This window comes from Brassica rapa, chromosome A05, assembly GCF_000309985.2.
Source record: "Brassica rapa cultivar Chiifu-401-42 chromosome A05, CAAS_Brap_v3.01, whole genome shotgun sequence".
Taxonomy (NCBI): domain Eukaryota; kingdom Viridiplantae; phylum Streptophyta; class Magnoliopsida; order Brassicales; family Brassicaceae; genus Brassica; species Brassica rapa.
The window spans coordinates 18,954,789-19,075,672 of NC_024799.2; the positions used below are offsets into that span (position 1 = coordinate 18,954,789).

Consider the following 120,884-nt stretch of genomic DNA (forward strand, 5'->3'; position numbering starts at 1 on the left):
TCTTGTAAATATTGTTGAAACAGGAGGGACTTCAAAAAATAGCCTTCTGTTTTAATAGTATTGATGATTTAGTTTTTTTTTTCGTTTCCCATCATCTATATTTAATAGATGTTTGCCCAGAAAATTAGAAAAGTATTGATGCAGTGCATCTTCGTCGGTTTACTTCATCGGTTTAGTTCCAAAACCGAGTTGGGTTTTATTTCATTATTTGTGTACGATTTCATGTTTATCTCATAGTTTTGTTTTTCCTTGTTAGATATTAGATAGATAAACGTCTGATGAGTCGGTAGCTAGGGATTTGTTTTAGCTCTTTATAAAACAACACCATATGATGTAAAAGAGTCACGTTTTATAATAATATAATCCAGAGCTTTTCAAGTTCATCTTGCTTGATTTTTTTTTTTGACTAAAGTTCATCATGCTTGTTTATCGCCATTCTTGTAATCAACGGTATTCTGTGAGAATCAACGAATCTCTTACGAAGACTTACGCTGCTTATAAAGTTGGATATCTCCGTTTGAAATAATTGAACATGTCAGCATGTACTCACTTCTAAAATCCATTGACTTTTGTGGATTGAAGGCTGCAATCATTTACATAAAAATAGCTATAAGCCAAACATGCTTATTATTGATAAGGGGGCCAAACAAGCCACACCAAAGAACTCGCAAAGAAGAACTTAAATTTTATTGACTCAAAACTTTATTCAAACAGCAAGCACACAATATATGCCTATACGTATGTCATTGACACCATTATAATTTAGGACCATGTTTGCCTCTGGACCACTTTTAATTTGGACCTCTATCAAACAATCTTAACAAAAGGGTAAATTTCATACCGAACGTTACAACTCCCACCCACAACTCTCCCTCCTTCTTTACCGTCGCAGCAGTTAGGAAGCTCCCCGATAATCCCATCCAAACATGCCTTGCAACTCTCACTCCTCAAGTCTCTCGTACACTGCACTAATCCGTACAGCTTCTTTTCCCCTAGACTCTTCTCCCCTGTGGCAAACAGCTTCTGGTGGCCTCCAGCAGTTGCTTTCTTCGTCAGGTCAGTTAAAATAGCTTTGGTCTGCGTGTTGAATGATGCTGGATTGCTCACGTTGTTGACGTTGTACAGATAGAACCTGTTCTCGTAATCAATCTTTCCGAAGAAATTGGTCGATGAATACTTGACTAGACAGTTGTCGTACCATATTATTCCTGCCTTGTTATTCGGACATCTCTTACGTAGCTGTCAAATAACACCAACATTAAATATACACAAACTCGATCGTATAATACTCTTTCTATTCCAACTCTAAGATACCTTTGTTTATTACTTCCTTTGTTACACACAACGTGTCGTTTATAGCTATTATTTTTGTTGAAAAGAAAGTCTGACATTTTCAAAACTCTCTTATTCAAAGCTAATAAAATTTAACTTATATCATAATATAGTTAATAGTATATATACTCCTGTATCGAGTAATAAAAGTTCTTAAATAAATCTTTTGTTAGTGTTCAAAAAGTTTTAATTCAAGGAATTTTTTTTTAACATTTGATATGTTTGTTAATTAAGGTACGACTATTACGATATAGTTATATCTATATTTGTGTATATCCATATTTCCTATTCTACATCTTTACATTATTCCAATTAGGTTTAGGAGATATGCTTATGCTTCTGAGATGTACCCACAACATATAAATGTATTTAAATACAATATAGTAAGATTACCTCGGGGATGGCTGTTGCCAGACAGGTTCGGCAGTCAGAAGGGGAGGCGTCGCCGCGGCATAGGCCCAAACCATTGACGTTGTCAGGTTTGTTACCAGTCGAGAGAGCGGCAAAACCGCTTGATGGAACACTGTAAGAGAGACGAGGAAAGAGACTGTTGAGGTTTGACTCGTACGGACTCCTCGAAGTGAAGTTCCCTTCAATGTCAGAACACTTGTGGTAGAGGAACGCATTGTCCTGACTTTGGGACAAAACGCTGTGTATAAAGAGAAGTTGTATGGCTAAAGCCAACAGAGAGAGTGAAACGCTGCGTTTAGACGAGGAGGATGAAGACATTGTTTTAGGAATGTCGATACTAGTTTTTTTTCTGGTAGGAGTAATGTTGAGGTTCATATGGATTATATAGTGCTGCTGAATGATCGTCGGTTTTGGGTGGTCTTTAAGTTATTTATTTAATAATATTATTAGAAGAGTTGAAGTGTTCAGTTTTGTACGGTTTGGATTAGGGCGTATTCAAAGCTTGAGAATGGATGTTTCTTTTCAACCAAAAAGTCAATTTAGATGATTTGGCCTCATCAGATTCTAGAATAAAATAAAAATGTGACGGTGATGAAAAAGGGAGTTGACGCTTGGTATTGAGGCCACGAGTGGGTCGATGAACATTCAAAACTTTGACTAAGTGTAACTCTTAATACGTCCGGTGCCAACCTAACTTGATGACATACTAAACGATGTTGAGGATGTGTGTTGTTGACTTTCTAGAAACGAATTTTTATAGGGACACAGCATAAAATATAGAGAATATATATATGTATCTTTTTTTTTATCAAAAGTATAAAAGTATTTTAATTCATTTTTTTGGTCATTTATATAAAACCATAGAAACTTGATAAACCAATAATGTATATCTATCTATATATTATTATAAAAGAGGATTGATCTCTCCAGGTGAAGCCACGTAGGCGGACACGTCATAAAGTCGGCTTCTATAAACATGACATGTATCCTCTAATTTAAAACGTTCCGTTTCACTAATTTTGTGTTTCGGGGTGATTTGAGCTTTATTTAGATAGACGTACATTTCGTGGAAGTCCATATTTCGTTCGTTTGTTTTTTGTATTGATTTTACTAGTGGACTTGAATTTTTTTTACGGATAGGCTTTGATTTACATTATTTGGGCTAAAAATCAACAAAAAAGTATTTCATTTCACGCTCCTATCCTCTTCTTACCTTCTCTTTATCACGAGCGTTGATCATTGGTTTCTAGGGTTCATCCTCTACTGCAATCTCTGGTTATGTCAACCAACGATGGTGGTTTTTAAAGGTTTAGAGAAATGAAACTTCCTGAGTAATCAATGCTTCAATTTAGGTTCGTGTCGTTTAGTCTTAGATTCATCTTCTCCAATACGTTACCGGAAGTATTGATGCATTGCCATTAACAACCATTTCACATTCAGTGCTTTTTATCTGAGAAAGGCGGTGAAATCTATTATTATAAAAAAAGGTTTGATCTCTCCTGGTGAAGTCACGTAGGTACACGTCATAAAGTCGGCTTCTATAAACATGACAAGTGTCCTCTGATTTAAAACGTTCCGTTTCGTTTCATTAAGTTTTGTGTTTCGAGGTGATTTGGGCTTTATTTAGATAGACGTACATTTCGTGAAAGTCCGCATTTCGTTTGTTTATTTTGTCTATTGATTTTACGAGTGGGCTTGGATTTTTTTTATAGATGGGCTTTGATTTACATTATTTGGACTAAAAATCAACGAAAAAGTATCTCATTTCATGCTCCTATCCTCTTCTCTCATTCTCTTCTTCACGAGCGTTGATCATTGGTTTCTAGGATTCATCCTCTACTGCAATCTCTGATTATGTCAACCAACGATGGCGGTTTTGAAAGGTTTAGTGAGACTAAACTTCCTGAGTAATCAATGCTTCAATTTAGGTTCGTGTCGTTTAGTCTAAGATTTGTCTTCTCCAATACGTTACCGGAAGTATTGATGCATTGCCATTAACAACCATTTCACATTCAGTGCTTCTTATCTGAGAAAGGCGGTGAAATCTATTATTATAAAAAGGGTTTGATCTCTCCTGGTGAATCTACGTAGGTACACGTCATAAAGTCGACTTCCATAAACATGACATGTGTCCTCTGATTTAAAACGTTCCGTTCCAATAAGTTTTGTGTTTCAGGGTGATTTGGGCTCTATTTAGAAAGACGTGCATTTCGTGGAAGTCTATATTTCGTTCGTTTGATTTTACGAGTGGGCTTGGATTTTTTTTACGGATGGGATTTGATTTACACTATTTGGGCTTAAAATCAATGAAAGGGTATCTCATTTCACGCTTCTATCCTCTTCTCACCGTCTCTTGTTCATGAGCGTCAATCATTGGTTTCTAGGGTTCATCCTCTACTGCAGTCTCTGATTATTTCAACCAAAGATGGCGGTTTTGAAAGGTTTAGTGAGATGAAACTTTATGGTAATCAATGCTTCAATTTAAGTTTTGTCGTTTAGTCTAAGATTCATCTTCTCCAATACGTTACCGGAAGTATTGATGCATTCCCATTAACAACCATTTCACATCCAATGCTTCTTATCTGAGAAAGACAGTGGAATCTATTATTATAAAAATGGGTTTCATCTCTTCTGGTAAAACCATGTAGGTACACGTCATAAAGTCGACTTCTATAAACATGACACGGTCCTTTGATTTAAAACATTCTGTTTCATTAAGTTTTGTGCATGCTTCGAGGTGATTTGGGCTTTATTTAGATAGACGTACATTTCGTGGAAGTCCACATTTCGTTCATTTGGTTTTTGTATTGATTTTACAAGTTGGCTTGAATTTTTTTTATGGATTGGCTTTGATTTACATTATTTGGGCTAAAAATCAACTAAAAAGTATCTCATTTCACGCTCCTATCCTCTTCTCACCTTCTCTTCTTCACGAGTGTCGATCATTGGTTTCTAGGGTTCATTCTCTACTGCAATCTCTGAATATGTCAACCAACAATGGCGGTTTGGAAAGGCCTAGTGAGATGAAACTTCCTGAGTAATCAATGCTTCAATTTAGGTTTGTGTCGTTTAGTTTAAGATTCATCTTCTCTAATACGTTACCAGAAGTATTGATGCATTGTCATTAACAACCATTTCACATTCAATGCTTCTTATCTGAGAAAGGCGGTAGAAATTTACCTATAAAAAAGTAAGCTTCATCGCTTGAACCTCATCCTCACAATCCCTAATAGCACTGGAGATTTCTTTTTCAATATAATGGCTAACTCATCTATCCTAATCACTGATTTGAAGGCTGGCCTACATGTTCTTCCATTGTCGAGGTGCAACTGATCAAGTTTTAAGATGTAAAAGCATTGTCTTCTTCTAATGAGTTTCAGTGATTTGGAGAAGAATATGGGTAGTCTTCAGCTTCCTCTGTTTCTTTTGAAAGCACACATATTCTTGACTAATGACCACTATATCTGAAAATTTTATTAACAACACTATTTTATCTGTTGATTGTACGTTCTCTCCATCTCCTTAATTTCCCTTTTGTACATTTTTCAGTGAAATTTGATTTCTTTTTTTTTCAAATGTCCCTCTTCAAATTCGATCTTTTATCTGTTTATTAATGATGGGGTTTTAGAAAAGGAATGAACTTTGCAAGAATCTTCACGTAACCTGAGTAAAAAAAGTTTCCACCTTTCCATTTGTGGGGATCTTGACAATGGCAGGTAAGGAGTCAGAGTCTAGACTACGCCTACCTCTGATCTTGACAAGATTCTGGCCTGTATGCACAGTATGTCTCTACTCAAAAGCAATTTTGTAATTGTTGTTGTTTTGATGGAGGCATCAATTTTACTGTCTTTTGAGGCCTTCATGTTGGAGAGTTTAATTTGACAACAGTGATCCAGATTGCTCAGCTTGCTTTTAAGCATTGCCAAAATAAGAATCAACGCGAAAGGATTATTGTTCTCGCTGTAAGGTATTCACTTTCTTGCCTATTTTTCTTTTTTAAAAGCTATCGAATTAGAAATAATTTATATTGGGCGTGATTGGTTGGGTTGTAACTGTAGAAAATTTACTTTAGCATTTTGTCTGTAGGATTTTTGATTTAGCTTTAAGTGATGTAGTTTTTAAAATTTCCTACAGCTAAAAAATAGGGTTTTAGAAAATAAGATGTTTACATCTATTTTTTGTGTGTTTTTTCTGTAGCTTTAATTTTTTGGTTGTAGCTTTAAAAACCAAGATAAAGCATGATTAGTAGTATTTAGGGTTGTAGATGAAAATTAAAGCTAAAGTCACTTCCTACATCCCAACTAATCACCCCCATTGTTAACAAAGTAATCTTCATTGGAAATTTCTCCTCCAATATGCTAAATCTGATGCAAAGGAATGGAAACAAGCAGAGAGCATGGGAGGGGATGAGCCTCAACAGAGGAGAAGAACAGCTAAGGTGCAGCGACAAAATCATTGGATTCTGTCTCCTCGAGACTGGATCAAATGCAACACTGATGGGTCTTTTCTCGATGAAAATCTAATGGAACTGCAGGGTGGGTTTTACGTGACAGTGTATTAACAGTGAAGGTAACTATAAAGGATGCTCTCAAGCAGTGGGAAGGAAGGTACAAAACCCTTTCGTAATACAAGCCCTTTTGATGGCATTACAACATTGTTGGGCTCTCGGATCCAAAAAACAATTATCACGGAGGGAGACAGTAAAAAAGCTGTTGACGTATTAAACAACAAAATGCTACTCTTTGAACGAGGGAGATCAAATGGTGGTCGACTAAGTTTGAAGCAGTTTCATTCTGATGGACTAAAAGGGAGGCAGACAAAGTAGCAGATTGATTAGAAACTACTAGGCCTTTAGACAATTCTTTTAAATTTCATTATCATGTATCACAATATATCACTAGTCTTTCTTCATGAAGATCATGTATTCTCGATTGCATAAACATAGATGTTATAAAAAAATAAATTTTATATTTTTAATTTGTGATATTTATTCAAGATTGTTGAATGTTTTTACTGGAGATAAAAAAAGAAGATAATGCTTTTGGATCATAATGTTGGACTGAAGATATACTCAAAATTCACATAAATCCTTAAACTGATACATTAGTGCTTGACATTGTAAACGAAATATAAAAATAAAAGATTAAGTTAGAAAATATATAAAATTTTATTTTTAATAACAATGTAATAACCTGATTGGTATTTTGAAAAGATAGTAATTTTAAAACAAAATAAAATTTAATAATAAAAAATTAAATAAGTTGTGCATATCTATTCAGAATATCTTAATTATCATTTTACACTGAGTTTTAATCCATAACTATATTTTAACTATAATTAGATTGCAATATATTGTTTTATGTTTATTGTTTAACAAATGATATAGTAAATAGTAATATTTTTCATAGAGGTATTACAAAAAAAAAACATAGAAATTTTTAGTGTATTCATACAACACTTTTAAAAGTTTTTCTATTTGCTTCCTTATGAAATTTATTTTGGAATAAGAGATATAGCTTACTTATATTTCTTTATACATTTTTTATTATAGTAACAAATATATAATTTATAAAAAAAGAAGAAATGGTAAAATATGTAGTAAAAATAGTGAAAATTATAATTTAAAATAAACTGAGAATTTATTAAAATTTAAAATATATTTATATTCTTTCGTTCATTTGCATATCCGCCCGTAGGGCGGGTCCGACCCTAGTATAATATATAGTAAACAACCTCTATCCAGAAATAGTTTTGTTTCGTGATTTCTGCATTGGTCGATTATTAATTGTTGAAGTAAAGTGCGACACAATATGAAAACCGAAACTTTATTTACTGATATTAATAAATAGGTTAAAATGAGTTCAACGCTACAATTTTAAAACTGGAATCCAAAGTCCAAACTATCACAAACAAATGTCTGTGCAACAGATTACTAAGTGAAAGAACCTATTTACATACGACTACACAATCAATAAACATTTTTTATATGAATGTCAAATTTATTTAACATAGGCTAAGAGTTGAATTCCAAAAGGGATACAGAACTCTAAGATATAGAACCAGGAGTTGATGCAAGAAAGGAAGAGGGAGGGCTTGAACCATAGTCCATAGAGGATGTGAGTCGCTAGGATCAGAGAAGAAGTCTGAGGCAGATCTCGGCGCTGATGGCGGCAAAGGCAGGCGACGTAACGATATCTGAAAACTTCAAAAACTTTCCATCTTTTTATCTTCATCTAATTTGCTGTAATTCTTAAGAAACCATATATAGCTCTGTTCTTCAGTGATCTGGTTACGAATTGTTCTTCTGGATTTTATAACTGCTAAAACCATAAGAAATAGACTGATCTCTGTCAAAGAAATGGGAGAGAGCACATTGTTGAAGCCTAAAGCAACAAAATAGGTTTGCATTCTTTTATTCAAACATTATTTTGTTTTTTATTCTTTAAACATTCATTAGAAAAGAGTAGCACTTGATGTTACATAAAATTTGGACTGAAAAAATTTAAACAAAAAGTATAACATTTATTTAGCTATTAAATATTTAGGACTGGCTTAGAAAGAAAAGGGTAAAACTCAAACCTAAAAGTACAGGTCCCACCCACAAATCTCGCTCCTCGTGTATCACTCAAGCAATCTTGAAAACGCACGCTATTAAAAACCAAACACTCCTTACAAGCTCTTAGTGATAAGTCATATGTACACTGCACCATTCCATACATCTTATCACCCTTGTACAACGTCTCCCCCGCAGAGAACATTGTGTACTCATCTTTACCTCTAGTGGTGGTAGCTAAAGTTGTCAGATTGTCCATGAGAGTTTTCCAAGTCCTTGTAAAAGCGCTCTTATCTCCTCCTAACTTCTTCGCATTGGACATACAAAAGTTATTGTCGTAATCGATCTTCCCAATAGCATCTGTAGTAGTAATGGCAAGAAGACATTGGTCATACCAAATTATCATGCCCTTGTACCACGGACATTTCCTACGAAGCTGTAATATATATTTTAAATATCGACGCCACAATCAGTAAAGAGATTGCACGAGACCAAATAACATATAATCAATAGTTATTTTTCTCTTATGTAATTATTTTTTGAAAAAAGGATAACTAATCAATAAGACATTACCTTAGCGAGGGCGGTAGCAAAGCAGTCGTGGCACTTGGTCCCGTAGGAATCGGCGCGGCACTGGAGGATAGCGTTATCATTATTCATACCGGACAGGTAGAAACCTCTGTAACTGCCACTGTAGAACATTTTGATGATATTATTTAAATGTCTCTCGTATTCACTTCCCGGCTTGTATTTTCCTTCACTAACCAAGCATTTGTGGTTGAGATACTCATTGGTCGTGTTTAAGGGCAATTCGCTGCTTATAAGGAGTAGTTGTATGGCTAAGAAATTGATCAAAATGAGGCGTTTTAGTACAGACGATGAAGAATACATTGTTTTGGATTATTTTTCTCAAAGGGGTTTTTTCATAGATGATTCGTTGGGATTGATGTTTATGTAAGAGACTCAGAGGGATTTGGATACTGAACAGATTTATGCTGTTTATATATATGGTTTATTGTTTTAAAGTGCCTTTTTACAAAATTTGTTTCAAAAGTGCAGTTTGTGGAATACAATGTTTACACTTTGTAAGGAGAAAAGAGAAGAGTTGAAGGTTGAGACTTATTTGCGGCGACAAGAGGGCCGACGAAAATGTAAAAGTTCAGACGTGTGACTTAGTTCACACGATTCGTACGTTGCCAACCTCAAATGAAGGAATTCATTTCTTAATTTTATTATGACCATATTCTTGCTTTTTTTAGGTAACATCGTATGGCCAAATGGGAACCAAAATGAGGCATTTTGATAGATGACCCACATGAGTACATCGTTTTGTATTTTTCTGAAAGGAGGTGTCTTTCTTTGGATATGATTTATTGAGACTGTGATGTTTATGTACGAGACCTGGAAGGATGTGGATATATTTTTTTAAAAAAAATTGTGAGTTGGTGTTATATGAACTGCAGATTCTTGATTTCTTGGAATTGTCTTTAACAGCTGTCGATGCCAAGATGGGAAGATTTACAGATATTACGTATGTCTTTTTCTCTGAATTTTGTTATGTTTAAGTCAGAAATAGCTTGCTCCTTGGATTTCGTCTCAGTCAGTGAGCTCAATGCCAAGCTATTGACAGATACGGTGGACAAGAGGATGGAATTGGATATCTTGGTTTGTAGGAATCTGATCGAAGATGCGTTAGAACGAATCAATGATATTGTTCCTTCCAGGGCTCCACCGTGTCCATTTGTTCTGGAAGGCACACAAAGTCTCAACTTTTGCTTAAAGCAAAATGTTTGGTTTATTGAACTGCAGATTCTTGATTCAAATCCTAGTCTTTGATAGGAAAATCAAATAGTGAATTGGGCGTCCTACAACATTCATCTGCTTCTATTTTTTTGGTTAAGTGTGTAATGAGTTTATGTTCCAATAAGCTGAACATTTCAAACTCCTCTTCATGGAATGGACAATACTAAGGATCCTGAACTCATGTCCTTGCCGTTGGAAAGACGAGGATAAAATTTTCTCGAGGATGGATCACAAAGGCGAGAGAAATATACTCGACATCCATGTAGGTATCTAGATACCTACGGTGTCGACCTGAAATGAAGGCATTGTGTCTCGATCACGTAGCTATAATTCTAACTTTCACGTATCACGGTCATTGCATTAGCTCTTTGCGATTTTTTTTTTTTTTGTTATTTATAAACATGGAAAAGAAATAAAGAGCTGTTATAAGTAAAGTCCTCTTATGAATCCCCTATATATTATTTGAGAAACATTCCAACATTTTTTTGTAGCCATGTGTCATCCCTAGAATGATTCTTAGAATTCTTAGAGAAATAGGTTGGTCCATCTAAATATATAATAAGCTTTTTATTAAACCACAATAAATACATTATTAATGTGGTTCATTATTTCCTTAAATAAGATTACGGAATTGCCTAATGTGGCTAAAGTATATATGACAATTAATGATTTTGAATTATAAATATTTGATAAAAACATGTGTGTATTATAATTATATTTGTTTAATTTTAAGCTATTAAAATAAATTAAAAAATTATAATAACTATATAATAAAATTTTAAAAAAATATTTATATATTATATTTTGAATTTTTAAAAACGAGTATAAATTACTAAAACTGTTAAAACTTTCACATTCAAATTTTGTGATCTATGATTTAAAACTTTTGTTATGACATGATACAAATAATTAAAAAATAATTTATGTTGAAAGTCTCATTGAATAAGTATCAAAAATAAAAGATATATAAATATATGTATCATTTTAAATTAAACTATATGCCATATAAAAATACATAAATACCTTAATTTTGAAATTTACTTTGAACATTCTTTTGATAAAAATTTGAAAAAATATTGACAACTTAATTTTTAAAAATATTATAAATTAATTAAACCATTAATTTCACAGTGAAAATTTTGTTATTACTAAATTAGACTTTTTGCTATAACAGATACAAATGATAAAAAAAAATATGAGCAAAAAGCATCATCTAATAAATATTAATATTAAAATTATACCATATTTATGTTACTATCATTTAAATTTAATTATATTTCATATCAAATAGAAAAAAATATTTTTTTGATTTATAAAATTTATTTATATGTTCGCACCAATTTAGTTATATAAGTAGTAGATAATGACTTTTTAATTATTCAATATATATTTATTATTTTATAATATGTTATAAACATATAATATATAAAATAATTTATATATATATAATGTTCATCCCGCGCAAGGCGCGGGTCTTAACCTAGTATCAATTAAATTTCAATCACATGATTCCTTCGGTGTCGTCCTAAAATGACTGCACTATATATAAGATAAATGGGAGAGAAGACATTTATTCAACAAGCATAAAGCAACAAGATAGGAGAGTATAGTTATCATATCTCTTATATATTAATTGAGGATCTTTTAAAAAGTTATAACCTAAATTTTGTAAAAAAAAAAAAAAAAAACTCATCATAACTGGCACTTGTGTATGCTTTCTAAATCTTATTTCAAAGAATTCTAGAGCACCTTATATAAACTATAGTCTAAAAATTATACTCTTTAGCAAAATAATGTTTCGCAGGCTATAGTTGGTCGCATATATCAAATCTTTATTGTTTCGTATGCTTTCCTAAAATAAAAACTACGGAATTACCTAATGTGATTAAAAAATATATATAGCAATTAATGATTTAAAAAATAAAGATTTGATAATAATCTGTATACTTTTATCATTTTTGTTTATTTCTTTATTATTAAAATAAATTACATTATTACATTAATCATATAATAAAAATCTAGATTTTTTTGTGTGTATATGTTGTATTTTGAAATACAAGGTTTAAATTTTTTAAAACGAGTATAAATTACTAAAATTATTAAAAGTCTCACATAAACTTTTACGATCAATGTTCAAATTTTTCTATATTAAGATACAATGACTATAAGACCATATGAAGAAATAATTTTATTTTAATAGGTTTTTATGTTAATATATATATATACATATATATATATATATCATATCGTTTAAATTAAACTATACATCGTCTGAAAATGTATACTTATATTTTGATATTTGCATTGAACATATATTGAAAAGTTAAAATTTTAATTTTGAAATCTTCATTGTTTTTAAATGATTATAAATTATTGAAATTATCCCACATTAAAAAAAAGTTGTTGGTGTAAACTTTTGTTACATAAATATGCAAAAAATCAGAAAATCATATGAGTAGAAACTTTATTTAATAAATATCCATATTAAAAGTGTACTATATATATTTATTAATATCATTTAAATTTAATTATATATCATATACGATAGATAAGATTGATTTTTTATTTATTTACCCTAAAATGATTGCGAATAAACAAGAGTTATAGTTTGATTTATATGCACATGCTAATTTATTACATAATAGTAACTGATTTCTTAGTTATTTAATATATATACCTATTATGTTATTATTTCATAATATGCAGAAAAACATTAAAAATAATAAATATAAAATATTTATTCTGCAAAAGGTGCAGATCTTAACCGAAGTATGTACATCTTTAATTATTTTAAAACATAAGCATTTTCTAAATTTCAGGTCAAAACAAACAAACGAAATGAGAATAAACTTCAAAATTAATATTTATATCGAACAATAACCAAAATAAAAAAGAGAAAAATATTAAAGATATATAGGATTGGCACATGAACGTAAACTTCTCATAACCATAATTAATTTTTAAATTCTAAATCATGATATAAAACCGAGCTGACATAGTTTCATTGTAATCAAATAGACCCGAGATTTTTCGACCTAAACGTTAGGTTCTTATGCGGTAGGCGGTAAGTGATTTTTTTACCTAAAATGTTATTAAAAATTGGATCGGCTCATCAGTAAACAAATTATGTAATTAACAAAAAATTAAAAAAATTGTTTAAAGACCAAAATATTAATTCAATCAAGAATATAAATTTATTTTTCCGTATATTATTTTTTAATAAATTTTATATAAATTTATCTTGCACAAGGCGCAAGTCTTATCCTAGTTCAGTTATTATTTTGTTGTTTTATTCTGTAAACATTCATTAAAAAGTATCACTTGATGTTACATAAACTTTTGACTGAAAACATTCAAACCAAATAGGTTAATATTTATTTAGCTCTTTAAATATTTTGGACCGGCTTGGTAATAAAAGGATAAAACTCAAACCTAAAAGTACAGCTCCTAGCCTCCTACCTACAAATCTCGCTCCTGGTTATCATTCTAGTAATCTTAAACACTATACACTCCTGCCAAGCGTGTGGGGATAAGTCTCTTGTACACTATACCATTCCATACAGTGTATCACCCTTGAACCGCGTCTCTCCCACATAGAACAATGCTGTTGGCTCAGTGTAATGAACATTACTGGTGGCTAAAGTCGTCTTATTGTCCATGAGAGTATTGCAAACACTTGTAAACGTGAACTTATCTCCCAACTTCTTCACGTTGGACATACAAAAATTATTGTCGTAATTGATTTTCCCAAAAAAATCGTAGGAAGTAATCTCGAGAAGACATTGGTCGTACCATATTATCCTACTCTTGTACCGCTGACATATCCGACGAAGCCGTATTATATACATTTCAAATATCGACCGCCCTGCCGAATGAACAACAAGATCGTACGAGACTAATTAACATATAATCAGTAGTTTTTTTTGTCTTATGCTAAAATGTAATAAAAAAAGCTTTGCACAGATTTATAAAAAAAATTAAAAATCTAATCAATAATATTGATGTGACATTCCCGCAGCGGCACTGGAGGAGAGCGGATAAAGTAAACCGCCGAACAGAGTGAAACCTTGATTAACAATACTGTCACATAGAACATTCTGATGGTAGTTATTAAAAGTTCCTGGTACTTACTTCCCGGCTTGTATTTCCTTGACTAACCAAGCATTTCTGGTTAAGATCTGCATTGTTCGTGTTTAAAGACAATTCACTGCTTATAAGGAGAAGTTGTATGGCCAAGACATGGATCAAAGGAGGCGTTTTAATACAGACGATGAAGAGTGCATTGTTCTGGATAATTTTTCTCAAAGTGGGATTTTTCTAGATTATTAGTTGGGACTGATGTTTATATTTATGGTTTATTGTTTTTGTTTACCCAATACGAAATTTGTTTGAACAGGTCAGTTTGTAGAAAGCGATGATTAAAATTTGTAAGGAGAAGAGTTGAAGGTTCAGAGACTTATTTGCGGCGACAAGAGGGCCGACTTATTTGCGGCGACAAGAGGGCCGACGAAAATGTAAAAGTTCAGAGGTGAGGTGTGACCTAAGTCACACCGTCATGATCATGAATTGTGATGTGGTTTTTTTTTGTATGGATGTATTAAATGCCTTGTGGTTCCGGTCTGGAATCATTTGTAACTATATCTCAATTTAAAATAAAAGAGTCATTTACACCCGGGAACAGTTTACCATTTTTCTTTTACACTGTGAGGCAGTTTCTCCTACTAAGGCAATTTTTGGATGATAAGACCCAATTTGACCTCTTAAAAGTGTAACTGATGATTTGGGTTTTAGTTAGATGGATTTTAATTGATTTTGGTGGGTCCGAGGTGAGACTTAACCTTTTTTCGTTAACTAAAGGTGAACTTTAAAAGTTTTTATTTTTTTTATATCTTTTTTGGTTTCGTACGAGGTAAAATAGAGAAACTCAGAAGCCGAAGAAGAAGAAGCGAGACTACAGCAAATTCCGGCGAAAGAGAATCTCAGAAAGTTGTTCGAAGAAGGATGTCGAGGAGACGCAACCGGCGTCTTGCAACTATGGCGTTTTGGATATAATCTTCCAAAACTCAAAATCAAAACTTGTTTTTTCTTGGTTTTTGGTTCTAATGGGGTTAATTTATACTATAGTTATAAGTTATAGAAGTAAAACGCAAAATAAATGAAGATTCTATGATAAAATCATTGACGGTTCTGAGATCTATTCATAGAAAACACTGAAAACCCTAATATGAAGAAGATGCAATTATTACAAAATTGCATAACCGTGAGTTCATGTCTTAACTCATGTGACAAATCCTCATAACCGTGAGTTCATGTCGCAGAGGAGGAAAATCACAGCGAATATGGTTTGTTTACGGTGTGCGGCAAAGAGAAGATGGTAAGAACGAAGATGAAGCTTTGTTGTTTATTTGTTCGTTGAGCTTTATTATTCATTTTTTTGGTAAAATGTTAAATTAGCTTTATTATTCATTTCTTATGAAAAAAACGTAATTCTTTCTAAAAAAAATAGATAAAAATGTTAAGATATATTTTTAGTTAGCATAATTAGAAAAAAAATAGATAAACTGTTAAGACATTAGCTTTTAGCATTTCATATATTTTCTTCCACAATTGAAGCTTTCATTTGAAAAGGCTTTTGGTCTGTGTCCCATTTATTTGAAAGGATTTTGAACGGCGAGCAACTCCCTTACAAAGTCCTTATGGACAAACACAGAGAACACAATGTTTCCAAAAACTTGTATAAACAAAGCAGACAAATCAAGCCTCTTCCTTTTTCACTATGTATAAATAGTTACAGAATATGGTAGCACAGATTCACACAGCTTGCAGAGGATTGTAACTGAAAACTTGTAAATTAATGTATACAAACTACAAAGGATCACATGAAACATAACCTCAGTTTTGGCTCTAAAAGTATGCTCACAACGACATCTGCAGAACAAAAGAAAAAGGAAAAATGAAAATTTCAGCTCATTCACTCTTAATCCAAGGCACTCTACTGTTGTATTTCAGCATAAAGCAAAACTATTTACAATCTAAGAAACAAGAGAGACTCGGACCTGACTCATTTCACCATTAATCCAATTAATCTTATCGGCATTAGGATAATTAGAGTAACACTCAATCTGCTGACCGAGAACTTTTGAGAACTCTTCGTTCATGGCATAAGCTTGTGCTGTACGAGCTTGCGTAAATAAGAGACGAGGAGGACGTACTTTCGGCTTGGCGATCCTGAGAATAGGAGAGGTTGATGTCTATCGGGGGTGAGAGAGATGGGAGCGGAAGTGTCGTAGACCGAAGACAAACGCCGATGAAGAGAAGCAACAGTGAGTTAGGCCTTGTTTGTTTCGTAAACTGGACGCGGTATCCAGACGCAGACGCGGACCGATGTTCGTTTGGCGCGAAATAGGAGGTTAAGTTGGACGCGGCATCCAGATTAATTTTGAAAACTCATCCGGATTTTTTGAGATTTCTGGATGAGATGTTTGAACGCTTCCAACTACAGCAAGCTCATCCAAATATCCAAAATTTCCAGAATCGCGAACGAACAACATCTGATTGCTGTATCCAATTACTGCATGCGGATGCCGCGTCTGGAATTCTCATCCAGTTTACAAAACGAACAGGGCCTTATATCCTCGGATTTGAGGGTTTGGTTTGTAGGAATGAAGATGAAAGAGACTTTTTAATTTTTCTTTATAATTGATTATGAGTTTTATCGAATATTATGCTTTAAAATAGAGGGGCTTAATTGGATTAACAAGAAATATCACAATACTAAAAGGTGAATATCTTCCACTCTAAAGCTATCCACATCAAATTAAATAATCCACCAATCAAAATACATTTAAGTGGCATATCATTTCTGAATTACCACATCAATTTTATTAAGACCATTGGGCTTCTCCGGAAAACGATTAATCATAGACCTTTGCCTTTCTTCTTCCAAAACGAAAAAGTTTTATAACTCTTACTTTGCTTTCACTTTCCAAACTCTTTTCTTCTTCTCTTCCCTATCCATAAATTTTGTTTCAGATCTCTAATTATAACATTGATTCTTATCCCTTGAAATCACCTCCTTCGGTCAAAAAGAAAGAATCAATGGTGATTAGTCTCATAGATGAGTGATGGTCGTGTAATCATATTCATGTCCTCATAATCAGCTTTGCATCAAGAAGAAGCTGAGAGTAACCAATACATATATTTTGAGTACTTTCCCCAAATCTTATTTATCCTCTACTTGAAACAATGGTACGTGATTATTGCCAAATTTTGAATTGTTGTGCCGTTGGTTAAGTAGGAGAATCTTATGTTTGTTATCTGAAATTAGGAGACCAAAGAAGAGAAGAAGATCCTCACAGAGGAAGAACCTGAATGGAAGAAAAGAAAGCTGTCAAGGTTTGGCTTTTGATTTTTTTTTGTTTTCTTCAAATGGTTAGAATCAACGTAGTTAGCCACTAAACATTAAGGAATAAGAGGAAATAAGTGTGTCTTAGTTCAAAAAAAAGAGAGGAAATAAGTGTGTCTTCTGATTTGTGTTATACTCTTTTGTATTTGTGATGCACAAAGCTCGGTCCAGATTTTTACGTATTTGAGAAGAAAGATTTGAGAGTACTATGAAAAAACTAATTTAAGTTATTGTATCTAAAGGTATTTGATCCCTCACTCCAGATACATTTCATATTAGATCCGTCACTCCAGATATTTCTTTCGTTTTCAGATTTATATCTTTAATCTCTTATGTTTACTGATGATTTAATGACCACTCCCTCTCATATATTGAATGATTTTGATTTACCAAGTCCTTGAAAACTCTCCCTTCCACGGTCTTATTAGGAAGCAACTGAAGGAGGGACATAGATCTTTCCAACTGTTCGACCCTGTTGTATTGTGCAGCATGTGAAACCAGAGGAAGGTAACCTATATATGGTATTTGGTCCTCTCTTTTTGCTCATTTTTGTTTTTTTAATAAAGAAATTTTAGCTTGAGCATGTCATGTTTTGGACTCCTGTCCCACTAATCAGGATATGCTCCAGAACCAATTGATGTTCGAAGGATATTATATGCAGACATTCTCTCAAATGTAGGGGAAGTCACATTACAATAGATGGTCCAGTTGATCCTGGTTGGTTTTACAAAAACTATCCACGATTCAAATTTTTAAGTGGCAGAAGGTGAATGATGGGCTTATCGAACTGCAGATTTTTGCTTGGAATCCCGAGTAGAGTCTCTGATTCAAAATTCAAACAGTGAATTCAGCGTATGTTACAACGTTCATCTGTTTTTTTTTCTGGGAAAGAGTTGCATTGAGTTTATGTTCCACTAAGCTGAATATTTTGAACTCTTTTTCAGGTGATTATATTACAGATGAATGAACAAGACTGCATCCTGATCTCATGTCTTTACCCTTGGAAGACGAGAATAAAATTATCTCTAGGATGGATCACAAAGGCAAGAGAAATGTAATTGACATATATGCAGGTATCTTGAGATTGTGATTCTTCAAGCTATTTCACAAAAAAAAAAAGCACTCATTTGACATTCTATGAAAATCTTTTACAAGAATATATGTTTTTTTTTGGGTATTCAAATATTCAGCTCTGTGGAATTAGAGGCAATATTAAAGCTCCTGCCAAGGCATTGTTCGGGCAACCAGAAAGAGCCTAAATTTTTAACCTTTTTAGTCAGAACAAACAAGAGCGTAACGCAGCCATAGTCCTTGCTCGCTCTTTTGATTGCAATGTAAGAAAAACTATTCAAAATGTAAAATCTTCTGTTAAAATTATATTCTCAGACATTGAAAATCATTGTGGGTTTATTTACACAATACAGTTTTAAATATAGGAGTTGAGGCTTATATGCTGGTAACATTGCTTGGGCTAAGATGATCAAACAATGGTGAATGAGTCATTGTCATTAACCACAACCACCAGTTTTATTGTTGTGTGTGTTGTTTGTTTTTTCACTGTGGTTCAAAGAAGGAAGGTGCAAGTCTGGGTTCTCACTGACCATCCAATATTGCGGCATAGAGTTTCACTATAAGCAGCATATTTCATTTTTACTTCTTTTTTTTTTTAATATGGATCATCGTTTTAATTAGGTTGCCATTTCTGATTTGTTTTGGTTTGTTCTTGAATTTAGATTATATTGTCAAATATATGGTCAGGTCTCTTGTGGTTGAATCAATAGTCTAATGAATTTGTGTGTTATCTATACTTCTGAAACATATGAGTTTCCACGCTACTTCAGGGGCATAGTTGGTCGTGTGGCAAACTGGATCTAAGACGGCAAATGTAGACTCAGGGGAATCGACTACACCTCCCATCAATAAGGCCTCTAAACAGCTTCCATGGTATGTAAGACTTATCTCTTCTTTTGTATGATTATATATCATTTTGCAAAGTTCATCAGATATGTGTAAAACATCAATGTTACTCATAAATATGGGATGTAGCAGAAGACGGTGAAAGACCTTTCATCACTTTCAAATATCACATATCTGGTCGAGAAGAAGGTCCCTACATCTATATATGGGATTAACGTTGCAGAAAAGATCTTTTTTCATCATTTATCTTATACCTCTTGGATAGGTTATCCTGGTGCAGTTTCTAACACACCGACATACATTCTCATGTCAGAAACTACCATGAAACTTAACATGGAGGCATCTGCAGAGAACAAAAACACTCCGATTAACTTAGCTCAGAATACGTACTGGAACTTGGCGGGTAATGCCTCATGGAACATTGTTGACCACATGATCCAGATTTGGGGTCCACATATCACCCATGTGGATCAACACACAGATCATGCGAGATTCTTACGGGAAAGGGATCTCCTTTCGCTTTCACCACAAGAAATGGATAGGCGAGTCTACAAGAGAGGTGGGCATAAGATATGATCATAACTACGTATTGGACTGTCCTGATCAAGAGAAGGACGGGCTGAAACATGCAACAAAGCTGAAGGACGGTGCGAGTGAACAAGTGATTTTACATGGATGTGGTTTAGGTAACTGATTGGAATAACTGGCCGTTTAAATTATTTATGTCTTCATATATATATAAATTTTAAAAGTCACGGTTACTATATAATTACAAGGAGACTTGGATTTTTCCAGAGACATGTTCATTTTCTCATTCAAAAATAATATTCCAAAGCTTTGGCTATTGAATTGTTTTTGACTATCCAAAAACAATATATGGAGTTTTTGAATTTTGACTCATTAACACAAATAAGTATTGCTGACTCAAAAGTATTTGAATTACACAAAATATTATAAATTTTTAAAGTTATTGATCATCAATTATCTAAACTATCGCTTTAAATATATGTTACATCAAAATAAAGTTTGGACTATTACTTTTCTTTGAATAGTTTTAAGATTAAAAATTAGTCAGTCTCTTATGTAGAAGGATTAACTTATTGTTGGATCTATAAAAGTACGAACATTATGGTAACGTCATAAATTTTTGTACTAAAATTATAACAAGCTTATAGACATTATTAAAAAAGTTTAAAGAAATATTGAAGAACAAATATTAAAATACAGAAAATAGTACTACATCACTTCATATAAAAAGTAAGAGGAGTTGAACGAGCAAGGGAAAAACCACCCACAATACACCTTTGTCATGTTCTTTGTTGTAATTGGGTATTTTGGTTTATCAGAACGTAACTCTGTCTTTAAAACTAGACCAAAAAAACTCTGTTTTAAAATAAGAAAAGTTTTTTTACATTGGCCTATAACAATAATTATTGCCTATTTACATATAAAACAATGTAAAAATAAATTATATAGTAATAAAGTATATTATAAAAATTAAATAATACAGAAATAAAATATTAAACATGATTTGAATAATAAATATAAAAAATGTGATGTTAAGATTAATAATATATTTTCAAACTAACCAAAATATGTAAAAAAAAATATTTTGGATAATAACTAAAGTTTAACAATTTTTAATTCATTTCACATGTGTTCATCATCCCATACATATTTTAGATGATAAAAACAATAAATTGCAAGTTTTATTCATTTCTAATTTAAATTATTACTATTTATATTTTATAAATAGATATAATATTGTAATATAAATATTAAATACAATGCTATTTGTATAAACCTGGGCGTAGCCCGGGCAAAATCTCTAGTTACAATAAGAGGACAAGTTAATTGTCAAAGGGACAAATATAGTTATTTTTTTTGTTCTATTTTAGCAATTTTTTTCATTATTTATTTAGCTTTTTAAAATTTCGAACCGCAATAAAAGGATAAAACTCAAACCTAAAAGTACAGCTCGGACCCACAAATCTCGCTCCTCGTTTATCATTCAAGCAATCTTGAAAATGTATGCTATTAAAAACCAAACACTCTTCACAAGCTTCTGGTGACAAGTCTTTCGTACACTGCACCATTCCATAAACTGTATCACCCTTGAACCGCGTCTCCCCCATTCCAAACATCTCCAAACCCGAGCTTATCTCCCAACTTCTTCGCGTTGGACATACAAAAGATATTGTCGAAATCGATCTTTCCAGTAGCATAGGTGGCCGAAATCGCGAGAAGACATTCATCATACCATATTATTCTCCCCTTGGACCACGGACATTTCCTACGAAGCTGTAATATACGTTTTAAATATCTACACCACAATCAACAACGAGATTGCACGAGAGTAATTAACATATAATACGTAGTTTTTTTTTTGTCTTATGCTAAAATGTCAAAACCTGTGTGCAGATTTATAGAACTAATCAACAAGATTGATGTGACAGTACCACAGCGAGGGAGGTGACAAAGCAGTCGCGGCACTTGGGGCCATAGGAGTCGCCACGGCACTGAAGGATAGCGGATAATGTATCAGAGCCGAGCAGATCGTAACCTTGTTTCTCGATGCTGGCTTTATAGAACATTTTTATTATTTTTCTAAAAAGTTTCTCGTAATCGCTTCCCGGCTTGTATTTTCCTTGACTAACCAAGCATTTGTGGTTGAGATACGCATTGGTCGTGTTTAAAGACAATTCACTGCTTATAAGGAGAAGTTGTATGGCCAAGACATGGATCAAAAGGAGGCGTTTTGATACAGACGATGAAGAGTACATTGTTTTGGATTATTTTTCTCAAAGACGGTTTTTTTTTCTAAATGATTCGTTGGGACTGATGTTTCTGTAAGAGACTCAGAGGGATATTTGGATACTGAACAGATATATGATGTTTTATATATTGTCTATTGTTTTTTTTTTTTTGGTAAAATGTTAAATTTTGTCTATTGTTTTTGGTTACCCAATACGAAATTTGTTTGAAAAGGTCTGTTTGTAGAATAAGATGTTCACACTTTATAAGGACATGAGATAATGGTTGAAGGTTGAGACTTATTGCGGCGACAAGTGGGCCGAAGAAACTGTTAAAGTTCAAGAGGTGTGACTTCGTTCACACGATTCATACGGTGCAAACCTGAAACGAAGGAATTCATTTCTTAATTTATTACTACCAGATTCTTGCTTTTTTAGACACTATAAGATAAGATTCCAACACGCGTATACATTTTATACTATAGAAACATGTCACTCCTAAGTCCTAACTGTTGCCCACATAATACCGTCGAATATTCAAAGAGATATAGAACCAACGACATTTTTTTTCTTTTTGGCAAAGAAATCGACAACATATATTGAAAGACTTTGAATTTGCTTGATTTCATTGATCGTTTGTACAGTACACTTTATACACAAGTCTGTTACGTGATCATCTCGATCTTCCTATATTACAGGGAGACTACTTCTAGTTGTTACAGAACAGAATAATATTTAGTATATTCTTTCATCCTCCCCCAATTAGAACGTGTAAACTTCGAACGTTCAAACTGTCCCTGAAGGAGTTGAATAGCGACGTTGGCAAACCCTCTGTGAAAATATCGGCATATTGGAAAGCTCAAGGCACATGAAGAACTTTAACCTGACCAGGATAAAAATTTTCACACACAAAATGCAGATCGATTTCCACATGTTTAGTTCTTTGGTGCTTCACCGGGTTTGAAGAGAGATAGACCGAGCTCAAATTGTCTCAGAAGATCAATGTAGCCTTGGTTATAGGTATATGCAGTTCCAGAAGCAGGTTGCGTTACCAGCAAGTATCAGCGACAGTGTTTGCGACTCGATCAGCGCTAGACCTGGTTGTCTCCCAGATAGACACAACAACCAGAAGTGGAGCGTTACACTCAACGGGACACCCAACCCAATCCGCATCAGAATAGGCTGTTAACTCGTTAACCTTGGACCTGTATAACTGCAGCCCGTGATCCAATGTGCCCTTGACATAGCGTATGATCCGTTTTAGAGCGTTGAGAATTTGCACCCGAGGATGATGCATAAACAAGCAGACTTGTTTAACTGCGTACTGAATGTCTGGCAGTGTTACATTAGGTACTGCAACGGCACCGGCTAGACTTCGATACTGCGTTGGATTGTCTATGCGGCCTCCTCCCTACTGGAATGCTCCGTTCTACAACTGGCAATATGGACAGCAATGAGGTCTTTCTTGTATTTCCCTTCACTTGTATAGAAAACTAATTAAATTTTATTTTGTTTTTATTTTCATTTCACATTCTTTTTTTTTGTCATTATTTTCATTTCACATACAAAATATCAAAAAAAAAATTTAAACTATTTAACAATTTTTGTAATAAGTTAAAATTATTAAATATAATAAAATATCAAGACCTCATAAGTATTTAAATGTCTAATATTAATAATAAACTAGACTTTGACCCGCGCGTCCGCGCGGGTGTTTGCTTTATTTTTTTTATAAATCAAATAGAATTGGTTATATATTTTCAAATGTATTTATATGATGTTGGTATCCATTCGGGTTCGAATACCCATTTGGGTTCGTTTCAGATCTATTCGGATTTTAGATTTTTTCAGTTTGAAGGAATTCAACCCTATTTATGTATTTATAAATTTTGAACCAAGTTCGGTTTGATCTTTGTAGGTTCGATTCGGTTTCCGATAACGAATTTAAATGATGTTTAAAAATTTAAAATCATGTATAATTTAATTTTCTCAAAATCAAAAAATAAAAATTAATATATAACACGAAAAATATCTAAATTTAACATAAAAAATTAGTTTAAAATATTTAGATGGGCAACCAATATATACTTTAAGTAGTTTTGGTTATTTAAGTATTGTTTAGCTATTTTAAATATTTACTTTTGACCGGTTTTGGTTCGGGTTTTGATACTATTTTTTTGGACCGGATTTAGTTTGGTTCTTCGGATTTGGGAATCCAAGTTTTATCCCAACAATTTTGCATAATAAAATTTTTGGATATTCAACAATCAAAACGATATCATATATAGTTCACCTTTTGTATGATAATATTTTTGGTTGTCTCCACAAACATTTAACTAATTTATACCTAGTTTTTATTTTGTAATAACAATTTAAATATATTGTATACATTTTTATTTAATGTAAATCTATAACAATATATATCTTTTCAATTTATTTTATATGTAGTTTAATTTGTTATCAGTTGGTAATACATATCAATAAAATTTCACAAAATTTTCCATACTAAATTTATTATGAAATAACAAAATCAAAAAACACCCATAACATATAAAAAGAAATATTGTAAGAAATTATTTAATTATATTTTAAATTTAAAAACTACATAAATTATTTTTTTTATTCTTAAGAATCAGTAGAAATTAAAATTATAATTATATTAACATCATTTAGCATATTTCTATTTAGAATTCCATATATCGACATATATATATATATTATTATTATTATTATTATAAAATTGAATTATATAAGACCAAATATAATTTTAAATACATAATTGTATTACATATAATTAATATTGGACACAATATTTAGAATTTTGACGCTTTCCATGATAACTTCGTAAGCTTCCGCCATGGGTTCGATTCTCCTTGGCCACTCATAGACGTTTTAAGTGGCAAGAAAACCCAGATTTCTATGGGCCTTTTGGTGATTAGTTCTTTGGCCTAGAAAGTCTTTGGGATCACACCAAGGTTATAAAAAAAAACTTCGTATTTTCATAATTGATATTGTATTAGTTATGATGCTAGCGTCGAAATAGGTAAATTTTCTGAATGGTATTGATTTAGGAAGTTATCTCTCTTTCTGATTTAGTGCACCAATATATTTTAAAGATACTAACTATAATATCTTTAATTACGATTATTATCTATAACATTTTAATATATGAATATTATGATTTTTTGGGTTTGTAGGAATTTGATTATGTTTGTCAAATTAATTTTGCCGGTTTACGTCTGTCTATTTAAGTTCGCTGGTTTTATAATGTTATAAACGATGACTGTCATACATAATAATAAAAAGTTAGTACTAAATACCAAATGTATTTCTATTTTAATAATTTAGATAAAATAATTTTATTGATATGATTTACTATTTACGTATATAATAGTTAGGTAGTTATGAATTTTGTGTGCCTATAATTAAGGCGATTAATCACGCACATATGCTGAATTCCTATTATCTACAATTAAATTAAATCTATAGGAACAAAGAATTTGGAATGATGGTGAATCATGCAGAAGATACTATAAAAAATAGTGGTTATCTAAATTATAGGAACTTGTTAGTAATTATTTCATTTACGGAAATCAAGCTTTATTGTGAATAGTAAATTTTCGTTAGATCAATTGATTATCTTTATACCAGCAATATATTGTTTACATATACATGATTGTGAATCACAATTTGTGATATCTTGTTTAGCATGTATATACTGTTTATATGATGATCTCCATATGCTTAAGAAATCGTGATGAATAGTTTGGTTTGGTTTGTAATTGGCAGTTCTAATAGAAAAAACTACCGGTCGTACGTTTAGTGGAGTATTGGATTGGAATAATTATGTGCTGGTTCACTACAAGAAAACATATCACATTGTGACCACTTTTTTGACAAGGAAAAATGATCAAAAATAATTATCACCTAATTTTGACCATTTTGTGATGAATACGAAAAATGGTCAGAAAATGATTAGAAAATTTTAACCAAAACATATGGTCAGAAAATGGTCAGCAAATATATCACATTTTGACCAAGTTTCCGACCAGCATATATGGTCACAAATAATTATGTCCATGTTCTGATCACTTTGTGATGAATGAAAAAAATGGTCAGAAAATGGTAAAAATGTTTTAACCAAAACATATAGTCAAAAAGTGGTCACAAAATTTTGACCATATTCTTACCACTTTCTAACAATTTCCTCATTAACCTAGATCTGAAATTTTATTTTCACATTCTCATCAGTTCAGTTTTCTTCTCAAGCGGCGCCACTGAGCTTCCTTTCTCTATTTCTTTCTTTTTTTTTTTTTTTCTAATTTCCTTCTTCTTCTCTGTCACTCCATCATTGTAACCTCTCTTTTTTCTTCATTGCAGGTCAAGTTTAAGAAGCTTGTTACTTCTACTCACCCTTGCTTCAGTCAACATTCCTCTGCTCCTTGCAAGGTTAGATCAATATTTTTTTGCTTAAATGAGTGATATTTAATCAGTGTCATTTAGAGATCCGAACTTGATTATACCAAAATCTGGATTACAGTTGTTTGGTTTTGTTTTTTATTTCAAATTTTATTTCTAACTTACACGTTTATTAATTTAGTTTATTAGTTACAGAAGCTCCGGTATGAAAATTTGTTTACAGAAAAAGAATACTTTAAGGTGTGACATTTTTAAACTACTCTTAATTTATCTTATCGTTTTTGTCAAAACATAACTAGGAAAGGATTCGTTGAGACAATGGAAAAAGACAAGACCAAGAAGAACAAGGAATTAAGAAATGGTGGATCCATGACGAGTGTCCTATTTTGTTTTTAGTTATTTTCATTATGTGTATTCTTATGTCGCTAAACATCAATTGTTTTATTTAAAATAACAATTATTTGAAATTTATTCATATTTCATTAAATTTTACTATTTCCATAATGTCATACAATTATTATTTATTTACAATATTCTGAACAATTATTAAATAGTAGTCAAAAATCAATACAAAAAGTGGTCATAAATTTATCAGAAATTGCTAATTATTTTTGACCATTTACTGACAATTTTTTTTGACGAAATTTCTAACCCTTACTATGGTCAAAAATTTATGACTACTTTATGACCATAATCAATTTCTGACGGAGTATTTTTGACAAATTAATGTGGTCAGAAAGTAGTCAAAACAGAGTGTTTCTGACCATTTTATAACGAAATTGATGGTCAAAAATTGAACTATTTCTTGTAGTGGTTGCTCAACTATTAAAACTGGAGTATTGGTTTCGAATGATGTAAGTACGTGCTGGTCTAATTTTTTTAATACGATTGTATATGGAACGGGATGGTTTAACGTTTTTTTGGTATAGAAAATAAATGGGTTAAGGAAAGTGTAAAACTACTGTGTTTAAGGCCAGTGGCATATAATTGTAATTATTAAGAAAAACTTAGGGTGAAGATTTATTTGTACTTCAGTTTTAATAGTTTAGATTTTAAATTTAAATCCAAAAAAAGTAAAAGTAGAACATCAAAATGAAAATAGACTGAAGATAACAAAAATTAAAATAATACCAAATCACATCGAATAATTTTTAATCTCTCTATCATCATTCACTTAAGTTTATTCAGATGGTATATTAAAAAATTTAACAAAATTAATAAGTCACAAATAAATTACGAAATTCAATCAAAATTCTAAAAATAACCATCATTTTTTTTTGGTTTGTCATTTCATCATTTTGGGATTTTTTCAGCAAGGACATTTTCTAATTCATTAGAATCAATAATAAATACTGAAAACCAAATTTCTTATTTTAAATACAAAACAGATTTTAATGCCGTAATTAAAAAAATCTAAGAAAAAGGTAAAAGTTACTTATTGGTTCAACCAATAGTTCAATCAGAAATTGGGTTCCACGTTTTAACGGGTTTTTGTTATCGGACTCTTAAATAATATATATTTTTTTAAACCCCAAACCAGATTATATATCGCAACACCGGGTTTGTTTGATAGCGGGTCCATGTTGGGTTTCAAAACACTGCGCAAAGGTGGAATACTCATTTCTTCCGTTTTTGAAACACTATCTCATTAGGTGGTATTTTCATCTAGATGAATTTTAGATAATCAAAAATACATTTTGATAAACACTATAGATGAAATCCCAATTTTCAATAAGGAAATTTTTTATGAGAATTATTTGTATCAATTATTAATCCAGTAAGTTTTGGATTTGTAGGATTTGCTTTTTTTTTTTAAACTGATTTTTTCAAATACATAGTCCAATAAGCCCTCTAAGATATTTTGGTTAAAATCATAAGAATTAAGAAATCTATTTTTATGTGATGACATCATTAATTAATAATAGAAATTTAAAGTGAACTTCAATCATAAATAATGCAGTGACATTTTATTGGTTAACGAATTTTTAATAAAGTTTAATTTTTTTATAAAAATAGCAAAATATCTTAGATTTTGAAATATCAATTTTTCTCTAAAAAATCTTAAATTATAAACAGATGAAGGGACAATGGGCATTTAATTCCCGAAGTATTTGAAATCGGCAGTTTTAATACTCATCGGCAGTTTTAATACTTAAGTATGGCTTGCACATATTTATTCTCCAACTAACAGTTGACTGCGCAAAAGTAAGAACAAAATAGTCAACTGTTAACTAATGAACGGAAAAATAACGGTTTCCGCCAACTTTTTAACGGTAGAATATTCTAATCATGATTTTGCGCAGTCAATGATTAGTTGGGGAATAAATATGCGCATTTAATACTTGAGTATTTAATTTGCCGATTGAAAATACTTGAGGAATTAAAAACTCATTTTTTGCTTTATATTTCTTATAAGAATGAAAGTCACTAACATCAATCCCTTTTGAAAAAATATAAGTTAAAATATTTCCAAGTTAAAATAAAATCATTATACGAGATATTTATCTTTAGAAAGATATTTTTTTTACAATGACATATAAAACAATACAAAATAATTACAGTTACATCGTATTGTTGATGTACTTCATGTTTATATCACTTTAGATGATTTTTAAAATAATTCATAGTTAGAAAGATTCATAACTTGAAATAATATACAAGATATTTAATCGCGGAAAAGGATTTATTTAGTTTATAAAAGCATATAAAATAACATAAGATAATTACATTTGCATTATATTTACAATATATGAATGTGTAAAGTACAGATAATTAGATGTGATTGTCTAAAGTAGAGATCCAATGTACAACATATAATTGTCTAAACAATTTGAAATCATCGATAAGTGATTTTATAAACATAGAGTACATCAACAATACGAACAATACGATGCAACGATAATTATTTGTATTATTTTATACGTAATTAATAAAACTCAATTTCAAATAGATAAGACTCTCGTATATTTGTTATATCTAACTTGAGAATATTTCAAATTATGATTTTCAAAAAAAAAAGTGTTGTTTTTAATTCCTCAAGTATTTTTAATTGGCAAATTAAATACTCAAGTATTATATGCACATATTTATTCTCTAACTAATCATTGACTGTACAAAATCATGATTTTATTCCACCGTTAGAAAGTTGACGGAAACCGTTATTTTTCCGTTCATCAGTTAATTGTCGACTATTTTGTTTCCAATTTTGTGCAGTCAACTATTAATTGGGGAATAAATATGCGCAAGCAGTACTTGAGTATTAAAACTGCCATTTTCAAATACTTCAGGAATTAAATGCCTATTTTCCCAACAGATGAACTATATATTTTGTTTGGTGACATGGAGTTGCGCTGTATCGCTTATGTGATTCGTCCTCCTATTGCTTTCGTATCACAACTCACAAGAACACGATCATGATGTGAATTGTGATGTGGTTTTTCTTCTATGGCGGATCATCTCCTATATATTAATTGAGAATCATTTAAAAAGTTGTAACCTTAAGTTTGTAATAATTGAAAAGAAACTCTCTTTAGGTGTCATTTAATTATAATGACAATTTAGCTTACATGGCACCTTAAGAATCAATTAAAAAAAATATTGATCCAAAATCCAATTAATAGAAAACATTATATTAACAAAAATATAAGAATCATGTATTTTTTTTCTTAAATAAAAGCTACAGAATTACCTAATATGATTAATATATATGACAGTTAATGATTATGAATAATAAAGATTTGATAACAATTTTTGCATCCTTCTTCATTTTTGTTTAATTTTATATTATTAAAAGAAATTTAAAAAAAAAACAATTTAAACACATAATATAAAAAATAGTTTTTTTTCTTATATGTTATATTTTGAATTTTTTAAAACGACTTTAAATTACAAAAAATGTTAAAAATCCCTTTGAAAATTTTGTGATCAATGGCTCATTTTTTTGTTATAACAAAATACAAATGATTATACAATTGTATTAATATGAATTTTTATTTAATAGATATTCATATTAAATTATATATATATATATATATTAATATCGTTTAAATTAAACTATGTACCATAACTATGTGCCATTTAAAAATACATAAATATGTTAATTTTGAAATTTTCATTGAAAGAGTATTGATAGTTTAATATTTTAATTTTTGAAATTTGATTAGAACTGATATGAACCATCAGTTTCTTAAATGGACCTAGTACAGTTAATGATTAACTAAATGAATCATGTACATAATAAAATGTGTTTTGTTTTAAAAATTGTTGCATACCCAAAATGAATATGAGACATCATCATTTTCGTTTAAATTACTGTCACAATAAAAATATAGGGTTGGGCAAAAAGTTTGAACCCATAAAAACATAACCAAGACTGATCCAAAGAATAGTACTGAACTTTAACCAAAATTGGTTAGATTTCCGAATGAGTTCAAAATTTTGGTATCTAGAGAACCGGAACCAGACCCAATCCAAACCAGAATATTTTAGGTATCTGAATATATCCGAACAAGATTTATATACTTAAATATATTAATTATTTTTAAATTTAATATCTAAAAGAATATAAAAAATATATAAGACGTTTTTAAGTTGTCCAAAATACTTAGAATTATATACAAATAGTTATAAGTACATGTTTAAAATAGCTAAACGATACTTATAATACCTAAAATGCTTAAAATATCTATTGATTTCCTCTCCAAATATTTAAGCTAAACCAATTTTTATGTTAAGTTTAAGTCTTTTTGGCATGCATTATTCAAATTTATATGTTATATATATTTTTTTTAGATTTTGAAAAATTTAAAGTATATATGAACTTTAATTTTTGGGAAAAAATTAAATAGATTATCCGAACTCAAACCCGAACCAAACCCGCAAAGATCTAAACTGAACCAAACCCTTAAAGATCTGAATCGAACCAAATGGTACTCGAATGTCCACCTCATCAAATGTAAAATAAGTTATTGGTAACAAAATGTATATTATTTATAATATTTAAGAACAATATTTTTTAAAAAAAAACTCACTCCGTGCAGGGCGCGAGTTATCATCTAGTTTACAATTATATCTCAAATAAAAATAAAATTGAAAAACTACAAGAAAAGAACCTTAAAGATATTTGATAAAATCATAAGAAATTAGATGATAACCTGCGCGCATGCGCGAAATGAGTTTTTATAATAATGTTTGTTCATTAAATGGGTTTAACATTTTATAAATGACAATTATAAAATGACGAATACAAATGGTGGTCTCTTAAATATATCATCGTTATTGAATAGTTAACATATTACTTCTCATTTTAATTAATTTTAAGATTTCATATGCACAAAAAAATTAAGTTTTGCGGCTGAAATAAATCATCTAACCAAATAGGCAACATCGATTATATAAGGACGAAAGGGGATTAGGTTTTCTGCTCTCGATTTGTTTACTATTGACTCTCCATAAGTGATTTCATTTTCTACCTCCATAAAATTGTGTTTTAGTTCTTGTATTTGTTTCATTGATATGAGTTTAGTTTCCTTTTAACTTTTTCTATGAATTTGGTGAATTACATAAGTGTCAATTTAAAAAGGTGGACATCTGTATAAATTATTTCCACTTCAGATACATATCTAAGAATAAAAATTTGAAAAAAATTACTGGCAAACTATATTAACAGGTTAGTGTTAAAATCTAATATATCAAGCTATTATAGAATATAATTGCAGACTCGAAATATAAATGTTTATCTAGTATATATTCACCAGTTCGGTCTTAAAATCATCTAATTATAGAATAACAAAACAAGTTACTTATTTTATTAGCCTACACTTTTGAGGTTTAGTTACTTAAGAGTATATAGAAAAAAGTATATATGATATTTTACCATTCTAATATATGTAAACTATTTATAAATTAAGAACTGTTTGATTTATTAAATGATAAACCAAAACACTTATAATGAATAGTTCAAATCTCTCATTCTTACAATTATAATAGCTAGATAGGGTATCACGGTGAAACAATTCAAATCTCTCATTCTTCGAACAAACTCAAAAGGAGGTGATTGAAATCTTGTCATGATATTTCATTAAAAGCTTTTTAATAATAAAAATCAAGACTAAATTATTTAATCTGAATGAAATAATATATATAATGCTTCCAATATTAAAAATCACTTCGATTTGAAGAAGTGTGTTTCTGAGATTGTCAGGATTAAATAAAATATCATAAACCACATATTTAAAAAATAATTTGTATACATAAAAGTATTTACATTATAGTAATCACATAAATCAAAACCAATACCTTTTGTTATTTACAATCACTTTTTTGGTAAATAAATCAAAACAAATATTTTATTTACTTTATATGATATAAATTAAACTTTATAGATATTGACATAGATATATAGTATATTTTTATATAAATACTTATTATTGACACTTCCTACTCATTTTATTTTTTAACATTTGTATATTTGTTGTAACAAAAATTTAAACCGTTAATTACAAAACTTTAATGTGAGATTTTTCAATACAAATTTCAAAATTAAAATATTAAAATCTCAATAATTTTTCACTGAAAATTTTGAAATTAACATATTTATATATTTTAATATAGCTATAATTCATTTCAAATGATATATATATATATATAATATGAATATCTATTAATGAGATTTCATATTCATACAATTTATTAGGGTGAGCATTTTATCTGATACTTGAACCCATATCTGAATCCGATCCAAAAATCCGAACCGCAGTAGTAAAATACCCGAACGGTTATTGAATTCGGAATGATTGGATATCCAAACCCAAACAGGTAATATCCGAACCGAACGGGTAATATCCGAACCCGAATAGATATCCGAAGATAACCAAACATAATTAAAATTAACCATATATTTCTAGTTTACTTCTCTCATTTTATTTTAAATACTTATATTAATGATGCAAATTGTTCAAAATTAGATAATATACATATAATTATGGAAAAAATCATTTGCTACTTACTTAAAATATATATCAAACTCTTGTTTCTTACATTAACAAAAGTTGAATCTAAAGTTTCAAAACAACAGCTAAATTAGTGTTTTTCTGTTTTAAATTTTTTATCTCCAAACTTATTAATAGTTTAATCTTTTAAAAATTAGAAAACCAGTTAAGTTAAAAATATAATTTTGATACACAAAGATTAAACAATGAATAATTTATTTATTTTTTCTTTAAAATTTAAATATCTGAACCCGACCCAAAATATCTGAACCCGAACATAAAATACCCGAACCCGACCCGATGTGTAGAAATACTCGAACGGGTTCTATACCTTTATACTGAAATACCCGAACGGGTCCTATACCTTTATACTGAAATACCCGAAAAATCCTAAATATCCGATACGAACCCGAACGTGTATCCGAACGTTCGTTCTCTACGATATATGATCATTTGTATCTAGATTGAACAAAAAAAGTTAAACCATTGATCACAAAATTTTCAATGTGGGACTTTTACCATTTTTAGTAATTTATAGTTGGTTTTAAAATTCAAAATATAACATATAATAAAAAATATATTTTTCATTATATGCATAATATGATTGTTTAATATATGTTAATAATATAAAATTAAACAAAAAAGATATATGATACAAAAATTGTTATCAAAAAGTATTATTCATGATCATTAATTGTATATATATATATATATATATATATATATATTATATTAGGTAATTCCGTAGCTTTTATTTAAAGAAATAAAAAATATTCTTTTATATACTACTAATTAATTTGATAGTTAATTTAATAAGAAGCATAGTATATGTTTATATGGACTAACTTATTTTTTTAAGAATTTTAAGAATCATTTTCGTGATGACATGTGACTAAGAAAACATGTTGTAATGCTCTATGATTAAAATATATCAGATAGACTTCTCTCCGTGCACAAAAAAAAATCTCTCAATAAGAGAAAAGGTAGAGAAAACACTTTTTCAAGCATAAAGCAACAAAATAGACGAGCATTCTCTTATTCAGTCATTATTTTGTTGTTTTATTCTTTTGAACATTCATGAAAAAAGAGTTGCACTTGATGTTACATAACCTTTTGATTGAAAAATATTCCAAAAAAAAATATTTATTTAACTCTTTAAATATTCCGGACCTGCTTGGCAATAAAAGGGTAAAACTCAAACCTAAAAGTACAGCTTCTACTCATAAATCTCGCTCCTCGTTTATCATTCAAGCAAAATTGAAAATGAATGCTATTAAACACCAGACACTCCTCACAAGCTTTTTCGGGTATGTCTTTCGTACATTGCACCATTCCATACATCATATCACCCTTGAACCTCGTCTCCCCCACAGCGTACAATGGTGATGTTTTTGGGTCATTATTATCAACACGGAGGGCTAAAGTCGTCAAATTGTCCATGAAAATATTCCAAGTCCTTATAAACGCGAGTTTATCTCCTCCCAACTTCTTAGCGTTCGACATACAAAAATTATTGTCGTAATCGATCTGCCCAGTAGAATATTTGGTATCAAACGAGAGAAGACATTGGTCATACCATATTATTTTCGCCTTGTACCACGGACATCTCCTATGAAGCTGTATATACATATTAAATATTCGCGCTACAATCAGTAACGGGATTCCACGAGACTATTAATATATAATAAAGCAGTTTTTTTGTCTGATGCTAATATTGATGTGACATTACCGCAGCAACGGCGGTGGCATAGCAGTCGCGGCATTTGCTCCCGTAGGAGTCGCCGCGGCATTGGAGGATAGCGGAAAACCCATCAGAGCCTAACATGGTGTAACCTTCTTTATTGCCACTGTCGGAATAGAAATTTTTGATGGTCAATTTTAACTGTTTCTCGTACTCACTTCCCGGCTTGTATTTTCCTTTACTAACAAAGCATTTGTGGTTGAGATACGCATTGGTCGTGTTTAAGGGCAATTCGCTGTTTATAAGGAGAAGTTGCATGGCAAAGACATGGATCAAAATGACGCATTTTGATACAGACGATGAAGAGTACATTGTTTTGGATTATTTTTCTCAAAGTGGGGTTTTATAGTAGATGATTTGTTGGGATTGATGTTTATGTAAGAGACTCTTAGTGATTTAGATACTGAATTAATATATGCCGTATATATAGATGGTTCATTGTTTTTGGTTACCCAATAGAAAAGAAGTTGTTTGGAAAGGTCAGTTTGTAGAAAATAAAGTTTATACTTTGCGAGGAGAGGAGAGAAGAGTTGAAGGTTGAGACTTACTTGTGGCGACAAGAAGGCCGACTAAAATGTAAAAGTTCAAAGGTATGACTTAATTCACGCGATTCGTACGGTGCCAACCTGAAATGAAGGAATTCATTTGTTAATTTATTATTACCAGATTCTTACTTTTTTAGGTAACATAGGTGTGACTTAATTTATTTTTTTTCTTTTTATTATCCTATTTATCATACAACCCAATTATTTTATTTTGAATGCATCTTTGGTTTGTCAGTGCTTGTTAAAATTTTGTATTTCTATTTCTTTTCTTATGCCACATATTCTTATTTTTATGTTCTCAATATTGTTCTCTGTCAAGATAATCAATTTCTGAGAGATGGCCAGAACTTCCTCATATGATTTTGTCAAATCATTTATACTTTCTCAGGAGTCTTCTGTAGATTATTTATTTTTTCATTCCCATAAAGTGGTTAATTTTGCCTTCAAACCAAAATTTTGTGTCAGCATATATATATTTTACTGTTACAGCAATATGCATTGTATCCCTTGAAAACAATCCCCTCGATACTGATTCCATGAAGCCCTTTTCACCAATCCATCTTTTATCAAACTGGAACTGTTTTTTTCCCTTATAACTATATTATCAATCAAAGGTACGATCGGAAATCATACTTAAATATTCGACATATCAACATGGGAATAGGTTATGTCAATTCCCGAAAGCCCAATCGAACCGACATCTGATAACTTGTCCCCCTCTTTGCCCACTCCATGAAAAAGTATTTCCTAGGGTTAGGAACTCAATCAATCCACAATTCTCAGTCATGTTAACAGAGTTCCGCCCTGTTTCTTTTTAATGATTACCAATTATATCATTGAGATCTTCAGTAACAGACCATGATTCATCCCAGTTTATACATGTTTTTGTCAATCTTTTCCAAACCTGGTCCATTAAGTTTTGCATTGTGTCAGCATAGAAATTACATAAATATGTGCTTGCCATTATGTTCTGTTTTAATGTTTAATATCTGACTAGGTTATCCGCACCTTGCGCGGAATGAATATTATATATAAATAATTTTAAATTATTATATATTTTTTACGTATTATGAAATAATAAATATATATTGAGTAATTAAAAATTTAGTAACTATTACGTATATAATTAAATTGGTACAAATACTTAAATATATTTTATTTATCCAGAAAAACACTTTTTCTATTTTATATGTTATAAAATTAAGTTTGAATGATATTAACATATAGTAAATTTTTAATATTGACATCTGTTGAAAAAATATTTTATACTCATATTATTTTTGATCATTTGTATTTCTTTATAACAAAAATTTTAAATCAATGATAACAATAAAAAATTTATGGGATGTTTAATAGTTTTAGTAATTTATAATTTTAAAAACATTCAATGCAAAGTTTAAAATTTAAATATTAAGTTGTCAATAATTGTTCAAAATGTTTATAAAAAATTTCAAATCAAATTCGAAATTAAAATACTTATGTATTTTATATGGTATATAATTTATTTTTTAAGAAAATATTAATATGCATATATATAATATTTATTAAATGAGACTTCATACTTATGTAATTTCGTAATTATTTGTATCTTGTCATAACATAAATTTTAAACCATGGATCACAAAAATTTCAGTGTGAGATTTTTAACAACTTTAGTCATTTATATTCGTTTTTTTAATTCAAAATATAACAAATATGAAAAAAACTAAATTTTTATTATATAATTAATATGGTTGTTTAATTTATTTTAAAATGAATTAAAAATGATAGAGAATAGACTGATTTTTATCAAATATTTATTATTCAAAATCATTAATTGTCATATATACTTTAGCCACATTAGGTAATTCTGCGATTTTTATTTAAGAAAAGAATGAAGAACATTTATGATTAATTTATGGTTGGTTTAATAAAAAGCTTATTATTTATATGGACCAATATATTTTTCTAAGGATTCTAAGAATAATTGTGGTGATTACATGTGGCTACAAAAATATGTTGTAATGCTTCTTTTTTAATATATAGGGGATTATTCGTGAAAACAATACTAACCATATAATTTGAATCAAATAACAGAGCTAAAACTCTGTTTTTCCCCGGTGATCTATAAGATGAATGTACCCAAAATAAAACTGAAAGCTTTGTACAAAATCAAACTTTTACTTGGTTCGAAAATAAAAATAATAGAAACTTTGGTTTGTGTTTTAACCATATTTTCCTCAAATAGCTTATAGTCTAACTACTATCTGGTCCTTGACAATTTCAACTCAAAATTTTCATTTTGTCTACTTCGGCAATCAAGTAAAAGTTCTAATGGAAATACCATACCACAAATGTGTCATCCAAATTACTAAATGGATGTGCGTATTGAGGCCTTGTACGATTGACATTGTATTATTATCCTTATACATTCTGGTTTCCTGAGGACATAAATTTTTATTCCAAAAATATTTGTATCAACCCCATCTATTCCTAACAAAAGTCTACCAATATCATCCCACACATATACCCCTTATCAAACACTCTCTCTTGTTTTGTGCGTTGTTCCTGATGTACCCAGAAACTTTTTTCTGCCATCTTTTGTGCCTCTTGATTCAAGTTTTAAAACACATATAATAATAAACAAAGGTGGTCAACCTCTGTATCCAAGATAGTAAAAATGTATTAATACACCAAGTTCCCTGAAGCATTTTTTGTACAGGTGAATACGTAACCACCATTGTAAGAGACCTCGTTAAACATTTGGTACTCCTGCCCCTGCACTTCCTGGAGATTTAAAACCAAAAGGGTCACAAATCATCCTGATGTCCCGTGCAGACAGAGGTAACAGAAAGATATTTCCCAGTCACTGTGTAAACACATTTTTCCCTTTTTTCACAGAAATACATCTATACTATTAAAGCAGGATCTTATTGTCATAGTTACGTCAGCATGTCATTTTCTTTACTAACATTACATGTTTCATTAAGGGCAATCAAGTAATATTAATAACACATCTACATTGGGTCATTATTTTCGGATCCAGCCCACATCAAATCTCTTTTGGGCCATTTGAGCCTATTAAAAAATCAGATTCAATTCTCACTTTTTTTTTCTTTTGGGCCATTGAGTCCAAGTTCAAATAATTTTTTTTCAACTATTCTTAATTATTTTTTTTTTCTTTTCTTAATATAATTTAAGCATTTATAAAAATAATTGAATTTTTTATTGAAAAGTATAAATCTTTATTAGAAGTATATAATTTTTTTAATTAAAATATTAACCACATAATAAAATTAATTTATCAGAGTTATACCAACTTAATTCATTAAAAAAATAAAGTTTAATTTTTTAAACATAAATAGTCATTTAAAATGAAATACGATAAATAAAGATAAAAATTTTAAGCCTTTTATAAAATAAAACACAAATATATGAAAATGTGACATTTACTAAATATTTGTCAATTGAAAAAAAAAAACAAAAATAAACCCGCGCTTTGAAAGCGCGGGTCAAAATCTAGTAACTATTATTAAAACAGGATCACTCTTATTTTCTGTCCTTACCTCTACCTGGTATATTACTTAAAATGCCACTGGACCTATCTTTAAAAAGAAAAACTGATTTTTTCATAACTGCTTCTAATTATATACTAACTCTAACCGCAAATACTTATTATTTGCCTAACCATTACGCAATTTTTTATTAAGAATTTGTTTTTGTGTTAAACTTTGTGGTCGGTTATGTAAAGTTTTGTAAAGTTAACCTTGCGCAGTGGCTCAAATTTTTGTGTATTGGCTGTCGGTTTTGTAACTGCTTCTATTTTTAAAAAAAAAAATAGCTATAAAAATATTATTTTTTTCTTAACAATTTGATGGACAGTAATTTTTTTTCAGAAATCAAACCTAATCAATATTATTAAGACAGTAATTTAGATTTGTATCTAAATCTATCTATTTAATAAAAAAGATATAATCCTTCTCTAGACTCGGCAGTTACTTTTTGATTTATACTTACTTTTCTTTATGTTATACAGTTGCACAAAGCAGTTAGATTTATATTTTACTTTACACATTTTTTAAAGGATCGTGTTTGAATAACAAAAACAGTGTACAAATTATGAAACCCATTTTATGAACAACAACATCTGCAACTTCTTATGCGTTCAGCTGAGATGTGTCGTGGAGATTTGTCAAATCGGTAAAAGTACAGAAATACAGCTTTGACATATTCGATATAGTTTGCAAAAGTTATATTAAATTTAATTAATATTAAACACATATATAAAAATTAAATTTTTTGAAATAATAAAAATTAAAATAATTAAATTTATTTAAATAATAAAAATTAAAACAAAAAATATACCCGCCATTGAAAAAGACGGTCAAAGTCTAGTGATTACTTAAGCCCTGAGCATTCTTTTCCTCATCGCGAAGCTTACAGTCTGATGAAATAATGCCATTTTTTGTTTTCTTAACAGCATTATTCTAATAAATTAATGTTACCGATTGCTCCCTTGGGACTAGAAATAGACTGAGACATGTAAAAAGTTTCTTAACCCGAAGAAACTTCCATGAGTATAGACCATGAGCTTGTATTTTATTACACAATCCGACCTTTTCCAGAGGCCTAAATGTTACAGAGGACCCATAAGGGGTAAAGGCCCCTTTAGTGGAGATGATGATTATCCTGGACGTTCCAAGGTCAAACATAGAATCCTCCGTTACTTCTATTTCCCCCCTCCGATTCTGTAGATTTTGTCCACAAATCTAATAGTAACCAATTGAATCCGATCGAAAATCTCCTACTTTCTTCTTTGATAAACTCATAACCATGGAGGTTATGAATTTAATAAGAGACCCAATTGTATCTCCCAAATCCAACTCAGTGAAGCGATCACACATCTCTGTAGAGATCGTACCTCCTCAAATTCATAAGTCCTCTTCCAATCGAATCTTTGCATCCTCATCAAACTCAACACCTCATCCTCATCATAACATCAATGTTAATTGCATTCTGATGTGACGATTGTACCATATGAATTTTTCCATGTACAATTTTTCACCAATGCAGTGGGTCATCATTCAAATGCAAGAGACATGAAAGTGTCTTCATCCAAAAGAGTATCAGTTTTGATTAGATAATCTTCTTCGTTGTAATTCGCAGTTTCTTGGTGCTAGTCGTTTGCTCACCCAGGTGATCCATCTAGGTGAAGATACAAATTGATGTTCGTTTTGTGCACTATAATGCTACATCCAGATGAATCATCCAGCTGAATTTTTAAAAATTCATCTCAAATTCTCACCCAAATGAAGGTGAGTTTTGATGGTGCATCTGGATGCATATGCATCTAGTTCAGTCCAAAATGATAAATGACAAAAATGACTTTTTAAAATCATAATATTATTTTCAAACCGTAAATTCTGTTTTTTTTTTTGCAAACACATTTTCCTGCCAGAACCAAAAAATACATTTTCTCGCAAAAACTGAAAAACACACTTTTCCACCAAAACCGCAAAATGTGTTTTTCCTCAAAAAAACGTAAAACGCATATTTCCAGAAAACACACTTTTTGGTCAAAACAGTAAAACCACACTTTTTGGCCAAAACCGGGAAAATGCATTTTTCCGCCAATACCGAAATAATGTATTTTCCCGTCAAAACCGCAAAAACATTTTCTCATCAAAACCGGAAAACACACAATTTTCCTGCGAAAATCAGAAAAATGCATTTTCTCGCCAAAACTGGGAAATGCATTTTCCAGCCATAACTGAATAACTTATTTTCCCGCTAAAACAGCAAAAATGCATTTTCTCGTCAAAACCGGAAAAATATAATTTTTCCACCCAAATCGGAAAAATGCATTTTCTCGCCAAAACCGGAAAAACTTATTTTCCCGCTAAAACTGAAATAATGCATTTTTCCGCCAAAACCGGAAAACGCATTTTTTCGCCAAAACCAGAAAACGAATTTTCCCACCAAAGCCGGAAAAAAACACATTTTCCGCCAAAACCGTAAAAACGCATTTTCTCGTCAAAACCGGAAAAATGCAATTTCGGCCAAAACCGCAAAAACGCATTTTCCCGCTAAAACCGAAAAATGCATATTCCCGCCTAAAACGCAAAAAATATTTTCTGCCAAAAATGCAAAATGTACTTTTCCCGTCAAAAACGTAAAAATTCACATTTTCCGCCAAAACCGCAAAATGCATTTTCTCGCCAATATCGCGAAAAAAAAACTTTCCTTATCAAACCCGCAAAACACACTTTTACGTTATTTCCCGCCAATATCGCGAAAAAAAAAACTTTTTCTGTCAAACCCGCAATACGCACTTTTTCGTCAAACACACATTTTCCGCCAAAACAGCAAAATATATTTTTTCCGCCAAAACCGCAAAAACATATTTTCTGCCAAACCCATAAAAATGTATTTTCCGCCAAACCTATAAAAACGTATTTTCCGCCAAAAGCGTAAAAATGCTATTTTTCCGTCGAAACATAAAAAAAAATATTTTAATCATTTTATTAACAAGTCCACCTGGATGCAGATGCAAGTTAAAAAACGAACATAGCTGCATTCAGATGATTCATATGGATGCATGGACGAAATGAAGTAACGAACAACACCCAGATGAAGCATTTGGATAAGACATCTAGATGGACCATCTGCATGCATCTTCCAGATGTACAAACGAACAGAGCCCTTATGTACTGTTGTTGTTATTGTTCATAGTTGAGCTAGAAGAAGCATGCTATTCACAAAGTGAAACTCACAAGTTTCAACTATATGTTTCTATCGAGGATAAGTAATGTTTCGATGCTTTGGTGATTGTACTGCGTTTGAAAGCGAGTAGGTCACTACTTTTACGCCTTCGTCACAAGGTGATTTTCTTAAGTAATATTACCAACCAAATTATGGACTTTTTCTTTTTGTCCGCACCATGCCAAAAAATGGATTAGTATTGTTTGTAGACTTGATGTCCTCTTACATGAACCTAAAAAGGTAATCAGTAAAATGCAGCCGTGAAACAAAAGAAAAATAAAACTAATTTTAACACCTTCAGTTTGCTTTAAGGAAATTATTATTCAAATCTGAATCTTAACGATTCTTTGTAGGATTGAAAAAACTCATTTCTCTTCTTCCAACCACAATATCTTTTTCTGGTTTGAACTGCATTGGTATAAAGAACACCATTACTGTGTCATGGCTTCCAGCCGCAAAAGAAACATATATTGCTGCCAGCCTGCCACCAAACTCAGAAAGTTTTTTCTGCTGGAATGAATGCATCATGAACACTTGACGAAGATAAACAACTGCTTGTTTCACATTCAACACAGCAGTGAGTGATCATTCATCAATAGTGTTTCTGGTACATCATGACAACTCATAGGAGTTTCAGTTTCTTCAGCTACTGATTGAACAATTTTGGTTCCAGAGGAGTCAATGGCGTCCACTGTTAGCTTAACAAGGTAGCTGGTGAGGGAAGACTGTGCAAGGAAACATGAAATTCTCATGTGTCGTTTGCCAAGACAGAAGCTATTTTACTCAAAGGAAGCTGTCTGTCAATGCTCCAGGATCAAAATTAAAGTGACATATACGACTATGGCTGCGATACATAGAAAATGATAAAATCATAAATTAAGGTTCATATCAAATACTACAAACAACCACAGTAGATTTAGGATTCCTTCAAGTACCAAACGACAGAAATAAAAACTTGTTATGGCTATGGCTTATGGAACATAAATAATCATTCTAAATTGTATTCTTTCCTAATCATTTGATTCTGAACTTTTAGGTCTGCACAAAATAATAAACAAAGAAGGAAAAAGTAAGTTGGAAAATAAAAAACCTACATATAACCAAGAAATAAAAAAAATTTAGACGATGGAGAAGTTTTAAACTCGTGTGAACAAAGATATTAATTGGTTATATAACCTGGCAATATTCATGAACGGCTAGACTTTTTTTAACTTGGTTAGTTGATACAGTATTATTATGTTGTTAATATGAAATATAAAATTTGTTGTTAATTATATATCACTATTCATTAAAAGTAACAAATAAGCAAAATCATTAATTAAAATTATTTAGAACATAACAAATAATCGAATTAGCTAAAATCATTTAGAATATGACACATCAGCAAAATCACTTCCTAAATAATAATATAGATTTCAAGTTGAAGAAATTAAAATTCATTATTTGCGAAAAAGACACTGTTACAAATTGATTGATATCAACTTGTCTACTTTTCAAAAGTATTGATGGAATCAATGGTTTTGTAATGCAATGTGCAATTAGAAGTCTCAACGAGGAAAAGAACACCAAGCACAACATTTGCATAAAAAGATCAGTTTCGGATAAGGATCATAGGGGATTAGTAATAATTTTGCAAGTAAGGCTTTGAGATAAAGTATGATAATTTATTAATTTGTTTAAATTGTCTTTGAGCATATGGCATATATATGTGCATATGTAAAAATTTGATTCATCAGTAGCTTCCGTAATAACTTTGTAAATTTTTATTTAATAAAAGTGAGTTTGTCCAGCAAGAAGAAAAAGAAACCTTATGATTGAATAAAGTTTACATTAACTGAATTTTATTTTAATACTTTTAGCTCTATTAAATATTACGGACCTGCTTGGCAATAAAAGGGTAAAACTCAAGCCTAAAAGTACAGCTCCTGCCTACAACTCTCGCTCCTCGTATATCATTCACGCAAATTTGAAAATGAAATCTATTATACAACACACACTCCTGACAAGCTTTTGGCGATAAGTCTACCGCACACTGCACCATTCCATATATCATATCACCCTTGTACCGCTTCTCCCCCACAGAGTACAGTGTGTAATTATCTCCAGTGGTGGCTAATTTCGTCAGATCGCCAATGAGAATATTCCAAACTTGTATAAATGCGACTCCATCTTCTACCACCTTATTCGCGTTGGACATACAAAAGTTATTGTCGTAATCGATCTGCCCAACAGAATATTTGGAATCCATCGAAAGAAGACATTGGTCATACCATATTATCTTCCCCTTGTACCATGGACATCTCCTACGAAGCTGTAATATACATATATCCGCGCCATAATCAATAACGGGATTGCACAAGGCTAATTAACATATATAAAGTAATTTTTTTTGTCATATGCTAAGACATAATCAAAAGCTGTACGTGCGCAGCTTTATACAAATTAAAACAATAACTAATCAATAATATTGAGGTGACATTACCGCAGCGAGGGCGGTGATAAAACAGTCGCGGCACTTGGGCCCGTAGGAGTCGCCGCGGCACTGGAGGATAGCGGTAAAAGTAGAATCGCCAAAAAGGTCGTAACCTCTGATACTGTTTTTATAGAACATTTTCATGATGTTTTTAAAAAGTTTATCGTACTCACTTCCCAACTTGTATTTTCCTTGACTAACCAAGCATGTGTGGTTGAGATACTCATTGGTCACGTTTAAGGACAATTTGCTGTTTATAAGGAGTAGTTGTATGGCCGAGACATAGATCAAAATGATGCGTGATACAGAGGATGAAGAGTACATTATTTTGAATTATTTTTGTCAAAAAAAATTCTATAGATGGTTCGTTGAGATTGATGTTTATGGACGAGTCTCATAGGGATTTGGTTACTGAGATATATATGATTTTTATATATCTATGGTTTTTTTGGTTACCCAATACGAAATTAGTTTTCAAAGGTCAGTTTTTAGAAAAGGATGTTTACACTTTGTAAGGACAGGAGAGAAGAGTTGAAAGTTGAGACTTATTTGGCGACAAGAGGGCCGACAAAAATGTAAACGCTGAGAAGTGTGAATTAGTTCACACGATTCGCAAGGTGCAAACAGCAAACCAGAAATGAAGGAATTCATTGTTAATTATTTTTCTTTTTTTTTTCCTTTTTTAAATAAAAATCTATAATATTAAAATGTCTTATTTGCCAAATAACCAAAAAATGAAGTTAGAATTTTAGAGAGATAGTAGAGAGAGATAGGAAGAGAAAGTAGGAGAAAAGAGGTGTTTTTAGTTAGTTAGTTTACTTTGGATTTTTTTTGTGTACATAGGGCCAAATTTCCCATATTAAAACAGCAATTTTTTTTATGAATCAACATCCCATTAATTTTATTTATTAAATCAACATCCTATTAAAACAACATTCCATTATGAATTAACATTTATAAAGCATCTGATTGCAAAGTTAAAAGAGTCTCATGAATGGCCAAGTTTTGCAACGGAATTGGAGGTGATAAAAACCCTTCAAATATGCTTTTTAGATTTCAAGATCACTCACATTCCAAAAACGCAAAATGAAATTTTGGTTTCTTATCTAGGACTATGAGATCTTTCTATAGAGAACTTTGTTACTTTGATTGTTTGATTCCGGTTTGGTTATCCAAACCACCTCAAGTTTGAGTAATAGAATAGTCGTTCGATGTAAAAAAGAACATTTTTTTTATTAAAACAACATCCCATTAATTTTCTTTTTTTATATTACAAGTGTGCTTATGAATCCTAAAATGTGCACATAGATAGATTTAAGATTATGGAAACTTTGTGAATAAGTTAGCTATAAAAATAAATATTAGGCCATGATCAATTTTGGAAGATGAATGTTTTATTGATGATTTAACAAGGATTACAGCTGATGCTTGACAACAATGGAGTGTGGGTATAAAGATAGCACTAGAGCTTGACCCGCGCACCCGCGCAGGTATTAGTTTTTACGTATTTATACATTAATATTTGTTTTTCATGATTAGTGCAATATATTTTAGATATGTCTCCATATAACTAATTGTATTCAAAAGATCCAGATCGAATCGGATAATATGATTATTTTTGGTTCAAATATCCAAATCATTTTCAAATACATTCGTTATTTGAATATTTTTACTTTTCTGTGCATCATAACCAAATTCATACAGACCCGGGAGATCCAACTTGAAACTCACACATAAATTTATATCCAAACATGGTCTAATTTCAAAACCCAAAAAATCTATACCCTAAAAAATGATCCGTACCTAAATGGGTACCCGAATGTCTATGCCTAACAGATTCCATAAACAAATAAATATATGTATAGATATATATATTTATGTGTTTGGCTAAATTAAGTGAAATAGAAAAAAATTTATTTAGTAATATTTTTACAATATTAATAATAATAAACAATATATGAATATCGATTTGTTTAGATAAGTTTTGGAATTGTAATTAGTTAATTTAAATTAAATTTAAATGCAGTGGTAGAATCCATAAATAAAAAGAAATACAAAAAGGAAGTACCTAAAAAGATATTTCAAACCCCAAAAAATCTTTACCCGAAAGAAACAACCCGTACTTAAATGGGTACACCCGAATGTCTATTCCTAACTGATTCCGTAAACAAATAAAAAAATTATTTTAATGTGTTTGGCTAAATTAAATGAAATAGAAATTTTTTTATTTAGTAATATTTGTACGATATTAATAATGATCAATATATGAATATTGATTTGTTTAGATAAGTTTTAGAATTGTAATTAATTAATTTAAATTGATTTTAAATGTAGTGGTAGAATCTGTAAATAAAAAGAAATACAAAAAGAAATACGTAATTTATTATAAATGCAATGACTAAATGTGTAAATAAAAGAAAATACATATACTGCTATCCAAGTTTCCAAACAGTTCTCATATAACATTGTCATCCATGTTTCCAAATAAACCTAATTTGTACTTTAGTTTTAATAATATAGATAGATAGTTTAGCTATGGAAGAATTTGGATCCTCCTTCTTCTTTTATAGGTCTTCCCGGCGGATCATAACAATGTTGTGATCTTTAGAGTGATCTCTAGCGTGGATAAGGTGATTTTGTGATGGTTTTTAATGCATTTGATTCCTTTATGTTTTGCGTTGACTTGCCGAGCTTGGTATGTTTGGCTCTTCAAGCCCGGGGTGGGCCTTGACCTTTGTGAGCCTATTTTTCCTCCTTGGACGTTGATGGGGCTCGATTTTGGGCTTTGATGCATTCGGGTTGAGATCTCGGTCCGGGTTTGGAGAGGGATGAAACCCGGCTCCAACAATAGCTCCCCCTGGAGTCCGATGTGTATCAGGTTGTCAGGCGAGTTGGGTATTGAATCCGATTTGAATTGGTGTTTGAGACCTTTGGTCTGTTTATTCCGATGCCCAGTTCGAGATTCCGGTTTTAACATATTTATTATCGGATTTGATTGAGGGATTTTGATTGAAGTAAATTAAGGGATTCAACTTTATAGTGCTGCTCCAAGCATTATAGAGCTTGATGTAGCATTACATCCACCTAACCTGCACATTGAATCAAAATAGAGAACACATTTCGTAAATCAGCAGGTTGGTTGGTGCTGCCGGAGCCGCGTGGTGATGGATTTTCCTTATGCGTTGAGCTGCTGCACTGCATTATGCGGGATGGAACCAGAGAGGTTTCCTTCTCCGGCCAAACCAAATGCATCTACTCCAATCACTGTGATGTTCGTTTCACGTAAGATCTTCAAAAGTTTAATTATTTTGTGTTAATTTATCCTCCTTCTAGTGCTAAATAAAGGATCACAAGATCCTCTAATAAATTAGGATGAGGGTTTAATCTAAATATAGAGTGTAATGAGTAAATTAACTATTTGTGAATGATTTCAAGGTATAATAGTATTTCTTATTGATAATGATTCTTGATACATCAATGATAAAGAGAGAGTTTTTGAGTACAAATGGATTTGGGTTTAAAATGGGTATATTTTTGATGTCTGAAGCTTGGGTCCTCCACCCTTTTCCTTCGTTTGTGTCCTTTCTTATGGCTTGACTGGGTGAGAATCGTAACGCCGAGCATATATAATACCCTCCTTTAATGCTCTAATCTTCTTTACATTTTGTGTTGACTAGGTCAAGTCGGTAATGACTCTCATCCGATTTCGGACGAGCCTTAACTCTTACTTGCTTTCTTGTCTTCTTAGTGTACCTTTGAGCTATTAGACTGGATCCTTTAACCGGATTTGGAATGGGTGAAATCCATCTCCAATAGAACTGTCTTTTTCTATAATATAATCTGTTTGAAATAGGGGTGGGCATTTCGGTTTAGTTTTGGGTTCGGTTTGGATTCGGTTTGGTTTGGGTAATTTAGATTTTATAAAACTCAAACCAATTAAAACCAAAGTAGCTTTGGTTTGGGTTCGATTTGGGTTTAATTTGGTTCGGTTCAGTTCGGTTCGGTTTAGATTTAGTTCAGTTTACATTATTATGGTCTAGTTTTGTTCGGTGTAGTTCGGGTTGGTTATAAAATATGAAGGCATCAGTTTTATATTTTTATTAAAATATAATCAACTCATAAACGATAGAGTGAGAATATAAAAACTTATGCTACATGATTTTATATATAATAGTATTATTTGAATCGTATTTCTAATTTTTTTTTAAAGATATGAAAGTTATGAAAAAATAAAAAACAAAACTTTAACTAAAATTTGCAATATGTTAATACACATATATATCATATATATTTTTACTATATATATATATATATTGGATTATCGGTTTGGTTCGGTTTGGTTTGGTTCGGTTTAAACCCAAACCAAACCAAACCAAACCGTTCGGGTTGAGTAAAACATGAACCAATTGGGTTACATAAAGAGCACGGTTTGGTTTGGTTCGGTTTAACTTCGGTTTAGTTGGTTCGGTTCGGTTCGGTTTGGATTTTTTGCCCACCCCTTTGAAACATCTTATTTTAAAAAGGTAACAAGTCATGACTTTTGGTTAAATCTTACGACTTACGAGAGCTCATATATGGCATCTAACTCAAACATGCCGATCTAAACGTGTGTTAGACCAAACAAATCGCAAGAGTATTACTTTTAATTTTCTCAAACAAATATCCGAACACAATAGATATATATATATATAAAGATTTCTCACGTAAAATAGTCATTTTTACTTTATACCTTTTTTTTTTAAAAGTCTTCGTACTGAATTTTTTGGGATGTTTGTTTTTAAAATACACGGGATAGATGGAAAAGAATAAATCTTTGACCAAACAAAAACGATAGAACTGCCAAGGAGAGACAAATGAATAGAACCACCGCTCTCCACGGATTAACCCATCGGAGCCAACCATCAAGGAGACCACCACATTGACTGCAGTCATTGCCTTACCAGAACGCCAATGAAACAAGAACCAACGGAAGGAGAAACTTTGGGTGGAGAGCAAAAGAGAAAAGCACAGCAAACCAAAAAAAAATCCACACCTTGTGAAACAGTTGGCCAACCAGCTGAAAGAAACGCGATAAGAAAGAAGCGGGGTGTGGGCGAAGAGGAGCAAACAGATATAACATGTTTCACTAGTTCGGAGACGGTGTGTGGATAGGCCAAAACCACTACCCCACAACCGACTCGCCTTCACCTCCACCAGTGGCCTCAAACCCGAGCTTAGCCAACGGGTTTGAGAGCAGGCATGCAAACCAAGGGAGAAGACCAATGGTTTAAATATAAAAAACCACCACCGCGTCACGCCTTCACCCTAAGGAAGCCAGAACTTCCAAACCGCTTGAAAGAGAACCTCAAAACTACCAAGAGGAGAAAGCCAAGGAGGAATTTGAGTATTTCACCCCATATCTTACGGCATAGATATGGATTGTGAATCCAGATCCTCAGCCAAGCCAAAGGACCGCCGCACAACCCAATGTCACTTCAGATCTAGATCTCTCACTAACATTGACAAGAAGAACAAGTAAGAAATGAAGATCAGCCTATCAGGTTAAGAAGAAACTAAAAAGGAAAGGGAAAATAAAGACCTCTCACAATAACGGCTGTCAGAGGGGGAAGCAAGACGGCGATTTTAAATTTAAAGAGAGAAGGGAAAGCTAATCCCCTGTATATTAATAGAGAAATTTTTAAAAAATTATAACATGTAATTTGTATTAATTAAAAAAGTGTCATGTTAAGTTGTCACGTAATTGGAATATTAATTTTGCTTACGTGGCGGCTTGAAAATCAATTGAGAATTTTGTTAGTCCAAAATTGTATTGATAAGAAATGTTATATTATATATTATATCTATTATCGACCACTTATTTATCAAATTGAAATTATTATATATTTTTTCCATAAATAAAACTTACTGAATTATCCAATGTGATTAAAATATATGGAAATTAATGATTTTAAATAATAAAGATTTGCTAACAATTTGTATACTTTCTATTATTTTTGTATAATTATTTATTATCAAAATAAATTACACAATTACATTAATCATATAATAAAAATTTAGATTTTTTTTTTGTATATGTTGTATTTTGAATTTTTCAAAACGAGTATAAATTACTAAAACTGTTAAAAGTCTCACATAAACTTTTGTGATCAATGTTTAAATTTTTTTCTATAATAAGATACAAAGATTATAAAATCATAAGAATAAATAATTCTATTTTAATAGGTGTTTAGGTTAATATATATATATATATCGTTTAAATTAAACTATACATCATATAAAAATACATACTTATATTTTGATATTTGCGTTAAACATATATTAAAAAGTTAATATTTTAATTTTAAAATCTTCATTGTTTTTTTTTAAATGATTATAAATTATTGAAACCACTAAACGTTTCACATTAAAAAAACGGTTGTGTAAACTTTTGTTACAAAAATATGCAAATAATCATAATATCATATATCTAGAAACCTCATTTAATAAATATTCATATTAAAATTATACTATATATCCATGTTAATATAATTTAAATTTAATTATATATCATATACGATAGATAAGATTGATTATTTTGATCTATTTACCCTAAAATAATTATGAATAAACAAGAGTGGTCGTTTGATTTATATGCGCACGCCAATTTATTACATAATAGTAAATGATTTCTTAGTTATTTAATATATAGTTATTATTTTATTATTTCATAATATGTATAAAAATACAAAATAAGTAATAAATATAAAATTTTATTTTGCACAAGGTGCAAATTTTAACCTAAGTATATAGGGCAATTGTCAATAATAGCACATTTTAAAGTTTATGTCTCAAAAATAGCACTAGAAGGAGAAAGTCACAAAAATGACATTCATTAAAAGGTAAAATATCTATAATACCCTTGGTTTAAAATTAAATAAACAAACAAAAATAAATAAAAATAAAAATAAAAATAAATAAAAATAAAAATAAATAAAAAATAAAAAATAAAAAAAAATTAAAATTTTTTTTTGTAGTTTCAGATTATATGTTTTCAGATTCGAAATTTTTATAATTTTTTTAAAAAAAAAATTTTCCAAAATTTTTATTTTTTTTTCAAATTTTCTTTTTATAATTTAAAAATACTTTTTGAAACTGTTTTTAAAATTTTTATTTTTTATTTTATTATTTATTTTTTATAAAATTTTAAACCCTAATTCCAAAACCCCACCCCTTAACTCTAAACCCTAAGGTTTGGATTAATTAACCCAAAGGGTATAAGTGTATATTACCTCTTTAATGAAACCTATTTTTGTGACTTTGAGCCTTGAGTGCTACTTTGGGAACAAAAACTTGGTTTAGTGCTATTCTAGTTTTTTTCTCAAGTATATAACTCTTTAATTTAAATCTTAAATATTTTTTAAATCTCAGGCCAAAACAAAATAAAGAAATGATAACAAACTCAAAAACTAATATTTATATGAGAAAAAGACCAAAATAGCACTAAACCAAGTTTTTGTTCTCAAACTAGCACTCAAGTCCAAAAGTCACAAAAATAGCATTCAAGGGGTGGGGTTTAGGGTTTAGAATTTAAGGTTTAGGGTTTAGAATTTAGGTTTTAGGGTTTAGAGTTGAGAATTGAGGTTTTGGGATAAGATTTCAAATTTTGAAAAATAAAAAAATTTAAATTTTTCAAAAGATAAAATGCTATTTTGGTCATTTTAGTTTTTGAGTGCTATTTTTGTGATATAAACTTAGAAATGTGCTATTTTGGAGATTTGCCCTATTTATATCGAGCAATAACCAAAATTAAAAAAACGACACAAAAACAAGAAAATATTGAAGATAGATAGGACTGGGACGTGAACGTAAATTTTTCATAACCATAATTAACTTTAAATTGCTAAATCATGATATAAAATCGAACTGACATAGTTTCATTGTAACCAAATACTAGGCCTGAGATTTTTCGGCCTAAACGTTAGGTTTTTATGCGATAAGTGATTTTTTAACCTAAAATATTTTTAAAAATAGGATTAGCTCATCAGTAAACAAGTTATGTAATTAACAAAAACGTTTTTAAGAAATTGTGTAAGGGCCAAAAATATTAATTCGATTAAGAATATAAATTTTATGTTTCCATTCAATATTTTTAAAATATTTTTATATAAATTTACCATGCGCCTTGGGCAGGTCTTATCCTAGTACAAAGTATTTTGGAAGATACGCTATGAAGTAGCTATAGTTACGAGATTCCAACTTTCACATTCATCTCATTAGCTCTTTGCGGAAAGTGAACAAAATGAAAATAAATTTTAATTTGAGGAACACACAAAATAAAAAAAATAAGATTTTTTTTCATTCCTCATTAGAATTGCAAAGTGAACCTTTTCTTTATAAATTCCTTCCTCCATAATAAATTTAGAGAAAAAGCGCAATATCTACCTACAAGTAATTTGACTAAAAATTCAATTTAACTGGTATAAATTTTGAAGAACAAACATTTTCAGTTAAATTTTGTATTTTATTATATATTAATATATTTTTATTTCAATTATTTTTCTCATATTTTAAGACGGATTTTCGAGAACAATTAGATGGTTAGCTGATTTATTGTGGGAAAAATTAGTTGCGTTGTCATGCTTAAGTGATTCAGCGTTATATTCCTGTCACAAGAACACTATCATGATAAGAATAATTTTTTTTTTTTGAACAACAATCATGATAAGAATAGTTATGTGATTATTTTTGCGGATGTATTAAATGCCTTGTTGGCTCCAGTCCCAGATTATTTGCACTTTGCAAACATATACTTCAATCTAATACTAAAATTTAAAATTATGAGGAAAAAGAATCTAAAGCCTTGTACAGTTTAAAATATAAATAAAATTGATAAAAGCATAGGAACAGGCTGTTCTCTATAAGAGAAGTGGAGAGAAAGCATTTGATGAAGGTCCAGTGATGTGTTGTGTTTTTAATATTTTAAAACTCATTTTAGAGCAAAGAATTATCGGTTTTTGAAGGTATTTTAGTCTTCTTGGTGCCTTTATTGTTCTTCAATATAATTTATAGATTAGCTTGTGGGAAAAGAACACATTTATAGAGGATTTTAGGGCGAAATGGACCACTGTTCAAACTATGTTGTAACTGCGACATAGAGCGCCCGTTCCGTGTTACCTGGAGTGTCTTTTCCCTGACTTGGAGCGCCCGCTCCGTATATCGTATATCGTGTCCAGATCCTTGCCACAGTGGGGGCAACTTTCCAATTTCGCAAAAAGACATGTTTTGAAGATCCAAAAATCTAAAGACTTGATTATATCACATATCTTTTCATCTGTTCTTTTTTTTTTACGTTTAGAGGGAGTTGTTCTAGGGTGATACTTGAGACATTTGTAACACCATTGGATCATTTTGTAGACTTTTGGAAGATGATTCTTCTTGTATTCATTTGGAGAAGATCTTCTTAACCCTTTCTCATTTTCAATACAATTTCATGATGTTTTCTTCTATGATTTTGTTTTCTCATTGTCTGATTATGAGTGAGTAGTCTCCTATTTGGGTTAAGGGGTTCTCATAGGGATTTCTCGATGTATTGATCTAGAATACTTTTAGACTAAGGATATATGATTTTGGATCTTTGTCTACTGATGTTCTTAAGGCTGAGACTTGTCTGATCCCCAAGCCTCTGATTCTAGAAATTTCATCTCACCGAAAATGTTGTTTGAATTTCCGAAATATCAGTAGATGAGAAAGGTTTCTATAACCAACAGAAGTTGATGTTTCTGCACCTTGTGAACTTATCAAACCTGAACCGAAAGCTTGTTTAAAATCTGAGATACAATGGACGCTAGTATTTAGGATTTTGAATATAGGGTGTTAGCACTATGGAAGTAGGTTAATTCTAATATTGGAATTTGAGTTTGAGACATTGATGTACATGTTTCCCTGTCTTTATGTTGCGTGATCATTACTGAAGAGTGATCCCTGAGAATTCCTATTTTTCAACGCTTGTCTTAAATGTTTACAAAATCGTTATAATTGCCTCTTGTTCACTTGTTCTCTGTTTTTATTGAATTAAGAAACTGAAAACCAAATAAACAATCTCTTTTATTCGCTTTAGCTAGTAACTTGTGTAGTGCTTTACGTGTGGTCATTTATCCTTGTGGATTCGATCCCGTATTAGTAATGTTTACTTTACTCTGCATTTTCAGTTTGTTCCCTTTCTCCTTGAAGGTACATTGAAGTGGAGACTGTTCCCTTTCTCCTTGACTGAAAAGGCAGTCAGATGGTTGAAGTCTTTAGAATCGGGTTCTCTTACTACTTGGGAGAGACAAAAGATGCTTTGCTAGGACACTTCTTCACTAAGTCCAGGTCCACATATCTGAGGAGTAAGATTGGAAAATTTCAGCAGCTTGGCTCTGATAGCTTTCATGAGGCTTGAGAGCGCTTCAAGGAGTATACACTGGACTCTTCTCACCATGGTTACACTGATGTGAACCTGCTGAACATATTCTACAATGGGGTCAATGAGAATCATCAGAACGCCATGGACCTTGCTAGTAATAGCAATTTCATGACCAAGACAGTAAAGGAAGCTTAAATCGTGATAGACAATCTGTCAGAAAGTCAAGCAAATCACAGGTCCGAGTTTGATAGGCTCAAGAAAAATTTTGGATCAGATTCCTAGAAGATTGAAGAGCTGAGTGCCAAGATTGAGATGCTTATGAAGAGGGATCAGAAGTCAGTTCATTTTGTGGGAGATCAGAGTAATCAGGTTAGCCAGGAGCTTGCTGCTAATGATTCAGATGATCAGGCTGATATGAACCTCATTGGTGGTCAAGGGAACAACAAGAAAGGGTTCAATCAGAATTTCAAAAGTCAGAACCAGCAAAATCTGCTATCAAATTCATCATTTGCGGAAAAGACATTGGAACAGATTGATTGTTATCAACTTGCCTACTTTTAAAAAGTATTGATGGAATCAATGGTTTTGTAATGCAATGTGCAGTTAGAAGTCTCAACAAAGAAAGGAACACAAAGCACAACTTTTGCATAAGACTTTGATAAAAAGCATCGATAATTTAGTTATGGAAATACCATAGGATAACACTAAAAAGGTTTATGTCACAAATATAGACTCTAAAAATCAAAATGACCAAAATGTTTAATTAAAGAGGTAAATCCTACTATATAAAAGGAGCTAAATCCTATCTTCCTAAGCCTTGCCACATGAACAAAATAATCAGAACCAACCATTATGCCATGTCATTCCGGACTGGACTTTAAAAAAAAAAACCAACCACTAAAATATGCGAAGAGTCACGGTTTAACCTGGTTCAACTCCAGTTACATCATAATAAAACAATGCATGCATTGATTGTTGATTATTAGTCTTCTAGCTACCACATCTTTGCCATCCTAAATCAAAATCGATTTTTACAACTTTAACTTGCCCCATACTTAATATTCTTATAGCTGGTGAACAATTTAATTTAGGAAATCGTTATATCCTACTATATAAAAGGAGCTAAATCCTAGCTTCCTAAGCCTTGCCACATGAACAAAATAATCAGAACCAACCATTATGCCATGTCATTCCGGACTGGACTTAAAAAAAAAAAACCAACCATTAAAATATGCGAAGAGTCACGGTTTAACCTGGTTCAACTCCAGTTACATCATAATAAAACAATGTATGCATTGATTGTTGATTATTAGTCTTCTAGCTACCACATCTTTGTCATCCTAAATCAAAATCGATTTTTACAACTTTAACTTGCCCCATACTTAATATTCTTATAGCTGGTGATGAATTTAATTTAGGAAATCGTTATATTTCATGTCAAAAATGCATACTGTATTCATTGAAAATTAAATAACATATATTCTACCATTAGGATCAAGAACTCTAATCTGAAGACTATATATTCATCCCCTCTCACTCTGAAAAAACCACCACCGCCAACCGTTCAAGATTTTGTGTAAGTCAATATTTGAAAGTCACAATTTTGTCAATTTTTTGGCATAAGTGATATGTTTAAGAGTTGGATAGTTAAGTCCGTATGCGGTTGGGGACGTGGAGTTTGGCTCACCTTCCACTGTTTATTTTCAATTGTTTTAATAATAGATTCATATTGATAATCTGTGCGAACAAACATATAAGATTTTAGTTGGTTAAGATTAAACATAGACCGACAATCTTCCGTCTTTAGCTATTGGTCTCCGCCAAAAAAATTTGATTTAATATAATAGTTCCTGCCTGCTAAGCTACTACAATTGTAGTTCACGTCTATCGGTCATATAAAATATTTAGTTTTTTTTTGGCTTTATAAGATTTTAGTTTGTAATTAATCTCATGGTTCGATTTTATCCATTGAGACCTTTTTCACTATGTTTTATTATCAAACCATTTCACTTTGCCTAACATTTAAATATTCTTTCCTTTGTTTAAGGATTGATTGTTCCTCAATACCATGGTCAAACCAACCGCCAAAGATCTTCCGCTTATGGGAGGTATTTTGAATTTACAAGTACATTTTTGAATCAAAAACATTATTAGTATTGATATATTAATTTAATACTTTAATCCAAATCTTTAATAAAACAATTATAAAATACAAATTATGTTTTTTATATATATATATATATATATTTTTTTTTTATATTTTTGACTATTTACATCTTATTAAATTTGAAGTGCACAAAAAAAAAGAAAAGTTACATCTTATCTGATAAGATTCCAAATATATAAATACAATGCTACGTTTTGATTTTTGTTTATTGCTACGAAACGTTTTAAAAACTTGGAAAAAGGTAAAAATACAGACGCCATGACCGACCACTCCTTTTCTCCTAGTTTGCAAGAATCTAATTGAGTTGCTTAATATTTGTTCCAAATTAATATATAGTCCCATCAGAATCATAAATTAATAATCTATCTCTATATAATTTTATATAAGTACTAAATAAAGATATTTTTGTTCATTTTATAGTTACAAAACTCTAATAAAACAAATATAAACATTATTAGTAAAATATGTTTTTTATTTAAAAATACAAATTATGAAAAAAACCACAATTAGTTCTTAATAAAAAAATCATGCTCCCAACTGTATCAACAGATTCGTCATTCACCCCTAGAAGACACATATAGGAATAATTAAATACGTTGGCAAAAAAAAAACATTTTTGTGATGAAGATTCTTAGATGATGATCGTTTTCTATACAAACATGCGGCACCTCTACACCATTGTTTTAATCCCAGGAAAACACGTAGAAATCAATTAACACAAATATTAACATACTTTAATTAAATATGTAATCCGCGCGGAGCGCGGACACCGGCTCTAGTATACACTAATACTTTTAGGGTTAACTAATTCAAACCTTAGGGTTTAGAGTTAAGGGGTGGGGATTTGGGATTGAGATTTAAAATTTTATAAAATGAAAAATAAATATAAAAATTTTGAAAATAAAAATTTTAAAAATAGTTTCAAAAAATATTTTCGAATTACAAAAAGAAAATTGAAACAAAAATTCAAAAAAAATTCAAAAAATGTTTTTTTATAAAAAAAATTAGAAATTTGAAAACATATAATCTAAAACTATTAAAAATTGTTTTTTTTAATATATCTAGAATATTAGGGTTCTTTTACCTATTAAATGAAACATTTTGGTCATTTTCTTCCTTGTGATCTATTTTTGTGATCAAAACTTGAAAATAGTCTATTTAGGAGAATTGCCCTATAGTTATTTGTTTAAATTGTCTTTAACATATGGCATATATAATATGTGCATGTGTAAAAATTTGATTCATCAGTAGTTTCTGTAATAACTTTGTAATTTTTATTTAATAAAAGTGAGTTTATCCAGCAAAAAAAAACCTTATGATTGAATTAATTTAACATTAATTGAATTTTTAATGCTTTTAGTTCTTTTAAATATTATGGACCTGCTTGGCAATAAAAGGATAAAATTCAAACCTAAAAGTACAGCTCCTACCTACAACTCTCGCTCCTCGAAAATAATTCACGCAATCTTGAAAATGAAAGCTATTATACCACAAACACTCCTGACAAGCTTTTCGCGATAAGTCTTTCGCACACTGCACCATTCCATATACCATATCACCCTTGTACCGCTTCTCCCCCACAGAGTACAATGTAGAATTATCTCCAGTGATGGCTAATTCCGTCAGATCGTCAACGAGAATATTCCAAACTTTTATATATTCAGATCTATCTTCTACCACCTTCTTCGCGTTGGACATACAAAAGTTATGATCATAATCGATCTGCCCAACAGAATATTTGGAATCCATCGAGAGAAGACATTGGTCATACCATATTATCCTCCCCTTGTACCATGGACATCTCCTACGAAGCTGTAATATACATTTTAAATATCTACGCCACAATCAATAACGAGATTGCACGAGACTAATAACATAAAACAAGTAGTCTTTTTTATCTTATGCTAAAACGTAATCAAAAGCGTATGTGCGCAGCTTTATACAAATTAAAAACAAATAACCAATCAATAATATTGATGTGACATTACCGCAGCAAGGGCGGTGACAAAGCAGTCCTGGCACTTGGTCCCGTAGGAGTCGCCGCGGCACTGGAGAACAGCGGTAAAAGTAGAATCGCCAAAAAGGTCGTAACCTCTGATACTGTTTATATAGAACCTTTTCATGATATGTTTTATAAGTTTCTCGTACTCACTTCCCGTCTTGTATTTTCCTTGACTAACCAAACATGTGTGGTTGAGATAGTCATTGGTCGTATTTAAGGATAATTCACTGTTTATGAGGAGTAGTTGTATGGCCAAGACATAGATCAAAATGAGGCGTTTTGATACAGACGATGAAGCGTACATTGTTTTGAATTATTTTTGTCAAAGGTTTTTTTTATAGATGGTTCGTTCAAATTGATGTTTATGGACGAGTCTCAGAGGGATTTGGATACTGAATTGATATATGATGTTTATATATATGGTTTATTTTTTTGGTTATCCAATACGAAATTTGTTTGAAAAGGTCAGTTTGTAGAAAAAGATGTTTACACTTGGTAAGGACAGGAGAGAAGAGTTGAAGGTTGAGACTTATTTGGGGACAAGAGGGCCGACAAAAATGTAAAAGCTGAGAGGTATGACTTTAGACTTTAGTTCACACGATTCGTAAGGTGCAAACAGCAAACGAGAAATGAAGGAATTCATTGTTAATTTTTTTTTCTTTTTCTTTTTTATTCCTTTAAATAAAAATATATACTATTAAAACAACAATTTTTATTGATATTCCATGGACTTGCTTTATATATTACAAGTGTACTACTCTTATATTTATGGTAATATTACCATTTAATCATTTATTGAAAGCCATTAAAGTTATTTTAGTCAAGTTAATATTTTGTAAAGTGGTTACTCCAGTTAATATCTAATCTCGAATCCTCTCTCTTTCAACCCAACCTTTATGCACTAGATTTTGTACTCGCGCATAGCGCGAATCTGTATTAATAATTTACTTTATATTTTATAGTAATTATAAGTTTTTAAATAGAAATTTATATCAATATTTGTTTGTGAAAATGTATTTACAATGTGATTTTCTGTTTTGTCAATTTATGTTTATTTATCAAATTATACCTGTAAAATAATTACTTCTTAGCTATTTATCTTTTGAATTGATAAATGAATAAATTATATTTATAAATGTATATATATTGTTTATAGTATATAATTTTTATCTTTTTAATATTATGTAAATTTCTGGATGCATAGAAACTGGTAATACACTATCGTAAGTATTTTATCATACATTTTTCCTATCATGTAGCTCACTTAATATACTGCAAGTGTTGTTGTTTTTATTATACATTTTATTATTTTTATCATACATTGTAATCATACATTAAAATTACCTATCATGATGCTTAATTAATCTAGATAAAATGTATGATTTAAAAATTGCCACTACACTGTTGAATTCATATTGTGTATGATAATATGTATGATAATAGTTACATATAATAATTATACATTTTACCTATCTTTTTATTTGATAAATTGATTAGCATCTCTATATATTATAATATCATACTTATAAACACATACTGACCATTCTTCCCATTATTTTAAACTTGTCGTTCATACTCTAATCTCTTGTTGGTATTCTATATAAATTATGTATAAAATTGATCTAATTTATTGATGTGTGTCTTTAGACATTATATTTTAAAATTATTTATTATAAACATTATTCTCTAAATATATTTATTCAACAAAACTCGTATGAGATTATTTTAGTTTTATGTATTATATGAAGTCCATAGTTTTTATCCGTGAATCGGGTTATAGATTTATAATAAGTTATCATTTGGTTTGCTTTATTTTAAGAGAAATTTCCTTGGATAGCCATTTTTAAGTTTTTATCACAAAAATAGCCCTCAATGAAGAAAATGACCAAAATAAGTTTTATTTAAAGGTAAAAATTTATTTTTACCCCAAGGTTAACTAATCTAGACTTAGGATTTAGAGTTAAGGGGTGTGGTTTTGGGGATACGGTTTCAAATTTTAAAAAGTAAAAAAAAACATTAAAATTTTCAAAATAAAAAAGAGCTGTTTTTGGTCATTTTATGTCTTAAGGGCTATTTTTGTGACACAAAATTAAAAAGAGCTATTTGAGAGAATTTCCCTTATTTTAATGACCTTGATATTTAAAAAGATCTTGTAAGATAAGTTTTCCTATGTTTCTTTACAATATCTGATATTAATTTTTTTTTCAAAATATTATTTTGGAAACCTTGATATTTTTGAATTCTTTGTGTATATATTTAATATTATGTGCTATGTAGCTTCAAATTTTAAAATATAAGTGTTTAAATTTTCATATCTTTGATTTTTAAAGTTTTTATTCTCTTAAAAATATTGTTTATAAGTTAAATTTCAAATTTAGTACAATATATTAAGTTTAGTCTTTTAATGAGTTTTTAGATTACTTTAATTTTTATGGAATTCTATTGTTTTGATGTAACTATTTTTGGAAATTTTGACATGTTAGAAAATACTAAAATTTTGTAATGATTTGTCATTATTTTACTGGCGGTTTTAAATTTTATGTGGACAATCTCACTGGCTTATTTAACTAACTTATTAGACATATTAAATAAAACTTATATAAGATAATTTTAGTTTATGTATTATTATATAGAGCCTATATTTTTATCTGTGAATCTGATTATCGATTTAGAAAAACTCATCATGTATTTTTTTTTATTGTTAGCAACTGCATTTACAATTTTAATTATTTATGAGTAGATAAATTTACTGATTTCTTTTGAGTGAAAAGAAACAATTTAAAATTCATAGATACACTACTAATTAACAATATGTATCTCACATAAATTTGAATATTCTTACTTGCAGTTCTTATCTTAAATTAAACTTTTGTTAATATAATGAAATCCAAAGAATGAATTGCTAGGTAGAAAGAACAAAAACTGAAACAATTCACTGTTTTAATTTTCTTTTAAACAAAAACTTGTTTAGTATATCACAAATTTAGACGATTATTTATACTTTATACAACTACTTAAGAAATTAAAAAAAACTATATATATAAATTTCAGGTTGATCTTATTTTATATCAATATGGATATAAATTACATATATATATATTCTATTTTGATATATAGAATATTTCTATGTTTAACCTATTTTAGAAGATTATTTTCAAAGAATTGGCATGTATATAAAGTTAATTAATTTTAATAAATTTTAGCTATGGTTTTTTTACAATACTTCATATTAGTTTTTTCTATTTTTATGCTTAAAATAGTTATGCTAAAAATTATATTTTGCTTCAAATTTTAAAATATAAAATATTATTTATTTTTATATTAAATCAGCATCATAGTATATATATATATATATATATATATATATATATATTAATTTAATTTTTAATTCGGTTTCCTTATTTTAGTTTACCTAAATTATATGGAATTCTATTTCATTTTGAAAGAATTCTTTCTAGAAATTTTGACATCTAAAAAAATAGTAAGATTTTCGTAATAATTTAACATTTGTAAAATTTTACATTTTATGAAATAGTAAACATTTTGTAATTTTTTGATATTTGGGAATTTAACATTTTAGAAAATAAAATACTATTGTAATAATTTGACATGTTTCGATTGGTGGGGTTAAATCTGATGTAGATAATCTAAGGCCTATAACCTCATTTTTTTATATATAATAAATCATTCACTGATATTATGAAATTTTGACAATTATTTACAATCAAACTAATACTTTATTTTGTTTAAATGATATTAGGAAATTTCTTGTTTTATAAATGTTAAAATTTTAAATATTTTGTTAATTTAACTATTTTAACATTAATTTACCATTTTATTTTGGCATAAAAAATACTTTGGATATATTCTACAAAATTGATAACATAATACTTTGTTAATATTACTATTTTTCTTTTATTTTTTATATTGTAATAAAATTTAGTATTTTAAAGTAACTTGTCAAATGTTAATACTTATTTTATTAGTTAAATTATATATAATATAGTTATTTTGTTCTTTATTCTTTTGGAAATATTAACATTTTAAAAATAATAATAAATTATAAATTATAATAATGATTTTTTATATTTTGATTGATTGTTTTAAATCTTATTTGAACACCCTGAATGACGTATAGGCTCTAATTGGAATTTTGACGTTTTAGAAAAAATGAACTTTTGTAATAATTTGACATGTTCTGATTAATAATTTTAAATCTGATTTAGACAATCTATATGGCTTATAACATAAACTTTTATATATTACAAATTATTTAATAATATTTGAAAAGTTTGACAATCACTTGTATATACATTAATAATTTCTGTAATTTAAATGATATTATAATTTTTTTTGTTTTTATACATTGTAAATTTTTTTAGATGTTTTTGTTACTTTAAATATTTTAACATTGATTTGCATAAAATGTACTTTCGATTTCTTATACAAAATAACTAACATAATATTCTTGTTAATATTACTATTTTGATTTTGAGTTTCTATTTTACTAAAGTGGATGGTTTCGGACTATTGCCGGAACAAATAGGAAAAAAGAGGAAAGAGGCTTTCCAATTCATAGTGCAAAGAACTAAAAATAAGCTAGAGAGCTGGTACTCTAAACTCCTTTCTCCAGCTGGTAATGAGATTCTGCTAAAATCAGTTATCACAGCCTTACCAACATACACAATGTCATGTTTCTTATTGCCAAAAACGTTGATTCAGGAGATTACAAAAGCAATGAGAAAATTTTGGTGGTCTGCATTTCAGGATAAACATTCTATTCCATAGATAGCTTGGAGCAAAATAACAGCTTCTAAGAGAGATGGAGGAATTGAGATTAGAGATATGATGGCTTTCAATAAATCCTTATTAGCAAAACAAGCATGGAGATTAATCACTTGTCCTGCATCTCTATTGGCGCGAGTCTATAAGGCAAAATACTACAGAAAACTGATTTTCTAGAAGCTAGAAGCTACCCGTCTTCAAGCCTAGCATGGAAGAGTATCATTCAGGCCAGGCCAATCATTCTAAAAAGGAATGCATTGGGCAGTTGGTAAAGGAACTCAAATAAGAGTATGGCATGATAACTGGTTATTAGGAGGATCTAAAGCCACACCTTCAGGTCCTGGCATGTTTATTCATCCAAATCTTCGAGTAAAGGATCATTTTATTGCAGGATCATCCCCCTGGAATCAACCATTAGTTCAACAGTTATTTCAGTATGAGGACGTTCAAAGAATAATGCATTTTCTTCCAAGCATAATACGAAGCAATGACATGTTATATTGGAGGCTAAGCAAAACCGGGAAGTACACAGTCAAGTCCGGTTATCACGTTCAAAAATAGATGGATGACGAGGATGCACATAATGATCAGGTTCAATCCCCCTCTTCTACTCAATTGCGCAATCAAGTTATTAGAAAATTATGGTCACTAAATATACCTCCTAAGCTTAAAATCTTTTGGTGGAAAGTGCTCCATAATGGATTGCAAGTAGCAACCAACCTAGTTAGAAGCAGATGTAGGATAAATATGGATTGTCAGCTCTGTGGTGAAGGTCACTAATCATTATCTCATCTGTTATACGAGTGTAGAGTATCCAGAGAGATTTGGAACTTAGCATGTCATGAACTTTCACAGAGCTTCAGTTTGAATATGGATATGTTGCAGTCAGTGCAACACCTAGTAATGGATGGTAAAAGAGAAAGGCATGGCTCTTTAGCTTTGTTTCTAGGATGAATAATATGGAAAATGCGGAACATATTACTATTCGAAAACATTAGAGTTCATATCGTACAGGTCATCAAAGCAGCCATTATGGATTTTAATCTATGGAAGGAAGCCTTGCAGTTTAATGAACCTGTTGCATCGGATAGTCCAGCAACTCATTGTCATTCCGTTGAAGATATTCCACTCGAGAACCATGCTAATACTATATTGTAGATGCTTCTTGGAAGTCCCCTCATGAAAGAGCTGGTATAGGGTGGTCCTTATATAGTCGACAAGGCACCCTTATTATCCAGGGAATCTCTGCAATCGCTCCAACAAACTCATCGCTTGAAGCTGAGGCAACGGCAACCTTGCTAGCGGTTCAACAACTGCACCGGCTACGATATGCTAATGTAATGTTTGTAGGAGACAATGCGCAACTTCACAAGAGCTTAAAGGATTGCAACCACTTCTGCAATGAAGCCTCAATAATGGTTCTAGACATCGTTAACCTTTCGAAGCTCTAAAAAATGTCTTTTGAGAAAGTTCCTAGAAATCTTGTACATTATGTTGATATGTTAGCAAAAAGAGCCAAATTAATGGACCAGCAATATGTAATATCATGGCTCAGTAACTGACCATTGTACTCTGTTTTTTAAGCTAATGAAAATGTTGCCAAAAAAAAGAATTTTTGTTCAAAAAAAATATAATTGACTGAACTTTACAAAAATGCAAAATTACATGATATATATATATCAAAACTACAAAAAGTATTATCATAATACTTTTATGGCATAGTTTACATATGTTCATCACTTCGGTTTTATAATCTAAACACATTTAACAAAATGTAATTTGTGAAGCTAAAAAAAAAAAATTATGAAGCTCATTACTAGAACTCTAAGAAATGTGTTTATATATAGCAAAAACGAAAACGTCTCTGCAACTGAAAGTAAAGGAAGAAGGTTTAAATTATATTCAACTCTTCAATATGTTTGAAACTGAAAGGAAATAATACTAAATCAGACCACCAAATTCAAAATCCAAGCAAGACTCAATCAAACGGTGCAGTCTTCAGGCATAAGCAGTGGCGGAGGCAATGAAGGATTAGGGGGCTCAGTTGGTTCAAGGGTTTGACCCCCCTTGTTTATTGTGAAATCTCTAATAACTTTTTTCACATATGATTTTGATTCCATTGAGTTTTGTTTCTACCTCCGCCACTGGGTACAAGGGAATAATAGAGATTTTCTGCTGGCTTTTCGTTGATTATTTTCACGAACTTTCGGGTTCAATTTTTGTCGGAATGAACTATTTATATTGTTTAGATTCTCTCCAAATAGGTGAAACCATCCTTTTGCCAGCGAGCTATTAAAACAGTGTCTAATAGGCATTCTGCCACTCGGATTCAGTTATCGTTAGGAAAATACTATTTATATTGTTTAGATTATCGACAAAACGGTGAAACCACTTTTTGCACTTTTTTGTCTTTCTTACATATCATTTGATGAATTCTAAAGTACACTGAGAAATAGAGTTTTTGGAAATAGAAACTTGACTAACAAGCAAACTCGAAATAGAAAGATTAAGCTATGATTAGCTTTGGAAAATGTATATTTTTGGTTAGGCACTTTAATGATGATCTTCTATACTCTTGACTCCTTTACGTTTCGGTTGACATATTTTACTTCTTAAGCCCGAGGTGGGATTTAACCTTGGTAGACCTATATTCTTTCCTTGGGCTTCATTAGTGACTATATTTGGACTTCATCGCTTTCAGGTCAGGATCTCAGACCAGGTCTGGAGCTGGGTGAAACCGGGCTCCAACACCATTTTTGTTAATTTTATATCAGAATTACTTCTAAACTTTTCACATATGTTGAACATCTTCATGCAATGCTAAATGTTATGAGTGTATAGGCAAAAATAACTCACTAGTCAAATAAATTTAGGAAATATAATTATTCTATAGTAAGACAGAGACGGATACTTTAACTTGTTCAGCGATCTTTGGTCCGAAAATATTATGGGCAAAAGACTGGAAATTTCTTGTTACAACTTACAAACCAGGAAGAATCAGTTTCTTTAATAATCATAAGACACGTTAATCGTCACCCTCTGTTACAACTTACAACTTACAACTTATGGAGAAAGACAGAATGAAGAAATATTGTAACCACTGTTACTTTATTTATGAAAGGAATCGTTCGCTAGAAATAATATTTGTAAAATGTAAAAAAGGAAGCAAAGTTATTTCACCATGTCTTTCCACCCCTATTTCTTCACTTTTATTACTTCTAAGATTCTTCGAGCAGTTCTCCAGCGTTCCATGCCGCAAGATGTTGATCTTCCTCTATCCAATTAAAAGAAAAAAAAACTGTAAACAGAAACTTAAAGAGGTTGTCTAACTTTTCCGACAAGAAACTGTTTTAGGGAAAACAAAAAACTCAATGATTCGTCGTTAGTGATGGTGATGGGTCATATTCATAGTTGTCGCCAGCTTTCACGAATTTTCCTTTCACTGTTTTTCCCGTGTCAGCTCTTGCTTTGCTAGATGCATATATATAAATTGTTTCCCAAAACTAAATTCAAACAATGAATCTTGAATCAATTTTTTTTTTTGGTTAAAACTCTGTCTTATAACAAATTTTTTTTTTTTTAAAAAAGAACAGAAAAACGCTCACGTGCGCTTGAGTTTCTCTGTGTAACTCACTCAGATTAGCCTCTTTCCTTGCTTGTAGAGAACCCAACTTTTAGATTCGATTCCCATGGCGAAAATCCATTACAAAACTCGTAGCCAAACCACAATCCTGGTAATCTGCTGCACTGCTTTCATGACCTGTGATGTTGGAGATGGTAAGCGACATAGGCAGATGGATTTGTCTTGTTCGGTAAGTACCAAACTACCAGAATCTTATCTTCTCGCCAAGTGACACGTGTCAAATCCATCTCACAAGCTGCTTAAAAGTAAGACGAGACATGATAACATCCACACGTAAGCTCTTTAAACTAATCGTATCTCCACCACCCAATTACAAGCTAAGACACATCTAAAAAACGAACGACATGGGCCATTAACGAGAAAGAGAACCCACCATGCTAGCCTCAACCGGAGACGATGAACCGGACCTGGTCGTGGGACAAGATCTACCAACGGAAGCAGCCACTCCAAGGGTGCTGACTATAATCTCCCACGTGATGGAGAAGCTAGTCGCACGGAATGAGTGGTTAGCTAAGCAAACTAAGGGATTCGGGAAGAGTTTGGAGGCGTTTGACGGGGTCAGAGCACCGAGCATAAGTATAGCCAAGTACCTTGAGAGGATATATAAGTACACAAAATGTAGCCCGTCATGTTTCGTGGTCGGGTATGCGTACATAGACCGGTTGGCTCATAAGCATCCTGGTTCTCTGGTAGTTTCCTTGAATGTTCATAGACTCCTTGTCACTTGTGTCATGATTGCTTCCAAGATGCTTGACGACGTGTAAGTCTTTCTTCTTCTTTTTTTGTAAAAAGTGCAAGTCTTTCTTTTATTTATCATGAATTAGACCGATTATAAAACTAGAATTGTGTTTGTTTATTAATTTTGAAGATGAAAAATACATTTTATAAGTACTAATTAAATAAGTACTAAATTTATAAACAGCTTTATCAAGTTTCTTGAATCCGAGATTTCAACTTGTACTAGATAGGGCATCGGTTTATTTAAAAATAATTTCATATATACAGGCACTACAACAACGAGTTATATGCACGGGTTGGAGGTGTGAGCAACGCTGACTTGAACAAAATGGAGTTGGAGCTTCTGTTCCTCCTTGACTTCAGAGTTACAGTGAGTTTTAGAGCTTTCGAGAGCTATTGCTTTCACCTTGAGAAAGAGATGCTATTAAACGGCGATGCTTCTTCTCTCCAAGATAATGGGCCAGTGCAAGAAACTCTATCAGTTGCATCCTCTTTGTCATCTTTATATGTTTAGCGCACACACATTTCTCTGTCTGATTGACAGAAAAAGTTTATAAAAGATATTTAAATTTAATTTTAAGTTATAAAACTGAACAAATATCACATATATATCTCTTTCGTAGACTACGATTGCAATTTATCATCATGTAAACATGTATAATATGAAAAGCTGCTGTAATTTTCAAATAAATAGAAAATCTTTCAAAAAATTCCTCATGTAGTTTTTTTGTGCTACATATTCATCTTCCTATGTCCTTTATGTTACGCCGTGATAGCTTAAATGGCCCACAAATGACAAGAGTCAGAAAACCATAATGAAAACAAAAAAGACACAAAAGATAAACGCAGCGTTTTCATCCCTCCATCGCACCCCACGGAATAAAACCGTAGTCTCACACGCTTATCTATTGCCACGCATGGAGAATAGACACGTGTCATTTTGATTGGGTGGCCTTTCCCCAAGTTGTTATAGTTCTTCTACGGGAAAAGTAGAATTCATCGTTGTGTAACTTGTGTTTGCGTCTCTCTCCGTCTAAAGTCACCGTCTCGAGAATAGTGACCTTTATTCTCTAGATTTTCTCGAAAGCTTTAAAGAATCTGATTGTTCTTCCGAGAACGACGACGTTTTCTAATTTGGTTTGGAACTATGTCGGAATCGTCTTCTTCGTCGTCGTCGCCTACGGAAGAGATCGTTCGATTAATCAAACGATTAAGCGCTTACGTCACTTTCAAGATGTCCACCATCTTCTCTACATCTATTCGCAATCTGGTTCTCTCTCTCTCTGTAATCGGATCTAGAATTTAGAATCTCTGTGATTTGAGTCTAATTCCGGTTGCTCGGGCCGGTTTAATCTGAAATTGAATTTGATTCAGCTCAAAACTAGCTGTTATTTAACGACTTGAGGAAAAAAATCCAAACTTTATTTAGTTTTGATTCGTTTTAGCTATTGCTGGCTTTGTAATTAGGATTCAAGATCTGTTGGTGCTATCGCTGGGCTTGCAGTTGCTGTGATATTCACATGGAGGGCGTTGAGAACAACAGGGGAGCCTCCAAGAAGGCAGCCAAAACGCAGGATGCAGCCAGCTGAAGCCTCTCAGTCTAATCCAGCTTCGAACCCACCTGATGTTTCGGCGTCTCATGAGGATAACGGAGTGCAACATGTCGTTGATCACTTCTTTCAGCCTGTCAAAGTAACTTTCTTTCTTTTTTTCAGTATTGAGTTAATTGTGTTATAAATGAATTTCTCTTTTTTTTTTTGTAGCCTACACTGGGGCAGATAGTTAGGCAGAAGCTTAGTGAAGGCAGGAAGGTAAATTGAATTCATCTCTTTTTGATGTTCATTGTGCTCTTCTAATGTAGTTTTCGTAGAGGGGCTACATAGAACCTTTGATCGTATTGAATCATCGACAGTTTTTGAATGGAAGCACTGTGCCACGGTTTGATTATTGTGTTGAGCTTCACACTCTTGTCTCATATGGATTTGTAGGTAACATGCCGTCTTCTTGGAGTTATTCTTGAGGAATCAAGTCCAGAAGAACTCCAAGTAGTTATATTTCTCTTTTTGATATTCATGTAAATTTTTTTTGCATTTTATGCGTACCTGACTCGAGCAAATTTTTAATGTAGAAACAAGCAACAGTGAGGTCATCTGTCCTGGAAGTCCTTCTAGAGATCACAAAGTATTCTGATTTGTACCTCATGGAAAGAGTTCTTGACGACGAAAGCGAAGTGAGCAACAACTTCTTCCCCATTCAATGTTCCTTCTCATTCATGTTCTGTACTTGAATCTGGCATGAAACATCAAATTAGTTGTGTCTATCAATGATTAGCTTAAAAACTGGGGTCATACTTTTCAACATTAGAGTTGAACACTGGACAAGGTTTGATAAAAAAAAAAGGGTTTTTAAGCACATGTTTTTTATATTATTAGATGAAAAGGTCAAGTTCATTGGTAAAACTAAATGCTTGAGACGTGTGCGCATTCCTGTAACAGATTCTGTTGGTTGGCTAAGCAAAGCATGTTTATTGTCAGTGGTTGTGAAACTCACATTTTGAGAACTAATATGCAGGCCAAAGTTCTACAGGCTTTAGAGACGGCAGGCGTTTTCACATCTGGTGGTTTGGTCAAAGATAAGGTACCCAACCCAGTCAAGCTTTCTCAAAAGATAATTTACCAGAAAATTTCCCAGCAATCTTGTCCAACCAAACAAGACAATGTCCAGAGTTTCTCAGTCAGTATTGTGACATGAAAAATGTGCAGGTCCTCTTTTGTAGTACAGAGATAGGAAGAACATCCTTTGTTAGACAACTAGAACCTGACTGGCATATCGACACAAACCCGGAAATCAGCACACAACTAGCTGTAAAGTCCCTTTCCTTGTATATAGTCATTTACATTCTTATACACATTTTAGTTACACTGATTTGTCTCTCTCTCTCTCTCTCTCTCTGTCTTTTGTTATGTTTAATTGCAGAGGTTCATAAAATATCAGCTTCACGTCTCTGCGGTAAAACCAGAGCGAACGGCTCCCAACGTGTTCACCTCGCAGTCAATGGAACACTTCTTTGGAAGTGCTTGATGCCAACACCAAGGAGGTAAAAGATACGCAACAAACACACAGGCTCACTGTTCTAACAGAAGGAAGCACCAGATGCATAAATTGTCTCGTTTCATCATCAAGTCTCTCTTAGACTGAACTTGAAAAGTTCCCTTTATTTTTGTATTCGTCTCGAAATTTAAAAGAAGTTTTTGATATTTAGAATACTGGGAGAGAGTTCCTTTTGTGGAAGTTTCGAAGTTTGTAATATAATGTGTATTAGCAACTTAGGAGAAAAGTGTTGAGGAAAGAAACAGAGCCCCTTGTTCTTGTCTGCATCTCTTCTTACTCGGGGAACTCCGGCATGTTTACTTGTCAATCAGTGAGATATCTGTGTTGTGAAGTTGTAAGCTTGCACAGATACGTTTCACTGAAGTTCGCAGTTTTGGACCAATATGGTGACTGGACCTTGTCAAGTCTGATAAACTGAAAGTGGAGCTGTACTTACTCTTCATAACGGTGAAAACGACTACTCTTTGTTGAGTTATTCAAAAATTCCAAATTATTAATCGCAATTCTACAAAATTAGTGTGACAAACATTTGTTCAAGAAATGTGTGCAACTTTTTTTATATGAGCACTTGTTTTCCATAATTAATTTATTTGTTGGCAAATAAAAAAAAATATATATATCTTATATATTAAAAGAGAAGTCATGACTTCTTTCATGTGTGATTTTTTTTTTATTTGGACCATTACTTAGAAATCTTATTAAATGTATTTTATTAAGAATAATAATACATGGAATCTTTAAAATACTTTAATCATAATATCTTTTGATATCTTTTTATTTAAAATATAAATATATTTATTTTAAAAATCTAACTAATCTGTTTTAAAAGATTTTTACAAGATCTTCATTTTCGAAATTATATTTAAATATTTTTCACTAATTTCGAAATTAGTTTGAAATATTATTATACATTAATAAATTCAGTAATCATTTATAAAATAAAAAATAAAAAATTATGTAATATTTTATATATTATATAATCATAATCAATCATATTAAAAGAAAATTATTATATTGAGCTAAGTATAATAAAATTGTATTAAATTTATAAATTTTATTTTCATAAGTATAAAATATTTATGTTCAAAAATAAAATCTAATATGTTGGTAAGATGGATTAAGCAAAATATATAATACATGTATAAAAATTAACATATATTTCTTTAAAGCTTATAATATAAAATCTTTGTAACTACTTTAATCATAATATATTTTCATTTTAAATATAATATATATTTATATATTATATTTAAAAATTCTAATAAATCTGTGTAAAAGTATTTTAACAATTATTTAATATATTTTAAGTTATCGTTTATAAAATGAAAGATAAATAAATTATATCCTATTTTACCTACTTTATAGTCATGATCATGTTAAATACAATTATTGTACTTAAACAAATATGATAAAAGTATATTCAATTGATAAATTTATAAATTTTATTTTCATAAATATAAATTATTTATTTTAAAAATATAATATGATGATAGAACGGCTTAAAATTAACAAACCTTATAATACATGTCTAAAAATTAAGATATCTTAGACTTTTGTATATACAATAATATATTATCTAAAATGAATAAGTATAAAAAATATTAGTAAAAAGAAATACAACTTTGAAACATGGGTCAGAATTTAGCATAAATTAAATACAAAATAATTTTCAAATATGTTTTTTCATGAATATAATAATTTGCTTAATAACTAAATGCAAATACAATAAGATAAATATTTAATAAGAAGTGAAAATATATACGGTTTTAACCAAATGATTAATTATAACATGTACATTATAAAATTATTATATTTGAAATAATTATATAAACATTTAAGTATATGATTAATGTTAAAAAAATATCACTAATATTATATTTGGATTAATACAAGAGACGCGCCGTCAAGTGAAGAAGTAAAGCGCCCGAACTGAAGAAAACAAAGCAGCGTCGTGAGAGACAATCTCCTTCCAATGGCTTCTCTTAACGACAATACCGCCGCTGAAGTAGCGAGTCTTCTTGCTCCGCTTCCAAGTCTCCAACTTGAGGCAAAATCTTTCTCTCTCTCAAAACCTTAATAGCGACTGAGCTCGAATCTGATTTCTCTAGATGTGGTTGGTTATTCTATTAGGAGTACTTCAATCAGCTAAGAAGAAGATGCAATGGAATCCAAGTGAAACACAATGGCACCTTCGGAAAAGGTTCTTTCTTTTTTCTCCCGATTCTCAAAAGTTACAACCTTTCTTTTTCATTGTAGTAATTGAATCTGTGTTCTTGTAGGTGTCTACGCAGACTCAGAGTTTCAGGAAGATGAACTCATTCTGAAAGATGAGATTCTTGTTGGTATCCAACATTCATCCAACAAGGTCACTTCAAAGTTTTCTTCTTTAGTGCTTCACTTCACTTGTCTGAATCGCCTTCCATCTCCAGGTGGACTGTTTGGTCTGCAGTTTTTGTTTCCGGTTCATCGGATCAATTGAGAAACAAATTGGGAGGAAACTCTATTTCAACAACATGGGCCTCTCTGGTTGTTGTGGTGGTGCAAGCAGCAGTTCTAATCTTCATTCTCTTCCCCAAGGAGTTGTTACTTCTCTGATGAACGGTGAAATGGCCTTGCCCCATACTGATAAGTTTCCTTTGCCTTCTCCTCTTTCCTGTCCCGGAGGATGTCAGGAGGCTTTTTACTGCAGGTTTGGTGTCTTCAACTTTTGTTACTTTTTACATGTTTTAAATTATGTCTGCTGTTTTTGACTAATATGTTGTTCTCAATATGACATAGTGGATCATGCGCAGAGGCAGATTGGGAAAGTACTCATTCTTTACTCTGCACTGGTGAGAGGTCTGAATCAGTATCTAGAGACGCTCTTGGAGAGTTTATTAAACATTCTAATGGTAAACATCTCAAATCTATGCTGGTTATAGATAGTCTCTTCGTTTAACTTGTCTCTCTTTTTTTTGTTTTTTATCTTTCGTTTCTTAATTTTCAGAGACAAATGATATCTTTCTCCTGGCTGCAAAGGTATATATTATGTCTGCCTCTAGACTATCTTGAATAGTGCGCCATGAATCTTTTAACATGTTTTAGCTTACTGTGATTGAGCTTATTATAGAGTTTGTGACCTTTTCTTTTCTCTAGTATATAAAAGAAACTAACAAGTTCTGGATAATGGATTATCATGGCTAGGCGATTGCCTTCACTATTCTAAGGTACAGGAAGCTTAAAGCAGGACATGTTAACAAACAAGCGAAGCAGAGTGTGTCAAAACAGTCACTACTCTTGGAGGCATGGAAACCAGTATCGGTTGGATACAAAAGAAGGTACTCATGTTCATATACAAGAATATAATTTATATACAAGTCTAATTCTATTTTTGGTAGGTGGTGGGACTGTATCGCATTGCCAGATGATGTTGATCCGTCTGATGAAGGTGCCTTCAGAACGCAGATAAAGGATCTTGCATGCACGGTATGTGTCTTATTTGTATTTATTATATTGTTTTGAAGGCTGAGTGTGCTTGCCATGTTTTATGTAGAGATCACAACCTCAGTTTCATTAGCTTCGAATCCTGACTGTTTTGCTATATTCTTTTATCTCCAGTCTCTGGAGCTCCTGAAGACAGCCATATTTGACAAAGAATGTGAAGCCCGTATCCACCTTCATCAGTTTGATGTATAATCTATACCATTATTTCCTTGTATAATAATCTACTTGCAGAGAGTCATTCCTTGACACATGAAAGTTTTCTCGCTTGATATATATGGGAATATCATCGGCATGTTTGAGCTGAATAACCTGTAAGAGTCACCAACTTCCTTTCTACGTTCTTACCAGTACAATAAATATAACTCAGAGATGATACCAATCTTTGGCAGAGACTTGGTGGTGGCATCACCAGTAGAGGACTATTTCTTGTATATTGATGATCTTCCAGACGCTGAAAAGGACAAAGCTGAGGAAATCACAAGACCGTTTCTAGATGCTCTTGGTGATGAGTATTCAGACTGCTGCCAAGGTTAGAAATGATGTGAACATTGCCGCCTTAATAAAAAGAGAGGAGTTATGTAACTTGTAACCACGGTTTAACATTATTACATTCATCTGTATCTGTCTCAGGAACGGCTTTCTTCCCTCTGCAGAGCTGTATGAACCATTCATGTTGCCCTAATGCAAAAGCCTTCAAAAGAGAAGAGGTAACATTCTTAGATTGCTGTCCTCTTCATGGTTAACACACCTCAAAAGGATTTGGAGTTGCAATGTCTCTACTCTCTCTTAAGAGTGTTTCTATCTACTCTCTCTTGTGGTTGGGTTTGCAGGACAGAGACGGACAAGCAGTTATTATTGCGTTAAGAAGCATCAGCAAGAACGAAGAGGTGGCCCTCATCTTGTCTTGTCTCTACCATTGCAATTGAATGGTTGTGTAAAAACAGTAGCTTATTTTTTTGAGTTTTCTTCGTATGAAAACAGGTGACGATTTCATATATAGACGAGGAGCTTCCGTACGAAGAGAGACAAGCATTACTTGCTGATTACGGTTTCACTTGCAAGTGCCCTAAATGTCTGGAAGATTCATCAGTTGCGTAACTTAAATGTTTTTGAAGCCATAAAGAACAGACATTTTCAATTTTGCCTACTTTTAGAAACTGATTAGGGGAATTTTCCCGGTTTAAGGAACATGTGTTTGTGTACTATATAAACTTCAGTTTTATTTTAAACTAGTTTCTTTACGCAAATATCAGAACTCAGCTTGTAACGGCTGTTTACTTTTAAGGATCTAGATTTGGTTCTTTTGGAGCACATAGACGAAAACACTTATTTATGTGTATACTCTGTATCCATAGAGTCATCTGCATGAGAAAGTAAGCCACAAGTAATGATGTAGAAGTAAGAAACAAATGGAGAGGACCGCAGTGCTTCTGTTGATTAAAGCTGATGTGGCAAGACAAGGCTGAAGACTCACAGTTTTAGAGGCTTTTGCCGTTTGGTTAAACAGGATCGTCTGAGAGGAAAGAAAGATAAGCGACAAAAGCAGAATAAGTATTTCAGTACTTGGATGTTCTAAGTAGAAAGCACCACAAAGGGAAGTACATATTTCTGAATTCTCTTGATATTGGAGGTTTCATTGTAAAAATGTGAGCAAGTTCATATGCTATTTGTTTCATTGTTCTGGTGGTTGTGAGGTGATGTGAAAGCCTTTTCTGCGGGCAGTTCAGAAAAGTTGGTTTACCCCGTGTGTTATCTGCAAATTTCAGCTAAGGTTTAGCTTCATGTATACATGATTGATTTTCTTTTGGCTGACGTGATCTATTTAAGAACATAGAACAATGCAAAGTTGGATGCGTCATGCGTGTACATATTCAAATGGACCTAAAAGCAGTAGTCTATATCCGTGGCGTGCGTAGGGTAAGTGGGGCTCAAGGCAAATTTTAAAACAATATAGTATTTTTAACATATTTTTTATTTATAAGAAGCATGATTCTAAAAGAAAAACAATTCTTGAACGGGGAAGAGTCGAAGTTGCCTTTCATGTGCACATCGATACCTCAAGCAACCACTACACTACAACATATTTTACAAATTAGGAGCCCCAAAATCTTTATATTTTGAAGGGGGCCTGAGGCAAAAGCCTTTTCTGATACATACTAGGCACGGCTCTGCGTATAAGGTAACCAGGAAAATGTGACTTAATTTCGTATGGTAGATGGATCAAACTTAAAATGTAATGATATCCCAAACTTATTCCCTTACCATTTGACCACGAGCTCCCGGTCGTCTTGTTTGAACATGCTTACATGTGTGTTGGTCGTCATATATGCACGTTTTGAAATGTATGTATTGGCAAATGACAATGAAGTTTAGAGCGTGGTTTTTATTAATTGTACATTTTACAATCATAATCTAATACCTTTTGTGATGATATATATATATACATGTGGTCATCAGGCCCGGCCCTGCCCGACGCTGATCATGTGCTAGAGGTGCATTTGCACATGACCCATTTCATTTTTTGTTTTTTTCAGTTAGGCTTATGGCTCTCATTTAAAAAAATTGTATGAAAAGATGGACCTAAATTTTTTTTTGTATAACAGGGCCTAAGACGGGCCTGGTGGTCATAATGTCTAGCTTACATGATTGGTCACAGCGGACAATGAAATTCAAGATATCTATTATTATTATTATTATACTATTATTTGATAAGTGAATTTGCTTATTTGTCATGTATCCATGATTTTAGAATGAATCATTAATTTTAATAATTATTATTATACTATTAGTTGAGAAGTTAATTTACTTATTTGTCATGTATCCATGATTTTAGAATGAGTCATTAATTTTAATAAATAATTTTAATTAGACTGATTAAAGTTTTGATATCTTTAATAAATAATTATATAATTTATTATTTAACTGATAACAAATAAATAATATAAAAATTATCTCAAAAAATAAATGGAAAGCTTGTTTAAAAGAAAAAAAAAGAAGATAATTTCATGTATTCATTTTGTATTTATCTACATCGTTCTTTCTTATTTGTTAGTTTTTATAATTATTATTTATTTATATTTAATATAATTAGATTTATCATCAGACTAAAATATTAAAAAAAAATTTAGAAAAATAAAAATTGATTTATATTTTTTCGAAAACGTAATATGTCATGGCATATATTTTTTAAATGATTAAACTTATTTTAGTATTAAAATACTAAAAATAGGTAGATAAGCAATAACAATAAATTTGATATATATTTGTTTGTTAACATGATTTTTCATGGTATTTTCATTTTTATTCTTATTATCCAGTTGTAAGAATAACATTTATTTGTTATTTAAGTTGAAAATTTGATTTTTTTTTATTTTTTATTTTCTAAATATTTTTATTGGGAATGGAATTCTATCCAAAAAAGAATATTTTCACAATATTAATTTGTATTTACATATCATTGTCTATAAATCAATAGTATAATTAGATCATTGTTTATAAATCAATAGTATAATATTTTCAACGGTATTAATTAATTAGATCATTGTTTATAAATCAATATAATACAAACTGTTAGAGATAAAAATATATTTTAAAATAATAAATTAATGTTGTTATAAAAAATATTTTTTAAAATCAATAAAAGTTAAAAATTAAGAAACTGAAAAATTAAAAAAATAGTATAAATTTAGTGTTTATTTAAAAATTTTGATCTTTAAACTGTTAGTATATTTATTAGTAAGTATATATAAAAAAATTATGTCTGCATGTGCGGACAAAACATTTAGTTTAGTTATACATAAGAGAAATGAAATAATGTTAATGCATCCCACAGTATTTGAGAAAAATCGTCCACATTGATTTGATCTTATCCAAACAATTATTTTAAGAAGTTCACTTCCAAGTTTCCGACGTAAACAAATCCCGCATGATCCGTTGTAAGGAATCTTCAAAGTGTGCACCAAGTTCTTAATTAACCACATTCACATGGGTTTTAATCTTCTTGTAATGTAACTTTTTTAACTAATCAGATACCCCAGAAAGTTACTTGTAGTGTATGCATGAGTTGTGTGGTCCAACGTCTTGGTGATCCTTAATTGGTTGATTTAAATAAGTGGTAGAACGTAATTGGCAGCTGTGTTTATCCAGTATTAAACTAGCTCCAACAGCTGGATTTTTGTGTGTATTGGGGGGACCTTAGCTCCCACTCAATTACCCGATAAACTTTTTTTTCAGAATGCATTGAATCTAAATAACTGGCTTGTTCTAAACTTATAAAGAACAAGCCGTAGTCAAGTTTTTACATCAAAACGTTTTAATGACATAACTTTACGAATCTATCTATATATAAATATGTTCGCTTCTTTCTATATTATTATTTGCAAAGTAAATTTTTGGAATCGAGCTCTCACGTTAAAAGTTAAAGCGGTTAATAACGTTTATATCCTTAATGAATAAAATGCATAACTAAATTAAAAAATAAAAACAAAATTTTAATTTGTTTGATTAGATAATTGATTAAAATTAACAATAGTAAAAATTATCCAAAATCTGAAAATATAATTTTAAAAAGAGATAATTTCTGTATATATTGTATTGTTATCTGAAAAAGTCTTTAAGTAAAAAGTTAAAAACATAAATTATATAACTAAATATTAATTAAATAAAATTATTAATTATATAATTAAAAATATAATATTGAATTATCCAAAATCTAAAAACATAAATTATATAATTAAATATTATTGAGTTATTTTAAGATTTATTTTAGTAATGAAAATAGTGTACAAATTTTTTTTCAAAAATTTATGAAAATGTTTAAGCCTGCATCGCGGGCAAAACACCTAGTCTATCTATAAATATGTTCGCTTCTTTCATGTGATGCCACGTCATCAAATCGTGTGTTATGGGAGTGACATGTGTCTCATTTTATATTTGGGACCAAAATAAATGAATGCAATCAGGGGTTATTGAACCCAACACCTCTAGCACTCGTAATATCTCTTAGAACCACTAGGCTAAAGTCACTTTTTATAAATATGTGGCGGCAAAAATACTTATTATCGTGTCGGCTGGAAGTCCATGCTTCTTTTGCTTGTGGCCATGGCCGACACTGAATTGACGATCGTGAAGTTAAAAATTTTGCTCCAAACAGTTTTACAATGTTTCCAACCTTTATAACTTGATGCATATAATATATATCAAAATACATTTGTTGTACACGCTTTTATTAGTTTTGCTTTTAAAAAAAGGTATTTACAGTTATAAATGTTTTGTGCCAGTGAAGTAATGGTTGAAAAACCTCTATACATATGTCATTTTAAAATAACACTCAACTTCTATATATAGTCAATACATATGTCCATGTTATATTTTAGACTAAATATTTTCTCTTTTAAAAATATAGAAAACAGTTTTTTTAGTCTACAAGCAAATGTTGTAGAGCAAGTATGCATTATACAAAATAATATATATTTAAATCCATACGCAAAAACATAAAAGTTGTTATAGGCCTCTTTCTGACACATGCACACTCCACTATGAATAAGAATTAAAAAAAACAGTATTGTCATCAAACTTTATCACAAATCCACATTTGTACATCTATAATTATGAGTTGGACAATTAGTTAATTTGATACAATACTAAAGCAAGAATAATCGAAAAACAACTATACCATCGCATACTAATAAGTAACACATAACAGATAACCAAATTCTTGAATGTTAAAACAAATTTTAACTCGAGCATTTAATGAATATCAAATTAACTAATATCCCGCCCGTATGACAGGCCGACCCTAGTATACATATATAAATAAGTAAACTATACAGCTTAAGAACTAAACGACCATATTTAACCATTTTCATTTATTTACCACAATAACAAAAAGAAAACTTATTCAACCAAACGTAAAACGCAACGCATAGATCGTTAAAGGACTATAGCGAAAACTTGAACAAAGTCAATTTTTGAATGTGCTTCACTAGTTGTTCGCGGACTATATATATATATATATATATATATATATATATATATATATATATATATATATACACAGCAAGAAGAAGTTATGAGTATTAGCTCTGCAGATTCAGTAACCTTCTCTTTATTGTAGATAAGTTTTATCACGAACCAAACGTATGTACATGATGCAGTATAATGGCGCTAATAAACCCAGCAGATTAGTTTAAGAAGAAGTTCTGGGTGTTTTTCAAAATGGCAGTTTTCTTTCCTTTCTTTAATACATGTGTATAGTAAGAACTGACTACTGAATGCAAATCTTATAAGTCACATGATAGTAAACTCTCATTGATAAGTTTTATTACATAAGTACATATCACGCATGCAACGTAAAGCAGAAGCAAATTGTTCAAATCTAAGGGTACAGTTACACATGATAATATGTATTATTTTGGAAGAAATAAAAAACACAACACCAACGATGCCAAGGGAAATAACGACAGAATGCATATATATTAATTGAGTTTTAGAAAGAAACAACTTAGATTCGGAACACAAGCGCTTGTATTCTTTAGCAGTCGAAATAACAGAAGCAAGCTAAACCGTTGTCATCAGAGTGACAAGCTCCATATTTAGCGTGTTCCCTTTCAATGCATTGGGTATTACAGTTGCTCGACGAAAGGCAGATTCCCGACCAGGAACCGCTGTACCTTTGACATACCTCAGCCTCCACCACCGCCTTCAAACCTGCGGGTTTAGTTATAATCGCATCAACAACATTATTACTGAACTTAATAATGAAATCTATCTAGCTAATCAGTTGTACGTACGTATATTACCAAATTATTGTAAGAAATATAATTAAACCACACTGACCAGTTGAAGAAAAGAGAAGGAAATAGATGCAGAGGAGAGAAACAAGAGTGCACGACTTGGCCATTTTTTTTCTTCTCTTTCTACTTGCTTAGTATGATCAAGTGGTTCAACATGAAAGCTCAACACTATGGGTTTATATAGAGTCGGAGAAATGCATAAAGTAGTGCTCTAATATTTTTTAATCTATTTATTTAGATGCTATCCCAACAAAATATTCCGCAACTATAAGACATTTTGAACCGTTGTTTATACAAACCCAAATTACAACTCGAACTGGAGATATGTGACTAATTCATCTCAATTAAAAGATTGTTACTAATTCATCTTAGATCACGGACAAAAAGAATAATTTGTTTATCATAATATAGTTTACATATCACTTTTATAAGAATTCCAAAAATCATCATCATCATCATCATCGTCATCGTCATCGTCATCGTCATCGTCATTAAGCAATATATACTAATGATCAACCCAGGGCCGTACCTGACATTTGGCAGGCTAGAAGCAAGAAAAAAAAATTTGAACCAGAACTGCTATACCCATGACTCGAACCCAGGGCACCCAACAAGTGAAACTCAAATAATAGCATCTTTAACCATCTCTGCTACCTAATCTTCATGAGAATTGGCCCCCAAACTTGTTTTATACCGATCGGCCCTCAAGCAAATGCTTGATGGGCTTGTATCCAGGCCCAGCCCTGGATCAACCTGCTGCACCAGTGCGAGAGGGCTGGTGTAAAGTGTAAACCAAAAGGTAAACCACAACCCAATGCTCCACATATTTGTCAGAGCCCTAGTGGGCTGGCTGATGGGTCTAAATAAGATTTCCAATTTGTACGAGGTATTTGTAACATAGGGCCCAGATAAATCCTTAGGGACACGTGGCTCGCACATGAAGTTTTAAATTTTTTAAATCACTCTGTCTGTTTTTTTTTTATAAACAAAATCACTATGTCTGTTTTATTATAAACTTGCCAAATCTGCAATCCATCTGCAGATCAATCAATCTCCTCCTCGCTTTTCTGCTTGTAAGTCTCTGTCTTCCTCTGATTTTTAATTTAGAGTGTTCCAGTTCGATTATTTCATTTTCCTAAATTCCTCCAATTTTTTCAAGATTTGTAATAAAATTTTAACCGTTTGTTTCGCATCTCCACAAGCTTTTATTTTGTTGCTTATTGAATCTCAGAACAGTATTACGTTTTGGTGTTTATCTGATAGGTTTAGGAAAGCTTATATACATAAGAAGTTGAGGGGAAAAGAGAAGGTGACAGAGGAAAGCAAGGGAAATATTTCAAATGGAGAACATGTGGGTTGAGAAGGAGTCTTTGAAGAATAAGAAAGTCTAAGACCTTTGGTTTGAGAGGGAGGCTTTGCAGTTACGGAAGAGAAGTGAGGAGCTCGAGTTAAATAGAGAAGTCGTTAGTTTGTTATGCTTATGCTTTGTATGTGATTGTAGAGAGACGATATGAGTCCTCTGTTTCCAGTCGCTATGAGACTGTCGATGGTGCTGAACTCGTGATGAGAGTGATTCATTGTTGAGATACAAAGTTGTAAACACTTCTTCATTCTTATTCAATACACGAGCTTGGGATTTACAAGTAATAGATAACTACAGTCTATCATTGGTACAGAGAAACTTGATCGGAACCACCGCGAGGCATTGAGATGGTGGAAACACGTAACGGAGGTGATCGGGAGAAGATGATAGCAACGGAAGCTTCAAAATCGGTGGATCTTCAGCAGATTCAAGAAGAAATGGAGCTGGCGAAGCACAACTACGATAAGCTAACTCGGAGTGAACGCGCAACGACGGCAAGATTCGATTCGATGGAGAAGACGATCGAAACGTTAGCGACTGATTCGACGGGACGATTCGAAGCTATAGAGAAGCAGATGAACCATATCACGGATGTATTGACTCGATTGGAGAACTCAGTCGTCTTCACTCAACGTCAAGGGAAGGAGGTAGCATCTACTTCGGATAACAATACTGATCAGGTACCGATTACTTTACCTGAAACGGGAAGATCTCCAACACAGTTAGGTTATCGGGGAATCGATGGTACTCTTGCGAATCGGGATAGAATGCTGCGTAAAATTGAAATGCATGTGTTCTCTGGTGCTTTGCCCTTCGATTGGATTTCTCGTGTTAAAAGATTTTTCAGGTTTGGTAACTACAATGAAAAAGAGAAGTTAAATCTGGTATCACTGAGTCTGGAAGGTTCGGTACTGCAGTGGTTTAACGGCAAACTGATGAATGATCCGTTTGTCAATTGGGAGCAATTTACTCAGCGAATGTTGGACAGATTTGGTGGTGCTATTGATAATGATCCAGCAGCAAGATTGTTTCGACTGAAGCAAGAAGGAGATATTGCAGATTATGTGAATGAGTTTGAAGTTCTGAGGAACCAAGTGACAGGTGTGGATGAAAAGAACTTGATCAAAATATTGTTTAATGGTCGCAAACCTGATATGAAAGAGGTGATTCGCATGAAGGAACCATTGACTCTTACACAACACAAATTGGCGGTGCTAAGAATGCAGAGCACGACGTTCTGTAGCGTGATTAGCTCGGCCGCTGGTGAAGGGTGGGGAGGCTAACAAAGACAGACGTCGGGAACTCGTGCTGCGTCATATACGAGTAAACCACAGACGGAAACTCAGAAGAGCGACTCGACAGTAAACAAGGAGAACACACAATCGCAATGTAACTATGTGAGACCACGTCTTTTACACTCTGATGCATAACTTGATCGCATGAGAAGGGATAAGATCTGTTTCAAGTGCAAAGCACCGTGGTCCCAGGCTCACAAAATGGAGTGTCCAAATAGAATGTTACGAGTACTTACGGTGATCAACGGATTAGAAATGAAAGTAATGGATTCCGTGGAGGAAGAAGAGTTCCATGATTCATCGAATCAACAAGTTCTACATACGTTATCATTGAATTCTTATTTGGGCATTGACTCTCCGAAGACTACGAAGATGAGAGGTTTCATAAACAATACAGAGGTGATAGTCATGCTTGATAGTGGAGCATCTCACAACTTCATTACACCTGACGTTGTGAACAAGCTATGTTTGAAAGTTTCTGCGGATAGTATCTTGAACGTGTTGTTGGGAAATGGAGTGACTGTGAACGCATTGGAAGTATGCCAAGCTGTTTCGTTCTAATTAAATCAAACCAACTGCACAAGTGACTTCATCTCTCTTGAACTGGGGAATGTAGATGTGATACTCGGTATTCAGTGGCTTGAAACGTTAGGCAAATGCGAGGTAGACTGGAAGGAACAAGTCTTGTCGTTTGTCTACAACGGGAACAAGGTGACTTTGTTAGGCGAGAAGGAGTTACATTGCACCAAGTTCTCTTTCAAGTCATTGAAACCATTCTATACGAGTAGCAAGACAGGAAGGGAAGCGCTACTTGCTACTTCTATAGCAACATCTCCATTTCCAGAAGTTCGTGAATAATTCTCCCATTTACTTCAGGAGTTTGCGATGTGTTCGCCATTCCGACTACACTACCACCAATTCGTGGTCAAGAACATGCGATCAACTTACTTCCTGGAGTATCTTCGGTCTCTGTCCGTCCATACCGATACCCCCATGCTAGCAAAGTCACATTGGAAAAGATGGTTACAGATATGTTAGCTGCGGGTATTATACGACCAAGCACAAGCTCTTTCTCTTGTCCGATTCTACTGGTCAAGAAGAAAGATGGCTCATCACGGTTTTGTGTGGATTAAAGAGCACTAAATCGGACCACTGTATTGGATAAATATCTAATTCCTGTAATTGATCAGTTACTCGATGAATTACACGGCGCTGCGGTCTTTACCAAGCTTGATTTACGTTCTGGTTACCATCAGATCAGGATGGTGGAGGAAGACATACCAAAGACTGCATTCAGAACAATTGAAGGACATTACGAGTTCTTAGGCATGCCTTTTGGATTGACTAATGCACCTGCTACCTTCCAAGCTCTGATGAATAAAGTGTTCAAGCCATTTTTTCGCCGCTTCGTCTTGGTCTTCTTCGATGATATCTTGATCTATAGTCGGAACCATGCTGAGCATGAGGATCATCTTAGACAAGTGTTACAGGTGTTGTGTGATCAGAAATTATTTGCTAATGAGAAGAAATGCACATTTGCGGCACCAAAAGTGGAATATTTGGGTCATATTATATCTGAACAAGGGATAGCTACTGATTCAGCAAAGACGGAGGCGATGACTCAATGGCCAAGTCCTCAGACAGCGAAACAACTACGTGGTTTCCTCGGTTTGACGGGATACTATCGCCGTTTTGTTCAGTATTATGGCACTATTGCTCGACCGTTGACTTCGTTGTTAAAAAAAGATCAGTTTGCGTGGACTTCAGAATCTCAGGAAGCTTTTGATAAGTTGATGAAATCAATGGTCAGTGCTCCAGTGTTAGCTCTACTTGACTTCTCTCAGGTGTTTGTGATCGAATCAGATGCTTCAGGTTATGGGTTGGGAGCCATTCTAATGCAGAATAAAAGGCCTATCGCATTCTTCAGTCACACTCTTACTCCACGGAATGGCGATTGTCATGGCTATAAGAAAATGAAAACATTACCTTTTCGGTCGAAAGTTTCATGTTCATACCGATCAGCGAAGTTTAAAAATTCTACTGGAGCAGAAAGAAGTTAATCTCGAGTATCAGAAATGGTTAACGAAGATTTTGGGATTTGATTTTGATATCTTCTACAAACCAGGTCCTGAAAACAAAGCCGCAGATGGTTTATCTCGTTGTATGTCTGCTGCATTGTTGTTGTTGTCTTTGATGTCTCCTACTGCTCTTCAATGGGAAGATATATAGGAAATTGACGATGATACAAAGATACAAGCTCTTATTCAGAAACTGCGTAGTGGGGAATTGCAATCTAGGAAGTATACTGAGGTGGATGGGAAGTTGTGGTCGAAGAGGCGTCTTGTTATTCCACAGACTTCAAGATTCATTGCTGACATTTTACGTGAGGTTCACGATAGTAAATTGGGAGGTCATTCTGGGGCGTTAAAGACTTTGAAGAGAGTGCAATGTTCCTTCTATTGGAAGGAGATGTATAAACAAGTTCGAGAGTATGTGGCGGCTTGTGTCATTTGCCAAACACACAAACATTCAACCTTATCTTCAGCTGGTCTTTTACAACCTCTCCCTATTCCGGAGCAGATTTGGAAAGATATTAATATAGATTTTGTGGAGGGGCTTCCCGTTTCCAATGTATTCAATTCGGTTATGGTGGTGATTGATCGTTTAAGCAAATTTGTGCATTTTGTGTGTCTTAAACATCTGTTTACTGCATTGGATGTGGCAAAAAAATTTGTGAAGGAGATTGTTCGTCTACATGGGTTTCCGAAGAGTATCACGTCTGACAGGGATAAGATTTTTCTCAGTTCCTTTTGGAAGGAGGCGTTTCGTCTCACCGAAACTAAGTTGCAGTATAGTACTGCCTTTCACCCTCAAATAGATGGACAATCTGAGGTGTTGAATCGATGTTTGGAGTCTTATTTGAGATGTTTCTCTTCCTCACATCCGAAATCATGGTAGTCGTATTTGGCATGGGCAGAACTCTGGTACAACACGACCTATCACATGTCTATTCAGACGACTCCGTTTAAGATTGTGTATGGTCGTGATCCTCCATCAATACTGCGTTTTGAATCAGGTTCTACGAATAACTTCGAGTTGGAGAGAGCCTTAAGGGAACGAGATGAGATGTTGTTATTTTTGAAGCAAACATTAGCCAGAGCTCAAGAAATTATGAAGTCACAAGCGGATAAATCGAGGAGGGATGTTCAGTTGAAGGTTGGAGATATGGTGTTTCTGAAACTTTAACCGTATAGACAGAAGTCTGTGGTGAATCGAGTGTGTCAGAAGTTAGCTGTGAAGTTTTATGGTCCATACAGAGTGCTTGAGCGTATTGGAGCCACAGCTTATAAGTTGCAGTTACTTCGAAGTGCCAAGATTCATCCGGTATTTCATATATCACAGTTGAAGTTGGCATTGGATTCTCATGATCAGAGTGATGAAGTACCTCCTGGGAGTTTGACGGAGGCGGAGGAACCAGTTGTTCCTGAGGATATTCTAGAGAAACGTTATGATGCGAAGGGTGAGCTGGAGTTGTTGGTCAAGTGGAAGGGACATTCTTCGTTGGAAAACTCGTGGGTTCTCTATCTGGAATTTGTGACCAGTTTTACTGATTACCAGCTTAAGGGCAAGCTGGATTTCGTTGGGGGAAGTATTGATAGGTTCAGGAAAGTTTATATACGTAAGAAGTTGAGGGGAAAGGAGAAGGTGACAGAGGAAAGCGAGGGAAATATTTCAAATGGAGAACCTGTGGGTTGAGAAGGAGTCTTTGAAGAATAAGAAAGTCTAAGACCCTTGGTTTGAGATGGAGGCTTTGCAGTTACGGAAGAGAAGTGAGGAGCTCAAGTTAAATAGAGAAGTCGTTAGTTTGTTATGCTTATGCTTTGTATGTGATTGTAGAGAGACAATATGAGTCCTCTGTTTCCAGTCGATGGTGATGAACTCGTGATGAGAGTGATTCATTGTTGAGATACAAAGTTGTAAACACTTCTTCATTCTTATTCAATACACGAGTTTGGGATTTATAAGTAATAGATAACTACAGTCTATCAGTATCCCTTCCTTTTTAAGATTTGAGGTTGAGGGAATGGTGAAGGAGAGTGAGTATTATGACGTGTTAGGCGTCAAGACTGATGCCTCAGCTGCTGAGATTAAGAGCATCTCCAACCCTCACTCTATTTTTCACTCTAAAATAAAGTTTAGAGTAAAAAATGTTCCAATGGTACTCTATTTTTCACTCTATAATAGAGTAAAAAATAGGTTTACTCTAAATATAAAGTAATTTATTTTATTTTTTTGTTCATCACTCTATTTTTTACTCTAAAATAGAGTTCCATTAGATTAAACTCAAACTCTATTATAGAGTTACTCTATTTTAGAGTGAAAAATAGAGTAAACCATTGGAGATGGTCTAAGAAAGCTTATTATATCAAAGTAACACTACCTCTTCCCCTTCTCTGTCTTATCATCACAATTTTAGATCTCTCCTGAGTTTTAAGTAGTATCTTCTTGTCACATAGCTTTAGATTCGTAGATTTGGTTATGTAAATTATATGTCGAAATCAGATCATACAAAACGTTATATAGAAATAATCCCAAATTTGGAAGTTTTTGGTTATGATTATAAGATCAATTTATTTTTTTGTTTCTTTAATGTGGGCAGGCAAGGCAAGTTCATCGAGACAAGAACCCTAATGATCCTCAAGCTGCTAAAAACTTTCAGGTGATTAATCATGAGACAAAATGCTACCTTATAAGTTTGCTTCACTAGGATTACTTGTTTAAATTCACTCTCGAATACTTTTAACACTGCTTATGTGAATGAAAGCACGAGGTGAAGCTTACCATGTTCTTAGCGATCCCGAGAAGCGAACTGCCTATGATAACTATGGCAAAGAAGGTGTTCAACAGTAAGTTTCTCTTTCGCTTAAAAGTATATATCATGTGACTGGTGTTAATGCTTAATTGCTATTCCCATACTCATGTCAATTTTTTTTTTTTTTTTTTGGTGCAGGGATGCAATGGATCCTGCAGCTGTGTTTGGCATGCTCTTTGGAAGCGAGTTGTTTGAGGACTACATTGGCCAACTTGCTCTTGCTTCCATTGCATCACTAGTAGAATCCCATGAGCCTGAGATTAGGAAAAAATTACTTCAAGACAAGATCAAAGTAAGTTGTTTTTCAACTATGAATAGAACTACCTCCGTTCGAACTCTGGACAAGAGACTGGACATGGCGTTTCAAGAATGGATCGAAGACACAATTTTTCTATTCTTTTGTCGTTTAAAAAAAACAAGTAAGAAACAAAAAAGCTATGTTGTATAACACAAAAACAGGTCAAGAGAGAGAGAGAGAGAGAGAGAGTTAGAGAACCCTAATCGCCGCCGTTCCTTTCCGGCGTCGACCGCGGAGTCGACGCCGCCGGAGACCCGCTTCTTTCCCTTAATCTCCTTTTTTCCTTTGCCTTTGACGACGCCTCTTCCCCTCTTCGAGATGCATATGGTCTCTGGTCTCTTCAGTTCTTCAGATCTCAGATTTGGCTGCTTGATGCTTGTCACAGGTGGTTCCTGGGCCTCTGGAGTCATGGCGAGTTGAGTCAGGAAGATGGCCGTTCATCGGAGGTCGGCTTTTAGGGTTTGGAACTGGGTCGGAGCAATTTTCCCTTGGCCGCTCCGATCTGTTTCGACGATGACAGATCGTTTTTTGGCTGTTATTCCCCGAAGCTTCTTTGTTCTTATGCAGTTTGTTGGAAGAGCTCCGGTGGTTCTGTTATCCGTACCCGCTTTTCTTCATTCCAGGCTACTTGAAGCTTCTCAACTTGTTGGTGGAGTTTTAGTCTTGTCCCGGCGGCTCTGTTAAGGATCAAGCCCATGAATCATGAGATGGAGAAGTCCTTGGTGGTAGTTTAAGCACCAATCTGGTGGGGAGCCTATTTTGTTATGAAACGAAATTGCCAAGCAAGGTACAAACCCATTAAAATCGATTCACTGGTTTTGCATCCGCTGAATAAGGCTTGGGATATTGACTGCAACCTAAAGCGGGCCTGAGTGAGGAACATGCGCCTCGGTGTTGAGCCGGTATGATCCAAGGTCTTAATTCCAATCAAACGGTGATCGCTGGCTTCGGTCTTATTTGTATTCATCGTTTAGAGCTTAGTTTCAGGTTTTAGTTATGTCCCTGTAATAGTGTGGTGTAAGAGACAACTCATTTTGATTGTTTGTGGTAAAATGAGTTTGTTCTCATGGTGGTTTAAGTGATCGGATGATTGATAAGGTAACGTAGGTTTCAAATGAGTGAGCCTAGGTGATACTATATCTTCATCCATTAGATCACAAGTGGTTAAAATCTCTGCTAAAGCAATGTGGTTACAATTTGATTGTACTAAACAGTTAGGTTAATGAAAAGTTAATGTTGAGCCAAAAAAAAAAATAGCTATGCTGTATTTCTTTTGAATCGAATTTAACATCTTATTCAAAAAAGAAACAAAAGTTGGATGCGTGTTTTATAGCTTCTCTAATGTTTGAGGAAATCGGCTATTTTCTTACATTTAAACATGAAAACGGTTTGGAATTAGTACATACAGACTTCTACTAAAACCATACACCAAATCTTTGTTAATTTTAAATTCTGTAATCAAACTATTCCTCGGTAATTTTTTTTACCGTTTGTCTCTTACTCAAACTAATAATAGAAAGCCAAATAAAAAAGGCTAAACAAGCCAGCCACCAAGCCAGACGGGTCTTTTTTCACAATCATTGCTTTGTGTTGTCACTTAGTATCTTTTTGTTGTTCAATCTGTTCATAGATCAATCATCCAGCTCATATAACCACTGAAAGAATTTATGCGGGTTCCTCTAATCAACTTAATTAGCTTTCGAAAATTTCATTCTTAGTCTTTTCTTGTGAATTGTTGGTCATCAATTACCCATCGGAGTGGTTCTCAAAGCTCACCAATCTCACAGATCACTACAGTTTAGCCAAATATGCCTGCCTACAGTTGTGAATTTTATCAAATTTGGCTACAACACTAGATCTAGTACTATTTTATTCAGATCAACATATTTTAAATTTGACAAGTTCCGTAACTTTTAAAAGGTTGAAAGTCAATGTTAGGTCATGACATTGAAAGTGAAGAATCAGGTCATGCGGATCCAGGTTCAAATCAGTAACTTTGAGTCTCATTCATAAAGCTTTTAGTGTTACTTACTCATCAACAAGTGAGGAAATTACAAACTAAGTTGACATCACTTTAATGAGGAGGTATGCTAGAAATCAACCAATGGCAATGTATACAACTTAAGTGCAAGAGATAATATGCGAGGCATTTCCAGGATCAAAAAACATAGAAAAGGCCAAATGATCAGGATATACCACAAATCAATATTGCGTCAATGCCATTATACCTAAAGGAACTGTTTTTATCCTTCAGAATTGGTAAAAGACGCCTCCTTTCCACCATATATACCATAATATAAAGAACAAATTGAAAATATCTAATTAATGCTCAGTGGAAGGAGAAGTCGTTTAAATAAGAGAGCTCACGGCAAAACAGTTTATGTTTTGTCCACTGCCCTTCGTGCACCTCCGTGCAGTTTCATCATCATCGCATCAAAACAATAAATCAGAGAAACGATTCAAATTATTTATCAAATAAAAACAGCCTCAGTGTGTGTAACAATTCAGATCATTGATTTAAAACCTCACTGAAATCCGCTAAGATAATTGTTTTTATCCTCATCGGCTAATCTAAAAAGAATGTCAAAAAAGCAAATATGATTGTGGTGGAGGCGGGAGTGTAAAGAAGAGGGATACTCAGACAGCCAAGGGATGTATCGTCAACTACTGGGTGAAGAGCCCAGATCGGAAACTCTAGTCCACGAAATTATTCGTTTCATCACCATATCCCTTCTTCCTACCCGCCACAAATCCAAAAAACAAAATCAATATAACCCCAGAGAAAACAATGAAAAGAACTCCTACTGTTCATTGTAAAGCTAAGCAGAAAGAAAATATATAGAAGCAAGCAGCTATGCTGTTTCAATTTATTTTAGAAGAAGAACCATATTTATACGACACAGGCGCATTAGGGTTTTCCTTACCGAGTAGCCGCTACAACATCTTTTTAGGGTTTTGCTTCCAACACAGCCCAATAGTTAAAATCTTAGCCCTTTCATATTAGGCCGACTAAAGGCCCATATTTTTGTGTGCAATTCCTCTAGGCACCAATATTTATTTTGGCTATAGATACTTGAGCACCTGCGTTACAACAGGTTTTGTTTGATGATTAATTTAATAAAAAAATATAAAAATAATATTTTATAGTTTTAGGATGGGAAATACTATAAGATAGTACTAAAAAAAATTATATCATAAATATAGACTTTAAAAATCAAAATGACCAAAATATTTCATTAAAGAGGTAAATATACACTTATACCCCTAGGTTTAACTAATCCAAACCTTAGGGTTTAAAATTTTATAAAATAAAAAATAAATATTAAAAATTTGAAAATAAAAAAATTAAAAATAGTTTCAAAAAGTATTTTCAAATTACAAAAAGAAAATTTGAAAAAAAATAAATAAAATAAAATTCAAAAAAAAATCAATTTTTTTTTAAAGTTCGAATTTGAAAACATATAATCTAAAACTATCAAACAAATTATTATTTTTTTAATTTTTTTTTATTTTTTTATATATCAATTAGTGTTCTTTTTCCTATTAAATGAAACATTTTGGTCATTTTCCTCCTTGTGGTCTGTTTTTGTGACCAAAACTTGAAAATGGTCTATTTATGAGAATTGCCCTTTTAGGATTGTTTTTACATATGTTATGTGAAACTTATTTTATAATTAAGAACTCATTATCATACATAAGTTCCAATTAATATTTGTATTTTATAATCATGATGAATATGTAAATTGTTATTAACTTTGTACTTAGGTCTAGAGAAAATACTCATATTTAAAATTTTAAACCGCACCCAAATCGAAATAAGAATTACAATGAAAAAAAAAATTGAAAGTTGCTTAAGGCCAATCGAGTCAATGACAATATTATACACTTTTATGTACTATTAATGTTTTATTAACTTATATGATATTTAATAATTTTATTAATTTATTATTTCTTAATAATATATTTATGTAATAACATTTTAATTAAAAATGAAGTAGAAAAAATATTACATAGTAAAAAAAAAAAACAAATGACGATGAAGATCGATTTGTTTTTAACAAACACACATATATCACTTACTACATATATCACTTAGTGTGACAATAATAATAATAATAATCTACTTCCTATGTCCAGACATAAAATATATATTGATTTTCATATTACCAAATACATATTAATACCAATCACAACAACTCCTAATTTTTTATTTTTGTTAATTAAATAGTTTTAGCATCATACTTGTCATCAATTTCTTTTTAAACAATTACTATTAATTAAGTTTTAAATTTTTTATTGTTAGGATTTCTAAAAAAGGAAAAAAAATTATTTTATAAATCTCTTTTTTACTTCCAGTGAATTGTTTTTTATAAAATACCCTTTTACATTTTTTGTTTACGATTTTAGAAAAGGAAAATTACTATCATATAACTTTTTACAATTATCTTCTGTTTAGAAATTCAGAAAAATAAATTTGCTAGAAAATAATTAGTTCTATTTACTATTAAATAATTTTAAAATTATTATTTTTACAATTCGTATCAATATTATTTTATACTTTTTTTGTTAATTAAATAATTTTAAGTATCATGTTCATCATTAAATTATCTCTTAAAAAGAATTACCAAATAACTTTTTACAATTCTATTTTGGTTATGACTTAAAAATATGATACAAATCTCTTTTGTTTAGAATTTTTTCAAAAATGAAAACAACTATCAAATATTCTTTATAGTTTTGAAGTTTTAGAAAATGAAATTAATATTACCTATATTTACAATTATATTTTGTCTAGTATTTAGAAAATAAAATTACTATCAAATAATTATTCCCAGTTAATATTAACTATTTTTAAAAGTTGATGTTTTCAAAATTCGTCTTTTTCAATATCAATAATATTTTAAAAAAACTTCTTTGTTAATAAAATAATTTTAGTATAACGTTTATCTTAAAAATTTTAAATTTAAAAATTATATTAAATAAACTTAAAATAGCAAATTCTTTGGTTAAGATATGAAAAGGAAAAAAAAAATGAGAGGTCTCATGTGCAGATGGTTTGAATCTCACCCCCACCAGTTGTGACCTGCGGTTTAGAGCTCTTGCGGAGGCACTATAAATTTTTTCATATGTTCCCTAATTTGTTGATTTTTTCAATAAGGTTCAGTTAGGATATTCCTTATAGATGTACATAAACTCTTATTTCCAAGATGATCAATAAATTTAACATTTCATCCAAAAAAAAAAAGGAAAAAAAAAATTACAAATCTCTTCACATAGTTGCAGGTTTTTTTTGACACATTCAAAACATTTGAAATTACATTTGGTTTATAGTTTTTTTAACACAAAATTATCTATAAAGAAGGAAAAATAGCTATTTCTAAGAAAAGAATATTACTTTTACAATTTTATTTTATTTAGACTTTTTTAAAAGGAAACTTATTTATTTTTTAATTAGTTTTTCTTTAGTATTTTTCATTAAACAGTTTCTTGTATTTGTAGGATACTATAATTCGTTTTTGTTTATACAGCTAACTTATTTCAATAAAAACAATTATGTTTAATTAACATCATAATCAGTAAAATTACTTTAGCATCATAAGATGTAATAAGGAAAAAAAAATTAGTTGTATCAAGAAATTTAAAGAAAATACTCATGTAATATTTTTCTTGTAGATACTATTGTGTGTTTGAAAAAATAATATGAGGAAGATTAATCCTAAATATAGATGTGAAATATTTGTAGCTATTTTTGGGTTATATTTTTTTAACCTACAATTATCTATTACAAATGAAAGTTAGTTATTTATAAATAATAATAGGAATACTTCTGCACTTTCTTTTGTTTAGGCTTTTAAAAGGAATATTATTTTATCGTTAGTTTTCTTTATGATTTTTATTAAATAATTTCTTGTAGTTGTATGATTTATAATTCGTTTTTGTTTATTTTTTTAAAGAAAAGTTCATATTTTTCTTTGATAATTTTCTTTCTTGAGTATCTTTAATTGACAACATATAATTGTAGAATACTATTTAATCGTAATTTTTCGTTTTCTAAAATTCTAAAAGTAAGTGTAAATAAAATAGAACTATACCATATTTTGACACATGTCACAATCTTTAAAAATTTATTGATACATGTCGCGATCATGTTAATTAGCAACTTTAAATAACCAAACTTTATATAATAAGATATACTTGTTTTTTTGTGTAAAACATAAAGGTGTTTTCACCTTTTTGTCGGGAACCCAAACATTATAATAGTCATTCCTAGCATAAATCAAACCCGGATGGCGGAAGTTACAGCCGCAACCCTTTTACCTCCAGAGCTGACTCGTTCTGGTTACATAATGTTTGTTTCCCTTTTTAAGGACATAGGACAAAAAAAAAAGTTAACCAGAGGATATGATGTGCAGTAGGCCTGGGACGGATCGGGTATCCGGACAATTTTAAGTTATCCGGATCTTTATCCAGCGGATCAATAATTTTACTATCTTTATCCGGGTGTCGGATATCCTTCTAAAAATTATAATATCCAGCGAATATCTGGATCCGGATTTGGATCCTTAAAATAAATAAAAATAATATTAATATATATAAAATATTAACAATAATTTAAAAATAAAAATATATCTAATGTTTTTAATTATTTGTATGTTTAATATTACAAAATTTACATAAAATTTATATATACTATTATAAAATGAAAATATATTAAATAAAATTAGTTTTTATATATAGATATTACTATTTTTGAAATGATTATTAATAAAATTTACGGATCCGGATATCCGGAGTAAAAAATCAAGATATTTGGATCCGTATTTGGCTTTGACCGTTTGACGGATCCAACATTTTAGTATCCAGATCCGGATTCGGTCTCTCCGGATATCCAAATTTTCGGATCGGATCTGGATAGGATCTCGGATCGAATCCAGATCTCAAATAAAAGTTCCAGGCCTAATGTGCAGTACTGGACACATATTGGATATTTAGATTTTTTTTTGGCATTTGTGATCCGATTCATTTTATCTGGATAATCAGTTATTCGATTTGATCTGTGTCCAGATATTCAGAATAATTATAATTTTTGAGGATATTTTATTCCATCTGTACAAATATAATATGAAATATTAATATTTTATTACAATAAATAAAAATAATATTAACTTTTTCAAATTTAAAAATTAAAATAACCAATTTAATAAATTAAAATATTGTAAAATTTATATAAAATATAATAATTTATATAATGGATCGGATCGGACATTCGTTGTTAAAAAAATTAATATTTATGATTTACTTAGTTTTTATGGATATCACATGTTAGTATTTGTTTTGTTTTGTTTTGTAAAGTTAAGATATTTAACTTTTTGGGTTGAATAGAAATTTTTTTTATATATATATATATATATATATCAAATCGAACTCAAATTAAGGATATTTTGTCCAGAGTTAAAATATCGTGTGATTTTAATAGACGGTGGATCATCGTTGATTGCTTTGCAAAAGTTTATTAAAGACGTGACCAATAATATCGTTTCAATGGTAAGGAACTGGAGCATGTTTGTTCTTCGGTGATAGGGCCCAAATAGAACGCTCAATTCTTTTTACTATACTTTGAAGTTTAAAGTGGAGATAGGTTCATATATAGTAGTAGTATATAGTACAAGCACCTTTTTCATGGTTACGAACATAATTGAACACAATGTGAAGATCTAACGTGGTATGGGGGATCAATATCATCCTTACCTCTCTAACCTCGAAACGATTTTTAGCAAAAAAACCTCTAAAAGACTATTGAAATTAACTTGTTGGAAGAACCACATACGAAAGTAAAATTGTATATAGAAACAAACAAGTCAAACATGATTTCGAAAATTCACCAATGAACACATCTCTGACGGTGGACTACAAATAAAATCACAATACATAAAAATTCCCACTGTTTTTTTGTTTTTTTTTTTTTTTTTTTTTTTTTTAAAAAAAAATTCCCACTGTTATTATCTCTTATCTTCTTATCTCCTCTCTAGAATTGATAACAACACACCAAAATAGAAATAACAAAATGAAAATGGAACTGATATTCATTCCTTCTCCGGCAACTGGTCATCTAATGGCCACTGTGGAGATGGTGGAGCGACTACTCGATGAAGACAACCGCCTCTCCATCACAGTAATCATCATATCTTTCAACTCCAAAACCGCCTCTACGATCGCCTCCCTCACCGCCGCATCCAATACCAGTCTCCGTTACGAAGTAATCTCCGGAGAAGAAAACCCCACCGAGCTAACGGCGACTGATTCCCACGTCCAAATTCTTAAGCCACTGGTCAAAGACGCGGTTGCGAAACTCCTCGAATGGACTCGACCTGACTCCCCTCGTCTCGCTGGATTCGTGGTCGACATGTACTGCACGTGCATGATCGACGTGGCCGACGAGTTCGGGGTTCCTAGTTACTTGTTTTACACATCCAACGCTGGCTTTCTTGTACTCTTGCTTCACATGCAGTTCATGTACGACTCGGCTGAGGAGAATAATAAGTATGACATGTATTGAATGTTTTCAATTAAAGCTTTCTTAGCTAAAAGTTTGTTACAATGGTCTGATATATATAGTGCCTTGGTTTAGTAAAAGGAAGCTAAACCAGAGCTAACCAATCGGTATAATACTTAACCAGCATATATATCATCTAATACGCCCTCCTCAAGCCGATGAAGTGGAAGGTATGGAGTCTGAAGATGGAGTGAAGAGGCTTGAAGTGGACATACGAGTGAGGATAGATGTGAAAGGACCAGGTTGAAGTGGTTTCGTGAGGATGTCAGCATGTTGATTTGAGCTTGAAACGTGCATCAACCGAAGGAAGCCATTCTTGACTTGACACGTACAGTATGGCAGTCAATCTCTACATGCTTTGTACGTTCGTGGAACACCGGATTTGTAGCAATGTAGATCGCAGATTTGCTGTCACAGAAGAGCTTCGCCTTCGTTGTGACTGTGACACCAAGAAACGTGAGAAGCTGCTGAAACCATAACAGCTCACAAGTCGCATGAGCCATGCTTCGGTACTCTGCTTCTGTGCTGCTTCTGCTGACGACATCCTGTTTCTTAGACTTCCAGGTGATCAAGGAGCTACCAAGATATATGCAATAACCAGTGATTGAACGACGACTATCCGGACAAGCTCCCCAGTCAGAATCAGCAAAAGCATTAAGACATAGTTCAGATGAAGCAGAGTAGAAAATACCTTGACCAGGATTGTTTTTGATATAGCGAAGGATCCTATGAGCTGCCTGAAGATGAACATCTGTAAGAGCTGACATGAACTGGCTCAAACTATGAACAGAATAGGTGATGTCAGGCCTTGTAATCGTCAGATATAACAAACGTCCTATCAAAGCACGATATGGAGTAGGATCATCCAAGAGAGTGCCTGATTTGATACTGAGTTTGACGACAGGATCCATCGGAACCGAAGCCGGTTTGCAAGCTAACAAGCCAGCATCAGAGAGAAGATTCAAAGCATACTTGCGCTGTGATACAGAGATGCCAGCAGCAGAACGAGCAATCTCAAGACCCAAGAAGAAGCGCAAATCCCCCAAATCTTTGATTTTGAAATGTTGATGAAGTGTATCTTTAAGAATCTTCACTGCAGAATCATCATCACTAGCAATCATTATATCATCAACATATATGAGAATTGCAGTGAAAGAACCACCAGATCGACGAACAAACAGAGTGTTGTCAGATGGAGATTGAACATAACCCGCAGCAAATAGCACATCAGTAAGACAGTGGTACCATTGTCGGGAAGCCTGTTTAAGACCGTAAATGGACTTGTTCAATCGACAAACCGGATTAGGTGGCAAGATTGTACCAGGAGGAGGAGTGTATCCTTGAGGTAAGCTCATATAAATCTCTTCATCTAGATCACTGTGAAGAAAGGCATTCGAGACATCCATTTGAGAGAGCTTCAAGCCTTTAACAGCAGCAAGACCTAAGAGAAGCTTGACTGAAGCAAGTTTGGCAACAGGTGAGAAAGTGTCAGTGTAATCAACACCCTCTTGTTGTGTGTATCCTTTTGCCACTAAGCGTGACTTCTTTCTCTCCACAGTTCCATCAGCTCGGTATTTTGTTGTGAAAACCCACTTGCATCCCACAACATTCTTCCCTGGAGGAAGAGACACAACATCCCAAGTTCTATTGTCTTCCATAGCCTGCAGTTCATCATCAGTAGCTTTTCGAAACCCTGGCGACAACATGGCTTGCTTGAAAGTTGTAGGTTCAGGGTCAATAGAATATGAAAGGAGAAATTGTTGATAAATGGGTTTTAAGGAAGAACAAGTATCAACCGAGGCAAGAGGATATAGAGAAGATGAAGAAGGAAGAGGAGTATGATGAATGAAAGAACAATGGTACTCAGAAAGATAACCTGGAGTTCGAGCAGTCCGTTGTGGTCTTGTGCGTAGAAGTTGACTCTGTCCTGTCACAGATGGCCCTGTCTCTCGAGAAGTAGTCACATGAGGCAATGCAATAGATGATGCAGATGCAGATGATGATGGTAAAGTAACAGGATGAATCCGAAGAATTGAATCCAATGCAACAGGAGTAGACATTGGTAAAATTGTTTTTGAGAACAGGTCATCAGATGGAATTGAATCATTAAGCGTATGAAACGGGAAAATATGTTCTTTAAAAACAACATTTCGAGAGACAAAAACTTGATGTGTATCTATATTCAAAACCTTATAACCTTTGTAGCCAGATGAATAACCAAGAAAAACGCAAGAATCAGCTCTAGGTGTGAACTTATGACGATCTTTATCTAAGGTTGACACATAACAGAGGCAGCCAAAAGAACGTAGAAAAGAATAGTTAGGTTGTTTAGTCATCAGTTTCTCATATGGTGTTTTCTTATCAAGAAGAAGAGAAGGTGTTCTATTGCAGGTTTGAGATTGCGTTAGGCGTGAGTCGGGCGGTTGGTGTACGCCTAGCGAGTTGTTAATTAATCGGAGATTAATCGGAGAGTACTCGGGGAGTAATTATCTGTACTTTTTGATTATAAATATACGTATATGTACTAACATATGTAAAAACTACTGAAATCCAAACATAAATACATCGTAGTCCAATGGTTTGGGATTCGTTTGATGTTTAAGAGGTAATGGGTTCGAATCCTTAGCAGAGGGGTCTTTTCATTTCTTTTTATTAGTGTGATTTAAGAAAAAAAAAATTAAAAACTACTTAAATTTGTCCCACATCGACAAACCAAGAGAACAAGAGCTGTTGAGGTCCCTTATATATACATGTCAAGCTCGCTCAGCATTTCCAAGTCGAAATGGGCCTGCTTGTGGCCCGATTTTCGTCAGTTAAGTGCAGTTTTAGGGCAAGCCGAGTTATTGAGCCGATTTGGCCCAAATCGCGGTGGAAGACCCGCGCCGAGCGCCTAGTCGGACGCTTAATCGGCTAGGCGTCCGCGTTTTAGAACCCTGGTTCTATTTATAAGAAACACGGCTGTAGAAACACAATCTGTCCAATAGATCAACGGAAGTTTAGATTGAAACAACAATGCTCTAGCTACATTCAGGATATGCTGATGCTTACGCTCAACAACAGAGTTCTGTTGAGGAGTATAAGCACACGAGAATTGATGGATCATACCATGTTTGCAAACAAGGTCAGTAAATGCGAGTTCAGGTGCATTATCAGTTCTAATGGATTTAATATTGGCCTTATATTGCAAATGAACATGTTGAATGAAAGCAGGAAAAACTTTTGAAACATCACTTTTATTCTTTAGAAAGTAGATCCATGTTACACGAGTACAGTCATCGACCAAAGTTAAAAAATATCTATAACCCTCTGTAGACTCTACTGAGAAAGGACCCCATACATCCATGTGTACCAAATCAAAAGGAAATGAAGAAATGTGATTATGGGAAACAAATGGTAAGCGTCGTTGCTTAGCTAAAGGACACACAGGACAGTTTTCTACAGCAGACAGAGAAGTTTTATGCAATGCTTTTATACCCGGAACATGAAGCAATTTGGCCAGTGAAGCATGCCCAAGACGTTGATGCCAAAGTTGACCATCATCCAACAAAGAGGCACAGATAGTAGGAGACGCAGAAACATTTGTATCTAAGACGTAAAGATTGTTGAAAATAGACCCTCTACCAATCATCAATCCCTCAGTAGATTCCTGAATCAAACAATGATCAACATAAAAGTGAGCTGAAGAATTATTATCAACAAGTAAGCAACGCACACTGATGAGATTAAAACGAAAAGATGGCACATAAAGCACATTATGCAGTGTAATAGTTGGTGAAACTATGATGCTGCCTATATGACTAATAGGCTCTTTGTGACCATTCGGGAGAGACACGGTGACACCAGTGACAGTAGAAAGATCACTGAAACGCGCAAGATCAGAACAGACATGCGTCGTGGCCCCACTGTCAATTATCCAAGAACCACTAGGCAGGGCATTATAAAGGGATGAAAGACAGTGATGGTTGAAGGTAAGTATATTGTTTTCAAAACGAAGGTTTGAGGATAAAGAAAGAATGATACCAGAAGAGGATTGAGCAGCCATGTGACCATGTTCCGTGATAGTAGCATGCTGATTCTGAACTGAAGACTCAGGAGGACGAACAGAAGCTTGAAGTTGGTGAAGAATGTATTGTACTTGATCTTGACTCATACGATTAACATCCAAGCTTGAAGATGATGGAATGGAAGAACCCATCAGAGGAACATTAGTGACATTAGCAACCGTGTTAGATGGAGGATACTGCAGAGGTTGGTGCTGTTGGTGAGAACGAGGGTAACCACTCTGATTTTGCTGTCCTCGTGCAGCCATTGACTGTGAAGAAGATCCTCTTGGAGTTTGACCATGAAAGCGATGCCCCGGAGGGTAGCCATGTATCTTGAAACACTTCTGTAGAATATGACCATACTGACCACAATAAGTGCATAAAGGGCGCTGCTTGGGCCGATAACCATGTTGAGCAGCAGCAAGAACAGGAGCATCAGTAGGTACAGACTCAGAAGGAGAACCCATCGTTTGAAATATCACGGCATCACTCTTCACAGCAGGTTTGATACTCTTCTGTCTCTCATCTTGAGTGATCATATTAAAGACATCTTCAAGAGACGGAATGGGTTTCATCATCAAGATCTGACGACGACTAGCATCATAAGACTCATTAAGCCCCATCAAAAACTTCATCACCCGACTACGTTCCTGCAGTTTCTCCCACAAAGAAGCAGCATTACACTCACATCTGCCACATGTACAAACAGGAAGATCTATGAAGTTCTTGTACTCTTCCCATAGAGTGACAAGCTCTGTATAGTACGTTGTTACATCCATAGAACCTTGCTGAATAGACCCTAATCGTTGCTCAATCTCATACACTCGTGGAGCATCATCCTGCTTGAATCGTACCAACAAATTCTTCCAAATCGATTCAGCAGCAGGCATATAAAGAAGACTCTGAGCTATCTTCTTTGAAACAGAATTCATAATCCAAGTTGTGACCATATCATTGCAACGAGACCAAGATCCAGCATCACGATGGCTATCAAGAGGTTTAGGAATCGTACCATCGATGAAACCAAGCTTATTACGAACATTCAAGGCCATACGTATCGAGCGCTTCCAAGAATGAAACTCCGCACCGGAAGAAAGACGATCGGAAACGAGAACCAGTCCAGCATGATCAGAACTGTGAAGATAATATGGATTTTCGTAATGGTCCAAGAACTGAGGATTCGCAGCAGCAGAACTCATGATTGAAGAAGAAACGAAGCCGAATCAGATGAAATCACAAGCTCAAGAAGCGGAAGATCGAAAGCAAGATTCGCGATAAGACGGAAACGAGATGAATCACCAAAAAAGCAATGAGATCGGCGAAGAGAGAGAGTTGCTGTAACTCCGAGAAGCTCACCGCCATGAAAATCAAAGAGAATCAGCTCGAGAAATCGCAAATCGACGAAGAAGAAGCCGTAGATGGCTCTGATACCATATTGAATGTTTTCAATTAAAGCTTTCTTAGCTAAAAGTTTGTTACAATGGTCTGATATATATAGTGCATTGGTTTAGTAAAAGGAAGCTAAACCAGAGCTAACCAATCGGTATAATACTTAACCAGCATATATATCATCTAATAACATGAGCGAGTTCGAAGACTCGGACGCTGAGTTCGTGGTTCCGAGTTTGACTCGTCCGTATCCGTTGAAATATCTTCCTTACATATTCAAATCAAAGGAGTGGTTCTCGTTCTTCCGAACTCAAGCGAGAAGATTCAGAGAGACTAAGGGCATTTTAGTAAATACTATTGCTGAGCTCGAACCTCACGCGTTGAAGTTTCTCTCCAACGGTGATAGTGACACTCCTCCTGTCTACTCAGTGGGGCCAGTGTTGCACCTCAAAAACGACACGGACGTTACACAAGCGGAGATTTTGGAATGGCTCGATGAGCAACCGGCTGGTTCGGTAGTGTTCCTCTGCTTCGGGAGCATGGGAGGCTTCAGTGAGGAACAAGCGAGAGAAATCGCCACCGCGCTTGAGGGAAGCGGCCACCGTTTTCTCTGGTCTCTCCGCCGTGCATCTCCAAATGTAATGAAGGAACTTCCTCGTGAGTTCTCCAACTTGGAGGAGATTCTCCCACAAGGGTTTATTGACCGGATGAAGGCAAGAGGCAAGGTGATTGGCTGGGCCCCACAAGCGGCCGTGCTGGAGAAGCCGGCGGTCGGAGGTTTCATCTCTCACGGCAGGTGGAACTCGACGCTGGAGAGTCTGTGGTTCGGAGTTCCCACGGCCATTTGGCCGCTTTACGCTGAACAGAAGTTCAACGCCTTCGAGATGGTAGAGGAGCTTGGATTGTCGGTGGAGATCAGGAAGTACTGGCGAGGAGATCTTTTGTTGGGGAGGACGGAGATGGAACTCGTTACGGCCGAGGAAATTGAGAGAGGCATAAGGGTTCTGATGGAGCAGGGTAGTGACGTGAGGAAGAGAGTGAAGGAGATCAGCCAGAAATGCCATGTCGCTTTGATGGACGGTGGATCGTCACGCATTGCTTTACGAAAGTTTCTTCAAGACGTATCGGATAATATCGCTTAGCTGGAAAAACATGACATGTATTTTCAAGTTAGTGTGTTCTAAAAGAACATGGAAGACTTTTGAGGTTTTGTGTTCTAAAAGGTTGTTCTCAAGACGTTAGTTTGTGACTTTGGGTTGCAATATAAAGGTAGTCCTGTAACACCAAAGTAATTTTATTAGTTTCTATGCTTCATAAGAATTATATTTATATACATTCCATTGCAACTATTGAAGATATTATTATAAATTTTCATTTTAATTGAACCACAAACAGATATAATGTTTGGGTGTATAAACCCAAATCAAACAACATCAAAATCAAATTAAACAACAGTTTTACACTCGAGAGTCAAAACACAACAACAATGAACTATTTAGAAACAAAAAACAGAACATAACACCACTTTCCGACAAGGCTAACTAACTTCCGGCAACAGAACAAACTGTCCTGATCACACCGGCTGAGCCCGTCTTCACTTTAACTCTCCCCATCTTCTCCATCGACTTAGCGAAAGCCTTGTAAAACTTCTCTTCAGAACCATTGACCAAGTCGTTGATCATCTTTAACGTAGCTGAGTTTGTCGTCAAGGCAGAATCAGACTGAAAGAGACCTCTCCTCTTCAAGACAAGCCTGTAGTAACTGAGATCGAAGCTTTTACGGCTACCTGGATCCATCTCGAGAATGGTGGTGTTGTCGTTGAGGCTCTTACATTTGTTGGCCTTTAGGTTCGCTGCGTACTCGCTGTCCAGAGCTGGATCTTGTTTGACTGTCGTCGAGAAGTTGTAGAGGCGAGTATTCATGGAAGAACAATGAGAGACGCCAATAGTGTGAGCCCCTAAAACGAAAACAAAAACAGGAACGTGTGAGGCCCGTACCGAGACCACTAAGCAATTTGGTTATTTCCGGTTATTGAGGCGTACCGGAGAGTAGGACAAGGTCTTTGAGATTAAGGCCTTGGTTAGCGAAAAGTCGTTGTAACGTGGTCAAGTTACTAGTTGGCGGGGGAATGTTGTTCGAAGCCTCAGTCAAATTTGAGATCCTACCGTCTCTTCTTCCAGTCGGAACACTCCACCAAGGACCTCCCTGTACAAATTTTTTTAGTTATAACTTCACTATTGTTTAACTTACAAAGTGAGCTGCAAGTGTTTACTTACGGTGGCAACAACTGCGTCTCTAGCGGTCAAAGCGATGATATCCGCGCAGGATACAGTCTTAGGACACTCTGCCTCGAGAATAGTCTTTATTCTCTCCACGAAACCGAATCCTCTAAGTGTTAGATTTGGTGGTGCATCTTTCTCTGCGTTCCCAGATGTTGAATTTATCAACACTGATCCATCACATCCCTTTATTGTTGTTCAAAACCAATGTTAAAAAATATTCAGCAATCTCAAATATTCTCCTCTTATCTCAAATTTTACTACTATCAAATTACTAATTTTTATATTTGATATTCATCATTTTGTTAAGCTATTGAACTTGATGTGTGTGTAACTGTGTATGTTTATTTATATATGTACATAGGAAAATACAAAACATATATAAATAATTGAAGCTAGATTGAATGGATACCCTGACGAAGCAATCATGGAAGTGCATTCTGATGAGAGGAGCTGCAAGAGAAGGACCATTATGGATATGTTTTTCAATATGATCCGAAATTATTTTCTCTGCTTTTGGACAGCTTTTGGCGTAGAAATTCATTTGAAGCTGAGCATCGGATGATACAAACATTCCCATAAGAAACATCGCTGCAAAGGCAGCCATGACATGTAATAGCTTCATCGTCTTTGTTGAGTAGCTTCCTCGATCTTGTTTCTGAATACTCTTTGGTTTTGTGTCACTGAAGAGAGACAAGATATAGAGCAATAAGCCAATAATGGAGGGTCTATTTATAATAGGAGATCATTATAAGGTAATAAAAGTAAATAACTTCTGTAAAGATGAACTAACCGAGTTTACAAAAAAAAAAAAAAGAAGATGAACTAACCGACACAATTATGTAAAATGCAAACTATATCATATTTTATGTTTTATATATAAATAAAAGAAAAGCTGAAATAATTCACCAAAAAAAAAAAGAAAAGCTGAAATAGACAGGAAAAATTAACAAATACTCCACGTATCATTTTTTGACTTTTAACTAAGGTTTCAAATGGTCACTGCGGTTTGAGCGGTGCGGGACAAGCGGTTCAATTGCGGTGCAGTTCAAACAGTTATAAAAATATATAGATATATATTATATGTAGAGATTTTTGTTACTGTTAACTGTGGGGCAGGGCGGGACGATGGTCACCATTGGAAGCGAAGTTGTTAACACTTGTTGACAAAAAAGCCAAAACTTGTTAACACATGCTGACAAAAAAAATCAAAACTAAGCTGTTAACATCAAACAATTATTCCATAAAAACAAAAACCTTGAAATATCTGAAGTGATAACCATAATTTATCCCTTTATTCTACATCTAGTTTTTTTTTTGGTAGACAGAAGAGAGATTTTAAAATATGATTAATTTGTATTAAATTTTTATTTTACTTACAGACGTAAAGATATAGGGAGTTTTTTTTTCTGCCAACTACAGAGTTTATTTGTATAGGATAGAATCAAAGAAATTAAAAAAATAAAGTTATGAAGATCGAGAGTCCATCATGCATATATCAATGACTAGAAATATGAGGAATTTTAAAAATCAAAATCACATGTGAATAGTGTATCTTTAAAAAAAAAAAATTTGAGAGGACTATTGCATAACTTAGTATATTATTTCTTTTTCTTTAAAGTTACAATAATTGCTTTTTACACGCACGCATCAAGGTATCATATACATGATATAATTGCTTTTGCGGTCCAGTGATATATATATTATTGTTGAACAATCTTTGTTGAAAATGGGTAAAGTTGTTTATGTCATTGTTCACACAACTGAAAATATAACCAATATTTTATAGTCACTCGACTTAATATAAGATCATCTGCAATGGGTTGTTGAATCATAAAAGGAAGAGAGAGATGATGCTATATAGTGTTCTGTTATTGGTAATTAATATTTTGGATTTACCATAGCTGTTCACTTGTTTGTAATAAATTTTTATAAATAAATTTGTTAAAAATGAAAAATTTTGTTATGTTAGTAGAATTATGTTAAAATGAACAATTTTTTATCAGATATATTTATATATTTAAAGCTATAGTCCCAACTAGATTTTTTTTTAAAATTTGATTTCATCAATAAATTTATTTATTTCAATAAAAAAAATCATCACACAATAATTATTAAATAACATTTAAATCCAAATAAGTTCAATATATAAAAAAAAATTGATTAATCATCTATATACCTTTGGATCCAAGTATAACTTAACTGTTTATAAAATCAAAATTTATGTATTATTAAAATACCTTTATAATGAATTTTGATGAAAATATAAATAATTATGCAAATTACTTACTTATTTTCCATAAATCATTTTAATAAAAATATATTTATTGTTATATTATGTTTAGAATATTAATAATAATTATAAATATAGGTTAAGTTTATAATATGTAGCCAAATTCATTAACTATTTTTAACTATCTTATTTTAAGAATCTTACCAAAAATTCAAAATTTTATCATTAAATTTATACACGTCATCATTTTGACTAAACTATATCATCAAAAATTAAAAAATAATTATTAAATTATAGATGTGCATCATTTTGAGATATAACAAAAAAGAGAGAAATTTTTCTTCAAAAGTATATTATATTGAGAAAAAAATTAAAGATATAAATACCATCTTTTTAGAATTTGAAAGAACGTTATTTACAACCTCATTTTTACTATTGAAAATTTTGTTTACAAATTATTATTTAAATTTTTGTATAGTTTATCTTTATACCTAAAAGATTACATATTTGTTTTATACTCTATTGAAATTAATAATATTTTATTAATATAATTAAGAGTTCATATAAATTATTGTTTGTTCTTGTAAAACTAAATTTATGTATGAAATAAATATTTATTTATCATTGGTTCATAAATGTTGAAGGTTTAAAATCCATTTCAATTTAAAATTAATTTTTTAGTCAATTTAAAAAAAAATACATAGCGTTATCAATTAATAATAAATATAACAGGAATCTTCTATTTCAAGAAAGAAAAAAGTTACAATTTGGAAAAAATTCAAACGCATTTTGAGTTTACACGAAAACTTTGATAACAATGATGTAAAATGTTATAGAAGTAAAACGATCGGATCAGACATTTTTAATATCGTTTTATATTTAAATTTCCAAAAACACTTTTTACCTTGATTAAAGCAATAAAAGAATTGTAAAAGACAAGAAAATATGATAAGAAGGAGCAATGAAAAGGAAAGATACCAACGCATAATCACCTAAAACCCACTTACACAAATAAGTCTACGAATCAATATTTGTCTAAGAGAAATAATAATACACATGGAAAATTAGGTATTAATATATATGTTTTGTTCTCTTTCTCACCTCCCTGAGATGCCACTACGAAGCTTTCATGCATATTTTAGCTATAGATCGAAGCTTTTTTTATAAATCAAAGTTATACATGATATTCATGCAGACGTGGAATAATCTCGATATAAACTACTCAGAGATTTTGTAACATCCAGACTGTCTGCGGCTAATGGACTATCCAAGTCCGCTGTCTCGGTCTATAGGCTTCATTCTAATTCAATGGATAGTGTGTTAATTTTTCTAAAGGTTCAATAATCTTGTTTACTAACTTTTCAATTACCACCCAATCTTTCTCTGTACTTTGATCTCACTCACATGGTATCACGAATCACTTCCCGATAGATTATCCATCATTTCATTATTCCAGTCCAAACACGCTTTACACTGAAGTTCTAAACAGACGTGTGATAGAAAATGTAAGTTAATCTTGGTGACATAAGTAGTGAAGGACCTAGGAACGGATCACTCTACTGCTTCGGTTAGATATGAACTCCGGATGGAGAACTGGATGGATTGAAGGGTCGCACGGAGGTTGCGGAAGGCCTTCGATATTCCCGACTCCAATGGTGCTTGATATGACTCACAAGACCACCGTTCTCTCGTTGTTGCTTGATATGATTCACAAGTCGAAAGTGTTTACTTGGATATGACTCACCAAGAAACAAGACAAGTTCTTACAAAGAACAAAAAGTTTCGACTCAGAAAATTCAAGACAAAATTGATTATCTTATTTCGTGGCTCTTAGGCCTTATTTATAGGATTACAAGTTGTAGAGATTCAAAGAAGAATATAATAAAAACAAGACATAAAACACCGAAAACAAAGACTTGACTAAATAAAGTCTTTGACTGAAACTTGGACTGCCTCTTGATATAGCTACAACCAGGACTTTGAAAAGTGAAGAATATGCTCTTGATATGGGCCAATACATGTTTCTTTGAGGCCTGGTCGAAATCCATCTTTTCTCTTAGCCAATATTTTATCGGTTTCTCTATTTGGTCCAATCAAGTCTGTTTTTGAATCTTTTTTAAAACCATCAAGCCCAACAATTTCTTGGACATTTAAAACATGAATAATCGCCTTTGGCATGATTGAATTGGTCGTTGGTTCATCAGAAAGAAGGTTAGCCATTTCCAGCTTCTCGGGTGGTATGAATTCGCGAGAACTGAAGATCTCCTGATTTGTAAATGGCATAACTGTCACATGAACTCTGGTTGATCTGATTCTTTTTCGAGGAGCTCCGTAATTGAGTTGAGAACATTCTCCAAGTAATTTCATGCGTAGAAGCCTCGTGGTTTGGAATATATGAGTCAAACAATGAACATATATCTTTACTGCTTCCCATGATCAAACCATGCATGTCTGTTTTGCCCGTGCTCTACCCAAGGACACATAATTCCATACTTCTTGAAAGGATTTGACCTCAAATCCATTTTACATGTATCAAAAGGAAATGAATCAGGCAAACAAAATCTAAAGAACATGTAAAATGTAGTGAAGGAAAATTTTGGAAAGAAACTTCCTTGGAGTTTTGATGTCATTTTCCTTGAGTACATGCATCTCCAAACCTCAGGCTGATAAGTATGGTCTATGCTTTTGTTCCTTACACTTCTTTGATACTGAACCTGTTTATCATGGACACTCAAAACAGAAACTAGAATACCAGGATCATATGTGCAAGACATGTACTTTTTCAAATCATAAATTAAAGTTTCTTTCCGAAGAACATGTAGCACACGTTTCAGCCTTTCAAAATTCAAATCAAAGTAAGCATTACATACCAGAATGGTATCAAGGCACAAAATAATATTGAACATTTTCAAAACGTGTCTACCTTCTCAAAATCAGAACACAAAAGAGTAATTTCGGATTGAGAATCACTTATCAAAGGCTCACTATGTTTTTCAAAGAATGTATTGCAAACCAGAATAACATTAAATCTCAAAACAACACAATTATCAAGCAATGATCTCAAAATAAACCAAGATTTTTCAATTTCAGAACAAGCATGAGCAGGTTTCAAAACAGATTCATGAACAAACTTGGTTTCTGCCCTAAGTGATTTATGTTCCAGCAACTTCCTAAGCATGAATTCGTCCAAGGCACATGGGAATGCAAAAAAATCACCAGTGTTCCGTTCAAGTCTATAAGAGCTCAGATTAAAACCATTATCATTTAAACAAACAAAGAAATCACAAGGTTTTCGGAAACATAAATCAGATTGTTGCAAAACAAGCTCAAATGACTTTTCAAAATGATAAAAACCTTTTTTATGTTTCTTAAACTGATCAAAGCTCAAAACAAGACCAGAGTGGATGTTATTGCCATTTTGAAAACGTTTTTGATCAAAGAGTTTATCAGGTTCAAACACTTTAAAAGAGTTGATCATGTTTTCAAAAACAGATTTTGAAACACAAAAATCTTTTACTTGTTCAAGACCAAAACGTTTTATGTCACTGGAACTGACTTTAACAAACAAATCAGGCACATAACAGATGATACTAAGTCCCTTACAGTGCTCTTGTGGGTTAGGAGACAAAGCGGCATGAGTTGTTTCTGGATCAAAGCAAAGTTGATTCTCCATGGTGATGGTTGCGATGCTTAGTGCTTTCTCATCAAAGGTTGGACCAAGATCGTCGTCCAAGTGATCGTCTTCCTCATCAAAGATGGGACATAGATCAGCATCCATTGGTCTCCTGGTGCCAAAAAGCAGTCCTTGATGTGGGTAGTCAAATGAATCTTCCTCAAAATCCTGTGAAGACAAAATAAAACTACTCGGATGCTCCGGTTCAAAACATGTTTGTCCATTAGTTTCTTCATCATCAAACACAAGACCAGATTCTGAAAAAGGAAGTTCACAATTATCCTCACAAGTCATCAAATTTTCTATCAGCTCTTCATCATATTCATCAAAAATTGGTAAAGAATCTGAAAAATCTTTTAGATCTTCAAGGTTGTTTTCAGACTTACCTTTGGGGTTTTCACTAATGAATAAGGATGGCTCAGCTACAGGTGCACGTGTGGTTGTGCTCTTTTTTTGGATCTTGCTGACGTCCTTGAGGGCTTTCACCACTCCATCCACAAGGTTGTTACAAAACTTCTGGACTTCAAACTGACTGAAAAGCCTTCTTTGATCAGCTTGAAACATCTTAACCTGAAAATTCTCAACACAAAAGGTTAACAAATAAAAATAATCCTCACACTCTCAAGTGTTTGATCCTCACCCACACTCGTGTTTCTCTCAGATTTTGTAGTGATCACACAAACAAGTTTCCACTCAAGGTTCTAAGAAAAACAGATCAAAGAATCCCAATGGACAATTCCAAGCAAAGACAAGGGAATTTCTTAAGAGAGAAAGATAAGAGATTTTCGGTTTGGAATCTGATTTAATCACCTAAAATGCTGGATTTCTCTTCAGCCAACATGCTTTCTCTTCCACCACTAATCCACAAATCAAACTTTGAATCTTTTTTATATAATATATTGTAGATCTTTTTTTTATTATAGTGGATGGTAATGAGAGACCCGGATTCAAGAAAGGTAGAAAAAGAAGTGTTTATGAAGAAATGAAAGATAAGAAGATGGAATGGTTCAGAAGATACCAGAAGAGTGGCTCTGATACCACTTGAAGGATCCTAGGAACGGATCACTCTACTGGTTCGGTTGGATATGAACTCCGGATGGAAAACTGGATGGATTGAAGGATCGCACGAAGGTTGCGGAAGGTCTCCGATATTCCCGACTCCAATGGTGCTTGATATGACTCACAAGGCCACCAAACGAAGGTTCTCTTATCGTTACTTGATATGACTCACAAGTCCAACGATTTGAGGAAGTGTTTACTATATTACTTTGAATAATTATATTTTTGTTATTTTAATCGTTTATTATGTCACAGTTTTTCATAAATTATTAGTATAATTTTTTCATATATATAAGTCTAATTAGTTAACTGGACTTATATATATATGAACACATTATACTAATAATTATGAATTGTTTATTTTATATTTTATTTATATATTATGTAAATTGACTATGATATGTGGTTTTTATTTTATTATTTATTACTAATAAATACCAAAAATATTTAATACGTTAATACAAAATATATTAAGAAATCTATTGAAAATTTTATTTTGGTTAAGATTCGATTAATAAAATCTATAATTTAAATTAGAAAAAGACAAATATGCTTAAATATAAGTTCAATAATATTATAAGTGGTAAAATTAAGGAATATTCTAATTTTAAATTCCCCATTTAATAGATTAGATATACTTAACATGTGCATTTTGCTGTTTAGGATATATAGTTTTGATTGATCAAAGAAATTCAAAGGGTGGTGGAGAAATTTGACCTAATATAATACCAAATAAAGCTTCCATATCTTCTCATTCTCGTCTGGCAGATAGTTGTTGGCAGGTCTATTGTATTTTTAGTTCTACCGAAATTGGTTAATTCCATTCAACATGGTCTATTGTATTTTCAGTTAAAACTTTGTAAAACTCCATCTCCTTAATTAAGAAACCCTATATATTAACACAGGAAAAGGCAATGTCTATAAGCTTCGACAAAATTTCCAACCAAATCAAAATTGTTAAGTTAACTTGCAGATAATTACAGAATACCTTATTAAAATAAAAATTTATATACCAAACAAGATACACCACCATCCTATGTAAGAAACTAAACTATGAAAATTGCAAACTAATTTTTTAAATTATATGTATTATATACAAATAATTTACTGTCAGAACTCGATTAAAATATAACTTTATTTTGGATAAGGGTTATTTTCTTAACACAGTATATTCAAAGCAAACCAACTCAAATTATAATTTGCGTCTGAATAAAAATTTATTACCTAGGAATGAAACTCTCGTGTGTGTTTGTGTGTGTGTCTCCGGTCTTGGTACTAGCTCCGGCTTTGGTTTTGATAAATGTGGATGTTTGCTTTTAGCTTCTATGGTGAATTCTATAATTCTATTGATTAATTCGAACATACGAAATTTGTATCTTTTCAAGTTTATACTTTGGTTCTGGTTGTATGGCTTTTGGCTCCAGGGAATCCGGCTTAATTTTCCAATTTATTTTAGTTAAATTTTGTTTATTCAATCAATCTATCTTTGTTTGCCCCTGTGATTGTATGCAACGAGCTATGTTGTACTTCTAATCTATTAATTTAGGGTCTTATTTTTATCTACTATACAAAATTCTATGTTACAGTATTCATTAGAAATTTAACTAAACATCTTAAATTTATTCATATATGATTTTTTTTATTCATATATGATATTTTCTTAACAATTTACTCATAAATGGTATTTTCTAACAAAAATAATATACATCTAAACAATAAAATTTATAAGACAAGAAAAAAATATTTTCATTAGGCAATTATCATTTGATTCTTTATCATGTTTAATCTAGACCATATTTTATATATATTTCAGTAATTAAAAATAGTATAGCCCAATTCTTTTTAAATTATCATATTAACTTTTTATATAAAACAAAAGAAATAATATTTTATTGGCTGTATCATTTTATGTTTGATTTTTGTTGTATAAATAAGAACACCAAACTGAAATATAATATATTAAATAAAATAATATTTAAAAAATTCTGAACCAAAAAATTAATAAAATTTGTATTAATTCATTTATAACTAATATTTAAAATTAAACTATTAATATGATGTTGAATTTTAAATTAAATAAATAAAAATATCACATTAATATATGATTTGTATAAATTCAAAATAAAACAAATTTCAATAAATATAAAACTTTCAAAATAATATTATATACATAAAATGATATTAAAATATATCTTTATAATTTATTTTAATATTTTAAATATTATTTTAAAAATAAAAATATATTTGCATGGATATGCGGGTTCAAATCTAGTTTGGTGATTAAAATCAATTCAAAAATGATTAACAAAAAAAGGAATGAGAAAATCCAAAACTGAACAGAATATCTATCTATACTATTATTTTCGAAGTAAATTTTTAGAATCGAACTCTCACGTTAGGGTTTAGGGTTTCAAATCAACTCGAAAAATAAATGAAAATAACATGATGAAGTCAAACTGAACCCCAAAATCACAAAAGTTTTGATATATCATCGACATTAAAATCCGAATCGGAACAAAGCAAATTACAATTGTTAGAAATATAGACTGCTGATGATAGTTTCATAGAATTGTGTGTATCAGAGATACTCTGCTCCAAACCTTCAATCAACTCTAAAATAAAGTCAAAACAACATATCATCAAATCGAAAATACCTTGCGGAGACACAAAGCAATGACGAAGGCAAAGCAGTGACGACGGAGACGACGGCGGAGCATTGACGACGACATAGGCGATTTTCGTCATAGTCATGAAAACTCAATTTATCAAATTTTGATATCAAAATGTTTGTTTTTAAGTTATAATATAATTATGGTATTAAAAAAGAAAGGCAATATGGTCATTACCCTATATTAAATGAAACAATTTTGTGACTTTGGATTTTAAGGTCTAGATTAGGAAGAAAAAAATGTTATATGGCTATCTAAGGCCATTTCTCTAATTGTTTCTGCTATATTAAAAAATAAACATGTCTGAATCATTTTTTCCTTGTTCGGTTACTTATTTATTTTATTTTTAAGAAAGGGTTTAATCGGTTACTTATTTAATCAACTTATTTTACAAAATAGATTTGTATTTCAAATTTCAAAAGCCAACTATATTTGCTTACCATATTAACATATCTAGTTGACAAAAATACATTAGCATATCTAATAGATTTAACCCAGAGTGATACATTTTTCTTGTACATGTGTATAGAAGGTTTTAACTCTAGGTTTTAATATAAATTTTTGTCTGTATACGAAGGGTTCGACTGGTGACTATTTTGGAAAAAAAAATGACGAATAGGAAATGAACGTAAAGAAATAAAATTGCAGGAATGAAAAAGAATGGTGGTTTCATCTCATATTTGACAAGGAATAACTTTGTTTTTCATTTCTCTTCAAAAAAAGGAATGGTAGGAAATGAGAAGAAAACATTATTTCTTGTGAATGGTAATTTTTTTTATGAATGTTAGGGAATGCATTATTCCTCGTCGTTCCTTGATCACCGTTCATAACCCAGAGTGATAATATTTATTTATAAAAAAAGATTACAGTGCTGAGAAAATTTATTATATATAATAATACTACAACATCAATGTAGTAAATTAAGAATGTTACAATTTTAATTGTGAATTCTCTAAGAAATATTTTTAGAAGTAAACTTAGAAATATGTATATTAAATTATATATATTAATAATTTTAATAAAAATTTAAATTAAATATTTTTGCTCCCTTTCAAATTATTTAGATCGTACATTTTTACCCATGAAATTCAGTAGAAAAGATTATTTTTTTAAACCCAGTGAGCTAGTACATTTATTACAACCCAGGTTATACATGTCATATTATTAAGGGTTTGTATATCTCAGGATATGTATGTATATCTTTTTTTTTTATCACAACTCTATATATGTATATCTTGTCTTCGTTATATATGATTTCAAAAGCCTACTAACCTTTTCCATCAAAAGTTCATGGCTGTTTTATATTCAACAGATACAATTCAATTAATACAGTTTAGAAAAACAAATTGTATTTAAAAAAAATACATACTATTTAAGAGGAAAATAGATAAGTAATATCTTTCCTTAGGGCATCTCCAACCCTACTCCATTTTTGACTTCAAACTCAAGTATGGAGTAAAATGTTTTCCAACCCCACTCCATATTCAACTCAAAAATGGAGTAATAGCTAGGATTACTCTATTTATGGAGTAATCTTACCCATTACTCCATTTTGGAGTTGAACTTTTTATATTTATAAAATGGTCCTTTTAATTTTTAATGTTTTTATTTCATACTTAAAATAATATAATAACATAAAAATATATAATATTCCGTAAAAGATTACTTTATAGTTTACAGAAAATATACATAAACTCATAAAAGTCAAAACTAAGAATAAATAATATAAAATAAATATAATACACTATAAATAAGTAATTTAATAATTAATTCGGTAAATTATTTTCGAAACTACCAGGTGAAGTATTATTCAAACGGAATAGATGAGTTTTTTAATCTTGTGGGTCAAAATTTTGATTGATAACATTTGTACTTGTTGAACTTGATATATACACAAACAAACAATAGGACCCAATACATAATTCAAATTACAAAACAAAACTTTGTTTTCTCTTTATGTTCTTTTAATGCATAAAAATATTTTTGAATTAGAAAAGTTGCATATGATAAAATCTGCACGAATTGAAATTGGAAGATAATCTCTCGTTGTATTTTTAGTGATAAATATTTAATTTAAATAAAATATATTATTATAGAAATTTTGTAAACATAAAATAGTTGGGTAATTGTTAATTTTTTATAAGTTGAAGGTACTAATAACAATTATTAACTAAATGAAAACAGAATCCTTTTGTTTGGAGTAAAAAATGGAGTAATACATTGGAGTAAAATCCAACTCTATTTTTGAGTTACACCATTTTAGAGTAAAATTTGAAGTAATACATTGGAGATGCTCTTACAAACTTATTTAAATGCAATAAAAAATTGACTAATGTAGCCGTCATATTTACAAATTTAAAGCATTCATGTGTCAAATTAGTGAATGCTTCATCCTTTTGTATCTAAGGGTCATGGCCGGTCTTTGTTGACGTATGTTGGCCCATTTGTGTACCAAAGTAAGACGACATGTAGTAACGTAAGCAAAAAATACTGAATACTATCTATATAACCACTAATCAGTGGACGTCTTTAACATAACATGTATATGCAACATTTCTGTAATACATAACATCACTGAAACAATCTAATATTCAGTCATTTTCAAATCTCATTTATTTTAATAGTCGAAATGAAAAAAAACTATAAGAGATATTACAAACCAACGTCACATGAGATCTTAACCAACGAAATGGGTAAACAAATGATAGCCATAGAGTCATGAAAGATTCTCTTAACACTTAGCGAACATTCAAGAGATATTCGTAGTGACGTCTTCAATGAACTTTAGAAGAGCAGCGTGAGAAGACCCACCTTCCATTAACGCCACGTGGCTCTTTTCACTGATCTCCTTCACTCTATCCCTCACGTTATCTTGCTCCATTAAACACCGGATCCCCCTCTCTATCTCCTCCGCCGTCATGAACTCCGATTCCTCCACCATAATATCGGCCCGGAAAGAGTTCCGGATCTCCACCGCTAGCCCTAGCTCCTCCACCAACTCAAACGCATTAATCTGTTGCTCGGCATAAAGAGGCCACGTGGCCATTGGAACACCGAACCAGAGACTCTCCAGTGTTGAGTTCCATCCACAGTGCGACACAAATCCTCGGACCGCAGGGTTTGCTAGTATGGCGTTCTGTGGAGCCCAACCGATAATCTTCCCTATCTTCGCCGTCCGATCTAAGAATCCCTCCGGGAGGATTTCTTCAAGGTTTGTAAAGTCTCCGGGATGTCCCATCGTTCCCTTAGGCAGAGCACGGCGAAGAGACCAAAGGAAACGATGACCACTTCGCTCAAGGGCTATAGCTATTTCCTTTGCTTGGTCCTCACGGAACCCTCCCATGCTCCCAAAACAGAGGAACACAACAGACTCACGAGGCTGCTCGTCCAACCAGCGTAGGATCTCTGTCTGCTTGTCATCCGTTGAAACCGGACCGTTGGTTTTGAGATTCAAAACCGGTCCAACCGGATACACCGTGGGAAGAGTATTATCTCCGCCGGAGAAAAACTTCATAGCATAAGGCTCCAGCTCAGCAAAAGTATTTACCAAAATACCCTTGGTTTCTCTGAATCTTCTCACTTGGCCAAACACAATCGGTAACCAGTACTTGTTTAACATCACAGATGGGAAACACTTAACCGGTAAAGGACGAGACAAACACGGAACCTCCAACTCGGTTATGTCCGAATCCTTCAAGTCGCTGACGTCATATTTCTCAACGTCATAAAGATACTGAGCGTGGAATTGTGTCCCTAGAAACGTGGCGCTTGAGGTGTAAAACAGGTAACTCGGTACGTCAAACTCGTTGGCCACATCAATCATCTCCGTGCAGAACATGTCCACCACGAAACCAGCAAGCCGCGACGGCGGCGACGACTCGGGTTGTGCTGGGTCAGTGATGAGTTTCTCAACAGCGGCCTTCACCTGTGGCTTGAAGCTATCGATGAAAGCGAGGAAATTGAGTTTAGGGCCATCGGAGTTTGGTTCATCGGCGACGGAGAGAACGTTGTAGTGGAGGCGGTCTTCAGATGCGGTGGAGAGAGAAGCGATGTAGGAGCTAGAGCTTCCGGTACTGAATCCAGCCATTTGAGGGATGATAAGGATGGTGACGGAGACACGGTCATCACGCTCGACAAGAAGCTTAGCAACTTCCACTAGTGGTTTGATGTGGCCGTCACCAGGTGATGGTATGAAAACAAGCTCTAGTTGCATTTTTTTTCTAAGATTGATCTCTTTTTGTCAATTGATTTTCTTAACAGAAAAAAATGGCAAAGTAGGTTTTGCTATTGAACCCCTTAAAGATGAAGCGATATATATAATAAAGTCTTGTGTCGTATGCATACAAAACAAGTGGAGGATAGACAGTGCAATAATCTTCGATGTTCTTTTAAATAATTGAAGCTTAAATGGTCAGTCAAACTAGTATACCACGCATTTAAGTACAGTAGTTTTGTTTCTGTCCACAAAAGAGAAGTTTTTTTGGCCAAAGATCTTTATTGGTAAAACGCTTCAAACAAGTAATTCAAAATTTTAATATTATTAGATTTTAGTTTATATAATTAAATTTTAATTTAATGTCAAAAACAAATTAAATTATAAGCAAGCACGTCCGTTTAGCATCTAACACCTTTTTTTATGATCCAGGTCATCATCTGGGTTTGAGAACCTGACTAATTCTGAAGGTCGAAAGCATATTGCTTAATTTCATGTGCCATAACACGAAAAATATATCTTAGATGGTAGATTTCGAACTTCAAATGCTTGGCTCTTCTCTAAAATTCGCACCACTCAATCACACCCGCACGGACATAAAAATGAGACTGATCTAAGAGCATGTCCATTGGTGATATACCAACTAAAGCTTATGTACAATGGTTTCAAGATTCAACACCATTCACTTCATCTTTTAATACTCCATATCATCTTCTCTTTCTTACACATCATCATTCAACACACATTCAACTTTTAT

The 120,884-nt window shown here is 32.2% G+C and overlaps 11 protein-coding genes, 9 long non-coding RNA genes and 5 other non-coding genes across 26 annotated transcripts; 8 read left to right on the forward strand and 17 right to left on the reverse strand.

Annotated features, from left to right (window-relative positions):
* Nucleotides 1-598: 598 nt before the first annotated feature.
* Nucleotides 599-3,183, reverse strand: LOC103869125 (cysteine-rich repeat secretory protein 38). The gene is made up of 2 exons (XM_009147189.3): nucleotides 1,726-3,183; nucleotides 599-1,239 (listed from the first exon to the last, which is right to left on the reverse strand). The coding sequence occupies exons 1-2, from the start codon at nucleotides 2,116-2,118 to the stop codon at nucleotides 808-810; spliced, it is 825 nt and encodes a 274-aa protein (XP_009145437.1). The 5' UTR covers nucleotides 2,119-3,183; the 3' UTR covers nucleotides 599-807.
* Nucleotides 1,249-6,964, forward strand: LOC117134135. Its single transcript, XR_004458304.1, has 2 exons — nucleotides 1,249-1,600; nucleotides 1,658-6,964. It is a non-coding gene; the product is annotated as an uncharacterized LOC117134135 (long non-coding RNA).
* Nucleotides 3,419-10,600, reverse strand: LOC103869126 (putative cysteine-rich repeat secretory protein 17). The gene is made up of 2 exons (XM_009147190.3): nucleotides 8,870-10,600; nucleotides 3,419-8,732 (listed from the first exon to the last, which is right to left on the reverse strand). The coding sequence occupies exons 1-2, from the start codon at nucleotides 9,185-9,187 to the stop codon at nucleotides 8,277-8,279; spliced, it is 774 nt and encodes a 257-aa protein (XP_009145438.1). The 5' UTR covers nucleotides 9,188-10,600; the 3' UTR covers nucleotides 3,419-8,276.
* Nucleotides 10,601-12,136: 1,536 nt separating this feature from the next.
* On the reverse strand, nucleotides 12,137-22,411 carry LOC103869128 (putative cysteine-rich repeat secretory protein 17). Its single transcript, XM_009147191.3, has 3 exons — nucleotides 21,881-22,411; nucleotides 21,558-21,722; nucleotides 12,137-13,767 (listed from the first exon to the last, which is right to left on the reverse strand). Exons 1-3 carry the CDS (start codon nucleotides 22,202-22,204, stop codon nucleotides 13,645-13,647), a joined length of 612 nt encoding a protein of 203 aa, XP_009145439.2. The 5' UTR covers nucleotides 22,205-22,411; the 3' UTR covers nucleotides 12,137-13,644.
* LOC103869127 lies at nucleotides 16,841-21,114 on the forward strand. The gene is made up of 2 exons (XR_004458303.1): nucleotides 16,841-18,577; nucleotides 18,695-21,114. It is a non-coding gene; the product is annotated as an uncharacterized LOC103869127 (long non-coding RNA).
* Nucleotides 18,388-21,548, reverse strand: LOC117134136. The gene is made up of 2 exons (XR_004458305.1): nucleotides 20,038-21,548; nucleotides 18,388-19,375 (listed from the first exon to the last, which is right to left on the reverse strand). It is a non-coding gene; the product is annotated as an uncharacterized LOC117134136 (long non-coding RNA).
* A 1,452-nt stretch (nucleotides 22,412-23,863) lies between the features above and the next one.
* Nucleotides 23,864-29,037, forward strand: LOC103869129. Its single transcript, XR_633147.3, has 2 exons — nucleotides 23,864-26,623; nucleotides 26,893-29,037. It is a non-coding gene; the product is annotated as an uncharacterized LOC103869129 (long non-coding RNA).
* A 3,031-nt stretch (nucleotides 29,038-32,068) lies between these two features.
* Nucleotides 32,069-37,074, reverse strand: LOC103869130 (putative cysteine-rich repeat secretory protein 17). Its single transcript, XM_009147192.3, has 2 exons — nucleotides 35,312-37,074; nucleotides 32,069-35,199 (listed from the first exon to the last, which is right to left on the reverse strand). The coding sequence occupies exons 1-2, from the start codon at nucleotides 35,633-35,635 to the stop codon at nucleotides 34,738-34,740; spliced, it is 786 nt and encodes a 261-aa protein (XP_009145440.1). The 5' UTR covers nucleotides 35,636-37,074; the 3' UTR covers nucleotides 32,069-34,737.
* A 2,156-nt stretch (nucleotides 37,075-39,230) lies between these two features.
* LOC103869131 lies at nucleotides 39,231-48,929 on the reverse strand. The gene is made up of 3 exons (XR_004458162.1): nucleotides 45,092-48,929; nucleotides 42,559-44,920; nucleotides 39,231-40,992 (listed from the first exon to the last, which is right to left on the reverse strand). It is a non-coding gene; the product is annotated as an uncharacterized LOC103869131 (long non-coding RNA).
* Nucleotides 48,269-51,213, forward strand: LOC103869132. Its single transcript, XR_633149.3, has 2 exons — nucleotides 48,269-48,364; nucleotides 49,878-51,213. It is a non-coding gene; the product is annotated as an uncharacterized LOC103869132 (long non-coding RNA).
* Nucleotides 51,214-55,436: 4,223 nt separating this feature from the next.
* Nucleotides 55,437-55,543, reverse strand: LOC117134486. Its single transcript, XR_004458671.1, has one exon. It is a non-coding gene; the product is annotated as a small nucleolar RNA R71 (small nucleolar RNA).
* A 7,312-nt stretch (nucleotides 55,544-62,855) lies between these two features.
* Nucleotides 62,856-68,152, reverse strand: LOC103869135. Its single transcript, XR_633152.2, has 2 exons — nucleotides 68,023-68,152; nucleotides 62,856-67,920 (listed from the first exon to the last, which is right to left on the reverse strand). It is a non-coding gene; the product is annotated as an uncharacterized LOC103869135 (long non-coding RNA).
* Nucleotides 68,153-68,194: 42 nt separating this feature from the next.
* Nucleotides 68,195-69,403, forward strand: LOC103869134 (cyclin-U1-1). The gene is made up of 2 exons (XM_009147196.2): nucleotides 68,195-68,820; nucleotides 69,066-69,403. Exons 1-2 carry the CDS (start codon nucleotides 68,435-68,437, stop codon nucleotides 69,310-69,312), a joined length of 633 nt encoding a protein of 210 aa, XP_009145444.1. The 5' UTR covers nucleotides 68,195-68,434; the 3' UTR covers nucleotides 69,313-69,403.
* A 382-nt stretch (nucleotides 69,404-69,785) lies between these two features.
* LOC103869136 (peroxisome biogenesis protein 22) lies at nucleotides 69,786-72,240 on the forward strand. The gene is made up of 8 exons (XM_009147197.3): nucleotides 69,786-70,068; nucleotides 70,266-70,490; nucleotides 70,562-70,609; nucleotides 70,787-70,843; nucleotides 70,927-71,028; nucleotides 71,370-71,435; nucleotides 71,561-71,662; nucleotides 71,775-72,240. Exons 1-8 carry the CDS (start codon nucleotides 69,946-69,948, stop codon nucleotides 71,877-71,879), a joined length of 828 nt encoding a protein of 275 aa, XP_009145445.1. The 5' UTR covers nucleotides 69,786-69,945; the 3' UTR covers nucleotides 71,880-72,240.
* Nucleotides 72,241-73,773: 1,533 nt separating this feature from the next.
* Nucleotides 73,774-76,703, forward strand: LOC103869137 (histone-lysine N-methyltransferase ATXR2). The gene is made up of 14 exons (XM_009147198.3): nucleotides 73,774-73,956; nucleotides 74,040-74,109; nucleotides 74,189-74,274; nucleotides 74,339-74,598; nucleotides 74,688-74,800; nucleotides 74,896-74,927; nucleotides 75,093-75,226; nucleotides 75,287-75,374; nucleotides 75,507-75,555; nucleotides 75,649-75,703; nucleotides 75,782-75,921; nucleotides 76,023-76,099; nucleotides 76,223-76,279; nucleotides 76,374-76,703. Exons 1-14 carry the CDS (start codon nucleotides 73,882-73,884, stop codon nucleotides 76,488-76,490), a joined length of 1,353 nt encoding a protein of 450 aa, XP_009145446.1. The 5' UTR covers nucleotides 73,774-73,881; the 3' UTR covers nucleotides 76,491-76,703.
* A 4,975-nt stretch (nucleotides 76,704-81,678) lies between these two features.
* Nucleotides 81,679-83,238, reverse strand: LOC103869138. The gene is made up of 2 exons (XR_633153.3): nucleotides 82,230-83,238; nucleotides 81,679-82,100 (listed from the first exon to the last, which is right to left on the reverse strand). It is a non-coding gene; the product is annotated as an uncharacterized LOC103869138 (long non-coding RNA).
* Nucleotides 83,239-89,490: 6,252 nt separating this feature from the next.
* On the reverse strand, nucleotides 89,491-93,360 carry LOC103869141. Its single transcript, XR_004458169.1, has 2 exons — nucleotides 90,042-93,360; nucleotides 89,491-89,971 (listed from the first exon to the last, which is right to left on the reverse strand). It is a non-coding gene; the product is annotated as an uncharacterized LOC103869141 (long non-coding RNA).
* On the reverse strand, nucleotides 92,151-92,276 carry LOC117134516. Its single transcript, XR_004458701.1, has one exon. It is a non-coding gene; the product is annotated as a small nucleolar RNA snoR80 (small nucleolar RNA).
* LOC117134511 lies at nucleotides 92,340-92,450 on the reverse strand. Its single transcript, XR_004458696.1, has one exon. It is a non-coding gene; the product is annotated as a small nucleolar RNA Z152/R70/R12 (small nucleolar RNA).
* On the reverse strand, nucleotides 92,498-92,584 carry LOC117134510. The gene has a single exon (XR_004458695.1). It is a non-coding gene; the product is annotated as a small nucleolar RNA R11/Z151 (small nucleolar RNA).
* On the reverse strand, nucleotides 92,645-92,747 carry LOC117134504. The gene has a single exon (XR_004458689.1). It is a non-coding gene; the product is annotated as a small nucleolar RNA Z157/R69/R10 (small nucleolar RNA).
* An 8,111-nt stretch (nucleotides 93,361-101,471) lies between the features above and the next one.
* Nucleotides 101,472-103,811, reverse strand: LOC108871895. The gene has a single exon (XM_018658920.2). The coding sequence runs from the start codon at nucleotides 103,809-103,811 to the stop codon at nucleotides 101,472-101,474; it is 2,340 nt and encodes a 779-aa protein (XP_018514436.2).
* A 381-nt stretch (nucleotides 103,812-104,192) lies between these two features.
* On the forward strand, nucleotides 104,193-105,143 carry LOC103869142 (UDP-glycosyltransferase 71B6). The gene has a single exon (XM_018659014.2). It carries the CDS (start codon nucleotides 104,193-104,195, stop codon nucleotides 105,141-105,143), a length of 951 nt encoding a protein of 316 aa, XP_018514530.1.
* A 205-nt stretch (nucleotides 105,144-105,348) lies between these two features.
* Nucleotides 105,349-109,170, reverse strand: LOC103249141 (peroxidase 30). 2 transcript variants are annotated; one of them, XM_033291572.1, is made up of 5 exons: nucleotides 107,390-109,170; nucleotides 106,693-106,963; nucleotides 106,278-106,466; nucleotides 106,044-106,206; nucleotides 105,349-105,958 (listed from the first exon to the last, which is right to left on the reverse strand). In XM_033291572.1, the coding sequence occupies exons 2-5, from the start codon at nucleotides 106,903-106,905 to the stop codon at nucleotides 105,543-105,545; spliced, it is 981 nt and encodes a 326-aa protein (XP_033147463.1). In that variant the 5' UTR covers nucleotides 106,906-106,963; nucleotides 107,390-109,170; the 3' UTR covers nucleotides 105,349-105,542. The 2 variants fall into 2 exon arrangements, with proteins under 2 accessions (XP_033147463.1, XP_033147462.1); XM_033291571.1 differs by having other exon boundaries at nucleotides 107,383-109,170.
* A 9,235-nt stretch (nucleotides 109,171-118,405) lies between these two features.
* Nucleotides 118,406-120,364, reverse strand: LOC103869143 (UDP-glycosyltransferase 71B2). The gene has a single exon (XM_009147204.3). The coding sequence runs from the start codon at nucleotides 120,125-120,127 to the stop codon at nucleotides 118,664-118,666; it is 1,464 nt and encodes a 487-aa protein (XP_009145452.1). The 5' UTR covers nucleotides 120,128-120,364; the 3' UTR covers nucleotides 118,406-118,663.
* Between the last annotated feature and the right edge of the window lie 520 nt (nucleotides 120,365-120,884).

Excerpts from the sequence above, each read along its gene's own strand:
- LOC103869130 (XM_009147192.3), bottom strand. The coding sequence starts at position 35,635 with ATGTACTCTTCATCGTCTGTATCAAAATGCGTCATTTTGATCCATGTC. Across the intron at positions 35,200-35,311 it reads ATGCCACCGCCGTTGCTGCG|CTTCATAGGAGATGTCCGTG; the intron begins GTAATGTCACAT and ends ATGTATATACAG.
- LOC103869134 (XM_009147196.2), top strand. The coding sequence starts at position 68,435 with ATGCTAGCCTCAACCGGAGACGATGAACCGGACCTGGTCGTGGGACAA. Across the intron at positions 68,821-69,065 it reads TCCAAGATGCTTGACGACGT|GCACTACAACAACGAGTTAT; the intron begins GTAAGTCTTTCT and ends TCATATATACAG.
- LOC103869136 (XM_009147197.3), top strand. The coding sequence starts at position 69,946 with ATGTCGGAATCGTCTTCTTCGTCGTCGTCGCCTACGGAAGAGATCGTT. Across the intron at positions 70,844-70,926 it reads CAAGTCCAGAAGAACTCCAA|AAACAAGCAACAGTGAGGTC; the intron begins GTAGTTATATTT and ends TTTTTAATGTAG. Across the intron at positions 71,029-71,369 it reads TTCTTGACGACGAAAGCGAA|GCCAAAGTTCTACAGGCTTT; the intron begins GTGAGCAACAAC and ends ACTAATATGCAG.
- LOC103869128 (XM_009147191.3), bottom strand. The coding sequence starts at position 22,204 with ATGTACTCTTCATCGTCTGTATCAAAACGCCTCCTTTTGATCCATGTC. Across the intron at positions 21,723-21,880 it reads TTGTCACCTCCCTCGCTGTG|CTTCGTAGGAAATGTCCGTG; the intron begins GTACTGTCACAT and ends CGTATATTACAG. Across the intron at positions 13,768-21,557 it reads TCGGGTTTGGAGATGTTTGG|AATACTCTCATGGACAATAA; the intron begins AATGGGGGAGAC and ends ACAAGTGTTTGC.
- LOC103869126 (XM_009147190.3), bottom strand. The coding sequence starts at position 9,187 with ATGTATTCTTCATCGTCTGTACTAAAACGCCTCATTTTGATCAATTTC. Across the intron at positions 8,733-8,869 it reads TTGCTACCGCCCTCGCTAAG|CTTCGTAGGAAATGTCCGTG; the intron begins GTAATGTCTTAT and ends TATATATTACAG.
- LOC108871895 (XM_018658920.2), bottom strand. The coding sequence starts at position 103,811 with ATGAGTTCTGCTGCTGCGAATCCTCAGTTCTTGGACCATTACGAAAAT.
- LOC103869125 (XM_009147189.3), bottom strand. The coding sequence starts at position 2,118 with ATGAACCTCAACATTACTCCTACCAGAAAAAAAACTAGTATCGACATT. Across the intron at positions 1,240-1,725 it reads TGGCAACAGCCATCCCCGAG|CTACGTAAGAGATGTCCGAA; the intron begins GTAATCTTACTA and ends GTTATTTGACAG.
- LOC103869142 (XM_018659014.2), top strand. The coding sequence starts at position 104,193 with ATGAGCGAGTTCGAAGACTCGGACGCTGAGTTCGTGGTTCCGAGTTTG.
- LOC103249141 (XM_033291572.1), bottom strand. The coding sequence starts at position 106,905 with ATGAAGCTATTACATGTCATGGCTGCCTTTGCAGCGATGTTTCTTATG. Across the intron at positions 106,467-106,692 it reads TCCATGATTGCTTCGTCAGG|GGATGTGATGGATCAGTGTT; the intron begins GTATCCATTCAA and ends ACAACAATAAAG. Across the intron at positions 105,959-106,043 it reads AGACCTTGTCCTACTCTCCG|GGGCTCACACTATTGGCGTC; the intron begins GTACGCCTCAAT and ends TTTTCGTTTTAG.
- LOC103869137 (XM_009147198.3), top strand. The coding sequence starts at position 73,882 with ATGGCTTCTCTTAACGACAATACCGCCGCTGAAGTAGCGAGTCTTCTT. Across the intron at positions 75,922-76,022 it reads GTATTCAGACTGCTGCCAAG|GAACGGCTTTCTTCCCTCTG; the intron begins GTTAGAAATGAT and ends TATCTGTCTCAG. Across the intron at positions 76,100-76,222 it reads AAGCCTTCAAAAGAGAAGAG|GACAGAGACGGACAAGCAGT; the intron begins GTAACATTCTTA and ends TTGGGTTTGCAG.
- LOC103869143 (XM_009147204.3), bottom strand. The coding sequence starts at position 120,127 with ATGCAACTAGAGCTTGTTTTCATACCATCACCTGGTGACGGCCACATC.